Source organism: Zootoca vivipara, chromosome 13 (assembly GCF_963506605.1).
Source record: "Zootoca vivipara chromosome 13, rZooViv1.1, whole genome shotgun sequence".
Classification (NCBI taxonomy): domain Eukaryota; kingdom Metazoa; phylum Chordata; class Lepidosauria; order Squamata; family Lacertidae; genus Zootoca; species Zootoca vivipara.
In genome coordinates, this window is record NC_083288.1 from 46,544,117 (window position 1) to 46,648,831 (window position 104,715).

The 104,715-nt window shown below is 42.2% G+C and overlaps 6 protein-coding genes across 6 annotated transcripts; 1 reads left to right on the forward strand and 5 right to left on the reverse strand.

Annotated features, from left to right (window-relative positions):
• Positions 1-2,987: 2,987 nt before the first annotated feature.
• Positions 2,988-10,221, reverse strand: LOC118078082 (vomeronasal type-2 receptor 26-like). The gene is made up of 5 exons (XM_060281366.1): positions 10,079-10,221; positions 8,866-9,157; positions 6,925-7,152; positions 5,461-5,587; positions 2,988-3,886 (listed from the first exon to the last, which is right to left on the reverse strand). Exons 1-5 carry the CDS (start codon positions 10,219-10,221, stop codon positions 2,988-2,990), a joined length of 1,689 nt encoding a protein of 562 aa, XP_060137349.1.
• A 1,692-nt stretch (positions 10,222-11,913) lies between these two features.
• On the reverse strand, positions 11,914-17,539 carry LOC118078083 (vomeronasal type-2 receptor 26-like). The gene is made up of 4 exons (XM_035101812.2): positions 16,739-17,539; positions 15,187-15,414; positions 14,019-14,145; positions 11,914-12,815 (listed from the first exon to the last, which is right to left on the reverse strand). The coding sequence occupies exons 1-4, from the start codon at positions 17,537-17,539 to the stop codon at positions 11,914-11,916; spliced, it is 2,058 nt and encodes a 685-aa protein (XP_034957703.2).
• Positions 17,540-25,677: 8,138 nt separating this feature from the next.
• LOC118078084 (vomeronasal type-2 receptor 26-like) lies at positions 25,678-35,146 on the reverse strand. Its single transcript, XM_035101813.2, has 6 exons — positions 34,932-35,146; positions 33,154-33,445; positions 31,272-32,135; positions 28,993-29,220; positions 27,402-27,528; positions 25,678-26,576 (listed from the first exon to the last, which is right to left on the reverse strand). Exons 1-6 carry the CDS (start codon positions 35,144-35,146, stop codon positions 25,678-25,680), a joined length of 2,625 nt encoding a protein of 874 aa, XP_034957704.2.
• Positions 35,147-54,066: 18,920 nt separating this feature from the next.
• On the forward strand, positions 54,067-61,520 carry LOC118078086 (vomeronasal type-2 receptor 26-like). Its single transcript, XM_060281367.1, has 4 exons — positions 54,067-54,867; positions 56,198-56,425; positions 57,473-57,599; positions 60,619-61,520. The coding sequence occupies exons 1-4, from the start codon at positions 54,067-54,069 to the stop codon at positions 61,518-61,520; spliced, it is 2,058 nt and encodes a 685-aa protein (XP_060137350.1).
• Positions 61,521-81,383: 19,863 nt separating this feature from the next.
• Positions 81,384-89,451, reverse strand: LOC118078088 (vomeronasal type-2 receptor 26-like). Its single transcript, XM_060281368.1, has 5 exons — positions 89,161-89,451; positions 87,624-88,046; positions 86,615-86,842; positions 84,609-84,735; positions 81,384-82,285 (listed from the first exon to the last, which is right to left on the reverse strand). Exons 1-5 carry the CDS (start codon positions 89,449-89,451, stop codon positions 81,384-81,386), a joined length of 1,971 nt encoding a protein of 656 aa, XP_060137351.1.
• A 5,044-nt stretch (positions 89,452-94,495) lies between these two features.
• Positions 94,496-101,934, reverse strand: LOC118078089 (vomeronasal type-2 receptor 26-like). The gene is made up of 5 exons (XM_060281369.1): positions 101,684-101,934; positions 99,230-99,521; positions 97,382-97,600; positions 96,410-96,536; positions 94,496-95,394 (listed from the first exon to the last, which is right to left on the reverse strand). The coding sequence occupies exons 1-5, from the start codon at positions 101,932-101,934 to the stop codon at positions 94,496-94,498; spliced, it is 1,788 nt and encodes a 595-aa protein (XP_060137352.1).
• Positions 101,935-104,715: the final 2,781 nt, after the last annotated feature.

Below are 104,715 nucleotides of genomic sequence, written 5' to 3' on the forward strand. Positions count from 1 at the left end.
TGTTGTTGTTGTTGCTGCTGCTAAAATCAGTATACCGCTCTTCATCTGTAGATCTCAGGGTGGTTCACAACATAAAATTACAAGATATAAAACAGAAAATACATGATGTGCAGCCACAGTTGGGGAACCCCTAAACTAAGCTCCTCAGGCATGTTCTTATTTCTGTAAAGCTATACAGCAGTAAGCAAGCCACATGTCCCCAGAACATGTGGGGAATCATTTAGACTTTTGTTGCTAAGCCAGGTTTCAGTGATTTGGGTAACCTGAGGTTAGTGTTCTGGAAAGACAGGAGAACATATCTTGCTCCATATCCATATGTTGCTTTCCAAAATAAAAAAGAATTGTCATTGTTGCAGAACAAAATCCACTTTTACTTCCTGTAAAATTAGTTGACTTAGAAATAAGTGACTGAGAAAGTTGAGTACCCCTGGGGCAGAATGACCCTACATGGGCTTCCTCTCAATTGTTTAGATGAATGTCTGTGAACTGGCGAGGCTCAGAAGGTGCATTGGAGAGGAAGGGGCAACAGCCTTACTATGGAATCTCAAACATATTCTGCGAAGGGTGTTCCTTGAAGTCCACTTCATAGAAAACATAATACATCTGAGAAATAACCCCACCAATGAGGAGGTCACCTGGATGATACCACTCATGTGGAACAGGGAAAGGATCGTTTCTGGGACACCTGAGAGTATCTGCTTTAGACACAACAGGAGTTAGGAGAAGCAGCAATGATAATGACCACAACATCCTAGCATCAAGGCTAGTTCTCTCTAAATGTGAACTTTCCTGTGTCCATCCATACTCGCTGCTTGGCTAAAGCAGCCTGCAGTGGATGTTGCCTGGCTCTGCCAAGGCAACCGTAGAAAAGGCATTTGCAATACTTATTTTTAAAATCAAAGGGTAGCAAATAAATGCCTTGAATACTAGCTGGGTTTTTTTCCAAAATTTGAGTTCTCTCCAATGATATTAAATGGCTGTGTGTGTCGGAAATCCAAGCGACAGAGTCCCTCCTGCCTCTTTCCTCTACTCTCAACTCTCCCAAGTTGAGAGAGTCCAAGGGAGAATATTTGTAAGAACTTCCAGGCTTGCTTATGGTGCCACCTAGAAATGTTTAGATCTTTTGGCCAGGTGAACTAATTACACTACTTGGGATAATTGCAGGGAGAGATAATTACTTCATCTGAGTTTTGGCTCTGAGTAGCAATTTTGCTCCCCACTCCTCCGCATCTGACCACAAGTCTCTTCTGCTCTTTTGTGACAGAATAAGTTATCCATGGTAAGCAAACAGCAGGAGGAGACCTGTGCCTTTGGGGACACAAAGCATGAGAGCCAACTCTTGAAAAAAAGGCCACTACGGAACTCCAGTTTTTGTGGGCTCCTAAAGTCAACATTTATCCATACAATGCAACTGCTGCTAAATTTTTGAACAGAATATATTAGAGGAGAGGTGATCCTTAATCTAATTCAAAACAGTGCCTAGGATTTGGTATGAGATGGGACAGTGTTGCATTATTTAACTGTTATTATTCTGGTTTGTGCTACCTGAGTACTCTTTGTTAAAGGGCAGCACATATATACAATATAAATGAATGAATAAACAAATAAATAAAACTAAGCAAAGTTGAACCCTCTTGAGATAAAATTCAGCACATATGTCCATGGGGAATTGTCCAGAAAGACTGAGATGGTTATTGCAAAATAAATAAAATATAATATGAAATTAGTTAAGAGGAGGCTGCAGGGAAGAGTTAATTTGTATGCTCATCGGTGGGGTCTTTCATCTGTTTTGCACAATGTCTCTGGAGTAACGGATCACAGCCTGATACAGGTGTCTTGCTTATGTGCACAATCATGAATGTAGAACCTTTGGCCCTCCAGATTTTTCTGAACGATGACTCCCATTATCCCTGGTCATTGGCCATATTTGCTAGGTCTGATGGGAGTTGCAGTTCAGCAACATGTGGAAGGTCAAAGGTTCGCCACCCCCATTTCAATGGAACACTTGCTAGGAAAAACATTGTGAATGTTCCCCATCACTGTGTGTGTAAAAGAGAAATTTATTTTATTTTATTTTATAAATCTAAACTTCCAAGTATGGGTCTGAATTTCTCCCACAAGAGTGTAAAACTTTGGAGTCCTTCATCATAACCACTATAGTAAATCTTTGAATATATATATCAAAACAATAAGATAAAAAACAATGGTCTTGTTCAGTTCTTACTCATTATTTGCTCCCTATCTTTAAGCTCAGGCTTCAGCACAATGATGTAAAATTTGGGGGCAAATATTCAATTACATTATGTAATGAGCCTCCTCCTCCTCCGCTCTCAATTTAAGTAGCAGTTTCAATGCAACATGAAGAAAACTGTGCCTCCATTACCCCCAGCTACATGGTTGGGGGAACTTTTCTCCAGAAAACTAATAATTGGGAACTCATTTCAAGATCCTGATTCTTCTGCAAATGACACATTGGTACATTGTCCTACACTTGATGTCACATACGATGTCAACTGTGGTACAAGTGGATGTGGTTTGTGAGGGATGTCCTGACAATTGGAGCACCTGCTGGGCAAAATTTGGGAAGGTTCCTCACCCATATGCTAGTATGACAAAGCACTTTAACAGTAAAAAATATATATCCAAATTTACAAGTATGTGTTTGAATAGCTTCCTCAATCTGTCAATCATCCACTCACTCCACCCTTCTGAGTAATACCTCCCCCCCACCATCTGACTTCTGCTTCAGTGTATCTGATAAAGTGTGCATGCACACGAAAGCTCATACCTATGACAAACTTAGTTGGTCTCTAAGGTGCTGCTGGAAGGAATTTTTTTATTTTGTTTCGACTACGTCAGACCAACACGGCTACCTACCTGTTCCTCAAAAGAGTAACACTGTGGATTCAATCAAAGTAACCACCTCTATTGTAAAACCCAGAATAAAAGCAAAAAAAACCCCAGTAAGATAAAAATGAAGGTATTGTTCACTTCTTTCTCATTATTTGCTCCCTATTGTTCAGCTCAGGCCTCAGGACAATAATGTAGCATTTAGGAGCAAAGATACAGCCCAACAATCCAGCACTGGAGGACAAGATGGAGAAGATCTCCACCACCACCATGGATTTCCCTTTGGTGCTCAGGTATGTTGGGACAAAAGACAGCCACACACTGCAAAACAGCAACATGCTGAAGGTTATGAATTTGGCTTCATTAAAGCTGTCCGGTAATTTGCGAGCTGCAAATGCCACAATGAAGCTCGCAAAGGCCAGGAGGCCCATATAACCCAGGACACAATAAAACATAGTCACTGAGCCTTCATTGCACTGCACAATGGTTTCTTCTGTTGCTGACTCCATGTCTAGAGTGGGGAATGGGGGAGAAGTCATCAACCACACAGTACAAATACTTGCTTGAGCAAGAGAGCAGGAAAAGACTATGACATTGGCCAGCCGTTTTCCTACCCACTTCCTCATACTAGACCCTGGCTTGCTAGCCATGAACACTATAACTACAGTGACAGTCTTTGCCAACACACATGAAACAGCCAATGAGAAGACGGTGCCAAACATTGGTTGGCGAAGAAGACAGGTGACTTTCCCAGGGTGTCCTATGAACAGAAATGACGAGAGGAAGCAGAGTAGGAGTGCAATAAGGAGAGCGTAGGTGAGATCCCTGTTGTTGGCTTTGACAATGGGAGTATCTTTGTGTTTGATAAAAGTTTCTATCACCAAAGTTGTGATCAGGGAAAAACAAAGAACAAGTGAGGCCAAGCTGATTCCTAAAGGTTCTTCATAAGTAAGAAAGCTTATTCTTTTTTGGATGCATCCATTTTTCTTCTTGTTTGGATACTGTTCTTCTGGGCATCTGACACAGTCATCCATATCTGAAAAAGAGGATAAGGTCAAATTTCAGCAGCAATTCATGTGTGCTCTTTGCTTTCATTGAATGGATCCTTTTAATTTTAAGGGAGCTGATGGTCATATAACATTATCTGAACCACCCTTTGAGTATTCTGCAGAATTTATCATATTCTCCTGGAATAATACCTCCTGCACATGGAGGTATTATTCCAGAAGAACCAATACAGTGGTTTCAGTAGATTACTGGGCATTAGTGGGATCTTTGTGTTGCTGGGAAGACCAGAAGTGGCCTGGTAGAGCATCGTGTGCCAAGGTACCAAGACTTCCCACCAATAACTCACATTTCACACGAAAATTAAGTTTTGGTTTTTGGCATTAATTTTGGCCACAACTTTATTTAAATACAACTGATGTGAGTGGTTGCTTAGGCATTGGTTCCCCAGCCATCTGTCCCCCGTCTGGGACAGATCTGACTCCCCTAGCGTACTGGGGAAGTCAGGATAGGTAAGCACCCTCTGAGAGAGGCTGGGGCAGGGCCACCAAGCCCTTGACCTCTCCCCCAGATGCTCCCCAAGGCTCATGCCTGGTCCTAGCCCCTACCGGGGGTACGGACAAACATGTGGAGCCCCAGGATTCCTTTAACGGAATACCCCTAAAGGCAGCAGCAATTTTGAGGGGCAGGCCAGCCAAATCCATACCCCTCCACCATCCAATTTGAACCAATGCCTAACCGCAACCTTACAAGTTGTGACATTTTGCTATATAGTAGGCAAAAACCACCTGGCACCAGCCAATCAGCCAAGTGGCAAAATTCCTACTAGGCCCCCACATCAAAACGGACGGCCCCATGACAGGCACAGCAACGTCATGTGCAAACAAACCCCTAAATATAGGGAGGGCGGGCGGGAGATCTGTTGCAAGCACCAAAAGTGAAACCATAAGCTGCTTGCTCAGTATATATAGGCTGTGGCTGTCAATCAAATAATTGCAACATAACATTCTCTCCAGCAACAATACCGCAGTGGCCATCCAAACGGACCCGCCCAACAAACCAGGGAACATCTTGTTAACCCTTCCACAACCCATGCTCTCCTTAAGGGGAGAACCTGCTGAATGAGGCTGGCCTTACCGAAATCAATATTGTGGTTGCTTTGTGGGATTCTTCACACTTTTCCCGAGACACACCAGTGTCCATCCCTGGTTAACACCTAAGCTTATTGTGTGCATCTCCCTCTTTCTGTGGAGTTTCAACAGCAGGTGCCCATTTGAATGATAACCCTCTGTAGATCCTAATACTTTTGCCACCCCTGCTTACCTATGCAATAATGAATAAAGTCTGGCCTAATTCCAGCCAACATGGATGTCTGCTGTATTTCATTGCAGTCATACACACAAGCCCCACTCATCTGAGATGTGTGAAATCTATGCACATTGTATTGCACCAGGTTTATTTACTTTTTAATATTTCCTTCAAAAGGTACTGAAAATCAGCGGAAAAATATCAGCACACCGCTCTAAGCAGGATAGTGTGGTTTCATGTAAAATGTATCATTTAAATAATCTTTACTAATATTGAACAATGAAAAAGGTCATGTACCATTTTGGTTGGAAATCTTCCCTTCTGGACATGGAGTACAATCATAGCAGCAAAATTTCTGCCCTTCCTTCCTTTTCTTCTGATTACCTGGGCCGCAGTAGTCATTACACAGAGAAATGGGCACCCCCTGCTCAGAAACAGGAAATATTTTCATAAGGGAGACATAATTTCTTTAAAAATGTGTTCGTCCACTGCACTTGAAATAAGAAATGAACCTCTCATGAAAAAAGAGGCAACAGACAATACATGGATTACATTAGGCTCACTTTATTAACTGTAACTTTAGGAACTGATAAATAGCAAAGGGGAAAATGTCTAAATATTCTATCAGTCTCCTAAACATGTCTTGATGAGGTGATGTCTTCCTCATAACACCAGACCACATAACACCGGTCCTAAGAGACCTACATTGGCTCCCAGTACGTTTCCGAGCACAATTCAAAGTGTTGGTGCTGACCTTTAAAGCCCTAAACGGCCTCGGTCCTGTATACCTGAAGGAGCGTCTCCACCCCCATTGCTTAGCCCGGACACTGAGATCCAGCGCCGAGGGCCTTCTGGCGGTTCCCTCATTGCGAGAAGCAGAGCTACAGGGAACCAGGCAGAGGGCCTTCTCAGTAGTGGCGCCCGCCCTGTGGAACGCCCTCCCATCGGAGGTCAAGGAGATAAACAACTACCTGGCATTTAGAAAACACCTAAAGGCAGCCCTGTTTAGGGAAGTTTTTAATCTGTGATATTTTAATGAATTTAGTATTTGTTGGAAGCCGCCCAGAGTGGTGGGGGAAACCCAGCCAGATGGGTGGGGTATAAATAAATAAAGAAATAATTCACAGCACCATTTATTCCCACAAGTTCAGGTTAATGACAAAGGTTTATCTCACAGACACCCATACTTTGCCACATTTTTCACAAAGCCCTGTGATGAGTCACAAGAACCAGAATTCACATTTGTGCAACCTAGGCAAAGGAGGAGAAGGGAGGCATGTGGAAACCACTTTAGATCCTTTCTGAGCTCTTAACCAGCGGCAGAACACATCCACATATGAAGCCAGAAGAAGCTAATTGAGAGCCCTTTGGCTCCGCCCAGAAGGGGTTCCGATTGGGAAGTAATACTAGATCTTTAGGAATATCTCAAATGTTGGGGTTTTGTCAGCCCTATTTAGATATGAAAATGATTTGATATGGGATCTTCAATTGAGACATGTTCAATTGAGACATGTTGAAGCAGAAACCACCCATATTTGCACCATGAGTATATTTTATCTGAATCATCCTAAGCTCTTCCATACATACAGTAAACAAAGCATAATAAATGTTATTAAAACTTCAACCAAGAAAAGAGAAAGTAAAGCTCAGTGCACACTTGCATCCATCTAGGTTTACAGACTTTTCCCATGAGGACATCAAAGAGAGAAGTAGTGCTGATCTCAAAAGTGCATCGGCTTAAAGGGATACCCGGATTCAGACCTGGTTAAAACCTTTGTTCCATATAATCATGTCCTCATGAATGATGGATTCTTTTCTGCTGGGAGCCCTGGGATCCACCCATCCAACCTTCACTCGAAGGAAAGACTGGTTTGGGAAGGTGAGCATGTTCATGATGTCAAATCCACCTCCCATTTCTCCTTCATTAGTAAAGGACACTGTTTCTCCAGCTGAGTTGTTAAAGGAAATGCCAGGAAGAAAATGGTGCAGCTAATTGAAAAAAGAAGGATGAAGGGGAAAGAACATAATGGAGGTATTGAACAAAATGCCATGATTTATAAAGACCTTTCTTTATGAGCATTAGTTATGGAGCTTCACTTTACATAGACGGGGTATAAAAAATCACGCGTTTTGACACAGCAGATGGAGACTTCTGGGGAAGGAAGATGGTGGACTGATGTTTGTTGGCAAGTGTGATCATACCTTTGAGATAAAATGCGGCTAAACTCTGAAATAGCCATTTTCTACATATTATTTATACCCCACCCACTCTGGGCGGCTTCCAACAAAATATTCAAAATGCAATAAAACATCAGACATTAAAAACTTCCCTAAAGTCTTCAGAAGTCTTCTAAAAGTCAGATAGTTGTTTATTTCCTTGACATCTGATGGGAGGGCACTCCACAGCAGTATTACTTTTGCAATAAAATTGTGATCGTGAAGCTGAGGCTCCAATACTTTGGCCACCTCATGAGAAGAGAAGACTCCCTGGAAAAGACCCTGATGTTGGGAAAGATTGAGGGCACGAGGAGAAGGGGACGACAGAGGACAAGATGGTTGGACAGTGTTCTCGAAGCTACGAACATGAGTTTGACCAAACTGCGGGAGGCAGTGCAAGACAGGAGTGCCTGGCATGCTCTGGTCCATGGGGTCACGAAGAGTCGGACACGACTAAACGACTAAACAACAACAACAACACAAAATTGTGATGAAATCTTTTTGTGTTACCTGCCAAGGCTGTAGATCTTGAAGTTTTAATCTTTCACTCATTACTCTCTGCTTGGATCCAGACAAAGAAATGGCTTGCAAAGTATGAGCCACAACATAAATAGCATTGTAGATACTGTAACTATGGCCAGAGAGCTCCATTTCAAACAGTGACCTTGGAAGACTGTCCAGGCTCTCCTCCCCAGTACACACTTCATTGATGTCCATTGGTGCACTTGGATTTGGAAATATACAGTCAAATGCTTGCTCCCAGAAGACTTTGAAGAAACCTCCTGCCTTTGTCCAGGAAGGGTTTATGCTTTGAAGAAATTCCCTGAATTCTAGTAGATTTTGTGAATGAACTGTCAATAATATGGCACCTTGGAAGAACTGAAAATCCAAAAACTTACAGAATCCTGTTAGTATTAAATCAGTCTGGGCTGTTAAGATCCACACCTTTTTAAATGCTTTGGTTTCCATATTTGTTGTGTCTTGCAAAAATACAAGACCACTCAGTGCTATAATTGTCAGGGATTCTCCATAGACAATAAAGGTAGTGACTTTATTATCTCTGAACACTGCATTCATACTTAATCCTACTTCATGCATTTCAGCCAGGTTATCAAGATGGACTTGATGTGGGATTATTTGTGTAAAGGCGGAACAAATTCCACTTTGGGAAAGCAACGGTTGGAATTTATTGATGAAATATTCTCCACTGTTATCATTAGGAACAAAGAGCCCAACCCATGTCCAACCAAAATGCTTAAGCAAGCGGATAATCCCTGTGTACTGGTGGGCTTCATTGGGCACCATGCGATAAAAGGATGGGAATTGACTTGTGTCACTCTCCTCTGGAGGAAAGGAACCATATGCCAGCTAAAAGAAATTGTACAGATGTTATGCAGTAATGTTAAAATAATTCATCAGGTACCATGTGACTTTCCATAGAGGATGGAAGAATAAAATTTATGTGCAACCCTACACATAGCTTACCTGTGGAATCTTGTAGAGACCTAATATGTCTACCATATGGAAGGACGTATCAGAGCCAAGTCCCCCAATGATGGATATGAGGGTTTTCTGTGTGTCACATTTGTAGTTGGGGATGAATCTACCCATTTTGAAGAGGAGGTCGAGTGTAGTGCGGTAGGTCATCCTTGCATCAAAATAGCTGTCATGGATGTGGAAGCCAAGTGTGATATTGGGCAAGATGTTGGGATTCTCATTTATTTCTTTCACAGAAAATGCCAAGGCAAGTACATGTTGGTAGAATTTTGTCACCATGCTACAAATAAAGTAAATGATTTACAGAAATATAGTGTAATATTGATCACATTCTCTTTCAAAATAAGTCATACTAGTCAAGGGCTAATGGCAGCAGAGTTGTTGCAAGTAGAATCCCTGATCTTGTGCGGAGTAGAAATGAATAATTTCTCCACCACAAGTAAGACCCTCAAGTGTTTCAGTGCAAACTGTCTTAAACTAGCTACAAAACAAATAAGCTAGGATCCACAATACAAAATACTGCAAAAGGGGATTTGGAGGGATGTATATTCCAGGGAGGGGTGTGCGGGTGGTGCTGTGGGTTAAACCACATAGCCTAGGGCTTGCCGATCAGGTCAGTGGTTCGAATCCTCGCAACGGGGTGAGCTCCCGTTGCTTGGTCCCAGCTCCTGTCAACCTAGCAGTTCGAAAGCACATCAAAGTGCAAGTAGATAAAGAGGTACCGCTCCAGCGGGAAGGTGAACACTGTTTCCATGTATTGCTCTGGTTCGCCAGAAGCGGCTTTGTCATGCTGGCCACATGACCCGGAGGCCAGCTGTACACTGGCCTCCTCAGCCAATAACGCGGGATGAGTGCCGCAACCCCAGAGTCGATCACGACTGGACCTAATGGTCAGGGGTCCCTTTACCTTTACCTTATATTCCAGGGAATATGTGGCTGTTGTTGTTGTTTGCTGCTTTGAAGAATGCACAATACTAAGAATGTGACTGGGAAAGAAGAGTGCCCAGGTTAGATCAAGTAGGTTATTTGAGGACTCATAGATTTATTGATTCTTTGCCCCTCTCTTCACCTAAACAAATCTGGCACACCAGTAAATAAATACTAAGAATGTGATGCTACCATTTCTGAGGCTTGCAATCTAAAAGGCATGACACAAAAGGAAAGGAAATTGAGAGAGATGTAGAGAGGGAAGCAGTCTTACTGTGGAACCCCGAACAGATTCTGTGAAGGATGCTCTTTGAAGAAAACTTCATAAAATACATAATAGAGCTGAGAAGCTATCCCACCGATGATGAGGCCACCTGGCTGGTACCATTCATGTGGAAGAGGAAATGGATCACTCATAGGGCATGCCAGGGTATCTTCTTTGCATGCAACAGGCGATTGCAGGAAGAGAAATACCAAGAGCCACAACATCCTGCCTCTCTAAAAATGCAGAGCTTCCTGTGCCCATCAGTACCAGGTTCATGTCTTGAACTGGCTAGGGTGAATGATGCCTGGCTTTGCCAATGTAGTTCTACAAGAGAGCTCTGTGAACTGTTTTTGAGAATCACTTTCTTGGAAACACGTGCCTTTAATAGATTGTCAACACTCTGATTTCAAGTCTGGGAAAATAAATATAGGGTGGGGAAGTCAGAAAGGAAACTGATGAAGTATTGCCTATCTCTTCCCCCATTCCCAGCTCTCTATGGCTCATGGTATATTTTATAATAACTTTCAGACTTGTTTTGGACTTTTCTAGTGCCTTCTTTAAAACCTCTTTGCCTGTGTTTATGTGAGGAAATTATAGTGATTTGGATTGTTGCTGGTAGAGATAATATGTTGCTCAGGGTCCCCACCACCCTTAGAGTGGCACTTTTGGCAAAAAGAGGCTGGTATTCGAGTGCTCCCCCAATGTCTCATCGTAAGTTGCCTCTGCCCCCTTGGGGCACACAAATAGATGGCAATTGCCTTTCTGTTTTCCCGTGTGAGTCAATGTCAATGGGAGTGAAGCCATTTTCTTTGGGGTTACAAAGCAGAAAATCCCAAAGTATGATCATAGCCCAATTCCAGTTTCATCTACGCAGTGAATATTTCTCTACACAATTTTGTTTTTAAGTGTAGTCTAGAAAATGACAGTTACTGGCCAATCCTATACACATGAAGGTATAAAGTTAAGTTAATCTGGGGAGAAGTACACCAGTTTGAAACACCATTCTGGAACAGGGCTAGTGCTGGCTGAGACAATCAAACCTTGTATAAGGAAAAGATGCTTTTAAAATAGAGTTTGAATCCACTGGTGGAGGAAGGTGGGTGCAGGGGGAGCGGTGCACCCTGGGTGCCATCCGGGGGGTGTCACCACGCACCACACCACAGGGTGTGCACCTCTCGCAGCGCACCCCCAGGATGCGTGCCGCTCACTGCACACTCCCAGGAAGCTTGATGCTCGCCGCACCCCTGCCCAGTTATGCCCCAGCATGTGCTCCACTACTGTTTGAATCCCTCATGCAAAAGAGGGACACTCTGGAGACATTCTTAGTAATCACCTATATACTAAAACCCTTAATATATAACAAATCAAGGTGAGCGTGGTCGCTCAGGAATGGCCTAACTATTGGGGCCTTGGCTGCACAAAATTGGGCCCACTGGCCAGATGTTCTTGATCCCTCATCAAAGGTGACAGAGCATTTTTATCTTTAATTTCAGAAACCTAAAACTTCCAAAATCCCTCCCGCAAAAGTGTATCACCTGGGTGGAGGAACCCAAAATAAACACTTTTATACTAAAACATGTAATAAACAGTGGTACCTCGACTTACGAACAACTCGACAACCAAATTTTTCGACTTACGGATGGGGGTAAATGTCTCGACATCCGAAAGGAAACCGCAGCAGTTTTAGATAGGGATTCTTTGACTTACGAATTTTTAGATGGGGTTGCTTCGACTTACAAATTTTTCTGATTCCAACCTACGAAGGTGCCTTCGGGATGGATTAAATTCGTAAGTCAAGGCACAACTGTACAGCAATACAATATATTAAGGGGGAAAGATACAGTTTACATCTTTTTCCTTATCAGTTGCTCCCTGTTGTTCAGCTCAGGCCTGAGCACAATGATGTAGCATTTAGGGGCAAAGATGCAGCCCAACAATCCAGCACTGGAGGATAAGATGGAGAAGATCTCCACCACCACCATGGATTTTCCTTTGGTGCTCAGGTATGTTGGGACAAAAGACAACCAAACACTGCAAAACAGCAACATGCTGAAGGTAATGAACTTGGCTTCATTGAAACTGTCTGGCAATTTACGAGCAGCAAATGCCACAATGAAGCTGGCAATGGCCAGGAGGCCCATGTAGCCCAAAACACAGTAAAACAGGGTCACCGAGCCTTCATTACATTGCACAATGGTTTCTTCTGTTAGCGAGTGCATGTCTAGAGCAGGGAATGGGGGAGAGGTCATCAGCCACCCAGTACAAATAATCACTTGTATGAGGGAACAGAAAAGGACAATGTAGTTGGTCAGTCTTTTCCCTACCCACTTCCTCATACTGGAGCCTGGCTTGGTGGCCATGAAAGCTGCAACTACCGTGATGGTTTTAGCCAACACACAGCATACTGCCACAGAGAAGACAATGCCAAAAGTTGGTTGGCGAAGAAGGCAGGTCACTTTGCCAGGGTGTCCAATGAAGAGAAGAGATGAGAGGAAGCAGAGCAGGAGGGTGATGAGGAGAATGTAGGTGAGATCCCTGTTGTTGGCTTTGACAATGGGCGTGTCTTTGTGTTGAATAAAAGTTCCTAGCACCAAAGTTGTAACCAGGGAAAAAGAAACAGCAACGAAGGCTAAGCTGACACCTAAAGGTTCCTCATAAGAAAGAAAGCTTAGAGTTTTGGGGGTGCATCCATTTTTCTTCTTATTTGGATACTGATTTTCTGGGCATCTGAAGCAGTCATCCATATCTGAAAAATAGAATAAAGTCAAACTCAAGGAGCAAATCATGTGTGTCTTTTGTCTAGTGTTTGATGTTTTTGCTGAATCTGACATAGGTATTTAAAAAGTCTTTTAAGGAGCCCTGCTGTACACCCAGCAGGGTGGTGGCCTTTGTCCAATGTCACTCGGACGGCAGAGCGAGTGGCACCTTGGTTTTTTGGGTTCAGTTAAATGAGACAAAAATGTATTCTACTCCCATATTTAATTTTCTGCAGGTTAGGATACAATTTGCCTTTCGTTTGGTTTCAGTAGCCATTTTTAGGCATTCTAAAGCCTTTGTCAAAATGACGGGCAGAAAAGCCATTGGGCAGAACCACATCAATAGGGGTGGACCATAAAGGGTTTATAAAATGATAGGAGCAAGGCATGTCCAATCTTGCCTATCTCTCTCTCTTTGACACGCACCCACATGCATGTGGTTACCTATTGGGAATCTGGAAGCTTATCTTACCAAACACAAAGGTCCAACCTTGTTCAACTCCGAAGGCTGCAGAGCGCATCCACAACATCAAGTAGAATGGCACTCAAACAGCAAGTGCTGGTTGCAATAAAGACCCTATATTCACCATAGTACCATGTCATCCCCTATTAAAAAGGTAAAGGTAAAGGACCCCTGACAGTTAAGTCCAGTCATGAACGACTCTGGGGTTGCGGTTCTCATCTCGCTTTACTGGCCGAGGGAGCCTACGTTCGTCTGCATACAATATTTTGGGGTCATGTGGACAGCATGACTAAGCCATTTGACCAGAGCAGCGCACGGAAATCCTGTTTACCTCCCCGCTGGAGTGCTACCTATTTATCTACTTGCACTTTTTCAGCATGCTTTCTCTTACCTGAAGCATAATAACTAAATTTATGGCCTAATTTCACCCAGGATGGATGTCTGGGTTGTCCCAGCCACCACAAAATTCTCAAACATGCAACTTTTTGTACAATTGTACTACTTGCCAGTTTCTCTTAAATTACGTCTAGAATGAAATCATTTTGGGGGGCTTAATTTCAGATCCACATGCATGGGATTTCCCCAGCCTTCTAAATTTTTGAAGTTTTTGATGTGAAGTTACTGGAAAGTAGCAATGAAATATTAACACTATCCTGGTTACAGGCACAACATATTGTTTAAATTCTTTTCAACGGATATTTGCTGATCTTGTAGAATTAAACCTGTCTACCATTCTGGTTGGAAATCTTCCCTTCTGGACATGGAACACAATCATAGCAGCAAAACTTATGCCCTTCTTTCCTTTTCTTCTGATTACCAGGGCGGCAGTAGTCATTGCAAACAGAAATAGGTATCACCTGTCAATAAACAGGAAATAATTTCAGAAGGGAGAAACATCGAAAAGTAATGTTCAGCCTCTGAACTTCAGATAAGAAAGGGGTCCTCTCTTCACATAAATATCTGCATAGGATGGCTGCTTTGTACAAAGAACAGGTATAGGCTTATTTTTGTTAGGAAACCAGAAAAAAAGAGGCAATACACTTGGCATGGATTAAACTAGGGCCTCTATCACTCTCCTAAACCTGTCAGGATTTGGTAAGCCCCTTTTGAGTCACACTGCCTTTGAGGCATAAAACTCCATGAAAGTGAAACAGGTCAACCTGAAAATACATCCTTCTCTGCCCCACAGGCTTAAGAGACCATTGTAGAAGTCTCTTAAATCAGAATTCAGTGGAGGGGTGTATCATCAATTCTGACATCCTCATTCATTTAATGTACACACCTGCCAAGTGATGAGAAAGCCAATTTCCATCATTACTGTATGTGGCTCCCACTAGTAACATGGGGAAGTGTGCCAACCCTACCCCTGGCCCCTTTTCTATTGAAAAAGAGACCACCCTGTTGTGCCGTGGCTTAATAAATCCAGATAAGCATCTTCAAGACAACAGTTCTTTATTTAGGGCAAACAGGGACTGGGGATTAGGGTAAAGGGAAGCTGTATTTATAGGAACAAGGCTTGGGTGAAGAAGGATACATTTAGGCGGGAACCAATAACTTTCTGGCGGAACCCAATCATGCTGAGGATTGTGTTTGTCCCCTTTAAACAGACAAATGGATACTACTCCCGCCAGATTACAGAATATTTGAATTAATACACAACACGCTCATGAATCTTCGCTCATGAATCAGTTTTATCTGGAAAACCTGAACACTGCCGTACATAATAAATATTGTTTTAAAATTCATTTCAACTGGGAACATAGATTTGTTTGGCATGTTCATAGTTTCATCTACCGCAATCCAAAATATTTCATTGAAAATAGTAATGGTTGTTTTGGATAATGTGAATGACCCATTTGGAGAATGTGGGGCCCACATGAAAACCCTAGTCTCCAGACCTGATTAAAACCATTGTGCCACATGATCTTGTCCTCATGAATGATGAATTCTTTTCCATCAACTGCATCAGAATCAACCCATCCAACCTTCACTCGAAGGAAGGACCTGTTTGGGAATGTGACTGTATTCATGATGTCAAATCCACCTCCCATTTCTCTTTGATCAGTAAAGGACACAATTTCTCCAGCTGAGTTGTTAAATGAAATGTCATAAAGAACAGGGTGGAGCTAATAAAAAGAGAAAAGAGAGTTGACTTGAAAAGAATATAATGGAGATTTTGAGCAAAATGCCATAATTTACAGAAACCCTTCTTTATGAATCTTATTTAGGTATAGTAAAAAAGCTTCAATTAACAAAGAGCACAGATGAAAAACAAGTGATTTTGACACAACAGATGGAGGCTTTATTATGCATTCACTGAACACATAATGTTATTTCTATCAACATCTACACAATTTAAAATGCGCACATTAATCTGTTTCAGTGGATAAGATTTGGAGTAACATTTCAACAGCACTTCTCTATCTGAATGCTATAGAGTTGTGTGTGTGTGTGTGTGTGTGTGTGTGTGTGATAAAGAGCCTAAATAAACACTATTTCAACAAGCTGAAAGCAGCATAGTGTTGGACATTATAATTTAAGTTGTTACTCCAAGAGATAACAAAAAAAATACAATTTTCCCATAAATGTGTTAGGCTGGTCTATATGTATTCATTTATAAGTTACTGTCATCATAGCTAATATGCATCAAATTTTCTCAGTCCATTTAGATATAGTAGAAGAAATGCTACTTTCCCCCATTTTAGCAATATTACTCTCCACAAAAGTAATAAAATTGCATAGTATTACTTTATCATTTTCTTGAACAACATATTTTAGATAACCAAGCAGAAATATTTTAGGTTGCAAGGGTATGTAAAATCTTCTGTTGTACTAATGCAGATATAATAATGTTTTTCTCTTCAAAAGTTAAAAATGCACTGAATATACAATTTAACAGCACTTGTGGATGAAAAGTTTGATTAAGTCTGCTTCAGTGCTATTTTTCTAGAAAAAGAGGTGCCGGAACTCACCATGAACGCCTCCCTCTTTTTCTTAGAAAAGCAATGGCACCCATCTGAGAGGTGCCGAAACTCACCTGAGATGTTCCTGAACCCACCTGAGACATGCCAGAACTGAGTTCCAGTGAGTTCCCCCTGAAACTTGAGTCTGCTTGCCTTAATCTGTCAGGCAGCATTGTTGCTTGGCACAGCCCCACATCAGCGATCCTGTACTAAAATCAAAAAATTGTATAGTAGCACCTTATAGAACAACTAAGTTTGTTCTGGTAATAAGCTTCTATGTGGATGCATACTTCTTAAGAAGAAGTGTGCATGCACACAAAAGCTTATACCCAGAACAAACTTAGTTGGTCCATAAGGTGCTACTGAACTTTTTTAAAAAAAATTTTTTTGACTGCATCAGACCAACACGGCTACCTACCTGAATCTAAGATACTGTCCTAATTTATTCATGAAAACAATATATTTTATTTCTCTTCATTTGCATTACCTGCCAAGGCTCCAGATCTTGAAGTTTAAATCTTTTACTTCTACCCATTGCTCTTTGCTTGGATGTCAGTGAGTAAATGTTCTGCAAGGCATGAGCCACAGTATAAACACCATTGTAAATGCTGTAGCTGTGACCAGTCATGCTCATTTCAAATAGAGACCTTGGAAGGTTCTGCAACCTCTCCTCCCCTGTACACATCCCATTGACCTCCGTTGGTGCATCGAGATTTGGAAATACACAGTCAAATGCTTGCTCCCAGAATTTCTTGAAAAAGCCATCTCTTTGGGTCCAAGGCGGCTTTATGCTCTGGAGAAATTCTTGGAATGCTAGAAGATTTTGTGAATGAATTGTGAAGGAGAGGGAACCCTGGAAGAGCAGAACATTCCAAAACTTAAGAAGACCCATAGATATGAAATCAGTCTGGGGTGTAAAGATCCATACCTTTATAAATGGTGTGTTTTCTTTATTTGTGGGATCTGGCACAAATATGATAGCTCTCAGTGCTATAATTGCTAGAGATTCTCCATAAACAATAAATGTAGTGACTGTATTATCTCTGATTTGTACATACATATTTAAAGCTATATCATGCATTTCATCCACATTATCAACGTGGAGTTGTTTTGGGATTCTTTGTGTGAAGGCTGAGCAAATTCCATTTTCAGAAAGCAATGGCTCCAGAATCTGCAAGAAATGTTCTCCACTGTTATCATTCTGAGCAAGGAGTCCGATCCACATCCATCCAAAATGCTTAAGCAGGCGGATAATCCCCACAAACTGGTGGGCTTCATTGGGAACCATGCGGTAAAAGGAAGGAACATTACTTGCATCACTCTCCACTGGGGGGAATGAACCATATGCAAACTGAAAGAAAAATGTGAATATAATTTCAAATCATATGGAAAACATTCACCCTGCACCATTTGGCTTTTTAGTCAACAAATTCTAAGCTTTCTTTTTCCCAAAATGCACGTTTTGATTTGAGCTGTGACTAGATCAGTCCCACATCGCTAGAAATAAAACAGAAAAAGAAATGAACAAGGAATATGGGATAAAGATGTAGCCTTGTATACAACTAAATTTTAAATTAAAGATCCTGACTAAAATAGATCCATTAATTTTGCTGAATCTGCTCTGAGTAAAACTACTAAATAGATCTGCTCTGTGTAGAACAATCATGGAAGCAAACCATAAAGGGAAAGAGAGAAAAAATTCCCATATGCCCCTTCATACCTCTTACCTGTGGAATCTTATAGAGACCTAATGTGTCTGCCATATGGAAGGTGGTATCATGGCCAAGTCCCCCAATGGTGGATATGAGGGTTTTCTGGGTGTCACATTTGTAGTTGGGGACAAATGTCCTCATTTTGAAGAGGAGGTCTAAAGTTGTACGGTAGGTCATCCTTGCATCATAATAGCTGTCATAGATGTGGAAGCCAAGTGTGATATTGGGCAAGATGTTGGGATTCTCATTGACTTCTTTGACAGCAAATGCCAATGCAAGGACGTGCTGATAAAATTTCGGCACCATACTGCAAATAGAGTAAATTATTTACAAATATGCATTTACTACAATATCTTCTGTTTCAAACTGAAATGTAAAGATTGCATTTGTCATTAACACATTTAAGTGAATAAAAACTATGCTCTCCAAAGGAAATCCATGATTGATTAGGACATTATTACTTTGTATGGCTCTTTCTCACACGTGCCGTTATCAAAAAAATAATAAAACTAATCTGTTTCTCCTTAAATGTTCTGTACCCTGAAAGCGGCAATGTAATAAACTTTTATATGAAAGTATACTTTAATTCAATGAAGCTTGCTTGTCAAGGGACAAGGTGAGGAAAGAGTCTTGCACGTCAGAACCACAGGTTTGAGGTGTGCAATCCACAGTAGCTAAACATAGTCATTGAGCCTGCAGGGAGTCAGACAGAAAGGGGAGTCAGGTGGCATTAGATTCATCTTTTCACTGGAAGAAACACCTGGCCGTCAATTTTGCCCACTGCCTCTCATCTTGGCCTAATGCCCTGTCCTTACAAGCTTCTGCCATCTAACCTTACTCAATGCAATTCAACCAATCTCCAGAACCCTCCAAATACACCCACTTACTGAACTTGCATTAAAGCCCAGGGAGTTTCATTGTGGAACTTTTTCAGATCAGGAAAGAAGAAATGTTTTTTCCCCAGATTTTCCAAATATTTAATGGGAAGAAAATTTCACTGGAGTAATTAAAACCCAGCACACACTGAAACTTTAAAAGATCCTGAATATGAGGGTAGTAAAATTTAATACTCTTTTAAAGGACAAGGAAGCTTTGGAGATATTGAAGGACAGTGTGCGGTAGAGCTCTAGTTTTTTTTAATTTCTCTGCAATATAACCTTATCTATTTATTTACATTTTCACCCTTCTCTTCCCCACAAATACCCTCGGAGTAAATGTAATAAAAAATATGAAGACTCTTTCCCCATCCCTTTACAAAATAGAAATCATGCTTTACTATGGGAGAACAAAAGGCATATTTGCTGACTGCAAACATAATAGACTGTGGAAGATTCAGGAAATGACAGAATGAGTTTGTCGGGTGTACAAAGTAAAGGTTTCTTGTCTATCATTAAAATCATTTTTGAGCAGCTAGTTTGTGTGTGTGTGTGTGTGTGTGTATAACTTTTAACTTTTTTTATTCCACCATTCAGTCAAAATGGGGCTCCCACTGCAGCTTGAAAACATCACTGATAAGACAAGCCCTCCCTTTAGGATTCCTGCCTGAAAGACATGAGACAAAGGGAAACGCCACCCAGAGGGGGAATGGGAAATTCTTACGATGAAACATCAAACAGGTTCTGTGATGGGTGTTCCTTGAAGAAAACGTCAAAGAAAATGTAACAGTTCTGAGACATAATTCCACCAATGATGAGGTCACCTGGCTGGTACCACTCATGCGGAACAGGAAAAGGATTATTCCTGGGGCACCGGGTAGAATTAGAGCTATTAGAAACTGGAGTGATTTGAAACAGCATCACCAATAGCAGCAACATCCTGGCAGCCTAGCTTGCCTCTGAGTTTGATTCTGCTCTGTGCATCCATAGTAGCTACCTTTAAGGAGACTACATTCAGTGATGCATGGCTCTGTCAATGCAGCTCTATGAGGGAGGTTATGAGCTAAAAAGTATTAGAAATGAATTCCTTGTGTAATTACAGAGATTATATTGTCATAACTTGAATTGATAAAGCCCTGCCTGACATAGGTCCTACACTATCTCTCCATAGGTCATGGGCTTATTTTTAATCATGTTCAGGCTTGCTTGTTGACTGGTTCCTTGTTCCTTCAGGAAACCATCTGGAGGTTTAACCAGGTGGGAGAAAGATGCAGCGATTAAAGTAATTGCAGAAGAGGAGTATTAATTACTTATTCAGAGTTTGGAGTCTGAGTGACACTTTCCCTTTTTTTACTCCCAGCTCTGTTCCTTATAGCAAAAAAACCTTGGTGGTGGTGTTTAGTCATTTAGTTGTGTCCGACTCTTCGTGACCCCATGGATCAGAGCACGCTAGGCCACCCGCAGCATGGTCAAACTCATATTCATAACTTCGAGAACACTGTCCAACCATCTTGTCCTCTGTCGTCCCCTTCTCCTTGTGCCCTCAATTTTTCCCAACATCAGGGTCTTTTCCAGGGAGTCCTCTCTTCTCATGAGGTGGCCAAAGTATTGGAGCCTCAGCTTCAGGATTCCCTTGGTGAGCTAACAGCAAAAGGAAGCTCAGATTCAACACACTGGTTCTGGGAAACAAAGCAGCAGCGCTATATTTTGAGATTAAAGCTAATTCTCAACTCCACCTCTCTTCCAGGAAATTGGACCCCTCAACTTTCCCAATTAAATTGTAGAAGCGTTTTGGAGGCATGCTGTCATATGAAAGCACAGCACCAAAACCACACAAGATCATGGCATCCCAAAAAGTGCCGTGCTCTTGAATGGGTCACATAAATCTCACGGAAGCATGACCCCAGAAGGTGTGCATTCTGGTTTTGCTTAGCCTCTTAAGGCGCAACAAGACTCCTTGTTGATCTTATTGTACTATGTTGCTTTTGTTAATTATAGCATTTAATTTTAAGTTTGCTAAAGGGTAAGGAGTAAACTCTTTTTAAAATAATAATAATTTAAAAATCATCTTTATTTTAATTCCATAAAATACAACACCATAACATACAACACCATAAGAATTACAAATTATAACCTTTGTATAGATCTTGATATACAGTATATAATTGGTTCCAATAAAAGAAAATGTTAACTTTCCAGTCAATTCACATCGCTTATCTCACAAATTTATTTTTAACTTGCGTTGCTTTCATTTATTATTTATATCTCTAATTTATCCCTTTTTTACTTTTTAATTTCTATTTTCCTCATGACAATCTAATTTAAACAAATCATTAACTCCATTTTTATACCAATTTTTTAAAAAAATATTCTTCAACAAATCCCCATTCCAATTTGGATTTCTGTTTAGAGGTATTTCTGATTGCTGCCGTCATTCTCTCTAAGTTCATAAATTCAATCAATTTTAATTGCCATTCTTGAATTGTGGGTAGTTCATTCTTCCTCCATTTCTGGGCAATCAGTAACCTTGCTGCTGCACACGCATATAAAAATATATTTTTCCTATTATCTGGCATATTGTCTGGTAAGATGCTCAATAAAAAGTATTCTGGTTTTTCCCCAAAAGTTACCCTCAACATTTTTTTTCATTTCTTCATAAATTTCGCCCCATAATTTATACATTCTTTTACAGCTCCACCAGCAATGAGTGAGGCTAAGGAGTAAACTCTACACAAATCCAAACTGGAGTCCCCAAGATGGTTGGAAGGTGCCTTGTACACCTCCTTCTTGCATCTTCTGCAGTCAAGCTGGTGCCAAACATATTGCTCTGCTTTCCTTTGGGCCACATAGGCGAGGCTGAGAGGGGAGGGGTTCTTGTCATCTGGGAAGCCCAGGACCTCCACAAACACTGCCCAGGCTTGTGCCCCACAGAGGAAAATTTGGTTCTGCTAAAACAGTGGTTTGTCTTCATCACTGGGAGTGCACTCCATTGTCTCTTGACAGATGGATGCCAACAATATCTTAGTCTGATTTATATGTATTCTTTTGTAAAAATTAGTTTAATCATAGTTACTAAGGACCAAATTTTCTCAATCCACTCAGTTATAGCAGGAGATATGCACCCCTCAATTTTTAGCTATTATAATAATAGCAACAGTTATAACTGGAACCTTTTGTAATATTTTTGTAAGATTCACAGTTATTGTGAATGCCTAACATTGATAGGCAGAGCTCAGGGTTGGGGGAATGAGATGGTTAATCACCTGTAACGGGTTAACACTATTTGTGATGTTTGTTTGTTTTTTACCTGGGCTGTCAAGGGTTAACCCACACTCAAGGCTGGCTGACTGAACATTCTATTAGGGGAGGAATGCTCCTGTTTAAAAGGGAGGAGCAGCCGTTTGTCAGTTAGTAGAGGGTTTTGGGGAGTGTGAGGGTGTGTGGTTAATTAAAAAAGAAGGTCTTTTAGTTAGGATAGGTTTAGGTAAAGGTTGGAAAAGATATATACACTGAATGTTTGACAAAGGTGAAATAACAAAAACCAAGCTTGTACACATGAAACCATAAAGTATTCGTTATGACTAGAAGCAAATAAATATTCATCGTTTAAGTGCCAAGTAAAGAGTCGCCTGCATTATTTTCCAGCAAGGTATCAACACTTGTTTAGGTGGAGGCACCGCAAAGGACAAAACTTCCTACAAGAGAAGAAGGGATAGTTTGTGTCTTTGAGTTGTATCAGGGGCCCAAAGGGCCCCAATTAAGGTGATAATGTAAATCCCAATAAATCCTGGAATATGCTTATAATAGTGAATTATGGGAACTTGTTGTTGAGTCTCACTGAGGGGGCTGAATAGGAGGACAAACCTAAAGTGTCACAGTGTTGCCTCAGTGGAGAGGTAATCTTTTGCAGTGGGGGAAGTTCAGGGAGAGTGAGCCGAACCCCTTTACTGTGGACAAAAGGGAAAGTCTCGTAAATAGTCCCAAAGGTGCAAATGATACCTGGCCGTGTGTGCTGGAAGAAAAAACTCATTACTATCAAGCCCATGGGGTAGAAGGCTTTACAGCAAGGCGAAAGGGAGAGAGGGAGGTTAGTTTTACCTCAGGATTCCCTAGTAGCTCTTTAAGTGATATAGAGGTTGAAGTGGAAAAGACGAAAGAAAAGGATTTCATCACATCACCCCCTTTAAGCAGGTGTGATAACCCAGAGTGCTCCGGTAAAGGGGTCTGGATGGAAGATTCTGTCCTGAACCCAAACTGCAGAGCAGTTTGGCTATAGAACTTTAAATGGCTGAGGGGGGCAGTTTGACTCTAACCCAGGCACGATCATGTTCAACATCAACCTTCAGCCAGGAGGCACATAGACAATGCCTACCTCTACATATATTCGTAATCAATAAAGTTGTGGCCCTTTTCAACTCCAGGACATTGTTTATTTTTTCCCATCTACGTATCTCCAGGGCACACTGTGCAATACCTAATGTCAATAGGTAGGGAGTGTTTTAAATACAGCCGGGGAGGGCAGGCACCATCCTGTCCTCAGGATTTTGGGTGCCTGCAGCCACACATGGGGTTGCGACGTCACACAGCAAGTGAGTCAACCTGGTGTGGTGTAGTGAGCCAGTGTGGTGTAGTGGTTAAGAGTGGTAGACTCGTAATCTGGGGAACCGGGTTTGTGTCTCCGCTCCTCCACATTCAGCTGCTGGGTGACCTTGGGCTAGTCACACTTCTTTGAAGTCTCTCAGCCCCACTCACCTCACCGGGTGTCTGTTGTGGGTGAGGAGGGGAAAGTAGATTGTTAGCCGCTTTGAGACTCCTTCGGGTAGTGATAAAGCGGGATATCAAATCCAAACTCCTCTTCTTCTTCTTTCTGCATGGAGGGACTGGAACTCAGAGGCAGAGAGACTCTAACTTCATCAGGTGAAAAGGATGCCTTGCTGGTTGGCTATGAAGTACGGAGCTGAACTGCTTCTCTCCCTGCTGGCTTTCTTCATTGACTTTGTGGGTGCGTGGCCCCCACAGTTATATTATTGTGGGTGCCCAGACACCCACAGCTCCCTGGAGTTGGCTACTATGGATGTATAGATGGTATATAACACTATAACACCAGTGAAACTAGCTAAAATGTATACATTAAGTACAGTAATAAGTGTTGGAAATGTAAAGAAAAAGAAGGAACATTTTATCATATGTGGTGGGATTGTAAAAAAAAAAAATAAAGGCATCTGGGAAATGAACATTCTCTACTCTGGTAGAGTAGCCCTGGTGACTATCTAATGTTTATTGGATGAATTTTCCCCAAATTGATACTTGAACTTGAATTTTATTGTTATTCATGCTTTTATACTGTATTTTATGCTGCTTTTATGTTGTATTGCAATTAAGTGTTTTAAATTTGTTGTTAGCCTCCCTGAGCCCGGGTTTTTGAACCGGGAAAGGTGGGGTATAAATAAAAAATTATTATTTATTATTATTATTACTCCGATAACCACATTGCCTGCCCACACCTGCCATGAGCCAAATTTTCATACGTAGATGGGGCCATCAATATTTTAGTCATCTGATGTGACAATTATATTAGATGATGTGTCCCTTTCCCTGCGCCTCAGTTTAACTAGCAATTTCAGTGGAATTTGAAGCAAGGCGAGCTTCTGTTAACTATCAACTATTTGGTTGTGGGGGACATCAAACTAACAATTCGGAAGTCACATTAAGATCCTGGTTTCTCTTCTGAAGCAATATCAGTAAATGTTCCACACTTGATATCACTTAGGGTACCATATCCGTGGGTGTGTTGTGTCTGGAATGGCCTGACAGTTGAAACGTCTGCTAGGAACACCATTGTGAATGTTCCCCATCACTGTGCTTGGTTAAAGAGACTTGTATTTTTTTTATTTTTTTAAAAAAAATCTAAACTTGGGTGTGAAATCCTCCCGCAAGAGTAAGACTCTGGAGTCCTTCATCGTAACCACCTCTATAGTAAATCTCTGAATATATAACAAAACAATAAGATAAAAAAACAAAGGTCTTGTTCAGTTCTTTCTCATTATTTGCTCCCTATCTTTCAGCTCAGGCTTCAGCACAATGATGTAAAATTTGGGGACAAATATTCAATTACATTATGTAATGAGCCTCCTCTTCCTCCGCTCTCAATTTAAGTAGCGCTTTCAATGCAACATGAAGAAAACTGTGCCTCCATTACACACCAGCTACATGGTTGGGCGAACTTTTCTCCAGAAAACTAACAATTGGGAACTCACTTTAAGATCTTGATTTTTCTGCAGATGAGAAATTGGGACTTGCCCTACACTTGATGTCACATGCAATGTCATGTGTAGTGCAAGTGGACGTGGTTTGTGTGGGATGTCCTGACAATTGGAGCACCTGCTGGGCAAATTATGGAAAGAAGAAGAAGAAGAGATTGGATTTGATATCCCGCTTTATCACTACCCGAAGGAGTCTCAAAGCGGCTAACAATCTCCTTTCCCCTCCTCCCCCACAACAGACACCCTGTGAGGTGGGTGGGGCTGAGAGACTTCAGAGAAGTGTGACTAGCCCAAGGTCACCCAGCAGCTGCATGTGGAGGAGCGGAGACGTGAACCCGGTTCCCCAGATTACAAGTCTACCGCTCTTAACCACTACACCACACTGGCTCTCGGAGGTTCCTCACCCAAATGCTAGTGTGACAGAGCATTTTAACAGTAAAAAAAATATATCTAAATCCACATGTTTGAATAGCTTCCTCAAAAGAGTAACACTGTGGACTCAATCATAGTAACTACCTCTATCATAAAACCCTGAAGTACAAAAAACCCAAAATAAGATAAAATCAAAGGTATTGTTCAGTTCTTTCTCATTATTTGCTCCCTATTGTTCAGCTCAGGCCTCAGGACAATGATGTAAAATTTAGGGGCAAAGATGCAGCCCAACAATCCAGCACTGGAAGACAAGATGGAGAAGATCTCCACCACCACCATGGATTTCCCTTTGGTGCTCAGGTATGTTGGAACAAAAGACAGCCAAACACTGCAAAACAGCAACATGCTGAAGGTTATGAATTTGGCTTCATTAAAGCTGTCCGGTAATTTGCGGGCTGCAAATGCCACAATGAAGCTGGCAATGGCCAGTAGACCCATATAGCCCAGGACACAATAAAACATAGTCACAGAGCCTTCATTGCACTGCACAATGGTTTCTTCTGTTACCAAGTGCATATGTAGTTGGGGGAATGGGGGAGAGGTCATCAACCACACAGTACAAATACTTGCTTGAGTAAGAGAGCAGGAAAGGACAATGGCATAGGCCAGATGCTTTCCTACCCACTTCCTCATACTGGACCCTGGCTTGCTAGCCATGAAAGCTACAACTACAGTGAGAGTTTTGGCCAACACAGATGAAACAGCCAATGAGAAGACGGTGCCAAACATTGGTTGGCGAAGAAGGCAGGTCACTTTGCCAGGGTGTCCGATGAACAGAAATGACGAGAGGAAGCAGAGTAGGAGTGCAATAAGGAGAGCGTAGGTGAGATCCCTGTTGTTAGCTTTGACAATGGGAGTATCTTTGTATTTAATAAAAGTTCCTATCACTAACGTTGTGAGTATTGAAAATGAAAGAGCAAGTGAGGCCAGGCAGATTCCTAAAGGCTCCTCATAAGAAAGAAAGCTGATTTTTTTTTGGACGCATCCATTTTTGTGCGTGTTTGGATACTGATCGGCTGGGCATCTGACACAGTCATCCATATCTAAAAAAGAGGATAGGGTCAAAATTCAGTGGCAATTCATGTGTGTTCTTTGCTTTCATTGATTGGAACAGTATAATTTTAAGGGAGCTGGTGGTCATATAACATTATTTGAATTATCCTTTGAGTTTTCTGCTGAATCTGTCATGTTTGTGTTTAAACCATTTAAACTGCCACTCCATGCAGCCTGCACATGGAGGTCTTATTCCAGCGGAACCAATACAGTATTGGGAGCAGAGTACTGGGCATCAGTGGGCTCTTTGTGTTGCTGGGGAGACCAGAAGAGGCATGGTAGACCACAGAATGAAAGCATGCCCAAAACTCAAATGAAATGAGGCTGGCCTTACATAAACCAATATCATGGTTGCTGAGTGGGAAACTTCACACTTTTCCTGAGACACACCCATGTCCGTCCCTGGTAAACGCCAAAGCATCTCCCTCTTTCTGTGGAGTTTAAACAGCAGGTGCTCATTCAACGGATAACCCTCTGTAGATTATAATGCTTTTGCCACCCCTTCTTTCCTGTGCAATAATGCATAAACTCTGGCCTAATTTCAGCCAACATGGATTCTGTGTTTCATTGCAGTCATACACAAAAGCCCCACTCATTCGAGATGTGTGCGTAGCACTTTCATACCTATGTTCATAGTATTGCCCCAGGCTTATTTGTTTTTGAATATTTCCTTAGTGGAAAACAACAGAAAAATATCAACACACCACTCCAAGCAGAATAGTGTGGATCTATGCAAAATGTAGTAATTACATTATTTTAAATAGATCCAACACAATAATCTTTACAAATATTGAACAATGACAAATCTCAAGTACCATTTTGGTCTGAAATCTTCCCTTCTGGACATGGAGTACAATCGTAGCAACAAAATTTTTGCCCTTCTTTCCTCTTCTTCTGATTGCCAGGGTGGCAGTAGTCATTGCACACAGAAATGGGCAGCACCTGTCCAGAAATAGGAAATAATTTCATAAAGGAGTGAAATTTGCTTTTAGAAAATTCAGTCACTTCAAATAAGAAAGCGAACCTCATCCCATCCTAAACAAAAAACAAAACAAAAAACATTAGAAAGGTGTTTCAAATAAAGCACAGCCATTGGCCCATTTCTTTTGCCAGGAAACCCGAAAAAAGGCAAGACACAAGACATGGGTTAAGCTAGGGCCACTATATTATCTTTAACCTGAGGTACCAGCACATATCCTAAAGCACATATCTGCAAATGAAGCCAGAAGAAACAAATTGACAGCCTTTGCATTTCCCGATGGGTTCATATTTTGAAGCAATATTAGCTTCGTGTTCAGACCTTTAAACCTCCCCCTTAAATAAATTCACACAGACTCAAATTTCGGTTTGGTTTTTGGCAGAATTTAGGCCACAACTTTATTGATTACAGCAAGTGAGTGGTTGCATAGGCTCTGGTTCGACTAGCTCCCTGCACCCTTGCAGGTAGCGCTGACCCAGGGCACCAGCTTAGGTCAGCCTAGGGTGAAAACCTGGATAGGCGGAAAGCCGGGCACAGGCTATGTCCACCACCCAGATGTCCACCTGGACTCAGGCACGGGCACAACCCCCTCACAGGGTTAACCAAACCATTTGAGGCCCTAAATTCCTTTAATGGGATACCATTCACAAAGGGTTGGCGAGAGCGTTCCCCCATCCCTATCACCTGAACCAGAGCCTATCCGCAATGTTACAAGTTGTGACTATTTGCTACATGGCAGGTGAAACCCAAATGGCACCAGCCAATCAGCCAAGTGGCCGTGCCCCTGTCCCAACAACAGATGACACACGACGGCATAGCAAGGTCAAGCGTGCAAGCCCTAAATGTAGGGAGAGGTGGGCGGGTGTTCCGATGCATACACCGAAAGAGGAAGCTCTGGGTCATATGCATAGGAATATATAGGTCCCTTGATCCAATTAGCCTGTGTCCCATTGGCCTGATTAAACCCAGCATCACGGGACCTACCAACAGGTTCTTGTGGTTATCCAATCATACCCACCCACAACACAGGGTTGGTTGCCAGGTCTCACCACAACATATGCCCTCTTTAAGGGAGGACATGATCGCTCTAGGAATGCAAGAAAGTTTGGGGTTTTGATAGCCCTATTTAGACACAAAAATGAACAGATATTGGATTTTCAACTGAGACATGGGTACTTTTCATTTGAAGCAGAGACAAACTGTATTTTCCACACACATGAATTTTATCTGAACCATTCTCAGCTCTGCCATACATACATGAACTGTAATAAATATTATTAAAACTTCATTTTGACTGAGAACACCGGGGGGACGGGGGACGGGGAGTTGCATCCAGCTAGCTTTCCAAATTTGATCCATGAAGCTATCAAAGATAAAAGTGGTTAACTGGAGAGGGCATTAACTCAAAGCAATCCTAGTTTTCAAACCTCATTAAAACCTTTGTTCCATATTATCATGTCCTCATGAATGGTGAATTCTTCTCTGTTGGGAGCATTGGGATCCACCCATCCCACCTTCAGTCGAAGGTAAGACTTGTTTGGGAAGGTGACCATGTTCATGATGTCAAATCCACCTCCCATTTCTCTTTTATTAGTAAAGGACACTTTTTCTCCAGCTGAGTTGTTAAAGGAAATGTCAGGAAGAAAATGGTGCAGCTAATTGAAAAAGAAAGATGAAGGGGAGAGAACATAATGGAGGTATTGAGCAAAATGCCATGATTTACAAAGACCTTTCTTTATGAGCATTAATTATGGAGCTTCACTTTACATAGACGGGGTATAAAAAAATCACGTGTTTTGACACAGCAGATGGGGACTTCGGGGGAAGGAAGATGGCGCACTGAATGTCTGCTCTCGGCAAGTTGCTGACAGGGATACAGTGGTGGTACCTCGGGTTACAAACACTTCATGTTACAAACGCTTCTGGTTCCAAACTCCGCTAACCCAGAAATAGTACCTCAGGTTAAGAACTTTGCTTCAGGATGAGAACAGAAATCATGCTCCGGCGGTGTGGCGGCAGCAGGAGGCCCCATTAGCTAAAGTGGTGCTTCAGGTTAAGAACAGCTTCAGGTTAAGAACGGACCTCCAGAACTAATTAAGTTCTTAACCACTGTATTTGCCTAGTGATTGATCCTACCTAAGAGATAAAACTCAGCTATCAAATTCACAGGGAGTTAAACTTTTAAGCTCTGAAAAAGCCATTTTCTACATCAGGAGGCTTTCAACTCCTGGAATCTTAGATAAAGCTGAGAGACTTAAGAGCAGATGACATAAGGAGAGTTAATAGATATAAAATTGAGTTTTTTGGAGGGAGGTAGAAGAATGGCTTGGGAAACAAATTTTAGATTTGTATTAACATTTTTGTGTTTAGATGAGTGTCTGGGTAGAGGGCCGCCTTCCCTCCTCTCTTTGCTCAGAAGCACCTCGTGGCAGAGGGTGCTCTGAGGGGGGGAGGGGCGGAGGGAAGCCCAGACACTAAAATGGAACCTTTGAAGTGCTGCGCCTCGCAGGTTCCTCTTGTGGCAGGAGGGGACTTGTGGAGGGGCAGTACGAAGAAGGAGGAGGATTAAGTGAATATTATAAGGATAAAATTTGGGATTAGAATAGAAAATCCTCCATGATCAATTAGAGAAGGTAAGAAAACCAGGAACAAGAGAATCGAGGAAGCCACAATTACAATGTTAAGAAAATAAGAATTGGAAAATTTTATTTTTATTTTTTATGTGTTTTTGTTTTAATGTTTGTTTAAGGGTTATGCTAAAGGAGCAGCTGGGGGGAAACCAATCCTCAGAGCCCCTCCATCCCTGTCCTTTCAGTGGCAGGGAGGGGATGAGGGGGGAGGGGGGAGGTCAAACCCAGCCTTATAATGGACCCCTTTGATTCTCAACGCCCACGGGTACTACTGGTGGCAGAAGTGGACTTGTGGGGGGAGGGAAATTGGAGGGACAGATTATATATTGTGTGTTTTGTTTGTCTTGTTTGTATAAAAAACCAATAAAAATTATTTTTTTAAAAAAGAGCAGATGACATAATATATTGCCAAAAAGTCAAGGAAAATCCCTAATGGGCATAGGGCCAGCAAAAGCCTCCCTTTCTCTGAGGTGCTTATAATTTATGACTGAGAGAAGCTTGTCTACTGATGGAAGTTGACATCTGTTGTATGAGCTACTTCCTGGCTTTAAGAAGTGAATTAATCTGATACATTTTTGTTTGAAGATTGGCAAAGTATTGCCTAACAGAAAGTAGATAAGCTGGATATCATTCTTGAGTGAATATTTCGAAATTTTTATTTTATGTTACTGACAAACAGAAAATGAGAAGTCCTTTGATTTTTAATCTTTTTTTCCTATTTTCTTTTCTTCTCTCCAATTTTTTGGTTTTCCTTTGGTGGTTACTCTTTCTCTGTTATTGTATTTATTTAGATTAATTATTTTAATTAGATTAATCTTATTTTATTGCAGTATTAAAAAATTAATAGAATCATATTAAAAAGAAAAAAAAGACACAATAGATGGAAGATGTGTTATGCATTAAGTAAAAATAAAATCAGTGAAATGTACGGAAGTAAATGTTAAAACATAAAGCCTTGTCACTCTGTGGTATGAGCAATACCATTGCAGTATTAATTTGCATGGAAATTGTGATGAAATCTTTTTGTTTCCATTAAATAATCATATTTTTCTTGCTCTTAATTTCTCGAGCGTTACCTGCCAAGGCTGCAGATTTTGAAGTTTTAATCTTCCATGCCTCCCCCTTGCTCTCTGTGTCAATGTAGACAAATGAATGGCATTCAATGTATGAGCCACAACATAAATAGCATTGTAGATACTGTAACTATGGCCAGAGAGCTCCATTTCAAACAGAGACCTTGGGAGACTGTCCAGGCTCTCCTCCCCAGTACACACTTCATTGGTGTCCATTGGTGCACTGGGATTTGGAAATATACAGTCAAATGCTTGCTCCCAGAAGACTTTGAAAAAACCTTCTGCCTGTGTCCAGGAAGGGTTTATGCTCTGAAGAAATTTCCCGAATACTAGTAGATTTTGTGAATGAACTGTGAACAATAGGGCACCTTGGAAAAGCTGAAAATCCAGAAACCTACAAATTCCTGTTACTATGAAATCAGTCTGGGCTGTCAAGATCCACACCCTTTTTAATCCTGCGTTTTCCTTATTGGTTGGGTCTCGCAAAAATATAATAAGTCTCAGTGCTAAAATAGTTAGAGATTCTCCATAGACAATATATGTAGTGACTTTGTTATCTCTGAATGGCTTATACATATTGACGGCTACATCTGCCATCTCATCCAGGTTATCAAGATGGATTTGTTGTGTGATTCTTTGTGTAAAAGCTGAACAAATTCCATTTTGAGAAAGCAATGGCTCTAGGGTCTTGAAGAAATATTCTCCACTGTTATCATTAGGAGCAAAGAGCCCAACCCATGTCCAACCAAAATGCTTAAGCAAACGGATAATCCCTGTGTACTGGTGGGCTTCATTGGGCACCATGCGATAAAAGGATGGGAATTGACTTGTGTCACTCTCCTCTGGAGGAAAGGAACCATATGCCAGCTAAAAAAATGTATAGATGTTATGAACCTATTTGAAAACAATTCATTCTGTTTCATAAACAACAAAAAAAGATTCAGTTACAGGTAGGTAAGCCGTGTTGGTCTGAGTCGAAGCAAAATAAAAAAATTCCTTCAGTAGCACCTTAAAGACCAACTAAGTTTTTATTTTGGTATGAGCTTTCGTGTGCATGCACACTTGTATCTGAAGAAGTGTGCATGCACACGAAAGCTCATACCAAAATAAAAACTTAGTTGGTCTTTAAGGTGCTACTGAAGGAATTTTTTTATTTTCCAAAAATTTTTCAATCATGTTAAATCCATTTTTTCCCAATGCTTTTTTTACAGCTTCTTTTCTCTTCTTCTTTTTATCATGTTTTTATTAGTTTTTAAATAAATAAAAAAGACACTAACAATTAAACACTTATTCAGCAGTAAATTAATGTAAAAAGGTAAAGGGGCCCCTGACCATCAGGGGTTGCAGTGCTCATCTCGCTCTATAGGCCGAGGGAGCCAGCGTTTGTCCACAGACAGCTTCCAGGTCATGTGGCCAGCATGACAAAGCTATTTCTGGTGAATCAGAGCAGCACACGGAAACGCTGTTTACCTACCCGCCGGAGCGGCCCCTATTTATCTACTTGCACTTTGATGTGCTTTCGAACTGCTAGGTGGGCAGGAGCTGGGACATAGCAACGGGGGCTCACCCCATTGCAGGGATTCGAACCTCCAACCTTCTGATCAGCAAGCCCTAGACTCTGTGGTTTAACCCACAGCGCCACCTGGGTCCAGTGTATTGCATTTTAATTTGTGATTTGACCAGATCAGTCTAAAATCCCTAGAAAAACCTGAGAAAAATAAATGTTGGGATAAAGATGAAAAGATTTATCAAACCAAATCTTATTCCAGGATGACCTATTAAAATTGATCATTAATATCAATGAGTCTTCTCTGAGTAGAACAAACATTGAATGAAACCCATAGAGGGAGGAAGAAGAAAAAAATCCCTGTGCAACCCTTCATACCTGGGGAATCTTGTAGAGACCTAATATGTCTACCATATGGAAGGAAGTATCAGTGCCAAGTCCCCCAATGATGGATATGAGGGTTTTCTGGGTGTCACATTTATAGTTGGGGATGAATCTACCCATTTTGAAGAGGAGGTCTAATGTAGTGCGGTAGGTCATCCTTGCATCAAAATAGCTGTCATAGATGTGGAAGCCAAGTGTGACATTGTGCAAAATGTTGGGGTTCTTATTGATTTCTTTCACAGCAAATGCCAGGGCAAGGACATGTTGGTAAAATTTTGTCACCGCACTGCAAATGAAGTAAAAGTATTACAAAAATGAATATAGCCTTGAACATTGAACACATTCCGTTTCAAATTAATTTCAGGGATAAATTAGTGCTGGACAATGATTATAACATGTGATGAAGTAGAGAGAACGGCGACTGTTTGTCAGAAAAGTAGGGGTGAGCAACAGGGGACAAGGCAGTTAGGCAGAATAGGAATGTGAACAGAATAGAAACTAGTGGTCTATTTGATGCAAGGGGAAGTAACACTCTCCTGCCTTCCCAGAACTGAGCATCATTTGTTTTCTGTGAAGGAGGGTTGGTGGGCTATGGTATAGGGAGCAGAGAAAAGTTACTAAGCAAAGGCTCTTGCTACACTCACACTGAACTGAGCTCTCCGCTACTTGGCTCTCCTCCTACCCACTGAGAATAAAGAATAATGGGTGAATCTGGAAATGTATCTGCATTGTTCAGTCTTTCCGGTTTTTTCAGTGCCGTGAATGGCCATGATATTCTCCCCTGACTTTTCTGTAGGTTGGGAATGTGTGGAAACTGCAAACTCTACTGCCAACAAATATTCATTTTAACTTTTAGGAAAAGAGAAGTATTTTGTGTTGCCGTAAACTAATGCAGAATGAAAAAATAAATAAATAAATTTAGCAAATACTACAGTGATTCCAGGTACCGGTAGTTATCAGCTAGCCTCTCAAACTTCCAGAACTTACATTTTAACTCCAGGGAGTTTCATCAAGGTGTAACTTCTCCCATGGAGCCTTTCCAGATCAGGAGGCATTGAAGAAATGTTCAATGGAAAGAGAAACACCCTCTTCAATGTCACCAAGCTCATACTCAACAGTTAAAACCTCACCCACAGTGAAACATCAAAGCACCATGAACAGGAGATATAATAATCAATCGCAAGGGAAGAAAGCTTTGGAGAAATTGGTGGAACAGATTGGAACAGAAACTTAGTTACATGTTTGAATTTGTCCTCTATATTTCTTTATTTATTTATCTAGTGACTTTAGTTTTCACCCTTCTCTTCCCCAGTATCTGCACTGCTGAAGAGTACAGTTTTTAGAGAGAGCGCCATGAAAATATCTGTACTGTAAAGGGATTGAAAATACAGTTTGTGTGGAGAAAATTGAAAATACGAAGTCTCCTTCTGTACCCCTTTAGAAAACAGAAAGCATTTTTCTTTTAAGAGAGAAGAAAATTAGTGTTTCCTGTCTGCCAGCTTAGTAGACTGTAAAAGACTCAGGAGGTGACTGAAACTGAGGAGTCCCTCAGGGGTAGATAAACAGGATTTTTTGTTAATTATTTCAATCATTCCTTGTGAGCTGGTAAAATACTTTTAAAATTGAAATATCTTTCACCATTCCACCATTCAGACAAAAAATGTCTCCCATTGCAGTTTCCAAATAAGACAGACCCTCTCCCTTGGTTTCTTATTTAAAAGAGATGAGGCAAGAGGAAATGGAGGAATGTTTGGGGCATAGGAGATTCTTACTATGAAATATCGAACAGGTTCTGTTTGGGGTGTTCTTTGAAGAAAGCTTCATAGAAAATATAATAGATATGAGAAGTAATTCCACCAATGATGAGGTCCCCTGGCTGGTACCACTCATGTGGAACATGAATAGGGTCATTCACAGGGCACCTCATGGTATTAGAGGTATCAGAAAGTGGAGGTATTAGAAACAGGAACATCAATAGCAGCAACATCGGGGCTGCCAAGTTTCCTTCTGAATGCAGACTTTCTTTTGTTCATCCATACTAGCTGCCTTGTAACAAATGCATTCTTTGAATACTATCAGATATTTCAAAATCAGTAATTTAATTGGTAGAGCTCTGCCTGCCTCCAGCCCCTACCCGGTACATGTATCAGTATGTGTATTTACTTATAACCCTTTTCAGGCTTGCTGCTTGTTTTCTAGTCGCTTGCAGGAAGCATCTGGAGGTTTGACTTGTTGAAGAAATTGCTGTGATTGGGATGATTGCAGGGTAGGTTTATGAATTACTTCTTCAGAGTTTTGAGTCTGAGTGGCACTTCTCTCTCCCCCCCCCCCAGGTTCTGATCCTAAGAGGCAGAAAAAGTGAGCGAAAGGCTAATGACAACAGGAAACTCAGAGTGAAGTCATTGGCTAAATAGCAGTGCTATGTGTTGAGATAAAGGACACATCCCAACTAGGGTTGCCAGACTCAATAGAGGACAGGACTTCTGTGCCTTTAATTGCCCTGCTCTCTTTTGAGTCTGGAAACCTTAAAGAGAAACCAGCAGACCCTTTGTTTAATTTCCAAGCAAAGGGTCTGCTGGTTTCTCTTTAAGGTTTCCAGACTCAAAAAAGAGCAGGGCAATTAAAGGCACAGAAGTCCTGTCCTCTATTGAGTCTGGCAACCCTAATCCCTACTCCATTTCTTTCCTAGCCAGGTGAAACCAACACCTCTTTATGCAGTAAAGCTGTAGTATTAAAACAGATGTCTTCACTCACTTGCATGAACCAACAGAAGGTATTGCTGTGTTGGAGGAATGGGCAAACATTTTCAGCCTGAGGACTGAATTCCCTTCAGAGTAACTTAGTCCAGAAATCATAGTTAGTGCAAAATTCAACAGCACAATTTCAGGCAGGAGTGAAATTCTGCCTGAGCTCAAAGATACGCCCCGGCTGCCAGTTTGATTCCAGGCTACGGTCAAAGTGTTATTAATCACAAAGGAAGTCCTTAATTGGCACTAGTTTACTTAAGGAACTGCCTTCCTTCACATGTGCAAGTTCAATAACTTCCATGAGCTGTGGAAGTGCTGTGCAGTGTCTGTTATGCATTTTTCGGGAGCTGTTCCTTTAGTGCTACACAGTCTGTACTTTGGAACCCCCTACTTATTGACATTCAGTATTGCAGGCGCATGTGCAGTATACCCTGGGGCAAGTGGGGGGGGGGAATGTCACAATAGTATTCTGGAGTTGAAAATGGCCACAAGTTTCTTGATAACAGGTGTAGGCCGGCTTTGGCCTAGGGCTAGGCATTAGGTATGTATTCTGACTCAGCCTTCTGGCTGAAGGCTGATGTTGAACAGGGTTATGCCTGGGCTAGTGTCATCTCAAGACACTTGTGTACTAAGCTGTTCCCTCCCTTGCTGCCATTGGAAGTTCTATGGCCCACCCACTTCCCAGTGGGACTTCAGTACAGAATCTTCCACGCAGACTCCTTTACTTTGGTACCGTGAGATATCACGCCTTCTCAAAGGAGTGATGCACCATCTCACCCCCCCACCCCAACACTGTACCAAGCATATTTACATTGCACATTCATAGTAAGTGTACTCTTTTATGTGTCTGTCTTGTGGTCCCATCCAGACATATGATTTGTTTTGTTTTGTTCTTGAATTTGTGTGACATATACTACTTTGCTGGGGTAAAATACTAAGAGTGCCTTTGATGTACCAAAAACTTTGTTCAATAATTAAAGTACCATATTGGATTATCCCATGTTGGATTATTCTTGTCATGCCTAGGCTTCCTGCCATGCCCACATTTAATGGTGGGTGTTCTTTGATGATGATGATGATTGATGATGATGATGATGATAATTTATTATTTATACCATGCCCATCTGGGTGGGTTCCCCCAGCTCCTCTGGGGGTTGTGAAGAAGTTCAGAAAGAGGGGAGAGAATGAGGCATGGCCTCTCCCAGACCTCCTCATGAAGAATCAAGGAGACTAAAGCATCATTTGACTTTTTGACTGCCTTCCTACAAGGCAGAAATGGGGTAATGCTGGGTGCAAGTCTCTGCCAAGAACAAGCCTCCGAAAACAATCCAGAAGATTCTTCCTTTAATTTGGACAATTGGGTAAAACTAGGAGGCACTCTCTGGACAAGATATGCAACTAAGATTGCAAATTTAGAAAAATTTATAATAAGTAAAAAAAGAAATAGCCACCACATTGAGAAGAGCATATGCTCCCTCTCCATATTATCCTACAAAGGATTTTGGGGCAGGGAAGAGTCTCAATCCCTTAAGTTTAGCTAACCAGGTTGAACCCCCCCCAGCCCTCATGCTGCCTTAATGACACACCCCTCTATTGCCTCCCTAGACAAACAGATGGCAACAGATTGGGTCCTACCTTCCAGAGTGGTGTAGTGTGTGTGGCAGGAGTGGGGAAGTGTCAATAAAATGGTAGTGGTGGTGATAGGTAATGGGACTCCACCTTGCTCCAAGAGGGTGAGGCAACTACCATTGTAACTGCTACTGAAATGGATGTGGGGGCTCCATTTAGCAGGAGAAATGCTTACACATACTACAGCAGGGCAGCCCTCAGCATGCCCCCATGCAGTCCTTTTGCCACCTTCTCAAAGCCAGGTAAGCCAGGTGGGTTTTGGGAAGGAGGCATGAGGCTCTGGCAGAGTCCTAGAGCCCTTCACCATCTAGTTCTAACTAGGTGGTAGGTTGAAATAGTTTCTCCTGCTAAGGTGGGTTCCCATCATCTATTTTTATAGCAGTTACAATGGAAATTGCCTCACCGACTTGGAGCAAGGTGGGTTCCCAGTATTCATCACCATCATCATTTGATTGCACTTTCTCCAAACATACTACCCTGTACCAGAGGGTAGGGCCTGAGCCAATGGATTTTGAAAAGAAGAATCCAAATAAACATCTGGAAGAACATTCTGTCAGTAAGAGCTGCTTGACAGTGGAAAAGACTCCCAGAAGAGGTGGTGGACTCTACTTCTTTCGAGAATTTCTATAAAAGGGTGGGTGGTCATCTGTCATGCAGGGCCGTCTTAAGCACCTTTGGCGCCCTGGCGCCGTGGTGCAACAGATCCCTCCACCGCCCCCCACCTCCCCGTTTTCCAGCGTGACGCGCGGGCGGGCAGCCGGGCTCAGCGCGCAGCGCGGCCGCCAAGGGCGATGCTGCGTGACGGGTGGGCGGCCGAGCTTGCTGCGCTGCGGAGCGGCCAGCAGATGGGCAGTTGCGGCTGCATGGCACCTCCCTGGAGGGCCGGCGCCGTGGCGCCTTGCGCCACCCAGCCTGGCCGTAGAGCCGGCCCTGCTGTCATGGATGCTTTAGATGAGATACCTGCATTGCAGAGGGTTAGACTAGATGACCCACAGGATTCTAGGATTATTGTATTCTATAAAAAGTGGGGGAAATGGCTTATCTGAAAAATAAAGGAACATATTTGAAAATCAATCATCCCAAAAATAACAAAAAACAAAGCACTATAATAGCAAATATAAAAACATGCCAAAAGCAACATCTGAGTAATATAAATATAAAAAGATTGCAAAATCCACATTACTTCTCCTGGTAACAACAAATATGACAAGGGAACTTAGCAGTTTCACATGGTCCTAGAAAGACCTATCTCATGATGTTCCTCACAGTCCTTCTCCTGCAGCAACTTCTAATAAGACTTTCAAATGCAGGGGCTGAGATTGTTCAAAAGACCTCCCCAGAGGGAACCTAGGAAGAGAAAAATTGGAAATGCTTCTTTGGCTCCTGATTGTTTCTGTGAAGTCACAGGCAATGTCAGTTTTGAGGCAAGTGGGTGCAGTTTGTCAGGAATGGCCTGACAATGGCCTGTTGCACTAAACTGGACCCACCAGCCAGAAGTTCCTGCTCCATGAGCTAAGATGACAGAGCATTTTTACCTGCTTTAATTTCACATTGCTAAACATTCCAAAATCCCTCCCACAGAAAAGTATCACCATGGAGGAGGTTCCTTGATATATAGCAATACAATACATTAAAGAAAAAAGATACAGTTTACATCTTTCTCCTTATCAGTTGCTCCCTGTTGTTCAGCTCTGGCCTCAGCACAATGATGTAGCATTTAGGGGCAAAAATGCAGGCCAACAATCCAGCACTTGAGGATAAGATGGAGAAGATCTCCACCACTACCACATATTTCCCTTTGGTGCTCAGATAAGTTGGGACAAAAGACAGCCAAACACTGCAAAACAGCAACATGCTGAAGGTAATGAACTTGGCTTCATTAAAGCTGTCTGGTAATTTGCGAGCTGCAAACGCCACAATGAAGCTGGCAATGGCCAGGAGGCCCATGTAGCCCAGGACACAGTAAAACATGGCAACAGACCCTTCATTACATTGCACAATGGTTTCTTCTGCTACTGAGTCCATGTCTAGATCGGGGAATGGAGGAGAAGTCATCAACCACACAGTACAAATACTTGCTTGAGTAAGAGAGCAGGAAAAGACTATGGCATTGGCCAGCCGTTTTCCTACCCACTTCCTTGTGCTAGATCCTGGTTTAGTGGCCATGAAAGCGACAACTACAGTGACAGTCTTTGCCAACACACATGAAACGGCCAGTGAGAAAACAATGCCAAACATTGGTTGGCGAAGAAGACAGGTCACTTTCCCAGGGTGTCCGATGAACAGAAATGATGAGAGAAAGCATAGTAAGAGTGCAATAAGGAGAACGTAGGTGAGATCCCTGTTGTTAGCTTTGACAATGGGAGTATCTTTGTATTTAATAAAAGTTCCTGTCACTAAAGTTGTGAGCAGTGAAAAAGAAACAGCAAGTGAGGCCAGGCCGATCCCCAATGATTCGGCCCATGAAAGAGAACTGATTATTTTGGGGATGCATCCAGTTTTGTTCGTGTTTGGATACTGATCTGCTGGGCATCTGACGCAGTCATCCATATCTAAAAAAGAGGATAGGGTCAAAATTCAGTGGCAATTCATGTGTGTTCTTTGCTTTCATTGATTGGAACATTATAATTTTAAGGGAGCTGATGGTCATATAACATTATTCGAATTATCTGTTGAGTTTTCTGCTGAATCTGTCATATTTGTGTTTAAACCATTTAAACTGCCACTCCATGCAGCCTGCACAGAATGGTAGAGCACAGAATGAAAGCATGCCCAGAACTCAAATGAGGCTGGCCTTACCTAAACCAATATCATCGTTGCTTAGTGAGATTCTTCATACTTTTCCTGTGACACACCAGTGTTCAATCCTGGTAAACTCCTCAGCGTATTGTGTGCATCTCAATCTTCGGGTGGAGATTGATCAGCATGTGCTCGTTTAGATTCCAATTATCCATTGACACTAATGCTTTTCCCACCCCTGCTTACCTGTGCAATAATGAATTAAAGTCTGGCCTAACATTGATGATGAGTGTGTTTCAATTGTACTTCCTGATATGTGCACAACAAAAGACATTTCAGATGAGTGGGGAGTGCTTTCACATCTGTGTGTATAGCATTGAACCAGACCTATTAGTTTTTGTATATTTCCTTCAGAAGTTACTGTATAACAGCAGGAAAATATTACCACATCACTCTAAGCAGGTTATGTGGATATTATCTGCTCCCCTGGGACTCTGAGGTGGGACCAGGGAGGCTGTCTTCTTCTGGCAGGTCTGGGGGAGGTGATGGAAACCTGGCACTGCCTACCTCCAGACGTGTGAGGCTCTCAGGTAAGGGCAAGTTGTGCCGCTTAGCCATTCAGAGGCAGGGGCTTGGGGACTGTGGCCAGGTGCAGACCACCCTATAGGCCAATCATTGGGGGGGGGGGGAAGGAAGAGTAGCACTCTGACTTCAGACCTTGCTATGGTTTATGTGGGCCCTGTATTTTGTGCCAGGGAGGACTTTCCCCATGCAAGTACATTGGCTGGCTTGCATGGTTTTGCCTACCTCATAGCAACCCTCACAACTTTGGAGGATAAGGCATTGGGCTGGATCCTTAATCACAGGGATACCCCATAAGAGGGATCCAGGAGGACTGGCTCTGTCCGAGTCCCCCAGGGGACTGATACACCAATGGAGGCCTTTTTGGGTCGTGGAATCAAATCCATCTCAGGGGCGACTCCCCAGCACAAGTTTGACTCACCCAGGTTCCTACCAAGTAGCAGGTGGGCTGCCAAACTTACTATTTCCTGTTAATCAATAAAGTTGTGCCCTAGTTCAACACAATACCAGTCTCCTGTGTCATTCATTATGCGCCTATACTGGCAAATGCAAAATGTAGTCATTAATTCTTTTACATGCATATGACGCAATACTCATTAGTAGTATTCAACAACTAAAAATGCCATATACCATTCTGGTCTGAAATCTTCCCTTCTGGACATAGAATACAATCATAGCAGCAAAATTTCTTCCCTTCCTTCCTTTTCTTCTGATTACCTGGGCGGCAGTAGTCATTACATACAGAAACGGGCAGCACCTGTCCGGAAATAGGAAATAATTTCATGAAGGAGTGATGTTGCTTTGAAAATTCAGTCACTTCAAATAAGAAAGTGAACTGCTCATCCCATCAAAACAAACAAACAAACAAACAACAAGAAGAAGAATTGTTTGGATTTGATATCCCACTTTATCACTACCCTAAGGAGTCTCAAAGCGGCTAACATTCTCCTTTTCCCTCCTCCCCCACAACAAACACTCTGTGAGGTGAGTTGGGTTGAAAGACTTCAGAGAAGTGTGACTAGCCCAAGGTCACCCAGCAGCTGCATGTGGAGGAGTGGAGACACGGACCCGGTTCCCCAGTTTAGGAGTCTACCGCTCTTAACCACTACACCACACTAGCTCTCAAAAAAGCTGTTCCAAATATAACACAGCCATTGACCCCTTTTCAAAAAATCAGGACCCCCCCCCCAAAAAAAAAGGCAAGACACAAGACATGGATTAAGATACGGTCACTTTATCAGTTGTAACCTTAGGTACCACCACATGTCCTGAAGCACATATCTGCAAATGAACCCAGAATAAACTAAGTGACAGCCTTTGCACCTCCCAGATGGATTCAGATTTTGAAACAATATTAGCTCTCTAGGAATGCAGGAAAGTTTGGGGTTTTGATAGCCCTGCTTAGAAATAAAAATGATTAGATCTTGAATCTTCAACTGAGACATGGAGACTTTTCATTTGAAGCAGAGACAAACCATAATTTCTGCATACATAAATTTTATCTGAACCATTCTAAGCTCTGCCATACATACATGAAATGTAATAAATATTATTAAAACTTCATTTCAACTGAGAAAATGGGGTGGGGGAGTTGCATCCAGCTAGCTTTCCAAATTTGATCCATGAAGCTATCAAAGATAAAAGTGGTTATCTGGAGAGTGCATCAACTCAAAGCAATCCTAGATTTCAAACCTCATTAAAACCTTTGTTCCATATTATCATGTCCTCATGAATGATGAATTCCTCTCTGTTGGGAGCATTGGGATCCACCCATCCAACCTTCACTTGAAGGAAAGACTTGTTTGGGAAGGTGAGCGTGTTCATGATGTCAAATCCACCTCCCATTTCTCTTTTATTAGTAAAGGACACTGTTTCTCCAGCAGAGTTGTTGAATGAAATGTGAGGAAGAAAATGGTGTAGCTAATTGAAAAGGAAAATAAAGGGGAAGGGAAAACAACGTAATGGAGGTGTTGAACAAAATAGCATGATCTACAAAGACCTTTCTTTATGAGCATTAATTATGGAGCTTCACTTTGTTTTGTTTAGTTGTGTCCAACTCTTTGTGACCCAATGGACCAGAGCATGCCAGGCACTCCTGTCTTGCATTGCCTCCCGCAGTTTGGTCAGACTCATGTTCGTAGCTTCGAGAACACTGCCCAACCACCTCTGTTGTCCCCTTCTCCTTGTGCCCTCAATCTTTCCCAACATCAGGGTGTTTTCCAGGGAGTCTTCTCTTCTCATGTGGTGGCCAAAGTACTGGATCCTCAGCTTCACGATATGTCCTTCCAAGTGAGCACTGAGGGCTGATTTCCTTCAGAATGGATAGGTTTGATCTTCTTGCAGTCCATAGGACTCTCAAGAGTCTCCTCCAGCACCATAATTCAAAAGCATCAATTCTGAGACGATCAGCTTCACTTTACACATATATAATATGAAAGTCAGCTGTTTTGACACATTAAATGGGGAGGAAGAAGATGGCAGGCAGCAGCGGCGCGTGACACCCACATGCAAGGGGACGGGGCAAGCGGCAGAAAACAAAGGCATCGCACATGAAACCCCCACCACCACTGGAGTGACCCCAGCCTCAAGCGGAGGCTGTTGCGTCCTTCTGGCACCCCCCTCCCCAGATCCGAGCCTTGCAAGGCTGCTTGGTGTGGGGACGCAGTGAAAGCAAAAGTCACCTGGCTTGGTTGCTTTGTTTGTGTTTTGAAAGACACTCGCTGCTGCAGTGCTCCTGTTTGTGCGTGTTGTGTTTTCCTGTGGAAGGTTCCGCTCCCAAGTTCGGCCCCTACCCACATCTCCAGTGGGATGGAGTCAGCCTTTGCCCCCCCCCGGCTCCCCAAGCCAGTGCCAGCTGCCCCCAGTTCAATATGGTAGTTGTGGGAGGCAGGTGCGCAGCACCGGCACCAGGGAAGTGGCATTCCCGCCTCCCAGCTGGTGGGCCATTTTGTCACCCCCCTCATGCATGACACCCAGGGTGACCCGCACCCCCGTACCCCCCTTCCTACACCACTGGTGGAAGGTTGCCTCCACTGTGTTAAAGCCTCCCTTTCTTGAATAATGTCTGAGATGGTTCCAATTTATGACTGAGAGAGGTTTCTTTGTGAACCAGTGGTAATTTCCGTCAGATCTGTGAACTACTTTCTGGCTTTAAGAAGCAAATTAATCTGAGGCATTTGTGTTAAAAGATTGGGGAAATAATGTGTAACATAAAATTGATCAGGTAGATGTCATCCTTGAGTGAATAGTTTGAATAATTTCTATTATGTACCTGTCAGTTAGAAAATTGGAAGACCTTTTTATTTCCCCCTTTTATTCTTTTGTTCTAATTGTTCTGTCTTTGGGGTTCCTTTTGTGTTTTCTTTTCTCTTTCTCTCTCTCTCTTATTGGTATAAGCTTATTTCATCTTATTTCATTATTTGAAAAAACCTTAATGATATACCAAAGATTAAATAAAAATATTAAAGATGAAATAAAATCTCATAAAGAATTACCAACACTGTTGAAGTATTATTTCTGCATGGAAATTGTGATGAAATCTTACGTTGTACTTATTGTTTCAATGAAATAGTCAAATTTTTCTTGCTCTTAATTTCTCGAGTGTTACCTGCCAAGGCTGCAGATTTTGAAGTTTTAATCTTCCATGCCTCCCCTTTGCGCTCTGCTTCGATGTCGACAAATGAATGGCATTCAAAGTATGAGCCACAACATAAACAGCATTGTAGATACTATAGCTATGGCCAGATATTTCCATTTCAAACAGAGACCTTGGAAGACTGTCCAAGCTCTCCTTTCCAGTACACACTTCATTGATGTCCATTGGCTCACTGGGATTTGGGAGTATACAGTCAAATGCTTGCTCCCAGAAGACTTCGAAGAATCCTTCTCCCTGGGTCCTGGAAGGGTTTATACTCTGAAGAAATTCCATGAAGACTAGAAGATTTTGTGAATGAATTGTGAAGGATATGGCACCTTGGAAGAGCTGAAAATCCCAATACTTAAAAAGCCCTGATAATGTGAAATCAGTCTGGGCTGTCAGGATCCACACCCTTTTAAATGCTGTGATTTCCTTATTAGTTGGGTCTCGCAAAAGTACAATGCCTCTCAGAACTATAATTGTCAGGGATTCTCCATAGACGATAAAGGTAGTGACTTCATTATATCTGAACACTGCATACATATTTAAGAATACATCATGCAGTTCATCCAGGTTATCAAGATGTAGTTGATATGGGATTCTTTGTGTAAAGGCTGAACAAATTCCATTTTGAGAAAGCAATGGCTGGAAATTCCTGATGAAATATTCCCCACTGTTATCATTAGGAGCAAAGAGCCCAACCCATGTCCAACCAAAATGCTTAAGCAAGCGGATAATCCCTGTGTACTGGTGGGCTTCATTGGGCACCATGCGATAAAATGACGGGAATTGAGTTGTGTCACTCTCCTCTGGAGGAAAGGAACCATATGCCAGCTAAAAGAAATTGTACAGATGTTATGTAGTAATGTTAAAATAATTTTCTAACCTTCTTTTAAAACAGCATTCTGATTTGCAATTTGACCAGATCAGATTCACATGCATGGGGGGGGGGGAATGGAAGAGGGGATAGAGATTTAAGGTTGGATCAAACTAAAACCTATTCAGTGAAGACTCATTGAAATTGATCATTAGTATTAATAGGTCTGCTCTGAGTAAAATTGCAGAGTAAATATTACCTGATGGATCCACGCTGAGTAGAATAAACCTTGACTATAGACCATAGAGAATGGGAGAATAAAATCCCCATACAACCCTACACATAGCTTACCTGTGGAGTCTTGTAGGGACCTAATATGTCTGCCATATGGAAGGAAGTATCAGAGCCAAGTCCCCCAATGATGGATATGAGGGTTTTCTGTGTGTCACATTTATAGTTGGGGATGAATTGACCCCTTTTGAAGAGGAGGTCGAGTGTAGTGCGGTAGGTCATCCTTGCATCAAAATAGCTGTCATGGATGTGGAAGCCAAGTGTGACATTGTGCAAGGTGTTGGGATTCTCATTGATTTCTTTCACAGCAAATGCCAGGGCAAGAACATGTTGGTAGAATTTTGTCATCATGCTGCAAATAAAGTAAATGATTTACAAAAATGAATATAGCGTAATGCTGAACACATTCTGTTTCGAATTGATTCATACTGAAATGAAAATATTTTATTTGCAATTAATGCATCTAAGCTTATAAACACCCCACAGTGCAGTGAACATTGAACACTGATGATTGATCAGAGCCATAATAATAATAATAATAATAATAATAATAATAATAATAATAATAAACAACTCTTTTGATGCTTTTGAATTATGGTGCTGGAGGAGACTCTTGAGAGTCCCATGGACTGCAAGAAGATCAAACCTATCCATTCTGAAGGAAATCAGCCCTGAGTGCTCAATGGAAGGACAGATCGTGAAGCTGAGGCTCCAATACTTTGGCCACCTCATGAGAAGAGAAGAATCCTTGGAAAAGACCCTGATGTTGGGAAAGATTGAGGGCACTAGGAGAAGGGGACAACAGAGGGCGAAATGGTTGGACAGTGTTCTCGAAGCTACGAACATGAGTTTGACCAAACTGCGGGAGGCAGTGCAAGACAGGAGTGCCTGGTGTGCTATGGTCCATGGGTTCACGAAGAGTCGGACACGACTAAAGGACTAAACAACAACAACAATGAACAACTCAACACCCTGCCCACTGTGAAACATTACAGTACCATGAAAATCAGGTAGTATGGACTCCTGTACGCCAAAAACCCAGAAATAAGTGTTCCGGTTTTCGAACGTTTTTCAGAAGCCAAACGTCCAATTTGGTTGTCTGCTATTGTTTCCAGGGCGCCTGCACCAATAGGAAGCAATGCATTGGTTTTTGAACGTTTCAGGAGTCGAACGGACTTCCAGAATAGATTAACTTCGTGAACCAAGGTTCCACTGTAATCTATAATACTCAATTACAGGGGAAGCTAGCTTTGATGAAATTGGAGGAACAGCATTGGCAGACCTCTAGTTGTATGTTTTGCATTTCCCCTTATATACTTAAATATAAGTTACCTTATATGTTTATCTATTTATATTTATTTTCACCATTCTCCCCCACAATATCTGTACTACAGAGGAATTGTAAATACAGTTTGTGTGAACAAAAAAAAGTCTATTTCTGTACCACTTTAGAAAACAAAAAGGAAATGTGACACGGAGGAGTGTTAAGGGCATGGAAGATTCTTACTATGGAACATCGAACAGCTTCTGTGTTGGGTGTTCCTTGAAGACAACGTCATAGAAAACGTAATAGATATGAGAAACAATCCCACCAATGATGAGGTCACCTGGCTGGTACCACTCATGTGGAACAGGGATAGGATCATTCACAGGACACCTGAAAGTATTAGAGGTATTAGAAAGAGGAGGAATTAGAAATTGCAACAGCAACAGCAGCAACATCCTGGCAGCCCAGCTTCCTTCTGAACTCAGACTCTCTTGTGCTGATCCATCCTAGCTGCCTTAGAAAAGGCTACAATGGATGGTGCATGTCTCTGTTAACCCTGCCCTATAATAGTGTGTGTGTGTGTGTGTGTGTGTGTGTGTGTGCTGCATTTCGTCAACGTTTAACAAATGCATTCTTTGAATACTACCAGATATTTCAAAATCAGAAATTGAATTTGTCAAGTCCAGCCTGCCTCTGGCTCCTACCCCAGGTTTCAGTATGCAGGGTTAGTTATTACCACTTTCAGGCTTGCTTGTTGTTTTCTAGTGGCTTCTGAGATGCATCTGGCGGTTTGCTCTGTTGAAGAAATTGCAGTGATTTGGGTAATTGATGGGTATGCTTATGAATACCTTTATTAGAATTTGGAGTCTGAGTGGCTCTTTTGCTTTTTCAATTCACTATTCTGCTCCTTAGAGGCATAAAAATTTATCAAATGACTTTTCCATAGTGAGCTGACAAGAGGAAACTCAGAGTGAAGTTATTGCACAAATAAAAGTGCTACATTTTGAGATAAAGGGCACATCCCAACTCCATTTTTTTTTCAAAGGAATGGGAACCAATAGCTCTCTATACAGTAAAGCTATAGTTTAAAAACAGCTGTCTTGACTGATTTGCATGAACCCACCTATTTATTACTATGCTGGACAAATGGGGAAATTTTACATTTTCATAGCAGTTACAGTGTAATTTAAACAAGGAGGGTTCCCCATCATCATCATTGCCTCTTCCCCCTCCACCCATTCCAGACAGAAAAAGTTGTCCAGCTTTCTTAGGGCTATCACCAGATAGCCCTTCCACTGCCGCTGAGTCCGAGCCAGAGCTGAGCCAGAGTAACCTGAGCAAATAGTTTTTATTTTAAAGCCAAAATCCAAGACATTTGCTTTAAAATGTAAAATCCCCCCCCCTCCCGGATGGGCATGTAGGACCCCTAAAAGAGGATGTTTGTCAACCTTAAACTAATTACCAGGTAGAGCTTTCTGACAGAAAGAGCTGTTTGAAGGTGGATCAGATTCTCACGAGAGGCAAAGGATTCCACTAAAGCATTTTAATGAAAGGTTGGATGGTCATCGGTCATGGATACTTTGAGCTTCCTGCAACGCAGGGGGTTGGACTAGATGACCCACAGAATTCTTCCCATTTCTAGGATGCTTTCATTTTAATGGGAAAAGTTGCTTAAATGAAGAATAAAAGAATACATTTGAAAATGTACAGGGCATCCAAAGCACCGAAACTGCTTTTGTTGTCCTGTACGGTGACCACTGTTGAGAGACAGGTAAAGGAAACATGTTCTTGTTAATTCTTCTCAACCTCTCAGCAGCTTTCAATACCATCAACCATGGTATCTGAAATATACTCGGAGTCAAGAGTGAATTTCATGCTCTTTATTCAGCTCATAGTCATCAAGGAGGAGAAGAGAAGACGAATGGCTCTTTTCCCCAAACCATCTGCTTATATACATTATTTACACAATGGGCCTTGCGTGATTGGCTACTTCAGGGCTACACCTGTGGGCCAATTATATTGTGGATTGACTTCTGCCTGCAGCCTGATTGGCTGCTCCTACAGGCCAATCAGGTAGCAGATTCACTTCTGCCAGCCGCCTGATTGGCTGCTCCAGCAGGCCAATCAGGTTGCGGATTCACTTCCACCTGGAGTTGGATTGGGTAGCTCCCGCTGATTCTGAATCCTATTGTTCTAAGATTCAGCTCAGTACATAACAGTATCCTTCTGGAACGACTCTTCTTTTCTGAACTAGGGGTGGGTAGCACCTCTTTGTGGTGGTTCCAGTCCTACCTGGATGGTCGTTCCCAGAGGGTATTGCTTGGGGAATGCTTTTCAGTGGAACCTTCAATGTGGGGTTCCACAATGCTCAGTTCTAATCCACACCTGGATATCCAGATGAGGAATGCGTTGGGAGGAGCTTATCCCAACGGTGTGGGCGAAGGTGTCTGTGGAAGGCACTCCTGCGGCAATGGTGCTCCAGCTGGGCGAGAACAACCTGCCGGAAGCTCCCAGCTTGCGCCTGCGGACCCACATGCAGGAGGACTTGGATGAGTTGAAGGCAGCTCTTTCGGAACTCAAAATATTCTGGTTGCAACTTCTGCCGTGACGCGAATGGAGAAGGAGTCTTTGCCCAGCTGCCACCAAGGGAGCCAGAAGGCGCATCCAGAGTGCAGTGGCCAAGAAGGTTTGGGCCTTGGGCAGGACAGTCATCCATCACCCAGGCATTACCGTACACAATGCATCCCTGTACAAGCTTGATGCCGTTCATCTGTCTGTAGCTGGGAATGATTTATGGCTGTCCTCTGTGTCAGTGGGGTTAAGGGATTGGGTGAGTGGTTGGCAGAGAGCGCATGCGCTCATGTGGCGGATAGGGTCTAGTTCAGGTGGATAGGGGTGGCAGGATGCCTAGCAATCCATATGCGTTGGGTATTCCTTTAAGAAGTAATACACGAACTCATGGCTGGTCTTCCCTGAGAGGGGGTGTGCCCTGAGCCTGAGTTCAGGGGCCATCTGGGTGGTGGCCTAGCAGGGTCCTGCTTGTCACTGTCCCAGGTATTCACCAATAGCTGACTTATGGTTGGTGCCCAGGGTCAGCGCTGCCTGCTAGGGTGCAGGCAGCTAGTCGAACCAGAGCCTATGCAACCACTCACTTGATTGTAATCAATAAAGTTGTGGCCTAAATTCTGCCAAAAACCAAACCAAAATTTTGAGTCTTGTCTGAATTTTTTTGGGGGGTGGTTAAAAGGTCTCCACATGCAAAAGAATACAGTACATATAAACCAGCCTAAGAAATTGTTGACTTCTATCTGTCACAAGAGACAATGGAGGGCACTTCCAGTGTTTAAGTCAAACCACTGTGTTAGCAGAACCAAATTTTCCTCTGTGGGGCACAAGGCTGGGCAGTGTTTGTGGAGGTCCTTGGGCTTCCCAGATGCCAAGAACCCCTCCCTCTCAGCCTCGCTTATGGGGCCCAAAGGAAAGTAGAGCTTCTGCAGTCAAGCTGTTTGGCACCAGCTTGACTGCAGAAGATGCAAGAAGGTGTACAACCATCTTGGGGACTCCAGTTTGGATTTGTGTAGAGTTTACTCCTTAGCCTTTAGCAAACTTAAAATTAATTGCTATAATTAACAAAAGCAACATAGTACAATAAGATCAGCAAGGAGTCTTGTCACGCCTTAACCAGAATGCACATCTTCTGGGGCCATGCTTTCGTGAGATTTATGTGACCCATTCAAGAGCACGGCACTCCAAAACAGACTTTTTTTTGGATGCCACAATCTTGTGCGGTTTCAGAGACGTGCTCTCACATGACAGCATGGCCCCAAAATGGGATGTCCCAATTTAACTGGGAAAGTTGAGGGGTGTGCATGTTTTGCAGTGTTCCACAGACTGATACAAATCAAGCTACCGCCCACTAACAAAGAACATTCGAACTAAGCTGACATGGACTTGCAACCAGTGCAACTTGCTCATGCACACGAGTCAAGCTACCTGTTTGTTTTTAATATATAGTTTAATCTTATGGAGATTTTACTCCAATTTCCTGGAAGAGAAGTGGAGTTCAGAACTAGCTTTAATCTCAAAATATAGCACGGCTGCTTTGTTTCCCAGAACCAGTATGATGAATCTGAGCTTCCTTTTGCTATTAGCTCACCAAGGGAATATGTTCTTGGAAGCAAAAATGGGAAAGTGTCACTCAGACTCCAAACTCTGAACAAGTAATTAATACTCCTATTCTGCAATTACTTAAATCGCTGCATCTTTCTCCCACCAGGTTAAACCAGGTGGTGTCCCGAAGGGACAAGGAAACAGTCAACAAGAAAGCCTGAACATGGTTAAAAATGAACCCATGACCTATGGAGAGATAGTGTAGGGCCTATGTCAGGCAGGGCTTTATCAATTCAATTTAAGACAACACAATCTCTGTTACGACTCAAGGAATGCATTCGTAACACTTTGATTAAATGCAGATCATAATCTCCCTCATAGAGCTGCATTGACTGAGCCATGCATCACTGAATGTAGCCTCTTTAAAGGTAGCTACTATGGATGCACAGAGCAGAATCAAATTCAGAGGCAAGCTAGGCTGCTAGGATGTTGCTGCTACTCGTGATGCTGTTTCAAATAATAACTAACCCTGTGTACTGAAACCTGGGGAAGGGACCAAAGGCAGGCTGGACTTGACAAATTCAATTTCTGATTTTGAAATATCTGGTAGTATTCAAAGAATGTATTGGTTAAAGGTTGACTAAATGCAGCACACACACACTCTCTATTATAGGGCAGGGTTAACAGAGACATGCATCATCCATTGTAACCTTTTCTAAGGCAGCTAGGATGGACACAAGAACATAAGAGAGTCTGAGTTCAGAAGGAAGCTAGGCTGCCAGGATGCTGCTGCTGTTGCTGTTGCTATTTCTGATTCCGCCTGTTTCTAATAGCTCTAAATCTACCCGGTGCCCCAGGAATAATCCTTTTCCTGTTCCGCATGAGTGGTACCAGCCAGGTGACCTCATCATTGGTGGGATTGTGTCTCAGAACTGTTACGTTTTCTTTGACGTTTTCTTCAAGGAACACCCATCACAGAACCTGTTTCATGTTCCATCGTAAGAATTTTCCATTCCCCCTCTGGATTGCCTTTCCCTTTGTCTCATGTCTTTCGGGCAGAAATCTTAAAGGGAGGGCTTGTCTTATCAATGACGTTTTCAAGCTGCAGTGGGAGCCCCATTTTGACTGAATGGTGGAATAAAAAAAGTTTTATATATGTGTATACACACACACACACACACACACACACACACACACACACACACACACTAGCTGCTCAAAAAATGATCTTAATGATAGACAAGAAACCTTTATTATGTACTCTCGGCAGACTCATTCTGTCATCTCCTGAATCTTCCACAATCTACTATGTTTGCAGAAAGCAAATATGTCTTTTGTTCTCCCATAGTAAAACATGATTTCTATTTTGTAAAGGGATGGGGAAAGAGTCTTCATATTTTTTATTACATTTACTCTGAGGGTATTTGTGGGGAAGATTAGGGTGGAAATGTAAATAAATAGATAAGGTTACATTGCAGAGAAATTAAAAAAAACTAGAGCTCTACCACACACTGTCCTTCAATATCTCCAAAGCTTCCTTGTCCTTTAAAAGAGTATTAAATTTTACTACCCTCATATTCAAGATGTTTTAAAGTTTCAGTGTGTGTTGGGTATTAATTACTCTAGTGAAATTTTCTTTCCATTAAATATTTGGGAAATCGGGGGGGGGGGGGAGAATATTTCTTCTTTCCTGATCTGAAAAAGTTCCATAAGGAAACTCCCTGGGCTTTAATGCAAGTTCAGTAAGTGGGTGTATTTGGAGGGTTCTGGAGATTGGTTGAATTGCATTGAGTAAGGTTAGATGGCAGAAGCTTGTAAGGACAGGGCATTAGGCCAAGATGAGAGACAGTGGGCAAAATTGGCGGTCAGGTGTTTCTTCCAGTGAAAAGATAAATCTAATGCTGCCTGACTCCCCTTTCTGTCTGACGCCCTGCAGGATCAATTACTGTGTTTAGCTACTGTGGATTGCTCACCTCAAACCTGTGGTTCTGATGTGCAAGACTCTTTCCTCACCTTGTCCCTTGACAAGCAAGCTTCATTAAATTCAAGTATACTTTCATATAAAAGTTTATTACATTGCCGCTTTCAGGGTACAGAACCTATTTCTTCAGTTAAATGAAGTTCTAACCTACTTAAGGAGAAACAGATTAGTTTTATTATTTTTTTGATAACGGCAGGTGTGAGAAAGAGCCATACAAAGTAATAATGTCCTAATCAATCATGGATTTTCTTTGGAGAGCATAGTTTTTATACACTTAAATGTGTTAATGACAAATGCAATCTTTTCATTTCAGTTTGAAACAGAAGATGTCCAATATTGTAGTAAATGCATATTTGCAAATAATTTACTCTATTTGCAGTATGGTGCCGAAATTTTATCAGCACGTCCTTGCCTTGGCATTTGCTGTCAAAGAAGTCAATGAGAATCCCAACATCTTGCCCAATATCACACTTGGCTTCCACATCTATGACAGCTATTATGATGCAAGGATGACCTACCGTACAACTTTAGACCTCCTCTTCAAAATGAGGACATTTGTCCCCAACTACAAATGTGACACCCAGAAAACCCTCATATCCACCATTGGGGGACTTGGCCATGATACCACCTTCCATATGGCAGACACATTAGGTCTCTATAAGATTCCACAGGTAAGAGGTATGAAGGGGCACCTGGGAATTTTTTCTCTTTCCCTTTATGGTTTACCTCCATATTTGTTCTACACAGAGCAGCTCTATTTAGTAGTTTTACTCAGAGCAGATTCAACAAAATTAATGGATCTATTTTAGTCAGGATCTTTAATTTAAAATTTAGTTTTATACAAGGCTACATCTTTATCCCATATTCATTGTTCATTTCTTTTTCTGTTTTATTTTTGGGGATGTGAGACAGATCTCGTCACAGCTCAAATCAAAACGGGCAATTAGAAAAAAAGAAAACTTAGAATTTGTTGAATAAAAAGCCAAATGGTAAAGGATGAATGGTTTCCATATGATTTAAAATTATATTCAATTTTTCTTTCAGTTTGCATATGGTTCATTCCCCCCAGTGGAGAGTGATACAAACCAGGTTCCCTCTTTTTACCGCATGGTTCCCAATGAAGCCCATCAGTTTGTGGGGATTATCCGCTTGCTTAAGCATTTTGGATGGACGTGGATTGGACTCTTTGCTATGAATGATAACAGCGGAGAACATTTCTTGCAGACCCTGGAGCCATTGCTTTCTCAAAATGGAATTTGCTCAGCCTTCACACAAAGAATCCCAGAACAACTCCACATTGATAATGTGGATGAAATGCATGATATAGCTTTAAATATGTATGTAGGAATCAGAGATAATAAAGTCACTACATTTATTGTTTATGGAGAATCTCTAGCAATTACAGCACTGAGAACTATTATATTTCTATCAGATCCCACAAATAAGGAAAACACATCATTTATAAAGGTATGGATCTTTACAGCCCAGACTGATTTCATATCTATGGGTTTTCTTAAGTTTTGGGATGTTCTGCTCTTCCAAGGAGCCATTTCCTTCACTATCCACTCACAAAATCTTCCGGTCTTCCAAGAATTTCTTCAGAGCATAAAGCCGCCTTGGACCCAAAGAGATGGCTTTTTCAAGAAATTCTGGGAGCAAGCATTTGACTGTGTATTTCCAAATCTCGACGCACCAGCGGAGGCCAGTGGGATGTGCACTGGGGAGGAGAGGTTGCAGAACCTCCCAAGGACTCTATTTGAAATGAGCATGACTGGTCACAGCTACAGCATTTACAATGGTGTCTATACAGTGGCTCATGCCTTGCAGAACATTTACTCACCGAGATCCAAGCAGAGAACACTGGGTAGAAGTAAACGATTAAAATTTCAAGATCTGAAGCCTTGGCAGGTAATGTTTTCAAAATGAAGAGAAACAAAATATATTGTTTTAATGAATAAATTAGAACAGGATCCTAGTTTCAGGTAGGTAGCTGTGTTGGTCTGATGCAGTCGAAATTAAAAAATTGTTCAGTAGCACCTTTGTACCAACTAAGTTTGTTCTGGGTATAAGCTTAAGAAGTATGCATGCACATGAAAGCTTATACCCAGAACAAACTTAGTTGGTTTACAGGGTGCTACTATACATTTTTTTAAAAAAAAAAAAATTAGTACAGGATCGCTTACGTGGGGCTGTGCCAGGCAACAATGCCGCCTGACAGATTAAGGCAAGCAGACTCAAGTTTCAGGGGGAACTGGCTGGAACTCAGGTCTAGCATGTCTCAGGTGCGTTCAGGAACATCTCAGGTGAGTTTCGGCACCTCTCAGATGGGTGCCATTCCATTCTAAGAGAAATAGGGAGGCGTTCATGGTGAGTTCCAGCACTGCTTTTTCTAGAAAAATAGCACTGAAGCAGACTTAATCATAATTTTCATCCACAAGTGCTGCTAAATGGCATTGCATATCTTATTCAATGCATTTTATCTTCTGAAGAGAAAAAAGTTATCATATCTGCATTAGTACAACAGAAGATTTTTACATAGCCTTGGAACCTAAAACATTTCTGCTTCATTATCTAAAATATGTTATTCCAGAAAATGATAAAGTAATACTATACAATTTTATTACTTTTGTGGACAGTAAAATTGCTAAAAATGGGGGAAAGTAGCATTTCTCCTACTGTATCTGAATGGACTGATAAAATTTGGTCCATAGTAGCTATGATAACAGTAACTTATAAAAGAATACATATAGACCAGCCTAACACATTTACCGGAAAGTAGTATTTTTTGTATGTTTTGGAATAACAAGTTCAATAACAAGTTGGAATAACAAGTTGCTTTCAGCCTGTTGAAATGCTATTTATTTATTTATTCTCTATTTACTCCATTTTACTCTATTACATTTTGATCCAGAATGCTGTTGATATGCTATTGCAAATCTTATTCACTGAAAAAGATTAATGTGTGCATTTTAAACTGTTATTCACTGAAAAAGATTAATGTGTGCATTTTAAACTGTGTGCATCTTGATAGAAATAATATGTGTTCAGTGAATGCATTAAAAAGTCTCCATCTGTTGTGTCAGAATCACTTATTTTTCACCTGTGCTCTTTGTTAACTGAAGCTATTTTACTATACCTAAATAAGATTCATAAAGAAGGGTTTCTGTAAATCATGGCATTTTGCTCAAAATCTCCATTATATTCTTTTCAAGTCAACTCTGTTTTCTCTTTTTATTAGCTCCACCCTGTTCTTCATGACATTTCATTTAATAACTCAGCTGGAGAAATTGTGTCCTTTACTGATCAAAGAGAAATGGGAGGTGGATTTGACATCATGAATACAGTCACATTCCCAAACAGGTCCTTCCTTCGAGTGAAGGTTGGATGGGTTGATTCTGATGCAGTTGATGGAAAAGAATTCATCATTCATGAGGACAAGATCAGGTGGCACAATGGTTTTAATCAGGTCTGGAGACTAGGGTTTTCATGTGGGCCCCACATTTTCCAAATGAGTCATTCGGATTATCCAAAACAACCATTACTATTTTCAATGAAATATTTTGGATAGCGGTAGATGAAACTATGAACATACCAAACAAATCTATGTTCCCAGTTGAAATGAATTTTAAAACAATATTTATTATGTACATATTATGTATGTATGTATGTATGTATGTATGTATGTATGTATGTATGTATAAAATAAAAAAAATCCTTCAGTAGCACCTTAAAGACCAACTAAGTTTTTATTTTGGTATGAGCTTTTGTGTGCATGCACACAAAAGCTCATACCAAAATGAAAACTTAGTTGGTCTTTAAGGTGCTACTGAAGGAATATTTTTATTTTGTTTTGACTCAGACCAACACGGCTACCTACCTGTAACTAGATGTATGTATGTATATAGTATGTATGTATGTATGTATGTATGTGCTCAGGATTATCCAGATAAAATTGATTAGGAGTGAAGAAGGGTTGGTCTCTGTTTCAATAGAAAAGGGGCCAGGGGTAGGGTTGGCACACTTCCCCATGTTACTAGTGGGAGCCACATACAGTAATGATGGAAATTGGCTTTCTCATCACTTGGCAGGTGTGTACATTAAATGAATGAGGATGTCAGAATTGATGATACACCCCTCCACTGAATTCTGATTTAAGAGACTTCTACAATGGTCTCTTAAGCCTGTGGGGCAGAGAAGGATGTATTTTCAGGTTGACCTGTTTCACTTTCATGGAGTTTTATGCCTCAAAGGCAGTGTGACTCAAAAGGGGCTTACCAAATCCTGACAGGTTTAGGAGAGTGATAGAGGCCCTAGTTTAATCCATGCCAGGGGTATTGCCTCTCTTTTTCTGGTTTCCCAGCAAAAATAAGCCAATACCTGTTCTTGGTAGAAAGCAGCTGTCCTATGCAGATATTTATGTGAAGAGAGGACCCCTTTCTTATCTGAAGTTCAGAGGCTGAACATTACTTTCAGATGTTTCTCCCTTCTGAAATTATTTCCTGCTTATTGACAGGTGATACCTATTTCTGTTTGCAATGACTACTGCCGCCCTGGTAATCAGAAGAAAAGGAAAGAAGGGCAGAAATTTTGCTGCTATGATTGTGTTCCATGTCCAGAAGGGAAGATTTCAGACCAAAACGGTACTTGACACTTGTCATTTTTCAATATTTGTAAAGATTATTGTGTTGGATCTATTTAAAATAATTTAATTACTACATTTTGCATAGATCCACACTATTTCAAACCAGAATGGTGGACAGGTTTCATTGTACAAGATCAGCAAATATCTGTTGAAAAGATAATATGTTGTGCATGTAACCACACTATCCTGCACAGAGTAGTGTTAATATTTCGTTGCTACTTTCCAGTAACTTCACATGAAAAACTTCAAAAATTTAGAAGGCTGGGGAAATCCCATGCATGTGGATCTGAAATTAAACTCTCCCCCCCCCCCCAAAAAATGATTTCATTCTAGACGTAATTTAAGAGAAACTGGCAAGTAGTACAATTGTACAAAAAGTTGCATGTTTGAGAATTTTGTGGTGGCTGGGACAACCCAGACATCCATCCTGGGTGAAATTAGGCCATAAATTTAGTTATTATGTTTCAGGTAAGAGAAAGCATGCTGAAAAAGTGCAAGTAGATAAATAGGTAGCACTCCAGCGGGGAGGTAAACAGCATTTCCGTGCGCTGCTCTGGTCAAATGGCTTAGTCATGCTGTCCACATGACCCCAAAATATTGTATGCAGATGAACGTAGGCTCCCTCGGCCAGTAAAGCAAGATGAGAACCGCAACCCCAGAGTCGTTCATGACTGGACTTAACTGTCAGGGGTCCTTTACCTTTACCTTTTTAATAGGGGATGGCATGGTACTATGGTGAATATAGGGTCCTTATTGCAACCAGCACTTGCTGTTTGAGTGCCATTCTACTTGATGTTGTGGATGCGCTCTGCAGCCTACAGAGTTGAACAAGGTTAGACCTTTGAGTTTGGTAAGATAAGCTTCCAGATTCCCAATAGGTAACCACATGCATGTGGGTGGGTGTCAAAGAGAGAGAGATAGGCAAGATTGGACATGCCTTGCTCCTGTCATTTTATAAACCCTTTATGGTCCACCCCTATTGATGTGGTTCTTCCCAATGACTTTTCTGCCCATCATTTTGACAAAGTCTTTAAAGGAAAAGGTAAAGGGACCCCTGACCATTAGGTCCAGTTGTGACCCACTCTGGGGTTGCGGTGCTCATCTTGCGTTATTGTCCGAGGGAGCCGGTGTACAGCTTCCAGGACTCATGTGGTCAACATGACAAAGCCGCTTCTGGCAAACCAGAGCAGCACACGGAAACGCCGTTTACCTTCGTGCTGTAGTGGTACCTATTTATCTACTTGCACATAGACGTGCTTTCAAACTGCTAGGTTGGCAGGAGCTGGGACAGAACAACGGGAGCTCACCCCATAGTGGGGATTCGAACCCCTGAACTTCTGATCGGCAAGCCCTAGGCTCTGTGGTTTAACCCACAGCTCCACCCGCGTCCCGACAAAGGTTTTAGAATAATAATAATAATAATAATAATTTATTATTTATACCCCGCCCATCTGGCCGGGTTCCCCCAGCCACTCTGGGCGGCTTCCAAAAAAAACAGAAATTCTAAAATACAGAAATCCATCAAACATTAAAAGCTTCCCTAAACAGGGCTGCCTTGAGATGCCTTCTAAAGGTCTGGTAATTGTTCTCTTTGACCTCTAGTGGGAGGGCATTCCACAGGGTGGGTGCCACTACCGAGAAGGCCCTCTGCCTGGTTCCCTGTAACTTGGCTTCTCGTAATGAGGGAACCGCCAGAAGGCCCTCGGAGCTGGACCTCAGTGTCCGGGCAGAACGATGGGGGTGGAGACGCTCCTTCAGGTATACCGGACCGAGGCCGTTTAGGGCTTTAAAGGTCAACACCAACACTTTGAATTGTGCTCGGAAACGTACTGGGAGCCAATGTAGGTCTTTTAGGACCGGTGTTATGTGATCTCGGCGGCCGCTCCCAGTCACCAGTCTAGCTGCCGCATTCTGGATTAGTTGTAGTTTCCGGGTCACCTTCAAAGGTAGCCCCACGTAGAGCGCATTGCAGTAGTCCAAGCGAGAGATAACTAGAGCATGCACCACTCTGGAGAGACAGTCAGTGGGCAGGTAGGGACTCAGCCTGCGTACCAGATGGAGCTGATAAACAGCTGCCCTGGACACGGAGTTGACCTGTGCCTCCATGGACAGCTGTGAGTCTAAAATGACTCCCAGGCTGCGCACCTGGTCTTTCAGGGGCACAGTTACCCCATTCAGGACCAGGGAGTCCTCCACACCCGCCCGCCTCCTGTCCCCCACAAACAGTACTTCTGTCTTGTCAGGATTCAATCTCAATCTGTTAGCCGCCATCCATCCTCCAACCGCCTCCAAGCACTCACACAGGACCTTCACCGCCTTCACTGGTTCTGATTTAAAAGAGAGGTAGAGCTGGGTATCATCAGCATACTGATGGACACCCAGCCCAAACCCCCTGATGATCTCTCCCAGTGGCTGCATATAGATGTTAAAAAGCATGGGGGAGAGGACAGAACCCTGAGGCACCCCACAAGTGAGCGCCCAGGGGTCTGAACACTCATCCCCCACCACCACTTTCTGAACACGGCCCAGGAGGAAGGAGCGGAACCACTGCATGACAGTGCCCCCAGCTCCCAAGCCCTCTAGACGGTCCAGAAGGATGTTATGGTCGATGGTGTCAAAAGCCGCTGAGAGATCCAGCAGAACAAGGAAACAGCTCTTACCTTTGTCCCTAGCCCGCCGGAGATCATCGACCAGTGCGACCAAGGCAGTTTCCTAAAAATACCTAAAAATGGCTACTGATACCAAACGAAAGACAAATTGTATCCTAACCTGCAGACAATTAAATATGGGAGTAGAATACATTTTTGTCTCAGTTAACTGTCAACCCAAAAAAACAAGGTTCTACTCGCTCTGCCATCCGAGTGACATTGGACAAAGGCCCCCACCCTGCTGGGTATACAGCATGGCTCCTTAAAATACTTTTTAAACATCTATGTCAGATTCAGCAGAAACATCAAACACTAGACAAAAGACACACATGAATTGCTCCTTGAGTTTGACTTTATTCTATTTTTCAGATATGGATGACTGTTTCAGATGCCCAGAAAATCAGTATCCAAATAAGAAGAAAAATGGATGCATCCCCAAAACTCTAAGCTTTCTTTCTTATGAGGAACCTTTAGGTGTCAGCTTAGCCTTCATTGCTGTTTCTTTTTCCCTGGTCACAACTTTGGTGCTAGGAACTTTTATTCAACACAAAGACACACCCATTGTCAAAGCCAACAACAGGGATCTCACCTACATTCTCCTCATCACCCTCCTGCTCTGCTTCCTCTCATCACTTCTCTTCATTGGACACCCTGGCAAAGTGACCTGCCTTCTTCGCCAACCAACTTTTGGCATCGTCTTCTCTGTGGCAGTTTGCTGTGTGTTGGCCAAAACCATCACAGTAGTTGTAGCTTTCATGGCCACGAAGCCAGGCTCCAGTATGAGGAAATGGGTAGGGAAAAGACTGACCAACTCCATTGTCCTTTTCTGTTCCCTCATACAAGTGATTATTTGTACTGGGTGGCTGATGACCTCTCCCCCATTCCCTGCTCTAGACATGCACTCGCTAACAGAAGAAACCATTGTGCAATGTAATGAAGGCTCGGTGACCCTGTTTTACTGTGTTTTGGGCTACATGGGCCTCCTGGCCATTGCCAGCTTCATTGTGGCATTTGCAGCTCGTAAATTGCCAGACAGTTTCAATGAAGCCAAGTTCATTACCTTCAGCATGTTGCTGTTTTGCAGTGTGTGGCTGTCTTTTGTTCCAACATACCTGAGCACCAAAGGGAAATCCATGGTGGTGGTGGAGATCTTCTCCATCTTATCCTCCAGTGCTGGATTGTTGGGCTGCATCTTTGCCCCTAAATGCTACATCATTGTGCTCAGGCCTGAGCTGAACAACAGGGAGCAACTGATAAGGAAAAAGATGTAAACTGTATCTTTCCCCCTTAATACATTGTATTGCTGTACAGTGGTGCCTCGACTTACGAATTTAATCCATCCCGAAGGCACCTTCGTAGGTCGAAAAATTCGTAAGTCAAAAAACGCCATTGGAAATGCAATTTCCCATAGGAATGCATTGGAAACAGAAAAATTCGTAAGTCGAAGCAACCCCATCTAAAAATTCGTAAGTAAAAAAATCCCTATCTAAAACCTCTGCGGTTTCCTTTCGGAGGTCGAGACATTTACCCCCATCCGTAAGTCGAAAAATTTGGTTGTCGAGTTGTTCGTAAGTCGAGGTACCACTGTTTATTACATGTTTTAGTATAAAAGTGTTTATTTTGGGTTCCTCCACCCAGGTGATACACTTTTGCGGGAGGGATTTTGGAAGTTTTAGGTTTCTGAAATTAAAGATAAAAATGCTCTGTCACCTTAGATGAGGGATCAAGAACATCTGGCCAGTGGGCCCAATTTTGTGCAGCCAAGGCCCCAATAGTTAGGCCATTCCTGAGCGACCACGCTTACCTTGATTTGTTATATATTAAGGGTTTTAGTATAAAGGTGATTACTAAGAATGTCTCCAGAGTGTCTCTTTTTTGCATGAGGGATTCAAACAGTAGTGGAGCACATGCTGGGGCATAACTGGGCAGGGGTGTGGCGAGCATCAAGCATCCTGGGAGTGTGCAGTGAGCGGTGCGCGTCCCGGGGGTGCGCTGCGAGAGGCATACGCCCTGGGGTGTGGTGCATGGTGACACCCCCCAGATTGCACCCGGGGCGGACCGCTCCCCTTGCACCCACCTTCCTCCAACAGTGGATTCAAACTCTATTTTAAAAGCATCTTTTCCTTATACAAGGTTTGGTTGTCTCAGCCACCACTAGCCCTGTTCCAGAATGGTGTTTCAAACTGGTGTACTTCTCCTCGGATTAACTTAACTTTATACCTTCATGTGTATAGGATTGGCCAGTAACTGTCATTTTATAGACTACACTTAAAAACAAAAATGTGTAGAGAAATATTCACTGCGTAGATGAAACTGGAGTTGGGCTATGATCATACTTTGGGATTTTCTGCTTTGCAACCCCAAAGAAAATGGCTTCACTCTCATTGGCATTGACTCACAAGGGAAAACAGAAAGGCAATTGCCATCTATTTGTGTGCCCCAAAGGAGCAGAGGCAACTTACGATGAGACATTCAGGGAGCACCCGAATACCAGCCTCTTGTTGCCAAAAGTGCCACTCTATGGGTGGTGGGGACCCTGAGCAACATATTATCTCTACCAGCAACAATCCAAATGTCCTTTTCTAGACTACACTTTTTGAAAAAAAAACAGAATTGTGTAGAGAAATATTCAATGAGTGGATGGAACTTCAGTTAGGGCAGGGTGGCCAACTCCCAAGAGACTGTGATCTACTCATAGAGTTAAAAACTGGCTGCGATCTACCCCCTTTTTGGAGGTTCAGGTCAAAGTTGTTGAGCTTTTTTGTTGAGTTTTTTCAGTGAGAGGTAAAATGTTGAGTTTTTTTGGGGGGAGCCACAGTTGTTCAGCTTCTTTGGGGGGAGCCAATGATCTACCAGTGATCTACCGCAGACGTCCAGTGATCTACCAGTAGATCACGATCTACCTGTTGGACATGCCTGAATTAGGGTATGACCATAGTTTGGGGTTTTTCTGCTTTGCAACCATGGAAAAAATGGCTTCAATCTGATTGGCATTGACTCACAAAGGAAAATGGAAAGGCAATTGCCTTTTTGTGTGTGTGCCACAAAGGAGCAGAGGTAACTTGTGATGAGACTTGGGGAAACACACAAGCACCAGTCTCTTGTTGCCAAAAGCGCCACACCGGGGGGGGGGGGTTAACAACTTATTATCTCTACCTGCAATCATCCAAATCACTATAATTTCCTCACATAAACACAGCCATAGAGGTTTTTTAAAGAAAGCACTAGAAAAGTCCAAAAGCAAGTCTGAAAATTATTACCATGTGCCATGGGCAAGAGATGGGCAATACTTCATCAGTTTCCTTTCTGACTCCCCTGCCCAATATTATTTGCCAGACTTGAAATCAGAGTGTCAACAATCTATTAAAGGCACGTGTTTCCAAGAAATTGATTTTCAGAAACAGTTCACAGATCTCTCATGTAGAACTACATTGGCAAAACCAGGCATCATTCACACTAGCCAGTTCAAGACATGAACCTTGTACTAATGGGCACAGGAAGCTCTGCGTTTTTAGAGAGGCAGGATGTTGTGGCTCTTGGTATTTCTGTTTCTGCAATCACCTGTTGCACGTAAAGAAGATACTTTGCCATGTCCTGTGAATGATCCACTTCCTGTTCCACATGAATGGTACCAGCCAGGTGGCCTCATCATCGGCGGGATAGCTTCTCAGCTCTATTATGTATTTTATGAGGTTTTCTTCAAAGAGCACCCTTCACAGAATCTGTTTGAGTTTCCACAGTAAGACTGTTTGCATCTCTACGTCACTCTGAATTTCCTTTCCTTTTGTGTAATGCCTTTTATACTGCAAGTCTCAGACAAGGTAGCATCACATTGTTAACATTTATCCACTGGTGTGCCAGATTTGTTTAGGTGAAGAGAGGGGCAAAGAAATGCTTGAATCAATAAATCTATAGGTCCTCAAATAACCAACCTGGGCACTCTTCTTTCTCAGTCACATTATTATTATTGTGCATTCTTCAAAGCAGCAAACAACAACAGCAGTCACATATTCCCTGGAACATACATCCCTCCAAATCCCCTTTCTCATTTTATTTATGTACCTTAGATTGCGGACCCTAGGTTACTTATTTTGCAAACTAAGCTTTAAGAGAGTTTGCATTGAAACATTTGGGGCATCTGTCTCCGCTCCTCCACATGCAGCTGCTGGATGACCTTGGGCTAGTCACACTTCTTTGAAGTCTCTCAGCCCCACCCACCTCATAGGGTGTCTGTTGTGGGGGAGGAGGGGAAAGGAGATTGTTAGCCGCTTTGAGACTCCTTCGGGTAGTGATAAAGCGGGATATCAAATCCAAACTACTCTTCTTCTTCTTCTTCTTCTTCTTCTTCTTCTTCTTCTTCTTCTTCTTCTCCTCCTCCTCCTCCTCCTCCTCCTCCTCCTCATTCCTTTCTACTCTGCACAAGATCTGGGATTCAACTTGCAACAACTCTGCTGCCATTAGCCTTCTACTAGGAGCACAAGGTGTCAATCTAATAAAATCTGTTCCTATGCTCCCACTTCAACTGACCTCCATGTCTTCCTTTTGGGTGTGTTGGTGAACTGTTACTTTAGATGTGACCATGCTTTGCTTATAGGTTTTGATTGATAGATTGTGTCACGTTTGTTCTTAGGAGAGGGCAGATATCTCTGGGGTGGGGGGGATGGAGTCGTATCTCTGCTGGGGGACACATCATTCTCCTTCTTTGGTTGTTTGTTAACCTTTGGTCTCCCCCCTGCACTCATCGCTCACCTGTGGCTCTTGTAAGCTGTCACCATGTGACAACGAGCATACCCTGGGAACGACTTCAACTGGCTGGCTTAACCAGGTGAGTGTAGCCGATGGGTCTCAAACCCTCTGTGAGTTAGGGACTTCAACTGCTTGTGAAGACAGGGCCCAGCAGATTGAGTGGAAAAGACAAATGTTGGGTCCAATGACAAGAAGGCAGTTTATACACATGCTGTAAAGGAAAGTGAGGGGCAGATAGGGCTTGTCAACCGGGGAAGTACCCCATCTAGGAGAAGAAAAATGCAGGTCCTTAACCTCTGCTTCCTTGTGAGAAGAAAAGGCTAAGGAGTAAAGCTTTTACGAAACTGGAGTGGAGCCCCTAAGATTGTTACACCTTTTACACCTCCTTTCTGCAACTTCCACAACCAAACCAATGTTAAATGTATTGCTGTGCATTCCTTTGTTGTTGTTGTTTGTTAATTTTTTATTATTATTAATTTTCAATTACTAAAGTCCAATAACAGCTCTGCTTTCCTTTGGAACACATCAGTTTGGCTTCACCCCAGAGGTGCACTCCAGTCTCTTGAGACGGACAAAAAATATATGTAGGAGACGTTGGGTCTGACATTTGAGTTTCACCTTAGTTTCACCTCCTAGCACTGTGATGCAGGTCTCAGGTTAGTAAGTTAATTTTGTTACAAATGTTGATTGATTGAGTGTGAGCAATTGGGAAACCACAGTTGTTCTATCAATTAGCCAAATACGACTTCCTTCACCCACACTGCAAAGTTTTTTTGTGAAGGCATTTTCAGCATGATTTTAAAAAAAGAAAACACACACAAAGTGTGATTTGAAGCGCTTTAGGAAAGTCAGAAGAAATGCTTCAACCCAGAGGATATGCAGAGCACACAGGGATAAGAAATAGTCTCTCTGCAGTGGTAGCAGCAAAATCAATCTATTTAAGAGTTTCAAATGCACAGACTGTTGACCAACCGCTGGACTTTGTGGACTGCTGATCCACAAAGCAAAATCTGTGACATACAGAAGCTTGATGTGAAGAAAAGAGTAAACTTCTCAGGAAAGTTGAAATGTGGATTGACTGTGCTCATGTTATGAAATTCAGTAGTAGCATAGATGTTCCCTAAAGGTTTTGGAGGAACTTCTGTTGTTAAAAAAATCCAGTTGGAAGTGGAAGCAATAGCAATGAAGAACAATTGTTTGTTTGGTTAAATGACTGTTTGCGATGAAGATTTTCCACCTATGTTGTGTTTTTCCTCTAATAATGTTTATACTTGGTCACTAAGAGTCAAGCAGTGATACTGATGTAGAATAGAATGTCCCTATTTTCATCTGAGGAGTATTGGAGAGTGTGCAAGTGTCTGAACCAGCTAACTACAACCAGACTTGCATCCCACGATGGTTTCTGGAATTTAAATGAGCAAATCAGGAAACTCGGTGTGGGGTTCTCTTTTATTGGATTGAGGTTCATTACAAGTTAATATAGTACAGGCTGACAAAGGATTTGTAAAAAGCAATATTTAGGTGGGGAGAGAACAGAACAAACTGGCATACTGAACTGAGGAAATCAGTACTGTGGGTTGGTTTATGATAAGCAGTTTCAATTCAGTGGGGGAGAGGAAACCTCTGGCCAACTGGCTGCATGTGGCCCTCAAAATGTCTTTTTCTGAACCTCAGAGCTCTCCCTGGCTCATATCCTGAGTTGTTGCCTCCCTGGAATATGTCCTTGAACTCTGACAATGCCTCCTGGTGACCTGAATGGGAATAGAGAGGAGTGTATGTGTGTGAGTAGAAACTAAACACTATGCATTAGTAAAATTTGCACTAGGTGCTCAGTACATTTTCACATCTTGTCCCACCCACCACGGTCATATGACTTTTGGAAGATTACTCAGAAGGGAATTCAATCCTCAGGCTGAAAAAAAATTCCCCACTCCTCCAAACACCTTCTCTTCATTCATGCAAGACAGTCAAGCGTGTGTGTGTGTGTGTGTGTGTGTGGAGAGAGGGGGGGTCTTTATTCCCATTCCCTTGAAGCATACCTGCCAAGTCCTGGACTGCAGAATCCGAGACCGGCAGCCGTGTGACACCAGAAGTTGTGTAGGCGCAATTTCCGGTGTCGCTTTGCGCATGTATGGGCACCGAAAATGGCTGGCGCCGGCAACGGAAGTCACGTCTACGCATGTCCGGAAGTGCGTAGACGCAACTTCCAGTGGCACTTTGGCCATCTACGGGCACCGAAAATGGCTGCTGCCGACACCGGAAGTTGCGTCTACGCACTTCCGGACATGCGTAGACACGACTTCCGGCGCTGGCCATTTTCGGTGCCCATAGATGGGCAAAGCAGGAAAAAAAAGGCTGCCGGCAGGAGCAGAATAAGGGCGAAAAGCGGGAAATGAACTGATATTGGGGACTGCCGGGAAACGGTACGTAAAAAACACGGGTTTCCTGGGGAAAACAGGGTACTTGGCAGCTATGCCTTGAAGGGAAATGGCATTTGGAAGTGGCTGTTATCTCGAAATTTAGCCCTGTTATTTACCCAATGACTTCACTCTGAATTTCTTCGTATCATCATGGCTATGTCATTCAATCACTTTTTATGCCTGTAAGGAGCAGAACTATGAGTAAAAAAGAAGCAAAAGAGCCACTCAGAATGATAACCCTGAAGAAGTAATTCATAATCCTACCCTGCAATTACCCAAATCATGGCAATTTCTTCACAAGGACAAACCTCTAGGTGGTTCCCAGAAGCAGCTAGAAAACAACAAGCAAGCCTGAAAGTGGTTATAACTAACCCCATTTACAGTATTGAGAACTGGGGTAGGGGGCAGAAGCAGGCAGGGCTCTAGCAAATTCAATTTCTGATGCTGTAATCTCTGAAGGCAGCTCATACTTTTTATTATATGTGTGGGTAAAAGGAGTCATGCATCATCCAACGTAGCCTTTTCTTAGGAAGCTAGTAGGAACAAGTACAATAGAGTCTGTGTTCAGAAGGAAGCTTGACTAGCAGGATGTCGATGCTATTGATGTTGCTTTTTCTAACGCCTCCAGTTTCTAATACTGATAACACTATCAGGTGCACTGTGAATGTTCCTATTCCTGTTCCACGTGAGTGGTACCAGCCAGGTGATCTCATCATTGGTGGAATAGCTTCACATATCCATTATGTTTTCTATGAAGTTTTCTTCAAGGAAAACCCAACACAGAACCTGTTCGATATTTCAACGTAAGAATCTCCCATGCCTCTAACATTCCTCCAAATCACATTTCCTCTTGCCTCATGTCTTTTGCAAAAGCATGCTAAGGAGAGGGACTGTTGCCTGTAAGCTATAATGTGAAACATTTTTTTGGCTGAATGGTATAATAGCAAAAGTCGTTTCATTTTAAACAATAACATACTAGCTCATGTGGAATGATTTAAATAATTTAAAAAATGTCTGTTTTTTCCACCCTTGAGGGACTCCTTATTTCATTCACCTTCTGAGTCATTATATATATGAATTTCTTGGTTTATAAAAGCATGTGAATTGTCTCACTTTTAGCTTGTAGAGTTTTTTTCTACTCTACAGAACAGTTATGTTTGATGTGAGACATCAGTGTTGTATACAGAGTAAGTAGAAAGAAAAAGGGAGGGAAAGAAAGACTGTTGAACAGCTCTTATGGTCAGAGCGCTCTTGGAGAAAGTTATTCCTGATGTATAGTCAGAATCTCCTTTATTGTATCTTGAAGCCATTGGTTTGAGTCCTACCCTCCAGAGCAGGAGAAGAGTATCTTGCTCCATCTTCCATGTGACAGCCCTTGAGATATTGGAAGACAGCTATCATATCTCCTCTCAGTCTCCTCTTTTCCAGGATCAACATACCCAGCTCCTTCAACCGCTTCTCAAAATGCTTGGTTTCCAATCATTTATTTTCAGTTTCGATTAATTTGAAAAGGAAACTGTCCAGTATTGTGGTATATTCATTTCTGTAATTCCTCTACTTTATTTGCAGTGTGGTGGCAAAATTCTACCAACATGTCCTTGCCTTGGCATTTGCTGTCAAAGAAGTCAATGAGAATCCCAACATCTTGCCCAATGTCACACTTGGCTTCCACATCTATGACAGCTATTATGATGCAAGGATGACCTACCGTACGAGTCTAGACCTCCTCTTCAAAATGAATACATTTGTCCCCAACTACAAATGTGACACCCAGAAAACCCTCATATCCACCATTGGGGGACTTGGCTCTGATACCTCCTTACATATGGCAGATATATTAAGTCTCTACAAAATTCCCCAGGTAAGATGTTGCATAGGGATTTTTTAAATTCTTACTGACTGTATTGGATTTTGTTGTTTAGTCGTTTAGTCATGTCCGACTCTTTGTGACCCCATGGACCATAGCACGCCAGGCACTCCTGTCTTCCACTGCCTCCCGCAGTTTGGTCAAACTCATGTTCGTAGCTTCGAGAACACTGTCCAACCATCTCATCCTCTGTCGTCCCCTTCTCCTAGTGCCCTCCATCTTTCCCAACATCAGGGTCTTTTGCAGGGAGTCTTCTCTTCTCATGAGGTGGCCAAAGTATTGGAGCCTCAGCTTCACGATCTGTCCTTCCAGGGAGCACTCAGGGATTTAACCTATATCATTGCTTGAACAAATATTTGTTAAATAAAATTTCACATTGTACATTATGAATTCTTTTTACATAACTTCGTAACTGTAATTCATTTATTTTTTTAGCTTGCATATGGCTCCTTTCCTCCAGAGAGTGAAGTAAGTCAGTCCCCGTCCTTTTATCGAATGGTGCCCAATGAAGCCCATCAGTTTTGGGGGATTATTAACTTGCTTAAGCATTTTGGATGGATCTGGGTTGGACTCTTTGGTCCAAATGATAACACTGGAGAATATTTCATCAAGACCCTGGAGCCATTGCTTTCTCAAAATGGAATTTGTTCAGCCTTTACACAAAGAATCCCACATCAAATCCATCTTGATAACCTGGATGAAATGCACGAGGTAGCCTTAAACGTGTATGCATTGCTCACAGATAATAAAGTCACTACATTTATTGTCTATGGCGAAGCTGTGACAATTATAGCACTGAGAACTATTATATTTTTGCGGGACCCAACCAATACGGAAAACTTAGCAATTAGAAAGGTGTGGATTTTGAGTGCACATACTGATTTCATTGCCACAGGGCTTGTTAGTTCTTGGGATTTTCAACTCTTTCAAGGTGCCATATCCCTCACAATTCATTCACAAAATCTTCTAAATTTCAAATACTTTCTTCTGGCAATCAAGCCTTCCTCCTGGAGCCAGGGCGATGGTTTTTTCAAGGACTTCTGGGAGCAAGCATTTGACTGTATAGTTCCAAATCCACATGTGACAGTGGAGCCCAAAGAACTGTGTACTGGGGGGGAGACTTTGGAGAGTCTTCCAGGATCTCTTTTTGCAATGGAACTATCTGGCCACAGTTACAGTATCTACAATGCTGTTTATGTTGTGGCTCATACTTTGCATGCTATTTACTTGTCTACATCCAAGCAGAGAACATTGGGTAGCAGTCAAAAATTAAAACTTCAAGATCTGCAGCCTTGGCAGGTAATGCTTTACAAATGAAAAGCAGGAAATATACAACTTAGGTTTACATCACAATTTTCATGCAGAAGTAGTGCTTCATTGATTCAGTTAGGTAGCCGTGTTGGTCAGATGCAGTTGAAATATATATATATAAATACCTGAAGAAGTATTTTATATATATATTTTGACTGCGTCTAACCAACATGCCTACCTACCTGAATCATTGCAGCATTACTTTTGAAGAAATGTGCAGGCACACGAAAGCTTATACCAAGAGCAAACCAAGTTGGTATGCAATAGTATTGCTCATGTCACTAACTGGCAAAGCTTTATATTTTCATATTAACCTTGTACATTTGGCTGGTTTCTTTTCCACTGTATGCATAAAAAATTTTTTCATCTACATTGTCAAGTAAAGTGAGCAAACATGTTGTTGTTTAGTCGTTTAGTCGTGTCCGACTCTTCGTGACCCCATGGACCATAGCACGCCAGGCACTCCTGTCTTGCACTGCCTCCCGCAGTTTGGCCAGACTCATGTTCGTAGCTTCGAGAACACTGTCCAACCATCTCGTCCTCTGTCGTCCCCTTCTCCTAGTGCCCTCAATCTTTCCCAACATCAGGGTCTTTTGCAGGGAGTCTTCTCTTCTCATGAGTGGCCAAAGTATTGTAGCCTCAGCTTCACGATCTGTCCTTCCAGGGAGCACTCAGGGCTGATTTCCTTAAGAATGGATAGGTTTGATCTTCTTGCAGTCCATGGGACTCTCAAGCAAACATAATTATATGTAAATGAAGAATAAAGAATGGTGTTAATACATCAATCCATTTTCTTTACTAACTTTATTGTGTTCTTTCCCCTTGATCTTTCTTTTCTCTTTCAATTAGTTGCACCACTTTCTTCCTGACATTTCATTTAACAACTCAGCTGGAGAAAGAGTGTCCTTTACTAATAAAAGAGAAATGGGAGGTGGATTTGACATCACAAACATGGTCACCTTCCCAAACAAGTCTTTCCTTCGAGTGAAGGTGGGATGGGTGGATCCCATTGCTATCAATGGAAATGAGATAATCATTCGTGAGGACATGATTATGTGGAACAAAGGCTTTAACCAGGTCTGGAATGTGGGTATTTCTTTGACCCAATGCACTCTCTAGATCAGGGGTAGGCAACCTAAGGCCTGTGGGCTGGATGCGGCCCAATCACCTTTTCAGTCTGGCCCACGGATGGTCCGGGAATCAGTGTCTTTATTCAGACCTGGTCTCTCCATGGTTTTACGCTTGGTAATAAGTTGCAGTTCAGCAACTTCTCTTTCTAGTCTATTTCTGAAATTCTTTTGTAATAAGACAGCTACTTTGAGATCTTGTATAGAATGTCCTGGGAGATTGAAGTGTTCTCCTACTGGTTTCTCTTTCCTGTGATTCCTGATGTCAGATTTATGTCCATTTATTGGTGTAGGGTTTTGCCTGTTTGTCTAATATATCATAGTTATATGTTATCACAACTATCATAACTATCATGCCATACCATAGTTTTCATACCATAACTATGTTACCATAACTATCATAACATAGTTATATGTTATCATAGTTGGTGTCAAGCAGGAATTTATGTTCCTTCCTATGATTGACTGGTCAAAATGGGCTGGTTGACCTTTGCCACCTACTTCATTCTCCTACCCAGCATTGCCAATAGGTGCAACTACAGGTGGCATGCACATTACTTGAATTGGCTTTCTGGTCACTAGGTAGGCGGGTGATGGAAAGGAAAGTTGGCGAAGAAGTTGAGTATCATGTGGTCAGCTCGAGTGATTCTAGAGAATTGTCACAGGGCTCTGTGTAACAAGTTGCAGCATTTCAAAGGTGTTATGAATCATGAAGACATCACCCAATCGGTGCAGGTTTAGGAGCCTGATAGAAGAGTTAAGCATTTTCCACACATGTCCTTTGCTATTTATAAACTCCTAAAGTTACAGCTAATAAAGTGGCCCTAGCTTATTTCATGTATCTTGCTTCTTTTTTCTGGTCCCCTAACAAAAAAAAATGGGACAATTGCTGCACTTCATATGAAGTATTTGGTTGAGAGGTTTACTTTCTTATCTGAAATTATTTCCTGTTTCTGGAAAGGTGATGCCCATTTCTCTGTGTAATGACTACTGCAGCCCTGGTAATCAGAAGAAAAAGAAGGAAGGGCAGAAATTTTGCTGCTATAACTGTACTCCTTGTTCAGAAGGGAAGATTTCCAACCAAAATGGTACATGACATTTTTCATTGTTCAATATTAGTAAAGATTATTGTGTCAAATCTATTTAAATGCTACATTTCACATGCAACCACACTGTCCTGCTTAGAGTTGTGTGCTAGCATTTTTCTGCTGTTTTCAAGTAACCTTTGAAAATAATAATACTAATTTTAATAATAATACTAATTTTAATAATAATAATTTTTATTAATACCCTACCCATCTGGCTGGGTTTCCCCAGCCACTCCGAGTGGCTTCCAACAAAAGATTAAAATACAGTGGTACCTCGGTTTAAGTCAGGCATCCCCAAACTGCGGCCCTCCAGATGTTTTGGACTACAATTCCCATCTTCCCAAACCACTGGTCCTGTCAGCTAGGGATCATGGGAGTTGTAGGCCAAAACATTTGGAGGGCCGCAGTTTGGGGATGCCTGGTTTAAGTACACAATTAGTTCTGGAAGACTGTACTTAACCTGAAGCGTACTTAACCTGAAGCGAACTTTCCCATTGAAAGTAATGGAAATTGGATTAATCCATTCCAGACGGTCCGTGGAGTACTTAAACTGAAGTGTACTTAACCTGAAGCGAACTTTCCCATTGAAAGTAATGGAAAGTGGATTAATCCGTTCCAGACGGGTCCACGGAGTACTCAACCTGAAGCGTACTTAACCCGAAGTATGAGTGTAATTGGTTCTGGAAGTCCATACTTAACCTGAAGCGTACTTAACCTGAAGCGAACTTCCAGACGGGTCTGCGGAGTACTTAAACTGAAAGTACTCAAACTGAAGCATACTTAAACTGAGGAATTACTGTACAATAATTCCAATGAAATGTTCACAAACAAATAAGACTGGTGCAAAACTATGAAGCTAGATATGGAAGTGCTCCCCACTCAGCTCAAATGTCTTTTGTTGTACACATATCAAGTACTCTAATTGCCTAGGAGTTGCATTTTTGTGGATTCTGTGTACGACTGGAATGAAACACAAGTTGGGTGAAATTAGGCCAGATTTGTATTCGTTATTGCACAGGCAAGCAGGGCTGGTAAAAGAACAAGGGTGAAGAGAGGGTTATCGTTTCAATGAGCATGTGCTCTTCAAATTCCACTTGATGTTTCAAATGCACCCAATCAATACCCTTGGGAGTTGACCAGCATTGGACATTGGTGTGTCAAAAGACAAGTATCGCGGATCCCAGAAGGCAGCCATGGAATAAGTTATGTAAGGCCAGTCTCATCTGATCTAGGGGGATGCTATCATTCTGGGCTCTACCAGGCCCCTTGTGCTCTCCCCTGCAACACAAGAGCCCACCGGTGCCTGATGCTCCCCGTCCCCCGTATAAGTGTAGCAGGAGCAAGCCCTGATATGCAGCAGCAGCAGCTTAATATTGTTTAAATTCAAACATTCAGCAGAATACTTGAAATGTATTTCATATACTGTTATATAATCATCAATGCCTTAAAATCAGAAGGATAAGATAAAAAAGAAATAAAGAGCACACATGAATTGTTACTGGAATTGGACCTTATTCTACTTTTCAGATATGGATGAGTGCATCACATGCCCAGCAGATCAGTATCCAAACAAGAACAAAACTGGATGCATCCCCAAAATAATAAGCTTTCTTTCTTACTATGAGTCCTTTGGGATCAGCTTGGCCTCCCTTGCTCTTTCCTTTTCACTGCTCACAAGTTTGGTGATAGGGACTTTTATTAAATACAAAGATACTCCCATTGTCAAAGCCAACAACCGGGATCTCACTTACATTCTCCTCATCTCTCTACTGCTCTGCTTTCTCTCATCTTTGCTGTTTATTGGGAAACCTGGGGAAGTGACCTGTCTTCTTCGCCAACCAATGTTTGGCATTGTTTTCTCACTGGCCGTTTCATGTGTGTTGGCAAAGACTGTCACTGTAGTTGTCGCTTTCATGGCCACTAAACCAGGATCTAGCACAAGGAAGTGGGTAGGGAAACGGCTGGCCAATGCCATAGTCTTTTCCTGCTCTCTTACTCAAACAAGTATTTGTACTGTGTGGTTGATGACTTCTCCTCCATTCCCTGATCTAGACATGGACTCAGTAGCAGAAGAAACCATTGTGCAATGTAATGAAGGGTCAGTTGTCATGTTTTACTGTGTCCTGGGCTACATGGGCCTCCTGGCCATTGCCAGTTTCATTGTAGCATTTGTAGCCCGCAAATTACCAGACAGTTTCAATGAAGCCAAGTTCATTACCTTCAGCATGTTGCTGTTTTGCAGTGTTTGGTTGTCCTTTCTCCCAACATATCTAAGCACCAAAGGGAAATCCATGGTGGCTGTGGAGATCTTCTCCATCTTGTCTTCCAGTGCTGGATTATTGAGCTGCATCTTTGCCCCTAAATGCTACATCATTGTCCTGAGGCCTGAGCTGAACAATAGGGAGCAAATAATGAGAAAAAACTGAGCAATACCTTTGTTTTTATCTCATTGATTTGTTATATATTAATGGTTTTAGTATACAGCTGGTTACTAAGAATGTCTCCAGAGTGGCACTCTTTTGAGGGGGCATTTGTTGGGATGCATCTTTGCCCCTAAGTGTTACATCATTGTGTTGAGGCCTGAGCTGAACAATAGGGAGCAAATAATGAGAAAAACTGAGTGATGCCTTTGTCTTAAACTGATTCCATTGTATTTGGATTTGCTGCGTTTTGCAACTCCAAGGAAAATGGCTTCACTCTGATTGGCATTGACTCACATGGGAAAACAGAAAACCAATTGCTATTTTTTTGTGCCACAAGGGAGCAGAGATGTGGTGAGACTTAGAGTAAACACACAAGCACCAGCATCTTGGTTGCCAAAAGTGCCACTCTGAGCTAAACATCAAAGGCAGTTTCAGGGACCGTTCTGAGGAGGGCTGCGTGACGAACCCCCTCGCCAACGTTGCCAATAGATTATGAGACGAAAGGGTACAGGGGTAAAGCAATCCCCACTCAATTCCTTACGCCTTAAAATAAACCCCTCAATTCTGGGCTTCTCAGTAAAGAGAGTCTAACTCTAGCTTTCGTGGCCTGATCTCACAAACACTCAGGGCTATTTGAATGAACAACCTCTTGCCTACAGAACAGGGACTCCCTCAACTCAGATCCCCACTGCATCAGTCTGCCATTTCACCCTGGCAAACCTGTGGCACTCTAGGTTTTCACCATACTGCCCTTCCTGTGTGACTCTAGGACACAAACTATCCCTTTTTCGTCAGGTAAGTTTTGCCCTTTTCTGAGTCTCCACCTCTGTGAGTTTTAATACGCTGCTGGAATAACCAAGACGATACTCTTTGGCACAAAAAGAAGATGAATTTTATTTTCTTGAGAACATAGGTTTTTCTTTTATTAACGATGCATAAGTTTGCAATCTTAGTTACAGTTATACATTAACTTTGTCAGACTTTAACTTTAAGTTATCCTAAGCCTAACCTAAACCACCACTATCCCGGCCCCACACCCTTCTTCTTCCCTCTTCGTCACCACACACTCCCCCTCTTCCAACTGCCCAAACAGTTATTCCCTCCTTTTTAAACCGGGCACCGTCCTGCCTCCTGAAGATGTGCTGTCAGTTAAATTGGAGGTGGATTAACTTTTTCTAATCAAGGGTGTACTAAATCTCCCATCCTGGGGCTAATCCGTTACAGGCTGCACTGAGGAAGAATGGTGGGAGCCTCCCCCTTCTGATCCAGATCCTGAATCTTCACAGGAGCCAGAGAGTATAGATTTGGAACAGTGGTTTGCAGAAGGATATAGTTCAGAAGGCGGAAGCTGGGAAATACTGGATCGGGAACAGCTAGGAGAAGAAGAGAGAGGGTTAACAGATTTACAGTTTCTGGAGAGTATCCTCCCCCCTTTCCCAAAGTCCCTGAGAGCTCAGAAACTGGCAGAACAGAAAACACAGCAGTTTCAAACTCATAGAATCATAGAATCATAGAGTTGGAAGAGACCACAAGGGCCATCCAGTCCAACCCCCTGCCAAGCAGAAAACACCATCAAAGCATTCTTGACATATAGCTGTCAAGCCTCCGCTTAAAGACCTCCAAAGAAGGAGAGTCCACCACACTTCTTGGCAGCAAATTCCACTATTGAACAGCTCTTACTGTCAGGAAGTTCTTCCTAATGTTCAGGTGGAATCTTCTTCCTTGTAGTTTGAATCCATTGCTACGTGTCCGCTTCTCTGGAGCAGCAGAAAACAACCTTTCTCCCTCCTCTAGATGACATCCTTTTATATATTTGAACATGGCTATCATATCACCCCCTTAACCTTCTCTTCTCCAGGCTAAACATACCCAGCTCCCTAAGCCGTTCCTCATAAGGCATCGTTTCCAGGCCTTTGACCATTTTGGTTGTCCTCTTCTGGACACATTCCAGCTTGTCAGTATCCTTCTTGAACTGTGGTGCCCAGAACTGGACACAGTACTCCAGGTGAGGTCTGACCAGAGCAGAATACAGTGGTACTATTACTTCCCATGATCTAGACGCTATACTCCTATTGATGCAGCCCAGAATTGCATCAATTTTACAAGATGTAGGAATGATGTAGATTAATAAGGGATGGTGAACTTAAGGAGGTGGTGAACTTAATTGGGAGTACTGCCTTTCTAGGAGGTTTGATCTTTGTTCTCTCGCTGCTATTATTAAAGTTTCTAGCTGGTAAGAAGACTCCTTTCCTTTGTTCTGCTTATCTACTACCACCACGGTGGGAGGAAGCCAATTCCCCGAAGCCTGACAGCCAAAGAGGTTTCTTAGAAGGCACTATGGATGTCAAAAAGCAAGTCTGGAAACCATTATGAATTATACCAGGTGTCATGGAGAACCAGTGAAGGTGGTGAAGGTCCTGTGTGAGTGTCTGGAGGCGGTTGGAGGATGGATGGCGGCTAACAGATTGAGATTGAATCCTGACAAAACAGAAGTACTGTTTGTGGGGGACAGGAGGCGGGCGGGTGTGGAGGAGTCCTTGGTCCTGAATAGGGCAACTGTGCCCCTGAAAGACCAGGTGTGCAGCCTGGGAGTCATTTTGGACTCACAGCTGTCCATGGAGGCACAGGTCAATTCTGTGTCCAGGGCAGCTGTTTATCAGCTCCATCTGGTACGCAGGCTGAGTCCCTACCTGCCCGCGGACTGTCTCACCAGAGTGGTGCATGCTCTAGTTATCTCTCGCTTGGACTACTGCAATGCACTCTACGTGGGGCTACCTTTGAAGGTGTCCCGGAAACTACAACTAACCCAGAATGCGGCAGCTAGACTGATGACTGGGAGCGGCCGCCGAGACCACATAACACCGGTCCTGAAAGACCTACATTGACTCCCAGTTCGTTTCCGAGCACAATTCAAAGTGTTGGTGTTGACCTTTAAAGCCCTAAACGGCCTCGGTCCAGTATACCTGAAGGAGCATCTCCACCCCTATCGTTCTGCCCGGACACTGAGGTACATCGCCGAAGGCCTTCTGGCGGTTCCCTCGCTACGAGAAGCCAAGTTACAGGGAACCAGGCAGAGGGCCTTCTTGGTAGTGGCGCCTACCCTGTGGAATGCCCTCCCACCAGAGGTCAAAGAGAACAACAATTACCAGACCTTTAGAAGTCATCTCAAGGCAGCCCTGTTTAGGGAAGCTTTTAATGTTTGATGGATTCCTGTATTTTAAAGTTTTAATGTTTTGTTGGAAGCCGCCCAGAGTGGCTGGGGAAATCTGGGCAGATGGGTGGGGTATAAATAATAAATTATTATTATTATTATTATTATTATTATTATTATTATTATTATTTTCTGACTTAAAATCAGAGTGTTGGCAATCTCATCTACTGTTTCATTTGTAATCTTTTGATGTTCAGAAACAGCTCACAGAACTCTGTTTTAGAACTGAGCTGGCAAGGCCAAGCATCATTCATAGTAGCATGCTCAAGAAGATAACTGATGGGCACAGGAAGGTCTGTATTTTTAGAGAAGCTAGGAAGCCAGGATGTTGTTGCTCTTGGTATTTTTGACTCTGCAATTCCCTGTCAACTGCAAAGAAGATACTTTGAGGTGCCATGTGAATGATCCATTTCCGGTTCCACATGAGTGCTACCAGCCATGTGGTCTCATCAATAGTGGGATAGTTTCTCGGGTATTTCATGTATTTTATGAAGTTTTCTTCAAAGAGCACCCATCACAGAACCTGTTTGAGGTTCCACAGTAAGACTATTCCCCTCTCTACATCTCTCCAAATTTCCTTTACTTTTGTGTCATGCTTTTTAGATTGCAAGCCTCAGAGAAAGGAGTGTCATGTTTTTTAATACTTATCCACTCGTGTGGCAGATTTGTTTAGGTGGAGAGAGGGACAAAGAAATGCTTGAATCAACAAATCTATGATTTCTCAAATCTTGTTTCACCTCGGCCCCTCCTCTTTCTCAGTCACATTCTTAGTATTTATATTATTAGAAACATTAAATATGCCAGCAATTATTATTATTATTATTAGTAGTAGTAGTAGTAGTAGTAGTAGTAGTAGTAGTAATTTATTCCCTGACATCTACATTCCTCCAAATCCCCTTTCCCATTTTACTCCTGTATTTTATGTTGTGGATTCCAGGCTATCATTGCCAGAAACTTTTGTGGGATACCTTTTTGGTTGAAGAGTGAGATAAAAGTAGTGCTTCGAGTACAGTGGTACCTCGGTTTACAAACACAATTGGTTCCGGAAGTTTGTACTTAACCTGAAGCGTATTTAACCTGAAGCGAACTTTCCCATTGAAAGTAATGGAAAGTGGATTAATCTGTTCCAGACGGTCCGTGGAGTACTTAAACTGAAGCGTACTTAACCTGAAGCGAACTTTCCCATTGAAAGTAATGGAAAGTGGATTAACCTGTTCCAGACGTGTCCGCGGAGTACTCAACCTGAAGCGTACTTAACCTGAGGTATGAGTGTAATTGGTTCCGGAAGTCCATACTTAACCTGAAGCGTACTTAACCTGAAGCGAACTTTCCCATTGAAAGTAATGGAAAGTGCATTAATCTGTTCCAGACAGGTCCGCGGAGTACTCAACCTGAAGCGTACTTAACCTGAGGTATGAGTGTAATTGGTTCCGGAAGTCCATACTTAACCTGAAGCGAACTTTCCCATTTAAAGTAATGAAAAGTGGATTAATCCGTTCTAGACAGGTCCGCGGAGTACTTAAACTGAAAATTCTCAAACCGAGGCGTACTTAAACTGAGGTATGACTGTAAATAGATCAACTGGTTCACATGGAATCATTTAAATAACTGATAAAAAAATCTTTTTAGTTCTCTTCAATCACTTCCAGATTCCTTTGCTATTTTAAAAAAGATTACACACAGTAAATATAAAGTGCCACGGGTTTGTGCATGCCCTGACTCCCTCTAGATTCCTGGGTGCTGGGATTTAATCAGTGCTTTGAGAATTAAGATGAAATGACCAGCACTGGGTAAGAACACAGGCTGAGCTTGCTTTTTCTTGCAGTATTCCTTTTTATTGTAGTGAGGTCCATTACAATCTAATACAAGATAGGCTGAGAATAACACAATGCTTATGGGAAAGTAAGAGAACAGAATAGAAAGAGGGGAATGAGGAGAGGAGACCTACACTGTGGGATGGTTGAGAATAGGCATTTGGCATGCGGTTTCAGTTAGGGGAAGATGGATCTCAGAAGCTGTAAGTCAGCCCCAAACTTCCCTCTCTGCCCCTCTGAACTCTCCCTAGGTTTATGACCCTCACTGGCCCTGCTTCACAAGCACTGAAGTGTTTTTGTGTGTGTGTGGCTGGAAGTGCCCTTGAAATCTGATAATTGTACACTTTCACCTCTCGAGCCATCCACCATTGGAATATAGCCCTCGGAAGGGAATTTACTCCTGAAAAGGGTTCCCATCCAATCAGGTACAGTGAAAACTTTGATCTACATGTACACATGTGACTATAAGACTTGCTGATGAAGAATCTCCAAAACAGGGTCCTGTCCTGGTATATACACTTCATCTGACATATAAATTTATATAAATAAATCCAACCACAGAAGAGACTACAGTGGTACCTCGGTTTACAAACACAATTGGTTCCGGAAGTCTGTACTTCACCTGAAGTGTACTTCACCTGAAGCGAACCTTCCCATTGAAAGTAATGGAAAGTGGATTAATCCGTTCCAGACGGGTCCACAGAGTGCTCAACCTAAAGCGTACTTAACCCGAGGTATGAGTGTAATTTGTTCCGGAAGTCCGTACTTAACCTGAAGCGTACTTAACCTGAAACGAACTTTCCCACTGAAAGTAATGGAAAGTGGATTAATCCGTTCCAGACAGGTCCACAGAGTACTTAAACTAAAAATACTCTAACCCAGGCGTACTTAAACCGAGGTATGACTGTATTTGAAACTACTGTATCATTTGAACCATCAACAGGGATACATTATTACAGCGGCCTGAGTTCTTGCCTTACCACTATTTGTATGTTTCCCTAAGAAGTGGCATTAATTTGAAATAGCTTCCACAAAAGTGTGGCATTCAGTGGACGTTAATGGTAACCACCTATATACTAAACCCCTTAGTATTTAACAATACAATAGGATAAAAACAAACATATTGTTCACGTCTTTCTCCTTATTAGCTGCTCTCTGCTATTTAGCTCTGGCCTCAGCACAATGAGGTAACATTTTGGGGCAAAGATGCATCCCAACAATCCAGCACTGGAAGACAAGATGGAGAAGATCTCCACAACCACCATGGATTTCCCCTTGGTGCTCAGATAGGTTGGAACAAAGGTCAGCCAAACACTGCAAAACAGCAACATGCTGAATGTAATGAACTTGGCCTCATTAAAACTGTCAGGTAATTTGCGAGCTTTGAATGCCACAATGAAGCTGGCAATGGCCAGGAAGCCCATGTAACCCAAGACACAGTAAAACAAGGTAGCTGACCCTTCATTGCACTGCAGAAGGATTTGATTTGTTACTGAGTGCATGTCTGGATTGGAGAATGGGGGAGAAGTCATCAACCACACAGTACAAATACTTGCTTGAGTAAGAGAGCAGGGGAGAACAATGACATTGGTCAGTCTTTTCCCCACCCACTTCCTCATACTGGAGCCTGGCTTGGTGGCCATGAAAGCTACAACCACAGTGATGGTTTTGGCCAACACACAAGAAATAGCTACTGAGAAGACAATGCCAAAAGTTGGTTGGCGAAGAAGGCAGGTCACTTTCCCGGGTTTCCCTAGGAACAGCAAAGATGAGAGGAAGCAGAGTAGGAGGGAGACTAGGAGAGTGCAGGTGAGGTCCCAGTTGTTGGCTTTCACTATGGGAGTGTTTTTCTGTTGAATAAACATTCCTAGCACCAATATTGTGATTAGGGAAAAAGTAAGAGCAACTGAGGCTAAGCTGATCCCTAATGGTTCCTCATAAGAAAGAAAGCTTATTATTTTGGGGGTGCATCCATTTCTTTCCTGGTTTGGATACTGATCTTCTGGGCATCTGAAGCAGTTTTCCATATCTGAAAGAGGAAAAAAACAGAAGAGGATAAAATTCCAGTGGCGATACATGTCTGTTTTTTGCCTCCTGTGTAACCATTGTTGCTGCTGTTGATCTCAACCTTCTTATTCTGAATGAGCATGATTTGATGTGGCATAATTTGAATTGCCTTATTTTTTGTTCCATAAGACACATTTTTTCCCTCCTAAAACGTAAGAGGAAATGTCTTTGCGTCTTATGGAGTGAATGTGTGGTTCCTGGAGCCAAATTGCCCAGGGGCTAAAGGCAGATCATTATATATATATATATATATATATATATACAGAGAGAGAGAGAGAGAGAGAGAGAGAGAGAGAGAGAGAGAGAGAGAGAGAGAGAGAGAGAGAGAGAGAGAGAGAGAGAGCTAAAGGCTAACAAAGGAAAAGACCCTGATGTTGGGAAAGATGGAGGGCACAAGGAGAAGGGGACGACAGAGGATGAGATGGTTGGACAGTGTTCTTGAAGCTACAAACATTAGTTTGACCAAACTGCGGGAGGCAGTGCAAGACAGGAGTGCCTGGCATGCTCTGGTCCATGGGGTCACGGAGAGTCGGACATGACTAAACGACTAAACAACAACAACAAAGACTAACAGGAGGGAATGACCTGATCTCAGCAGCTGATTGCAAGAGATCAGGGAGGGAAGTAAGAGAGCTAGCTCCCTTCCCGGCCCCTCCCAGCCCCTTGCCTAGGCCTCATTTGTTGTCTGCAGAAGGAGATATGTGACTGGCTGATTAGATTATCTGTCTGGAAACTGTAGAAATGGGTCCCTTTCCTTTCCTAGAGCTGCAGAACTGTGAGTTGAACCCCATAAAAGCAGGATTTTTTCCCTTTGCAAGGAAACTCAGCAACTTTGAGCTGATCCTAAAAAAATGGAGCTTTCCCCCTTTGCAGAAAAGATGCACAACTCTGAGCTGATCCTTAAAAAATGGAGCTTTCCCCCTTTGCAAAAGAAGCTTCCTCAAATATATATTTTTTTTGGGGGGGGGGAGGCACCTAGGCCTCTAGGAGTTGGCTGCTATGCCTAGGACAATTCAAGAAAGCAAAATATTTTTTCTTGTTTTCCTCCTCTAAAAACTAGGTATGTCCTATGGTCAGGTGCGTCCTATGGAGAGAAAAATACGGTATTGTTACAGATGTCTACTGCAATTATCAAAGTTTTGTTTAAAGCAGTTTAAGCTGCCACTCCATTCACCCTGCAGGTGGAGGTCGGTAGGCTTTATCTGGTGATTTCAGGATGTGAATCAATGCTGTCATGCCAATTTCATACCCTCCAGCATTCCTTTGATGAAAATGGGGGGATTTAATTCTACACCAGTGTCCCCACCCCATGCCCCCTATATTCAAAAAGAAGAAGCACAAATTGGTTCTGAAGGCAATACTTCCTGCCAGTACCATCACCACCACCACCACCACCACCAGTATTACACAATTATATACCTCCATTTTCTTCCATGGAGCTCAGGGTCGTTTACATGGTTCTCTGCCTTCCCATTTTAACCTCACAACCACCCTGTGAGGTAGGTTAGATTAAGAGATGGTGACCTTTAAAGCCCTAAATAGCCTTGGCCCAAAATACCTGAAGGAGCATCTCCACCTCCATCATTCAGCCTGGAAACTGAGACCCTCCTTCAAGGGTCTCCTGGTGGAAACTAGGCAAAGAGCCTTTTCAGCAGTGGCCCCTTCCCTGTGGAATGCCCTCCCGTCAGATGTCAAAGACAAACAACTACACGACTTTTAGAAGACAACTGAAGGAAGCCCTGAATAGGGACGTTTTAAATGGTTGAGGTTTTCTGTGATTTTATATGTGCTGTAAGCTGCCCAGAGTGGCAGATGGACAGGGTATAAATATTAAAATTATTTTTATTATGTCTGGTCCAAGGCAACCCAGTGGGCTTCATGGCTGAGTGGGGATTTGAACCCTGGTCTCCCAGGTCATAGTCTGACACTCTAACCATTATGCCACATAGTAGGTAGGGAATCACTGAGAGACATAGCTGCCTCCCTTTTCTCACGAGGAAGCCTATTCAGCATAAGGGAATTTCCCTTAAAAAAAGGGATAACTTGGCAGCTATGCTGAGAGACAGTGTGAGATAGCAGTTAGAGTGCCAGAGTAGGACCTGTGAGATTGCAAAAGGCTTATGAGTTTTTAAAAGTTTACTTCAGAATTTGTGATAAGAGAGCAAAAAATAATATTTGTACACCATTCCAAGCAGGATAGTGTGGTTAGGAACAAAAAGGTAATTAAATCTTTTAAAGAGGTTTGTCACAAAAACCTGTATTAATCTATGAAAAAAGTCATATACCATTTCTGTTTGAAATCTTCCCTTCTGGACATGGAACACAATCATAGCAGCAAAATTTCTTGCCTTCCTTCTTTTTCTTCTGATGACCAGGGCAGCAGTAGTCATTACACACAGAAACAGGCACCACCTATCAATAAACCAGAAATAATTTCCAAAGGGAGAAATACTTGAAATTTTAAGTTGCTGAACTTCGAATAAGAAAGTGGACCACTCATCCCTTAAACATTTTTTACAGAAAATGTATTTTATATGAAGTTCAACGTTTGTCTTAGGAAATCAGAAGTAAAGATGCAAAACACAATATACATATTAAATTAAGGCCGTTTTATTAATGCTAAGAAATTGTAAACTATATAGGGAGAAGACCAGGTGTGGCAAACCTCTATCACTCTCCTAAGCCTTTCTTGATTGGGTGAGAGCTTCCTGATTCACATCTGAGATCCACATTGATTAATATATAAAGTGACCATACCCTGTTGAACAGGCCATAGAGGCCACAGCTTCAAGGAATTGGCTTCTTCCCCCCGGGGCAGTAGATAAGCAGAACAAAGGAAAAGGAGTCTTCTCATCAGTTAGAAACTTTAATAATCACAGCAAGAGAACAAAGAACACATCTCCTAGAAAAGGCAGTGCTCCCAATTAAGGATAACACTCCCCTTCTGTCCCTATTAATCTGTATTACTTTTATGTCATGCAAACTGAGCTTGTACCCTCTGGGCTTTCTCTTCTGCCACATTCTGGGCTCTCCATGACTTTGGAGATGGGTGTGTGTGAATGCTGTCCAGGGAACTGTGAATCTATTAACCCTCTCTCTTCCAGTGTTCCTTCTCCTAGCTGTTTCCCATCCAGTATTTCTCAGCTTCTCCCTACTGAACTATGTCCCTCTGCAAATCACTGTTCCAAATCTATACTGTCCTCCTGCTTCTGGAAAGATTCAGGTTCTGGACCAAGAGCAAGGGGAGGGGGAGGCTCCCACGATTCCTCCTCAATGCAGCCCTCCTCAGTACAGTCCCTGACAACAGTGTGTAAACAATTTTTTGGCAACCCTTTCCCTCTCCTGTATACACGTCAAGTGACCAGAAAGCAAATTCAACTAATTATCTGACTCCCACAAGTAACTGCAGTTATCTGGGGTAAGGAATATGAAGTAGAAAGAAAAATACCTCCATCCTGAGCCAGACAAAGAAAGAAGAGAACAAAATATCTTACCTGGCCCCAACTATGCCAACCAGAATATCTCATACAGCAGGCACGTCCTACAGGTAGATCATGATCTACCGGTAGATCATTGGGCGTCTGTGGTAGATCACTGGCTCCCCCTAAAGAAGCTGAACAACTGTGGCTCCCCTAAAAAAACCTCAACATTTTAGCTCCACCCTGAAAAACTCAACAACTTTGACCTGAACCCCAAAAAGGGGGTAAATCACTGTCAGTTTTTAACTCTGTGAGTAGATCACAGTCTCTTGGGAGTTGGCCACCCCTGTCATACAGCATACCAGGAGTGAGAGATGGGTGCTATGGCTTCAACGAAGGAAGCAAGTAAGCAGGTGGGAAAGCATTATATAGTCTCTGTTTATGCATCCCCAATATAAACTAGAAGTGGATTACTCTTTCCAGGCTTCTGGCAACTCTCACAATTGTGTTCCACCTGGATGCTTTGAGGATGACGGGGAAGCATTATAGGAATGCAGATAGGTTGGGTGGTTCAGCCCTACCTAGACCTGTAAAGAATGTGATACGGAACTTCAACTGAGCCATGCCCCCGTTTCCATTAAAACTGAATCAACCCATTTTTGCTTCATGAATAAATTTCATCTGGATCACTCTGAGCCCTGTCATTTATAAATGAGGCATATTAAATATTATTAGAAGTTGTTAGAATATTGTTAGAAAATATACATATTATTTCTATGAACTTCTCCCAAAGAAGAATGCTGGTTATTCTGAGCATCTGAAGGACTGATGTGGAAAGCAAGGAGTCCTCAACAATACCCAGAACTCCAGACCTGGTTAAAACCACTGTGCCAAATAATCATGTCCTCATGAATGACGAATTCTTTTCCATCAAGAGCATTAGGGTTCACCCATCCTATTTTCATTCGAAGGAAGGACTCGTTTGGAAATGTGACCAGGTTCATTATGTCAAATCCACTTCCCATTTCTCTTTCACCAGCAATGGACACTGTTTCTCTGGTTGTGTTGTTAAATGAAATGCCATGAAAAATGGGGTGAAGCTAGTTGAAGGAGAAAGGAGACATGAAGTGGAAAGAATGTTATGGAAATATTAGCAACAATGACATGCCTTACCAGAATCCTTTTTAGGTATATTTATTCAACATCATCTAACAAAGAGCAAGTGTTAAAAATCAGTTTTGTTTTTACATTGGATGTGGGCACTTTATTATGGATTGGTGGAACACAAAAAAATATTTCCAGGCAAAATGTTGAGAGATTAATATGGAACATTGGCAGTCAGTAGGATGTGGGACATCATTTCAGCAGTTACTTGTCTTAATCGTGTAATAAATTGTTGATTAAAATAATAAATGTTGCACTTCATTTGTACAGCATTACCTGCCAAGGCTGTAGATCCCTAAGTTCTAATATTTGGCTTCCTCCCATTGTTCGGTGCCTGGATCTAGATGAATAAAATTCATGCAAGGCATGACCCACAACATAGACAGCTTTGTAGATACTGTAGCTATGGCCAGTCATGCACATTTCAAACAAAGGCCCTGGAAGACTCTCCAACCTCTCCTCCCCAGTACACATGCCACCGACCTCCATTTGCACACTGGGATTTGGAAAGAAACAGTCAAATGCTTGCTCCCAGAAATCTTTGAAAAAACCATCTCCCTGGCTCCGGGAATGCTTAAAGCTCCGAAGAAATTCAGTGAACTTTAGAAGATTTTGTGAGTGAATTGTGAATGAAATGGCACCATGGAAGAGTTGGAGTCCCCAACCCTTATGCAACCCCATTAATATGAAATCAATCTGGGCTGTCAAGATCCACACCTTTCTAAATGAAATGTCTTCCTTATTTGTAGGATCTCGCAAAAATATGATAGCTCTCAGCCATATAATCATCAGAGATTCTCCATAGATGATGAATGTAGTGGTTTTATTATCTGTGAATGGTACATACATATTTAAGGCTATATCACTAATTTTATCAAAGTCATCGTAGTGGACAAGTTGTGGGATTCTTTGTGTGAAGGCTGAACAAATTCCATTTTGGGAAAGCAGTGGCTCCAGGATGTTAATGAAATACTCTCCTTTGGTATCATCTGGAGTAAAGAGTCCAACCCATGTCCATCCAAAATGCTTAAGCAAGCTGATAATCCCTATGTACTGATAGAGTTCATTAGGTACCATTCGGTAAAATGCAGGAACCTGACTTGCATCACTCTCCTCTGGGGGAAATGAACCATACGTGAGCTGAAAGGAAATGTACACATATTATCTAGTTATGTCAAGAGCAGTCATCCTATACAACATGATTTCTTATTCAACAGATATTTTTGGAGTAATCCACAAGTTAAAGCTAAGGATTTATCCAGTTGGGTGTATATATATATATATATATATATATATATATATATATATATATAATATCTTTCCCCATTCCCCAATTTGATTTGAGATTTGAACAGATCAGTTGCACATCCCTAAAAATAGCACAAAGAGAATGTCATGGACAGGAAAAATGAAATAAAGATGTAGGAAAAACAGAATAAAGAATACACCCATAGAAATTAAAGGACCTGATTTAGTCATGATATTGCTACACACCAGCCCAATCCCCATAGGAGTGTGAGACTACAGAGGTCAAGGCACTTAGTGAGGGTTTGTGTTTCCTTTGGAAATGAGGCACACTAGAGACCGTGGTGTCTTTATGATATATGGTTTATTTACACATATATACAGGGTGAGTCCTTTAAAAGAGGCCCCATGGATACAGAGTACACATGTTCCATGGGTCCTCTTTTAAAAGACCCAGCCTGTGCAACCTGAACATTACATTTTCAAAGTGGTCTCCTCGGATTTAAATCTCCCAGCCCATATGGCTTTGATTGCTCTTTTTCCAGCTTGCAAACTGCTCTCAAAACACATCTTTTGACTCTTGCTTACATCAAGCAAAACTGCTCTATACTCCCCCCACCCCCCCAAAAAAAACCCACCTCTCTCCTCTCCTTCCAAGGTTTTCTCTTTCTACTCATTGGGCTCAGAGAGGGGCTTCCCCCACTTGCAGAATATCAGTTTTTTAAATGGCCCAACTTCCTACCCTTTGTTTGCTTAACAACTCAGCCATTACCATTCTTTGTTTCCTTTGATGTTCCTCTTCCTCTCTCAGGTGGGTTCCTGGACATGGAAAAAATGGTTTGGCCTTTATTTTAGCACTTTGATAAATCCATCTCCAAGAATTAGAAGGGAAGCCTAGGCAAGCAAACTCATAACAATCATAAATTCTACCTGATGTGTCCACTCTGAGGAGAGCACTCATTGGATAAAGCACATAAAGGGAGCATTCCATTCATACTGTACACCCTACCTGTGGAATCTTATAAAGACTTAATATCTCTGCCATAAGAAAGGAGGTACCAGCCCCGAGTCCCCCAATGATGGATACGAGGTTTTTCTGAAAGTCACATTTGTAGTTGGGGACAAATTTGCACATTTTGAAGAGCAGGTCCAGCGTGGTCCGATAGGTCATCCTTGCATCATAATAGCTATCATAGATGTGGAACCCCAGTGTGACATTGGGCAAGATGTTGGGATTCTCATTTATTTCTTTCACAGCAAACGCCAAGGCAAGTACATGTTGGTAGAATTTCGTCACCATGCTGCAAATAAAGTTAATTATTTACAAGATCAATGCTCCACCATATCAAACATTTTCTGCCTGAAACTGATTTAGATTGAAATTTATTTATTTATTTGCCATTAACATATCCAAGGTAATAAATATCTCTACAGAAAATTAATAGTTGAGTAGGGTACTCCTGCTTTCCATAATATTTTTACACATCTATTGGATCCATCCTGTCTTGAGATTTTCACCTCAGTGTATAAAATAAAATAACCCTGTTTCTCACTAAGCATATCACCTTCACATATCTCAGAACTATGCTCTGTACCATGAAAGTTGTACCACCAGCAGTCGTGCTGCAGAGCTATGATCCTTTATAATTGAAATTTTATGCTGTGGACCACCCAGAAATCTAGGGTATAGAGTATATGGCAGTATACACATTTAATAAATAAAACAAACAAATAAATTTTACATGCAGGAGGTCCCCAGTTTAATCCTCAGCTTCCACAGGAAATGCTTGGTAACACCTTAGGCTTCATATAAATTCCTCCTGTTTCCAAAGGAATTGAATTAAATTATGTGTTTAGAGGAATTTTGTATTAAATTTCCATGTGTGGGATGTCAGGAGTTTTTGAGGGTGGGGTGGGGGGTAATTACTTATTTCCTAAGTGGACAATGTTTTTATGCATGACCTTTATTTCTGTCCACAAATAATCTTTCTTGTGGTGTGCATACTGCAACCTTCTTTGGTGGTTCACCTTCCTGAACGTCCATAGCATTCTCAGATGCTTTTCTTATAAAGTGTCTCTGGGACTGGCAGGATTCTGATGAGTGTATGGTGGGTGCAGAGGGGTCAACAGAAGACCTGGGAGAGGGGGGCCATTTCTTTATGGGGTTTGGTGCCTCTCATGAGGCAGATGCCAGGGAAGGGGGAAGAGGACAGGTCGAAGCAGTCAGAGGTAAAAGGGTGGGTACAGGACATCAGAAAGAGAGGAAGAGGCTGCCCAGGCAAAGGGGGAGTCATCTGTGTCCTAGAAGAGGGAAGAGCAGTGATAATTTCCATGTAGGAGAAGCTTCAGGTCCCATGCATACACCCCATCAGAGGAAGATACATAAGCTGGGGTGGATGGTCCCATGGTTGCTGCAACTGCTCCATAGGGCATGGGCCAGGGAATAGCTGCTTAGATGATATAAGTGTGTATGTTCATGTGTATCCAGGTGTTTTTGTTGCTGCTGGAAGTGCACACTTTTATTAATAAAGAATTAACCATCTGAGGTCTGCCTTCCTTGGCTGATTGGGCTCAGGACAAAGTGTGGGAATGTTCAGAGGCTGGAAATTGTGCTCCTGAAAAGTGTTAATTTTCTTTTAAAAAAACCCGATTCCTTCCAGTGTGGAAATATTTTATGCATTTGTGTACTTAGAAGGAAGGACTTAATTTAAAAGGAAAATCAGCAAGTGTTGGTCACACGTGTTTAGAAGCCAGCTTCCCAATTAAAGCCCAGGAAGTCACAACAGTACTTTTTTTTTTCTTCAAATCAGGTGGCATAGATGAAATGACTAATGGAAAGATAACCACCCTCACCAATGTTAGCCACTTCAAACCCAAAAGTTAACATCAACCCTCCACACACTGAAACTTGAGAAAGCACCCTAAAACATAGCTGCCAAGTTATCCCTTTTTTTCAGGAATTTTCCATTATGCTGAATAGGCTTCCTCGCGAGAAAAGGGAAAACTTGGCAGCTATGCTAAAAGTGGGAAGGAAGCTTTGGAGAAAACGGAGGAAAGGATTTAGCACAGGTTAGTTTTTATTGTTATTTTGAATTTCTTCCCTGGGTTACCTTATTTTTTCATTTATTTATTTTCATTTTCAGCCTTATGCTCCTCAATATCTGTGCTGCAATTACACCTGGTGCATATAAAACCAAAATTACAGTCACTTTCCTCAGTCTTTTACATAAGAGAAAACATCCCTCCTTCTGGTAGGCTTAGCAGACTGCAAAAGATTCACAAAGTGATTGAAAATGAGAAGCATTTTTAAGCACACTATTTGCCCCCCGAAGCTCTCAATGCAAGTTACAAATGTCAGTGAAATGACAAGCCCTACCTTTAAACAAGAGACAAAGGTAACAAAAAGCTAATTGGAGGGTTGATGTGGATGGGGAGACTCTTACTATGGAACATCAAATAGATTCTGTGATGGGTGTTCCTTGAATGAAACTTCATAGAAAATGTAACAGATCTGAGAAGCAATCCCACCAATGATGAAGTCACCTGGCTGGTACCACTCGTGTGGAACAGGAAAAGGATCACCCCAGGTACACTTTGTAGTATCTGCTTTGAACAAAGCAGGAGGAATTAGAAACAGCAACACCAATAGCCACAAGACCCTGGCAGCCAGGTTTCTCAAGGTATGCAGACTCTGTTGTGGCCATCCATCCATAGTAGCTGCATTTGAAGACACTACATTGGACAGGGCATGGCTCAGTCAATACATCTCTAGAAGAGAGAAGCTGAACTGTGTTTAATCAAAGTGCTACAAATAAATCCCAGGAATACCTAACAGAGATTATAACATCCCACAATGAAAGGACAAAACCCTGCCTCTTAGCCCTGCCCCAACTCTCCAAAGCAACGGGATTATTTATAGCCACATTCAGACTTGCTAACTGGTTTCTTCTACCGTAGAAAGCCTCTGAAGTTTTGACCTGGTGAAGAAATTACAGTGATTTGAATAATTGCTGAGTGGCACTTTTGCTCTCTTTTTTTAAAAAAAAATCCCAATTCATACCAGAAGACTCCCCCTGCTCCTTACTAGAACAACAGTGTCGGACTGAGTTTTACAAACTTAGCAAACACCAACAGCTTTAGGGTACAAAGCAGCAGGGCAACGTTTTGAGATTGCGGCCACTTCCCAACTCCAGTTTTCTTCAAAGTGATGGGAGTCAATATTTCTCTGTAGCTTTAAACTATAGTTTTAAAACGGGTTGCGTGACTCTCCTGTACAAAACAAATGAATACAATGCTATACTCATGGGGAATCTTTTTGCAACCTGAGGACAGAATTCCCTTCCCACTAACTTTTCAAGGCCAGTCCAGTGGTGCCTCGCTAGACGAAATTAATTCATTCCACAGGTCAATTCGTGTAATGAATTTTTCGTCTAGCGAGTCCCAGTTTCCCATAGGAATGCATTGAAACTTAATCAATGCGTTCCTATAGGTTCTGGGGGACTGGCGGCAGCATGCGACGGGGCTTCGGAGAAGGGCTCCGAAGCCCCGTCCGATGCTGGCTGTGTGCGAGGCGGCGGGGAGAGAAGCTCCCTTGCCTGCCTCCCCCGACATGGAGTGCAGCTTTGGAGACCTCTGAAGTTGCGCTCCATGCCGGCTTTACGCTGCGAGAGGTGGCGGCGGGGGAAGAGCTTCTCCCGCCACCAACTCCCGCCTGCCTTCTCCGGTATGGGGTGCAGCTTCAGAAACCTCCGAAACTGCGCTCCATGCCGTCTGTGCGCAGCGAGAAGCGGTGGCGGGGAAAGAGCTTCTCCTGCTGCCGCCTCCCGCCTGCCACCCCTGACATGGAGCGCAGTTTCGGAGGTCTCCGAAACTGCACCCCATGCCGGCTTTTCGAGGCGAGAAGCGGTGGTGGGGGAAGACCTTCCCCCGCCGCCGCCTCTCGCCCCGCACCCCCGGCATGGAACGCAACTTCGGAGACCTCCGAATTTGCGCTCCGTGTCTGGGGTGTGGGGCTAGAGGCGGGGGCAGGGGCAGGGGAAGACCTCCGAAGTTGCGTTCCATGTCGGGGGAGGCAGGCAAGAGGCGGCGGGGGGGGGGGACGGAGCCGAATCGCAGTAGGCGCTGCTTGCCCCCACCTGTCTTCCCCGAGCTAAGGGGAAGACAGGAAGGGGCAGCAGCCACACTGCTGCGTTTTGGCTCCGCCCCCCCGGCAAAGGAAGATTAGCTGTCAGCTTCCCACGCTGACAGCTGATCTTCCTTTGTCGCTTTCTATGGCCGCACTTCGTAAGATGAAGCGGCGGTCATAGAAAATTTTGTCGTCTTACGAATGCTTCGCGCAATGCAAAACTCTTTCGTCTAGCGAGTTTTTCATTGTGTGAGGCATTCGTAAAGCGAGGCACCACTGTATTGGGTGGGGCCAGAGTTGATTGTGGGCAGAGCAATTCATGTAACCTTTACCTTCGTACAGTGTATAGCATGTACACACACCTTGCTATACTGCATTGAGACTATCAAGAGACATTATCAGAGTTCAAGGACACATTCCAGGGAGGCAAAAACACTCAGGTAATATAATAATAATAATAATAATAATAATAATAATAATAATAATAATAATTTATACCCCACCCATCTGGCTGGGTTTCCCCAGCCACTCTGGGCAGTTTCCAACAAAATATTAAAATACAGTAGTCCATCAAACATTAAAAGCTTCCCTAAACAGGGCCTGCCTTCAGATGTATTCTAAAAGTTTTGTAGTTGTTGTTCTCTTTGACATCTGGTGGGAGGGCATTCCACAGGGCGCGTGCCACTACTTAGCAGTAGCAGTATAACCTAGAGAGAGTCCTGATGGCATGATAAAGAGGTTTGGAGGGCCACTGGGATTATGGTCCTTTCCCCAGCCCCCAGCTGTAGTGAAACCACTTCTCTTTTTTCTAACTATTTTGGTAGCAAGTTCAATGGAGGCTACTTATGCTCCTGTGCCTTCATTACCCACCAGCTGTTCGAGGTTGCGGGGAGTGGATAAATTCCTCCAGAAAACTAACAACTGGGAACTTCCTTTAAGATCTTGGTTCTTCTTCTAAAGCCATATCAGTACTCACCCCATACTTGTCAGGTGTCGTGCAGGTGGGTGTGTTGCAGCCCTACTGGGCGAAATTTGAGAAATCTCCCCATCCCTGCACTATGGTGACAGAGCACTTAAAAAAAAAAAAATCTTAACTTCTAAGTATGTGTTTGAATCCCTCCAGCAAAACAGTGACGCTCTGGAGACATCATTATTAACAACCTCTACACTAAAAGCATTGATATATAACAAAACAATAAGATAAAAACAAAGGTATTGCTCAGTTCTTTCTCATTATTTGCTCCCTGTTGTTCAGCTCTGGCCTCAGCAAGATAATATAACATTTTGGAGCAAAGATGCAGCCCAATAACCCAGCACTAGAGGCTAAGATGGAGAAGATCTCCACCACCACCATGGATTTTCCTTTGGTGCTCAGATACGTTGGGACAAAAGACAGCCAAACACTGCAAAAGAGCAACATGCTGAAGGTGATGAACTTGGCTTCATTAAAGCTGTCCGGTAATTTACGAGCTGCAAATGCCACAATGAAGCTGGCAATGGCCAGGAGGCCCATGTAGCCCAGGACACAGTAAAACATGGTCACAGACCCTTCATTACATTGCACAATGGTTTCTTCTGCTACTGAGTCCATGTCTAGATCAGGGAATGGAGGAGAAGTCATCAACCACACAGTACAAATACTTGCTTGAGTAAGAGAGCAGGAAAAGACTATGGCATTGGCCAGCCGTTTCCCTACCCACTTCCTTGTGCTAGATCCTGGTTTAGTGGCCATGAAAGCGACAACTACAGTGACAGTCTTTGCCAACACACATGAAACGGCCAGTGAGAAAACAATGCCAAACATTGGTTGGCGAAGAAGACAGGTCACTTCCCCAGGTTTCCCAATAAACAGCAAAGATGAGAGAAAGCAGAGCAGTAGAGAGATGAGGAGAATGTAAGTGAGATCCCGGTTGTTGGCTTTGACAATGGGAGTATCTTTGTATTTAATAAAAGTCCCTATCACCAAACTTGTGAGCAGTGAAAAAGAAAGAGCAAGGGAGGCCAAGCTGATCCCAAAGGACTCATAGTAAGAAAGAAAGCTTATTATTTTGGGGATGCATCCAGTTTTGTTCTTGTTTGGATACTGATCTGCTGGGCATCTGATGCAGTCATCCATATCTGGAAAAGAGGATAGGGTCAAATTCCAGTGGCAATTCATGTGCCAGTGACACAGTATCCAAGCAGGTCCCTAGCTCAAGTGATGCTGGATTTACCTAATCTCATCCCATGGTAGTTTAGTGGAATCTTTGATTCTTGTCTTGTGGCACAATAGTGCCCAGTGCTGGTCAACTCCCAAAAGTATTGGCTGCATCTCAGCCATTGAGTGGAATTTGAACAGCAGGTACTCGTTGGAATGATAACTTTCTTTTCGCCCTACACGTTTGGCAACCCTGATTTACCTGTGCAATAATGAAAAGAAGTCTGGCCTAATTTCAACCAGCATGGGTGCCTAATGTGTTTCATTCCAGTCATACACACAAGGCACAATTCTGCACTTCTTGATATGTGTACAAGAAAAAGACTTTTGAGATGACTGGGGAGCACTTTCATATCTATGTGCATAGTATTGCACCAGGATTATTAGTTTTTAAATGTTTCCTTCATAAATTGCTGAAGGGAACAGGCAATTACCCATACCACTTCAAGAAGGATAGTGTTGTTACATGCACAACATAGTATTTAATTTTTTTAAATCAATGTGACTCAATCATTATTGCTAGTTGAGTTTGATGAAAAATGTCATGTACTGTTCTTGTTTCAAATCTTTCCTGCAAACTACAGTCATACCTCGGGTTACGTACACTTCGGGTTATGTACGTTTCGGGTTATGTACGCAGCGGACCCAGAAGCGTTTACTTCCGGGTTCACCGCAAACGCATGTGCAGAAGCATTCTGTAAGGTTTGTGCATGCACAAAAGCATTCTGCGCAGATCGCACATGTGCAGAAGCGAGCTTTCACGTGTTTTTGGGCTGCATACTTTCCGGGTTACGTACCGCACCCCGGAAAGAATCAGGTACGTAACCCGAGGTACCACTGTATTAAGCTGGACTGGGTGGTTACATGCACAACATATTATTTAAATTCTTTTCAACAGATATTTGCTAATCTTTTACAATGAAAAATGTTATTTACCATTCTGGTTTGAAATCTTCCCTTCTGGACATGGAGTACAATCATAGCAGCAAAATTTCTCTCCCTCCTTACTTTTCTTCTGATTACCAGGCTGGCAGTGGTCATTGCACACAGAAATGGGTGTCATCTATCCATACACAGGAAACAATTTCATTAAAAAAATGTTCAGTCTCTGCACTTAAAATAAGAAAATGAACGATTCAGCCCCTCCCCAAAAATATTTTGCAGATCCCTGTGGTAAGTTTCCGGAATCAGAATTCACTTGAGGTAAACCTCAACCTGTTTCCTTTAGTGGCACTCACTTGCCAAGTGGCCAAAAAGCCAATTCACATATGACATATAAATCATGGAGGACCCAACACAATTATTTTTGCAAGCTTGCAATGTTGCCTATTGACCTCTGGACGGCACCAAGCCTAAACCCAATCTGGCCACATCTTTTACGGGGTCTCCAGAATACTTTATATCCTCAGTCCTGATTTTCCAGGGGCAGCCCTGGAATTATGAATTGTTGGAGAGTATGTGGTTGGCTCCTAGCCGGCAACATCACACATCCACAAAGGAATCCAGAAGAAATGAGTTGACAGGGTTTGACCCGTCCCAGACAGGGTTCAGATTGGAAGGCAGTATTAACTCTCTAGGAATATAGCGAAAGTTGGGGTTTAGAAATGGAAATGAGTTGATATAGGGCCTTCCAATAGGTCATGAATCCTTTTCAATTGAGGCAGAGAACACCCATATTTTCCCCATGAATAAATTTTATCTTGATAACCCTATACTCGTCCATACATACAGTAAACAAAGAAAAGGAAATATAATTAAACTTCTTTTCAACTAAGAACATAGCTTCATTTTCTAACTTCATGTTTGCATCCAACTAAATGTCCAAATCTTTCTAATGAAGCTATCAAATAGAAAAATGGTGGTTATCTGGAGATTGCATCAGCTCAAAGGAATACCCAGATTCCAGACCTGATTAAATCCTTTGTTCCACATAATCATGTCCTCATGAATGATGAATTCTTCTCTGTTGGGATCCACCCATCCAACCTTCACTCGAAGGAAAGACTTGTTTGGGAAGGTGACCATGTTTGTGATGTCAAATCCACCTCCCATTTCTCTTCTATTAGTAAAGGACACTTTCTCTCCGGCTGAGTTGTTAAAGGAAATGTCAGGAAGAAAATGGTGCAGCTAATTGAAAGAGAAAAGAGAGATGAAGGGAAAGAACATCATGTAGATATTGAACAAAACGCCTTGGTTTGCAAACACCTTTCTACTAGCAATATTTAGATATAGTTATGTAGCTTCATTTTACATGGACCAAGTGTAAAAAAATCAGCTCTTTTGACATAACAGATAGAAGATTTTATGCATTCAGTGAACAAAAAAAATCAGTCAAATGTACAGAAGTAAATATGAAAACATAAAAAATTAGTGCCATGAGCAATACTTCTGCGTGAAAATTGTGGTGGAATCTTAGTTTGTACTTACTATTTCAATGAAATTATTGTACTTTTGATATTCTTTATTTGTACAGCATTACCTGCCAAGGCTGTAGATCTTGAAGTTTTAATCTTCCACTGCTCCCCATCACTCTCTGCTTAGATTTAGACAAGTAAATGACATGCAAAGTATGAGCCACAACATAAACAGCATTGTAGATACTGTAGCTATGGCCAGATAGTTCCATTTCAAACAGAGACCTTGGAAGACTATCCAGGCTCTCCTCCCCGGTACACACTTCATTGATGTCCATTGGTGCACTGGGATTTGGAAATATACAGTCAAATGCTTGCTCCCAGAAGACTTTGAAGAAACCATCACCCTGGCTCCAGGAAGGCTTCATGCTCTGAAGAAATTCCTTGAATGCTAGAAGATTTTGTGAATGAATTGTGAAAGATATAGCACCTTGGAAGAACTGAAAATCCCAAAACCTAACAAGGCCCAGTACTATGAAATCAATCTGGGCGGTAAAGATCCAGACCTTTTGAAATCCTGTATTTTCCTTATTGGTTGGGTCTCGCAAAAATACAACACCTTTCAACGCTATCATTGTCAGAGAGTCTCCATAGACAATAATTGTTGTGACTTTATTTCCTTTGAATAGCATATATACATTTAAGGCTGCATCATTCATTTCATCCAGGTTATCGAAATGGAGTTGACGTAGGATTCTTTGTGTAAAGGCTGAACAAATTCCATTTTGAGAAAGCAATGGCTCCAGGGTCTTGATGAAATATTCTCCACTATTATCATTAGGAGCAAAGAGTCCGACCCAGATCCATCCAAAATGCTGAAGTAAGCGGATAATCCCCACAAACTGATGACTTTCATTGGGTACCATGCGGTAAAAGGATGGGAATTCAGTTGTGTCACTCTTCTCTGGAGGAAATGAACCATAGGCAAGCTAAAAAAATTTTTAAAAATGTACAGTTGTTATGATGTTATGTGCAAAGAATTCATCCTGCAACACGTGACAATCTATTCTTACTAATATTTGTAGTTTACATCCAATTATTCTTCCAGTAAGGGCTTCTTCTATGCTTCCTTTTAAAATTGCATTTTGATTTAAGCAGAACAGTCTCATATCCTTAGAAATTAATAAGTAAAGGGAGTATACAGGGAAGACGAGATAAATATTTAGAGTTGTATCACATCAAATATTATTGAAAGAAGGCTGACTGAGATGAATCAGCTTATTTATCTGCTCTAAGTAAAATTACAGAGTAAATATTTCTTGATGGGTCTTCTCTGAGTAGAACAAACAGAATTGAGGACAGATGAAAAAAAAATCACCATGCAACCCTTCATACACCCCACCTGTGGAATCTTGTAGAGGCCTAACATATCTGCTATATGGAAGGACGTATCAGAGCCAAGTCCTCCAATGATGGCAATGAGGTTTTTCTGGGTGTCACATTTGTAGTTGGGAACAAATCTAGACATTTTGTAGAGGAGGTCTAATGTAGTACGGTAGGTCATCCTTGCATCATAATAGCTATCATAGGTGTGGAAGCCAAGTGTGACATTGGGCAAAATGTTTGGATTCTCATTGATTTCTTTCACAGCAAATGCCAAGGCAAGGACATGTTGGTAGTATTTTGTCATCATGCTGCAAATAAAGTAAATGATTTAAAAATATGAATATAGATTAATACTGAACTCATTCTGTTTCAAATTGATTCATACTGAAATGAAATTATTTTATTTGCAATTAATGCATCTAAGCTTATAAACACATTGGGCAAAATGTTTGGATTCTCATTTATTTATTTCACAGCAAATGCCAAGGCAAGGACATGTTGGTAGAGTTTTGTCGCCACACTGCAGAAAAAGGATTTAAAACATGAATTTACCACAATATTGGAAAGATTCTGTTTCGAATTTGTTTATATTGAAAATAAATCATTTTATTTGTTATTAAATCATTTAATTCAATAGCACCATGCAATCCAATGAATACTGATGACTGCTCAGGGCAATATTGTTACAAATTCGCATAAATATTCTTCAACTCTTGCTTAAACATTTCAATCAAGTCAATCAAGAAAGTAAAAACTTTCTGTTTCTCCTTAAGTAGGCAACCACTTCACTTCTTTGCAGAAGTATGTTCTGGGCCATGAAAGCTACAATCTTATATTCATTTCGCTATAAAGTCCTAATGAACATTCTTCTCAGTACAAAGTTGGGAAAGGATAAGGAAATCTGATTGCAAATGAGAACCACAGCTTTGATGTGTCCACATTCATTGAGTGGAGAAACTAATCCTGCATGTCATTAGACAGAAAGAGGAGTCAGGAACATTAGCTTTACCTTCTCCCAGGAAAGCACAGCTGGTAGACAAAATAGTCTTGCCCTTCTTCAGGTTTTTGCACCCAGTGCCTGGCTCTCCTTTCTGCCTGATGTCCCATCCTGACAACCTAATATCTCTCTGTGGCACCCAAACTGAACTCTGGTCATCCTTGACTGCCTCATTGCAATTCAGCTAATCTCCACATCCCTAAAAATAGACCCAATTGGAATAGTGATTCCAACAAATCGAGTGTAGTCCTAATGCTTTCTAGATTTATTTTCCTAAAAAGGGAGCATGCCAGTCAGTCTGGCAATACAGAGTTAGATGAACCATTAGGATTCCATTTTGGAGGACCAGGATTGGCAGAGCTCTAGCTGTATGTTTTGAATTTTTCCTCCACGTTACCTTCTCTAATTCATGTAATAATATTCTCCTCCCCAATATCTGTACTGCAGAATAATAGCAAATACAGTTTGCGTGAAGAAAACAAAAAACAACAACACCAAGTCTCTTTCTGTATCCCTTTAGAAAATGGAAAGCTTTTTTATGAGAGAAGAAAATCGTATTTCCTGTTTGCCAGCTTAGTAGACTGTAAAAGACTCAGGAGTTTATTGAAACTGAGGAGTCCCTCAAGTGTGGGTAAATAGGATTTATTGACAATTATTTAAATAATTCCTTGTGAACTCCTCAGATACTTTTAAAAATTGAAATATATTTTAATATTCCACCATCCAGACAAAATATGTCTCCCATTGTTGTTTAGTCGTTTAGTCGTGTCCGACTCTTCGTGACCCCATGGACCAGAGCACGCCAGGCACTCCTGTCTTGCACTGCCTCCCGCAGTTTGGTCAAACTCATGTTCGTAGCTTCGAGAACACTGTCCAACCATCTTGTCCTCTGTCGTCCCCTTCTCCTAGTGCCCTCAATCTTTCCCAACATCAGGGTCTTTTCCAAGGATTCTTCTCTTCTCATGAGGTGGCCAAAGTATTGGAGCCTCAGCTTCACGATCTGTCCTTCCAGGGAGCACTCAGGGCTGATTTCCTTAAGAATGGATAGGTTTGATCTTCTAGCAGTCCATGGGACTCTCAAGAGTCTCCTCCAGCACCATAATTCAAAAGCATCAATTCTTCGACGATCAGCCTTCTTTATGGTCCAGCTCTCACTTCCATACATCACTACTGGGAAAACCATAGCTTTAACTATACGGACCTTTGTCGGCAAAGTGATGTCTCTGCTTTTTAAGATGCTGTCTAGGTTTGTCATTGCTTTTCTCCCAAGAAGCAGGCGTCTTTTAATTTCGTGACTGCTGTCACCATCTGCAGTGATCAAGGAGCCCAAGAAAGCTCCTTGATCACTGCAGATGGTGACAGCATAGCAGCTGACAAATAAGGCGGGCCCTCTCCCTAGGATTCTTATTTAAAAGAGCTGAGGCAAAATGAAATGTGATATCGAGGAATGCTTGGGGCATGGAAGATTCTTACTATGAAACATCGAACAGGTTCTGTGTTGGGTGTTCCTTGAAGAAAACCTCATAGAGAATATAATACATATGGGATGCAATTCCACCAATGATGAAGTCCCCTGGCTGGTACCAGTCATGTGGAACAGGAATAGGATCATTCACAGGGCAACTCATGGTATTAGAGGTATCAGAAAGAGGAGCAGCAAGACCAATAGCAGCAACATTCTGGCAGTGTAGCTTCTCTCTGAATGCAGACTCTCCTGCGTTCATTCATACTATTTGCCTAAGAAAAGGCTACCGTACATTGAAAGATGCATGGCTCTGTTCTCCCAGCCCTATAATAGAGAATTTGAGCTGCCTTCAAGTGCTACAAACAATGCATTTCTTGAATACTAACAGATACCACAGATCCAGAAATTAATTTTGCATAGCCCTGCGTGCTTCTGGCCCCAGCTTTCATTATAACCACTTTCAGGCTTGCTTGTTGATTGTTTTCTAATTGCTTCCAGGAAGCATTTGGAGGTTTGAGCTGGTGAAGAAATTGCAGTGATTTGGGTAAATTACAGGGTAGGATTATGATTTACTTCTTCAGAGTTTGGTGTATGAGTGGCAGTTTTGCTTTTTAAAAAATTGCCATTCTGATAGGCAGAAAAAGTGACTGAATGACTTTTTTCTTGGTGAGCTAACGATACCATTAGGCATTCATTATAACTGTACTGTTTTAGATGCCTGTTGAAAACATATCTGTTTTGTGGGCCTACCTGGACATTTGATTCCATTTGTTTTGCTGTTAAATTTGTGTGAGATAAATTAGCCTGCTAAGGCCAATGGTGTATCAGAAATTTTGTTCAGTGATTAAAGTGCCATCTTAGATTATCCCAGAAAGAGCCACCACATTGAAAAGAGTATATACTCCCGCTCCTTATTAGCCAGCCAAATATTTAGGGTTCAAACAAAAAATAAAAATAAAAAATCCTTCCAGTAACACCTTAGAGACCAACTAAGTTTGTCATAGGTATGAGCTTTCGTGTGCATGCACACTTCTGAAGAAGTATCTGAAGAAGTGTGCATGCACACGAAAGCTCATACCTATGACAAACTTAGTTGGTCTCTAAGGTGCTACTGGAAGGAATTTTATTTTATTTTTTGTTTCGACTACCTCAGACCAACACGGCTACCTACCTGTAACTAGTATTTAGGGATCAAGGAAGAGCTGCAGACCTTTAATGTTACCTAAAATGTCATCAGGTGGGCCAGCAATAGCGGGCAGAAGAGGCTTCAATTCCCTCAATATTTCAAGACAAGGAGATGAGCCCCCTCCAGATTTTTGAGGGGGCCGCCATCCCTCACTGCCCCTGAGCGAACGCTGGCCTGGCAGGTTGGGGCGGGAGGGTTGGAGGGCAAAAATCAGAATTAGGGACAACCTTGTTCAGTGTGTTTGTACGTGCGTGGAGGTCTGTTTTAATTGTAGGATCTCCCAAACCAGATTTTAACTGGTGTATCCGACATGTTCCAGCACAGAAAGTAATTCAATGCAAAGCTAAACCTCAGCGGTCAAAAGGAAACCTTGCATTTCAAAACGAAAGTTGCAGGAGGAGCTGCGTAAAAACACAGCTGTCTTCTTTTATTAGCCGATTTGCCAGCTTTTTACTTAGCCTGCAGCCCAGCTCCCTTCAGGTCAGCGCTTAGTTTGCAGCGTACCCTTAACCTGCTCCTGGGGACTTCACAGGGACCCTTTCCCCCGTGAAGTGAGAAGGGGGGGGGGAGAACGAGAGAAAGATGAAAATGTGTGCATCTTTGTGGCTCCCACTGCAAGCACAATTCAGATTGAGAGGAGGCAAGGGTGAGAGAGAAATATATCTTCTCCTACACAGATCTTCGTGTTAATGTAAAAAAATGTTGGCAATGCAAAGGTGCTTGGGGCAGAGTCAGGCGGTTGCCGCTGCCTGCATGCCTACCTATAGGCAGGGGAAGAAGGGGGTGGGCGTGCCAACTCCTTAGTTGAAAGGGGGGCAGGCAAAGTATATCAAAGCCATCACTCAATCTCCATGTTCCAATGCATTTCCCCATTGCTTTCCTAACCACAGAAATTCAATTTTTATTATAAAGTTTATTGTGCTAGTGCAGGAGTCAGGAACATTTTCCCCCAGTTGGCCAGATTGCTTGTTCTTCCACCCCTTGTGAGCCAAAGACGGATAGGTGAATAGGTCCACCAACCTGCCAGTCATAGGCTGTCACAAGTCAATGATTCTTTTAAAGGCATAGCTCCAAAGAGGCTTGTTCTAGGGGGTGGAAGGAGTTTCTCCTGCTGAAATGGATCCCCCCTCCCAATCAATTTCAATAGGAGTTCTGAGGAAAGCTTCTTCCCCCTCTTGGAACAAGGTGGGCTCCCATTATTAACTATCATTATCATTTGAATGACACTTTCCCCTGTCACACACTACCCAGTTCAGGCAGGAACTATAAGAAAGGACATTCCTGCTACATCCAGTAGAAAGAACTTTATGGTGATAAGAGGTGTTTGACAGTGGAATGGACTCCTTCAGAAGGTGGTGGACTCTCCTTCCCACTTGAAGGTTTTTAAGCAGGGGTTCAACGTAAATCTGTCCTGGATGCTTTACTTGAGGTTCCTGCATTTAATGGGTTGGTCTGAATGAACCCCAGGAATTCTTCCAACCATACAAATCTATGATCCTGTGTATGAGTGTATGAGTTGGTGTATGAGTGGCTGTTTTGCTTTTTAAAAAATTCCATTCTGCTCCTTATAGACAGAAAAATTGACTGAATGACTTTTCCTTGGTGAGCTAATAATACCAGGATACATTAGGCATTCATTATAACTGCACTGTTTCAGATGCCTGCTGAAAACATATCTATTTTGTGGGCCTACCTGGACATTTGTTTCCATTTGTTTTGCTGTTAAATTTGTGTGACATAAATTAGCATGCTAAGATTAAAAGATTAAAAGTGCCGATGATGTATCAAAACTATTGTTCAGTGATGAAAGTGCCATCTTAGATTATCCCAGAAAGAGCCACCACATTGAAAAGA

What these genes read in the sequence shown, in the direction of transcription:
- LOC118078088 (XM_060281368.1), bottom strand. Translation starts at nt 89,451, where the DNA reads ATGGTGACGAAATTCTACCAACATGTACTTGCCTTGGCGTTTGCTGTG. An exon ending in AAGACATTTCATTTAGAAAG is followed by an intron (nt 86,843 to 87,623) that starts GTGTGGATCTTG and finishes TCCTTCAACTAG; the next exon opens with CTTCACCCCATTTTTCATGG. An exon ending in GAAGATTTCAAACAGAAATG is followed by an intron (nt 82,286 to 84,608) that starts GTATATGACTTT and finishes TTCCTCTTTCAG; the next exon opens with ATATGGAAAACTGCTTCAGA.
- LOC118078089 (XM_060281369.1), bottom strand. Translation starts at nt 101,934, where the DNA reads ATGAACGCAGGAGAGTCTGCATTCAGAGAGAAGCTACACTGCCAGAAT. An exon ending in AACCTGTTCGATGTTTCATA is followed by an intron (nt 99,522 to 101,683) that starts GTAAGAATCTTC and finishes CTTTATTTGCAG; the next exon opens with CATGATGACAAAATACTACC. An exon ending in GAAGATTTCAAACCAGAATG is followed by an intron (nt 95,395 to 96,409) that starts GTAAATAACATT and finishes CCTCTTTTCCAG; the next exon opens with ATATGGATGACTGCATCAGA.
- LOC118078086 (XM_060281367.1), top strand. Translation starts at nt 54,067, where the DNA reads ATGGTTCCCAATGAAGCCCATCAGTTTGTGGGGATTATCCGCTTGCTT. An exon ending in AAGATCTGAAGCCTTGGCAG is followed by an intron (nt 54,868 to 56,197) that starts GTAATGTTTTCA and finishes TCTTTTTATTAG; the next exon opens with CTCCACCCTGTTCTTCATGA. An exon ending in GAAGATTTCAGACCAAAACG is followed by an intron (nt 57,600 to 60,618) that starts GTACTTGACACT and finishes TCTATTTTTCAG; the next exon opens with ATATGGATGACTGTTTCAGA.
- LOC118078084 (XM_035101813.2), bottom strand. Translation starts at nt 35,146, where the DNA reads ATGTTGCTGCTATTGATGTTCCTGTTTCTAATACCTCCACTTTCTGAT. An exon ending in AACCTGTTCGATATTTCATA is followed by an intron (nt 33,446 to 34,931) that starts GTAAGAATCTCC and finishes CTTCATTTGCAG; the next exon opens with TGCGGTGACAAAATTTTACC. An exon ending in GTCTCTACAAGATTCCCCAG is followed by an intron (nt 32,136 to 33,153) that starts GTATGAAGGGTT and finishes ACATTTTTTTAG; the next exon opens with CTGGCATATGGTTCCTTTCC.
- LOC118078083 (XM_035101812.2), bottom strand. Translation starts at nt 17,539, where the DNA reads ATGGTTCCCAATGAAGCCCACCAGTTTGTGGGGATTATCCGCCTGCTT. An exon ending in AAGATCTGGAGCCTTGGCAG is followed by an intron (nt 15,415 to 16,738) that starts GTAATGCAAATG and finishes TCTTTTTATTAG; the next exon opens with CTCCACCCTGTTCTTTATGA. An exon ending in GGCACAATGGTTTTAATCAG is followed by an intron (nt 14,146 to 15,186) that starts GTCTGGAGACTA and finishes GTTTATTGACAG; the next exon opens with GTGATACCTATTTCTGTTTG.
- LOC118078082 (XM_060281366.1), bottom strand. Translation starts at nt 10,221, where the DNA reads ATGAGTGATCCATTTCCTCTTCCACATGAATGGTACCAGCCAGGTGGC. An exon ending in GTCTCTACAAGATTCCACAG is followed by an intron (nt 7,153 to 8,865) that starts GTAAGCTATGTG and finishes TTTTTCAATTAG; the next exon opens with CTGCACCATTTTCTTCCTGG. An exon ending in GGAACAAAGGTTTTAACCAG is followed by an intron (nt 5,588 to 6,924) that starts GTCTGAATCCGG and finishes GTTTCTGAGCAG; the next exon opens with GGGGTGCCCATTTCTCTGTG.